This window comes from Pezoporus wallicus, unplaced genomic scaffold (genome assembly GCF_028554395.1).
Source record: "Pezoporus wallicus isolate ANWC-B61680 ecotype Strahan unplaced genomic scaffold, APGP_CSIRO_Pwel_v1 contig_161, whole genome shotgun sequence".
NCBI lineage: Eukaryota > Metazoa > Chordata > Aves > Psittaciformes > Psittacidae > Pezoporus > Pezoporus wallicus.
In genome coordinates, this window is record NW_026642654.1 from 4,785,826 (window position 1) to 4,889,827 (window position 104,002).

General features: G+C 38.7%; 1 protein-coding gene across 4 annotated transcripts; it reads right to left on the minus strand.

Annotated features, from left to right (window-relative positions):
- Positions 1-6,827: 6,827 nt before the first annotated feature.
- On the minus strand, positions 6,828-102,553 carry GREB1 (growth regulating estrogen receptor binding 1). Of its 4 annotated transcripts, none has more exons than XM_057431845.1 (33): positions 102,368-102,553; positions 60,282-60,438; positions 55,609-55,725; positions 54,688-54,864; positions 47,933-48,115; positions 47,473-47,616; positions 46,047-46,172; positions 44,063-44,185; positions 43,120-43,257; positions 42,695-42,880; positions 41,764-42,114; positions 40,931-41,059; positions 39,119-39,244; positions 38,467-38,664; positions 38,194-38,374; positions 36,331-36,523; positions 35,605-35,741; positions 33,968-34,307; positions 32,292-32,407; positions 31,377-31,576; positions 29,477-29,566; positions 26,788-27,401; positions 23,663-23,765; positions 21,777-21,935; positions 21,094-21,236; positions 20,177-20,338; positions 18,326-18,530; positions 17,365-17,539; positions 16,207-16,425; positions 15,228-15,363; positions 11,633-11,833; positions 9,901-10,039; positions 6,828-7,722 (listed from the first exon to the last, which is right to left on the minus strand). In XM_057431845.1, the coding sequence occupies exons 2-33, from the start codon at positions 60,436-60,438 to the stop codon at positions 7,559-7,561; spliced, it is 5,832 nt and encodes a 1,943-aa protein (XP_057287828.1). In that variant the 5' UTR covers positions 102,368-102,553; the 3' UTR covers positions 6,828-7,558. The 4 variants fall into 4 exon arrangements, with proteins under 4 accessions (XP_057287828.1, XP_057287825.1, XP_057287826.1 ...); XM_057431842.1 differs by having other exon boundaries at positions 55,609-55,728; XM_057431843.1 differs by lacking the exon at positions 102,368-102,553 and adding an exon at positions 70,490-70,613 and having other exon boundaries at positions 55,609-55,728.
- Positions 102,554-104,002: the final 1,449 nt, after the last annotated feature.

The following is a 104,002-nucleotide window of genomic DNA, read 5'->3' on the forward strand; positions in this document are numbered from 1 at the left end:
CCTTGATATCTGTGAGACCTCTGGCTCTGTAAGAGGGGGCTGCCAAGTCCAGCAGCTTGAAATCACTTTTGGCAGCTGACAAGAACGGCAGCTTTGTCCCCAAGGTCAGGCCTAGAGGAGGCTTTGTGACTGAACTGACCACTAATTCACAGCTATGATATGCTTTCAAATTCACCACCTTTAGTTTAATTTTATTACTTATTATTCCTCTGCTTATAAGGCATCTGGCTCCAGTAGCTGGTGAAATAAAATTGCTATCAAAAACCCTAAACCCTTCTGATACATCTCTGACTTTGGGTAAAGGCGTCTAAATTTTTCCACTGAGTTATGTAACAAAATGGCCTATTTATAGCACACTGCTGCAGGAGTCTTAGCGTTAGCTGTGAGCTGATAGTGATTATCAAATGATCAATTATGGCCAACTAGGTTTGATATTTAACCTTAAGATATATGCAGATTCAGTAGGTAAGAAAATAAAAAAGCAATGGAAAAATAAAACTTTGGAAATACTTTTGGAAATTAGTACAGAAATTTCCTGTTGCCAGTGCATGGTCTCTCCTCGCTGTGTCACTAACCTGAGCTCTATCTGTAAAGACAGGGAGGACTGAAAAGCGATATAGCCCTCTCTGGTAGCTGGCAGCCCACCAGCCATTGTCAGCTTGAGGATCAGTATATCACAGTCACATAGACTGTGGGTTGGCAGAGCTTTCAGAAGGAACATCAGCATTAGCTGTACTTGCCTCCATCCTCCTCCTGATCCCAAATGACAATATATGGGGCTTTTTAAAGCCTAAAACAGTTTCCTAAAACAGTTTATTCCAGGGTCTCAAGAAGAGCTGTGACATCCCAGCTGAGAGGGAGCCTCACTGCTGCGTGGAGTTAGTTGCCTTTAAGGTTTGGGAGTACTGGGAACAAGGTATAATTCCCATGCTTGCTGCACAGGACTATGACTATGTGAAGTCATAGTCCACTCACTGTGACTATGGAAGTCTGCTGGGCTGCCCTAGCCACATCTCCTGCCCTAACATGCAGCCTCTTGCTGCCAGCTCTGCCCCTGAAACTGCTGCTCTGACATACTGGTGCCAGTCCCTGACAGACTGGGTGACAAAGGATCACAGGACATTGACTTGGAAGACAACTGGAAGAGACTTAATTTTCAGAAAAAATTATGCCTACTGAGACTTTTTCACAATTCACATTAGAAGTTCATAATATGAAGTGGCCCAATAGCCAAGTCACTCTGAAGGTGTAGGTTTAACACTTCCAAGGGAAAGCAGCAGAGCACTTAAGTTAACAAGATGCTCAAGTTACTCGTTTTCTGTTGTAAACCAAATATTAAGACTGCAAGCACAAAACCCCATTTATTAACTATCTGACAGATCACATTTTCTTTCTGGAACAACTTTGGGGAAGGAAACTAAATACAATTCTTCTCATCTCAGCTAAACAGGGAAATGCCACACCTAATGAATTCCAGTAGCATTCCTGCTTTTGCTGAAAGGTCTATTCACTGAACTTAAAAGATAGGAACCACTGTTTGTTGGAGTAATTTTCCACTGTCCCACCCATTTCTTCTGTTAAATTTACTTTCAATCTGTGATGGGGAAGTATAACAATCTATCAGAAATACTGTTTAAATCATTGTATTATGTTGTGTAATGTTTATGTATAAAATTCTTTAAGAAGTGGCTGTGCATCTTTCCCAGCACACTGTATTTCTGAAGCCTTTGACATTCTGCACCGTCCAGCTTCAGGAACTTTCACCAGGAAGCACTAAAAAATATGAGCATTTCTTCTGTGGAACATATATGAATCCAACAACAGTTGTTCCTAGATGAATGCACCTCATAGTCTGGTATCCTATGTCCAAGGATGACCATCACCAAACACTTCTGATCAAGATATCCAGAAATGGAATAACAGGATGTAAAAAGAACGTTCTCCATAATTTTCATAAATTAGGACAGTGGTTTCCAGCCTTTACTCAGGGTTGCCATTCCCACTGCCTGGTCCCCTTCCCACCTCTTCTGCTGCCATGCCACACAGCCAGGCCTCTCTCTGTCTCTTCACCTCCTTCCCCGTGTTCCCCAATGATCCCAGCAGCTGCTTTTCCCTCACTCCCTTCCCTTTTCCCAGCTCTCAGGACTTCACAATTTTACAAGCTGCTACTTCCTCAGTTGGTGTTTTCAATCAAAGACACATGTGGAACACAGGAACTGACACAAAATTCACAGAAGACGTTCTCAGTTTCATGGTTCACATCATCTTCACAACAGACTTTGGACTCCTGCTTAGCTCATGGCCTCTGTGAAATCCTGTAGCAAGGAGTTTCATGGGGTCACTATGCAGTGTAAACAGAAATTTTGATGTCAGTTTTAAACAGTGCCTAATAATGACACAGGGTAAACAGGAGCCAACTTCTTTTTATAAACGGTGTTCATAAGTGCTATATCATGACAGAGAAAAAAAAAATTGTGATAATTCCAGAATATTTAAATATAGTAATATTTGCTCACGGTAACCTTCATGTGAACTTTATTTTGCTGAGCTGATAAGGTTATGTCATCTTATTTTTAATGGAATAATTGTTCAACTTAGAGATGAATTTAAGGTATTTTAAAGTACAATCACAACTCCACTGCACTGGGACAGCATCGCTCACCTGAAATAGTTTAACTTGCTTCAGCATTTACACATTACTTCAGTTGCCATGGGCAAAATGTGTGGAACTGCTCTTCTCTATTTTCTTCTTGTAAAGGCTTTTGTCTCATAAACAGCCATAGGAATTTATAGCACCTTGGTACCTGAAGCAGGACTATATTAAGAATAAAATCTACCTTACAGCTGCTGAGTTGTAACTCTCCTGTTTTGCATCTCCCATAGAGGTAAGATTGAAGACGCTGCATATCCAGCCCAACATGAGCTGTGTAGGGGATTTCAGACTGGTACCAGGTGCTGCCAACCTGCCCCAAAGCAGGTGCATTCTTGTCTGGGACAGACCTATGAGATTTATGGCTGATAAACCAACAGTATTGTCCTGGGTTCAGCAGTAGCAGTCATGTTTTTTCCTTTGTGTTAGCTGGTGCAGTGCTGTGTAAACATCACTTAGCAACAACTGAAAACATCGGCTTCACCAACACTGTTCTCAGGCTGGAAGTCAAAACGCAGCACTGCACCAGCTAACACAAAGGAAAAAACATGACTGCTACTGCTGAACCCAGGACAAGTATTTACAAGAATAATTTAAGTTGCAATAGGAAAAAAGTCACACCATCACCAAAAAGCAGGTTCTGTGTGTTTGCAAAAGCACATTCTTCATAGGTATCATACGATGCAGAATTAAGCCGTACTGCAATACCCTGTGAGCCCATGACTGTTCTCCAAACTGTTACTGGTCCCTTATAGGTAGTAACAAGTAAAACCTCACCTTCCTATCAATCCTGTTGTCTCTAAAGAAAACTGTGAAGGTGCTATTAACAGTGCCACTCAGCATTTTCTTTAGCACTTGTAGCACACAGTGCCAGAATACTCCTTAGCATGTTCAGAGTTTAAGTGCATAATCAACATATTGGTCATGTAACAGGTGTGAAGAAATTTCCTTCTGTTTGCATTACTATTTAACTCTAAATCAAACATTTCCATTTTCTTGAGGATTTTACTCAAAACCATGTTTACATATGAAGCACCTTTACGAAACCTTTCTTAAAATCATGACAGTTGATTCCAAACATTTTTTTCTCACTGAGCAGGAGTCTCACCATTAAATCAAAAAACCCCATCACTCCCATATGTCAGCACTGGACAGTGCTAGCAACTGGACTGTCAACTCAGAACTCCTAGAGCTGTGTCACCCTAACCCTAAACCTCTTCCCTGACCCTATTTGCAGCCTTTCAGTACTTAAAAGGAGCCTGTAAGAAAGATGTGGGGAGACTTTTTAGCAGGCCTGTTGTGACAGGACAAGGGGTAATGGTTTTAAACTAAAAGAAGGGGGATTCAGATTGGACATGGGGAAGAAATTTTTTGTAATGAGGTTGCCCAGAAAGGTGGTGAATGCCCCAACCCTGGCAGTGTTCAAGGCTAGGCTAGATGGGACTTTGAGCAAACGTGGTCTACTCAATATCCCTGCTTATTGCAGGGGGGCTGGACAAGATGACCTTTGTAGGTCCCTTTCAACCCAAATGATTCTATGATTCCTTTGGGTTGTTTGTCTGTTACTTGTACCTCTTTCCTCTTATGTGCATGACACGTTTCACCAGTGTCACAGATACAGCCTTTAAAAAGCAGCCCCCTCCAAACCAATATTTAGCAGCTTCTTTTAGATCCAGAGTGGGAGCCAAGATATGTACATTCCTTATCACCACAATGGGAGGCACTTGCTAGGGAAGGAGGAAATCCTTTACATCCTACACTGTTCAAATCCTCTGTAAAGCCCAGATGATTAGATACCAGGCATTAGTGCTTAAGTGTTTCTGAAGAGTGCTTTGATAGTGGAGAGAGAAAGGTAAGAAGGAAAATAATGTCACCTTCCCAGTAACCTTCTCTATATTTGGATACTGTCTTTTGCAGAAGCTGAATCACAAAATTCTCCCCACTCTGGCACACAATACATAGCATGCTAACTACTATCTGCCAGTGATAATAATGGATGGCTAAATCAGCAAGCATGGAAGGCATTAGAGAAGAAGGTACAAGCTGTAAGAAGTCTGTAAAAGAATGCAGGAAATGCCTTTTATTTTGTTTGTTACTACATTTTGACATCAATCCCCATGATGGAAAGCTCTATTTTCTTACTACATCCAAAGTCAGAAAGGAAATATTTAGACCATTTGCATACATGATGGGCTTGGGCCATTTTCTCACAAAGGTCACTGGGACTGGAAGCCTCCCACAAGCAGCAAGACAAGAGGAGGGTGGAGCTGGGACCTGGGTTCCCAGCCCTACACATGCATCTAGAGTAAACAGCTACAGCACAAAGAAGTTGCAGCACAGGATACCAGCCCCACCCAAACAGTTTGTTTTTATTTTCATTATTATTTGTCTATATTACCATATCACCTCAGAGTCGCAGTTGGACACAAACACTACATTGTCCCTCTCCCTGGAAGCTTGCACTGTTAGGAGAGCTTAGCTTGTAAACTGTGTCAGGAACAAAGAAACTTTTCGATGGAGCTCTGAAGAGTGGCTCTCCCTGACTTGTCCACTGTTAGTTTTTTGGCATCCTGTGAACAAAATGCCATATTTTTCTACCATGCGGGGTGCATAGCTGGTTATATGATGGGAAGTAACTGCATTTTGGTCACGCACTAAGTGCATATCTGCTCTTATAATAGGATGTGCTCCATCAGACAATGCAAGCAAGTTTCACCATATATGAATGATTATCTGTATACTCAATGACAGAGAACAATTGCACTTGTGCACATGATAAACATCTGTCTGCTGAGCCCAGGTCCTGAGACTCCTATTCTGTAGACAGGATACAGTAGGTAGGTAACTTATGGAGCAGAAGTTTAGCAGTGAAACAACACTCAGGAGTATGATGGTTCCAGCCCACTAGCACCTGCAGTTTGTCAAAGTTTTGAAGACTTTGTGGCAAAAGAGGATGTTAAGAAAAGATGTGAATTATTTTTATTTATTACATACTTTAGGACTTTTTTCAGTTTCTTGGAGAAAATGGATGTCTAAATACTTGCAGAGCAAATTTCAGTTCTAAAACACAGAAGTTAACAGACACTTGTTATAAGTTGTTCCAGTATTTGGTTAACAGGAAAGATTTCAACCCACCATCTTTAGTTCTGAGTTCTTGTACAAACTCTTACACCTTTGGGGATGCATCAGGCTTCAGGTCATTAAGCAGCGCTGTATTTTCTCTTGATCAGTTCAAAGCATTCCTTAATTATATTAACTCCTTTCAGCCAACACCATTCCTGTTTCCGCCCCCTCCCCAAAGTGTCCTTGGTAGTCCCGCACATCACCAAGACAGCTGTTCATGCAGCATGAACTTTATTTGTAAAGGATGGATTAGGCTTAAATTCTTTAAAAAAGTTTAAATTAACTAATCAACTGGTGAAAATAGATAATACTATTTACACAGGACAATGGTCACCTTCCCAAAACTTAATTCTCACTCTGTTGAAACAAGGACAATGAAATATAGAAACACACTGATTTCTAGCAGTTACTTTGTAAATAGTGATCTAAGTCTCTCAGACTTACAGAACTTACCTTTTCCCTATAGATGAACATAAATTAGCTCTTTGGCACAGTCATACTGATGTCTGCTTTTCAATGCCAGTACTGTAATGGACTCAGCCACCTAATATCATCGATATCAAATCAATGATCCTCCTACTGGTATATCCAGCAAGAAAAGACTGCTCAAATATTCGATGTCTTCTGACAACATCTACACTCATCCTTCCTGCACCCGGACTTACTTGAAGTTAACACTGATTTTATAAAGACAAACAGGAATATTGCAGCTCAGACAGTGTTTCCAAAAGCCTCAACAAAGGCTGTGATCACTGACTTCACATTTAGAGTGTACAAAATAGTCTGATGCCTGGTGCCGTTCTATAACATGTTATCAGATTTTCACCTGAATTCATCAGAAATGTAGACTCTAATTTCTCTCTCTTTTGAAGCACCTTGGCAATAAAATATCCCCGTAAAGTGTATTAGGAGTGTTTCAGAACAGTCTCATATGTTGTCTTGAGTACATTGGTCCCAATTTGAAGTCTCAGCCAGTACAAGAATTTAATCAGAAACCAGAAGGAAAACACTGTTCTAGATGTATAAGCCACTTGCAGGTCAGTCTCACTCAGTCTCACTATTTGATCTCTTCAGTTACTCAAGGTATTTTCAGTTTTCAGGTTTAAATGTTCAGATCCCATTTAAAAAGCTACTTTCTTGACTCTCTTCCTTATGCTAATAAAACCAGGTGTATAATTATGCTTCTATCCCCAGAGTCCTGTATGGACTCTATTCAGTGTGGCACCTGTTCCGGAAAGTTAAGGCTCCAACTGAGTTCCCACTATTAAAGAAATATACTTTACAAATCTTCATATAAAAAGCCTACCTGGCTACTGCTCAGTAGCAGTATACTAGAAAACTGTAACAATTCCTGTTGCCTTGTGCCAACTGTTAGATAAATAAGACTTGTAAAACAAAATCTGTTCCTAAATTTACATTACCTATTTCTGGAATATACAAAAGTTTTCTAAAGCTTTTACATATGAACTTGCACATGGTCTTTCCTGTCATAAAAGAAGTGCACTCCTTGACCTCCCTTCTGGTCCAAAATGATTTCCACCATGCAGAGTAGTAAGTTTCTGCGTCTCTCCCAGGAGTTAGAAGTGACTTCCATCAGAATATTAAATTAGAAAAGTCACTTCAGTGTTTGGAAATATGAGCATGAATTGTCTAATTAGATATCACTCTAATGAACAACGGAAACCAGTCCTGTTTCTGTCCAGAAAGCAGAGGCTCTTGAAAGTTATTTCATGAGATGGTGGCAATTAGTCTCTTGTATCATTCAGGAAATGTGTCTCTTTTCAATTAAATATGTCGTCCTGTCAGGAAGAAAAGTGGCCTGTCCTCTTTTGCATTGGCAGTCTGGAATTCATCCCGCAGTCGGAACTGCCATTCATCTTCCAGCTCTAACCGGACAACAGTCTGGCGAAGAGAATTGCGATCTTGACAAATCACACACAGAGTGGCACCTAAGTAAACAGTTAAAAAGGAACCCATGTGAGTATCCCCTTTGCTCTCAGATCACCCATCTCCCTCCACCCCTTAGCATGTAGAACTCCATCACTTTCACAACAGGAATTACAAACAAGCTTGGGAGAAAGTGAAGACTCTAAAGAGCACCTATAAGAAACCTGGAGAGGGTCTTTTTACAAGGGCCTGTAGGGTGATAGGACAAGGGGGAATGGATTTAAACTGAGACAGGGGAAGTTTAGATTAGACATTAGGAAAACATTCTTCACTGTGTGGGTGGTGAGGCACTGGAACAGGTTGCCCAGGGAAGCTGTGGCTGTCCAACCTGTAGCAGTGTTCAAGGCCAGGTTAGACAGGTCTTTAAGCAACCTGGTCTACTGTAAGGTCTCCCTGCCCATAGCAGAGAGGCTGGAACTTGATGAGCTTTAAGGTCCCTTCCAACCCAAACCATTCTGTGATTCTGTGTAGGATGGAGGAGAGCTATGTTCAGCTGCCTATTTACCAGGATCTTCTTGTGTAACTTGCGGTATATCTAGTATTCATCTAGTTAAAACTATGAATACATTCCCTACTCTTTAAGGTAAAGGAGGGCAAATCTGTCAGGCCTAAGTAGGTGGTGATGGGACCTGGCAGGAAACAAGGTAAAGCCCTACATCTGTTACTGTTCTAGACCTACTGATCATTGCCTTGTTGAGTGAAACCCCCATTCAGCAAAACGCACCACGAGCCAATCACTGTGATGGCTGGTTAAGCTTTTTGTGCTTTGCTGACCAGAAATGATCTAAACATGTCCTTAAAACTAATCACACACTGTGGCACTTTTCAGATTGGTATGCTTATGTGCTAAAAAAAAAAAAAAAACAAACCAAAAAAAAAGAACATGGTCCATATGTGTACAGACACAGGCAATTCCAGAATGCCAAAATAAGATGTATCATATTTTGGTAAACAGTATCAACTGCCACTTTAATTTGCATGCATCGCTTCCTGGCTTCTGAGAAAAGTGCTCAGTTAAGAGGAAATAATTATCTTGCCAGCATTCAATAATCTGAATGAGAGGTAGTGAGGTAAGTGGAAATGCCCAAGACAATTAAAGAAAAAAAAAAGCTGAGAATATAATAAAAAGAAACAAGACAGACAGTCATGGGGCGTTTAATCATCATGTGCAGGGTTAGAAAATCAAGTAGACTGCTAAGAGAGATGAAGAAATCCTGAATCAAACACACTTTGTGGGCTACACACAATTAAAGTTGCCTGGTACATGCAAAATTAAACTGATTGATAGCCTCTGGTCACTCAAAAAATGCAGTACAAAAGCAGCACTGCTTTCATTTGCAGTTACTCTGATAGCCTTGTTATAGGAACTACAGAAGGATTAAAATGTGGACACTGATCCAGAGCGCATACAGGCAGTGGCTTCAGTGGCATGTGCAGGTAAAAGCACTGCACACCCCGATTTGCACTTTGCTACACCTACCTACATGAAACAGTATTAACTGCAACAAAGAACAGAACAGTTCATAACAACTCTGCCTATTTGAGGAAGGCATTTGCCATCGTGTTTTTCCTCTGGTGACAATTATAGCTGTGAGTGCAAGAAATCCCGGGAGCACTAAATGCCTAAGATAAGTGGAACAATCCAAAAGCATCTTGAGATGTGACTGCCTGGGATACAATGGAAGTTATTTGTCTCCACTGCTATCCACCATCATAATGACTATATGGAGAAACTGGTTATTAGAAATGAATTTTAAATGAGCCAGCTTCTATTGCCAGGGATAGTAAATAGGTTTTCATGGAGGCTTGTCAATCATCTATTGCAAATTAGAAAACCTGAAAGACACAATAGGTAAATGCTTCATGCATAAATCTTAAATACTAAGTTTTCAAACATAAACTAAGGAGTTATGCATATACACAAGGCATAATGATATAGACCCCACATTCCTCCCCACTTAGAAATCTGCAGAACTTATGGCACTGTTCAGTGTATACCAGTTTACTACAGTACAGAGACAGCACAATGAAGTATCAAAGATGGGTGGGCCATATAACACAAATATGAATACATGCATGTACATATGCATGCATGTATATTTTTGTATGAAATGCATTTTCCCCCAGGTTCCCAGAGACTAGGTCATATAATTCCCTGTAATAAAATTATTGCAGCTTACCTTTGAGAAAATGGAACTTCTTCAAAAAGCTAGCTACGACAAAGGAGTCACAGAGGTATAGCAGGAGACCACTGAATGTCAAACCGGAGGAACTGATATTCAGAGAGTGAGGCCGAGAACTCACGTAGCAAACTGCAATCTGATTGGGAGAAGGGAAAAAACATTAACATTTTTCAAGGTTCTGTATAAAGCTAAGGTTTGATACCAAGCTTTCAGTATTTGCACCTATTCAAATTCAGACTTGCTTTCCGACTCCAAGTATTGTGACCTTTGTAGTTCCTTTCTAAACAATCCTCTACTTATTAAAATTCTACATAAGAAAACTATTTATAAATATGCATTAGTCATTACTATTCGTTACTGTTATTATCAAGAGGTTTAGATATAGTAAGGTTTGAAAGATGTAGTAACGGTAGCTCCCCACGACCATAATGTGATCTGTCCAGCACAGTTTATCTACCCATGAGTAAAAACAGTGCAGTTAGACACAAGAAGGACCCTTTAGAAATGCCTAATTTAATTTACATTATGACAGGATTACTCAAGTCAGTAGAGTTGTGCATATAAATAAATGGAAGAGCTTTTTTCTTGATAATTTGTTTTTATGGTAACTTCCTAAATCCATTAGGAACCAGGAATATTTGTAGCACTCTTTCAGGATTCATAAATTTTAATTAAGAAATCTTCCACACAAGCCTTTGTTTCCAAAGTTACATGGTACTGCTTAGCTGCGGCAGACCCTCATCTGTCATAAATCAGCATGGTCCAGGGGAGGAAGGACCCACAGCAACTGATACTCTGGACCAGGATGCCTGTATTTACCCATATTCCTTCAATTCTGTTGTACCATATTCCAGCTCAGGTAACAATTCCAGAACCAAACTAAAATCAATTCATGTGCTGAATGGGTTCGAGCTGAAAGATAAAGACAGTAACAGTACAATGCCTTCCCACAGAGTTTATTGTTTCAAATATGTGGTAACATAGACCTGTAAGAGCTCAGCCAGAAAGGAAATGAAGAGAAATAGTTAAAAATGTTCTGGGAGCAGCATATATGGGAAGGTCATTACACAGCTGTTTTGGTAAGTTTAGCAAACCCATCAAGACAGAATTTCACTTAGTATTTAAGTCAGGTGAAATGGTAAAAACAGTGTCTCTCTCCTGAATACTGCCATCTTGGTATCACGTTTCTATTTGACCTACATTTGAGTTTAAGAATGACCTTGGCTTTAGATCCAAACTCATTGGATAGAGGCAACAGCTCCTGACATATAATGTCAGTTTATCCCATTCTGACTATTCTTGGTATTTGCTCCTCTGCCTCAGCTATAAATCAAAAGTGAACTAAAACATTTGTAGTTTGAAGTGCTTTCTAAGGTCTAGGTAGTATTTATAAAACACTCTTGTGGAATAAATTTGCTGTAGGAATGGTCAAATTATATCACAGTGAGAAAACACTCCTGAAAAATGTGCTCTGTGTAAATTCAGAATTTAATATAATTCACAGACTACATTGGTATTTAGGACAACTCTGGTATAGTTCTCTATGTTCTTTATTTGAAGCCTCTAATAGTATCTCTATGGGACTAAGAATTTGATTTTAACATCATAGAGATGTAATACCTGATTTATGAAAGGCTGTGCAATTATTACTAGGAAATGCATCAACAAACTCATCCAAAACATAGCCTAAACATTTCTAGAGCCACTTAAAGGTTATTTTCTTCAGTACCTGTGGTCCTAAGTTAAGGTAACAGTCCACAGATAGCACTGGATGGCTATAATTCTTCAGTGAGAGAGGGAAGAATCGATGGCTGTGATACTGGAGGTATTTTTCAAGGAGCAATTGAGCAGGTGCTGCCAAGAAGGTATGCTTGCTGTCAGGAGCGCAAATGTACTGAGCAGGGGAGATTGAAACTGGAGTGTCAGATACCTATGAGGAAAAAATATTTCTAGTACAGATCAATCCTGATCAATCAAGTTACACTTATCTGAATTTTGGGTTGTATAAAATATATCTCTACCCTACAAATCTAAGATTTACATAAGAAGGACAATCCTTCAACTGAAAATACCTGATACCAAAAAAATTTCAAAGTTTCACAGAATTATATTTGTATTTATAGAATCTTTAGAGGTTTCTAAACCTCTAAAGGGGAACAAACAAGAGGAATTAGAGATGTGTGCATGTCTACAGGGTTATGATATAATAGGCATCACAGAAACATGGTGGGATGGCTCCAACACTGGAGTGTTGGAATGGAAGGTTACAGGCTCTTTAGAAAAGACAGGCCTGGCAGGCAGGGAGAGGGAGTTGCCCTTTATGTTAGGGATAGGCTGGAGAGTATGGAACTCTGTCTGGGGACAGGTGAGCAGTCCACAGAGAGTTTGTGGGTCAGGGTTAAAGGGAATATAGCCATGGGAGACATTACTGTGGAGATCTGTTACAGACCGCCTGATCAAGGAGAACCTGCGGATGAAGCACTCCATAGACAGATAGGAAAAGCCTCACGCTCGCAGGCCCTTGTTCTCATGGGTGACTTCAACCACCCTGACATCCGTTGGAAGGACGGTACGGCCCGGCACAAGCAATCCAGGAGGTTCCTTGATTGTGTGGAAGACAACTTCCTTATGCAAGTAATAGAGAAGCCGACAAGGAGAGGTGCCATGCTTGACCTTGTGCTCACCAACAGGGAAGGGCTGGTTGGAAATGTGACACTCCAGGGCAGCCTTGGATGCAGCGATCATGAGATGGTCGAATTTGAGATCCTCAGGACAGTGAGAAGAGCATGCAGCAAGCTCACTGCCCTGGACTTCAAAAGAGCAGACTTTGGCCTCTTCAGGAAACTGCTTAGGAAGGTTCCATGGGATATAGCCCTAGAGGGCAGGGGGGCCCAAGACTGTTGGTTGATATTCAAGGATCACCTGCTGCAAGCTCAGGAGTGTCGCATTCCAACCAGAAGGAAGTGCAGCAGGAGGGCCAGGAGACCTTCTTGGATGGATAAGGAGCTCCTGAGGAAACTTAGAAGGAAAAAAAGAGGCTTATAAAAGGTGGAAGCAAGGACAGGTGGCCTGGGAAAAGTGCCGGGATGTTGTCCGGGAAGCTAGGGACCAGGTTAGGAAAGCTAAGGCCCAGTTAGAATTAAACTTGGCTAGGGATGTCAAAAATAACAGGAAGGGACTCTATAGGTATGTAGCAAATAACAGACAGACTAGAGACAACGTGGGCCCTGTCTGGAAGCTCTCGGGAGAACTGGCTACACAGGATTTGGAGAAGGCTGAGGTTCTGAATGACTTCTTTGCCTCGGTCTTCACTGGCAAAGGCTCTGACCAAACCACCCAAGCCTTGGAAGGCAGAAGCAGGGACTGTGAGAATGAAGACCGTAGGCCCACTGTAGGGAAGGAACTGGTTCAAGACCATCTTAAGAACCTGAACATGCACAAGTCCATGGGTCCTGATGAGATCCATCCATGGGTCCTGAAGGAGCTGGCAAATGAAATTGCTAAGCCACTGGCCATCATATTTGAAAAATCATGGCAGTCAGGTGAAGTTCCCGATGACTGGAAAAAGGGAAATATAACCCCCATTTTCAAGAAGGGGAAAATGGATGACCTGGGGAATTACAGACCAGTCAGTCTCACCTCTGTGCCTGGCAAAATCTTGGAGCAGATTCTCCTGGATGGCATGCTAAGGCACATGAAAATCAACAAGGTGCTTGGTGACAGCCAGCATGGCTTCACTAAGGGGAAATCCTGCCTGACCAATTTGGTGGCCTTCTATGATGAGGCTACAGAACTGATGGACAGGGGAAGAGCAGTTGATGTCATCTACCTGGACTTGTGCAAAGCGTTCGACACTGTCCCACACGACACCCTTGCCTCTAAATTGGAGAGACATCAATTTGATGGATGGACCACTCGGTGGATAAAGAACTGGCTGGATGGCTGCATGCAAAGAGTTGTGGTCAATGGCTCAATGTCCAGCTGGAGACCAGTAACGAGTGGTGTCCCTCAGGGATCGGTGTTGGGACCGGTCTTGTTCAACATCTTTGTCGGTGACATGGACAGTGGGATTGAGTGCGCCCTCAGCAAGTTTGCTGATGACACCAAGCTGGTGTCAGAACTGTGGTTCAGTTGATATGCTGGAGGGAAGGAATGCCATCCAGAGGGACCTTGACACACTTGTGAGGTGGGCTGATGCCAGCCTCATGAAGTTTAACCATGCCAAGTGCAAGGTCCTGCACCTGGGTCGGGGCAATCCCAGGCACAGCTACAGGTTGGGCAGAGAAGAGATTCAGAGCAGCCCTGCAGTGAAGGACTTGGGGGTGTTGGTTGATGAGAAAATGAACATGAGCCGGCTTCAGTGTGCGCTTGCAGCCCAGAAAGCCAACCGTATCCTGGGCTGCATCAAAAGGAGTGTGACCAGTAGGTCGACAGAGGTGATCCTGCCCCTCTACTCTGCTCTTGTGAGACCTCACCTGGAGTATTGTGTGCAGTTCTGCTGTCCTCAACATAAAAAGGACATGGAACTGTTGGAGCAAGTCCAGAGAAGGGCCACGAGAATGATCAGGGACTGGAGCACCTCCCATATGAAGACAGGCTGAGGAAGTTGGGGCTGTTCAGCCTGGAGAAGAGAAGGCTGCGTGGAGACCTCATAGCAGCCTTCCAGTATCTGAAGGGGGCCTACAAGGATGCTGGAGAGGGACTCTTCATTAGGGACTGTAGTGACAGGACAAGGGGTAACGGGTTAAAACTTAAACAGGGGAAGTTTAGATTGGAGATAAGGAGGAAATTCGTTACTGTGAGGGTGGTGAGGCACTGGAATAGATTGTCCAGGGAGGTTGTGAATGCTCCATCCCTGGCAGTGTTCAAGGCCAGGTTGGACAGAGCCTTGGGTGACCTGGTTTAGTGTGAGGTGTCCCTGCTCATGGCAGGGGGTTGGAACTTGATGATCTTAAGGTCCTTTCCAACCCTAACTATTCTATGATTCTTTGAACTCAGAGTACTCCTACACGTGAAGTCACATGAAGATGAGCAATTCAATAGCTACTGATAAAAACTCACAATGAATGGTTATGTGGATCATAAAGAGACACTTCAAGTGTTTTCAAAAGTTGTAAAGGAAAATTATTAAGGAAAGGTGCATTTATGCCAAGAATTTTGTGGATTTCAGAAATAAATAAAAAAATTAAAACCATGTGGCAGACATACCCCATTACTGACAACTGGTGATGCACCAAAATACCTCAGGTCTGCTGGTTCCAGGGTATAAAAAAGGAAAGAAAAAGGAATTTCAACAGCAACGAAACAGAGGTCTCAGTTCCCACCTTTGACTTAATGTGGAAGGATCTCTGTCCTCCCACTGCAATTTGCTTTTTCATGACACTGAAGTGATTGAATCGACAGATGAGGAGGCCAGAACTATGGACGCGCAAGTTGAAGTCAACATCGTCACATGTAAATCTGGAGAAAATAAAATAACAGCAGCTCAGAGGGATGTTTCTGATCACACACTAACAAATGCAAGCACTCAGGATCTTTTATCAGCACGGTAGAAAGGACAGGTGTCAAACACACTGACCCTCCACCAGCGCCTATCACTCAGGAAAAAAAGCTTCAGCTTTGTAATAACAATCATTACAAAGCAAGTGAGATGACGTGCAGAACCATTTGATTAACATCCAGGACTTGTATTTAAGAGAGTTGAGCAATTACTGCAACAGCCAACAGCAGGGAGAAACATGGCATTTTAAAATCTTGGCATGGGTTTTAAAATCTTGGCTTTGATCTTACTAATATTTACATGGATTTTTGGTATCCCTGACAGTCAGTGTCTCTGTGTTTTAAAATGTACTTTTCTTCTTGCCAGCCCAGGCTTGGAATGCCATACAATACTTCAGGCTCAACAGCACCCACACAGAGGATTATGGCGAGCCATGCATGGTATGAAGACACAGGCAGGAAATGGGTGGTTTGATCTGGCATTCCTGACATTTTAACATTGCTGCCTGGACTCATATCATTTTGCTTTTTTGTTGTTCTCTTCACTGGCCCTTCATAATGCTTCATAAAGTAACACAGACAGCCTGTGAGCATAGTTCTGTACTAGGAGATGCATGGGAGCAAGTTTAAAGTGCTCTTTTAAAGTGTCAGGCTGGTGATGATAGAAATTTGTGTCTTCTGTTTATTCCACAGAATAATGAAAGCAGAAGTGCTTCCCTGCACTCCTAAACCATCACGAGCTTTTGTAAAGGTTCCTTTATTTGGTTCATTGTCTCTACTGAAAGATGTCACTGATTCACTTACCTGTTCTGATTGTACTGCACATTCTGTGTCAGATCGACATTCAGCATAATGAAATCATGCACATGGCAGCAGGAGAATGGTTCCTTGATCTCAGCACTGTTTGTTTTACTGGACCATTTCCTCATCCCGATTAAGGCGTAGTGAGTGACATTGGGAGTTGCTTCAATATGTTGCAGAATATGCTTCAAGGAAACATTCCTTTCAGTCCACATATATTCACTAAAATTATTATGAAAATGTGTTAATTTTGAAGTATATAGAGAATATTCAGAATCTCATTCAGCTGAAGACCATAACTAGTCTAAACTAGTTATGAGTACCAGGCAGATAACTTCAATGTTGTCTTTACTGCAACTATTTGTCTGCTTAATAAAAAAAAAATAACTAGTGCTTATGTGGTGGGGACTGGTATGAAAAAATCTGCAACTAAGTCTGGATCTTTCAAAATATTCACTCAGGTATGTAAACTTTTAAAGTTACCTGGGTAATGTTCCAAATGACTCTGGGAGGGTTGCTGACTTTGTGCCATGACTTCAGTGCAAAATATAAGATCCTCCTAGCCCACCCTAGAGTCCATAAATCTCAGTTTTCACTAAGTTCTCTTTGAAGGTTTGCTGCAAATCCTGCATAGCACCATTCTGGGAATAGATAAAAATATCTAGTACAAACAGTGTCCTAAAGTAATGAAAACAAAAATACTTGTTTGGGGATTTGGGGAGCTAATAAAGGAGCCATAAAGACTGGGACCGACAAAAGAGCCAGAGGAAATCAGTTGCAGAATTTGCACAGAAATGTCTTTTAGCTCCCTTAGAGAAATCCTGTGAAAAACATACACCTGAATGCTCATGCTTGGCCAGTGTATAAGGCTTTGTTAACAGAGTCTGAAATCTGCATTCCAAGTAACTCCAGTTCGAACCAGGGTCAATCTATACAGGAAAGGCTGCAGTGCCCTTAAATCCTGAGGGAACAGGAATGAAAAACCAGCACTATGTGCTATGCAAAGGCAGATATCTAGGGAAAATACTTTTCTCATTAAAAAAACATTATTCTCTGCTTGTACAGGGTAAAAGTTGTAGTATATCAAAAGCAATTTCAAAACTGATATGCAGTGAAAGGTTAAAAGAGACCAGCTGAAAAAGCATATGTTACTCTATTTACCTTTTCCTGTCTCCTGAACAATCAACTTCTACTGCATTCCACATAACACACGAATCATCTGAAATGACAATGAAAGGCCAAATATCCTGGGGTTTTATCCCCAGCTCCTCCTGCCGATTTCGTTCAAGCTCCAAGTTATGGTAAGACAACTCTTTTATCAGGAAGTGCGCAGCACCTGAAACCAAGGAATTAATCCATCATCTTAAAAGCAGGGGCAGAAATTGTTTGCTTTTAACTCAGAAGCCTTTTGAAGTGAATGTTTCTGCAGACTAAGATATGAATTGCTCTGAAGATTTTAACACCCTAGCACTGCCCAGAGCCAACTTACTTCAACATCTGCCAAGCAAGTGACTTAGAAGATACCACTGGGAAGCACACAAAAAGAAACTTGACCTCTGTGGTAAAGATTTGCTAGTGTCTAATCAGTTTAGATTAGGTGCTAACAAATCTTTACTCTTGAAATCTTTTTTATTCCTTTCAGATTTATTTAACCTGACAGATATTTGGCTCCACTAGCATATCTTAGTGCAAACATCTAGAGATGTTGATTGACCAGCTGAGTAACATGGAACCATTTCCCCATATGATCTACTTTGAATTTTTGTCACTACTGCTGTATATAAGATGTTCCAGCAGCAAAAGCAAGGTGCTGAGTATTTCATAGATATTATATTTAGCAGAACCTATCAAAGAGATATTCTTAATCAGAGCATCACTCCCTATGCAAATAACACATAAATTATTTCCACAAGGAAACAGAGTAGGTAACTCTATCTAAGATAACACCCTCAGCTCCCTTTAAAATCAACTAGGCAGAGTGTTTCTAGGGTGCAATTCATCCAGCTCATTTTAGGTGACTTTGATTAAGTGAATTGCATCTTCGACTGTGACACATTGTCTTCAGAGAGAATTCAGATATCAGACGTGCTACAAGGTGAGTGTCCACATTTGCTACACTTACCTACTCCTGCACTGTTGAAAATGCTTGGAAGAACAAGCATGATGTGGTTGGGCCAATACTTCTTATATATGGCCATTTCATATTCCTTGACAACTAAAACATGCAAATGACTGGCTCCATCCATTGCATGATATAAATTGAAAAGTCCATGTTCATGACGACCAGTGGTGGGAGTAAAAGTGGGGCTTTTTATATAATCTTCACTCTGTAAATAGAAAGAATTGTGAGCTTCTGTATTAAGCTGGAGGATGTTTAAACAAGAACCAGACTCTGCAGGAGAATAAATCAGGTTCACTGACACAGAAAGCAGGAAAAGAATCCACAAGGACCCAGTGCACAGTTCTGACTGTGTAGCCAAGCACAGGTTACCAAGTGAGGAAGAGCAGGAGGTTTCACCCGCACATTGAACAGTTGCTGCTGTGATGCTGCCTGGGCTCTCCCATTTCGAACTTGAATGGGACACAAAAGCCTGAACTGGAGGGTAGTATTGATCAGTTATTTTTTACTGGAAGCAGCTTATTTTCTTTTAGATAGACGTGCTACCAGTCACTGCTGTTCCCCAAATTGCTTCAATGCTCCAAGCGGTGTGGTCTGAGCAAAGCAGAACTTCATCTTAGACATGGATATTAGGAGTCACTGTGAATGCCAACTTCAGTTTGCATAGCCTGTCAGATAGACGACCTTACAAAGTGTTTTGTACAAGTGTGACATGACTCTTTGGGCTGTCTTGAAGCCATGACAGATTCTTTGAAAGCTTTATTCTTATATGAAAACAACTGAGCATTTGTGCAGAATAAAAGAGGGTAATCCACTGCCTTCCACTACACTAAAATATTGCTTCCTCTTAGTAACTGTATGACAAACAAAACAATGTCTCTGAGGCTCACTGCTGAACTTTAACATCTTAAACCCATAATCAAAGACCTTTTGCTGCAGATAAGAGTGTTTATACTGAAGGATCAACCTTCATAATGAGTAGAAGAAAGAGCTTATTGTTGGCTTGATAGTTTTGCTTCATGTCTCCCTTTCTGGGAGAAAATACAAGCTTAGAATGAGGGCATCTTCACTTTCTCTTGCCAGCAGGACCAGAAGTTTAAAGACTCCTAATTCAACAAATTTTAAAATTGGTGGCACCTCTCTCCTATGTGTGGCTATAAATAGAATCATAGAATCATAGAATAGTTAGGGTTGGAAAGGACCTTAAGATCATCAAGTTCCAACCCCCCTGCCATAGGCAGGGACATCTCACACTAAACCATGTCACCCAAGGCTCTGTCCAACCTGGCCTTGAACACTGCCAGGGATGGAGCATTCACAACCTCCCTGGGCAATCCATTCCAGTGCCTCACCACCCTAACAGTAACGAATTTCCTCCTTATCTCCAATCTAAACTTCCCCTGTTTAAGTTTTAACCCATTACCCCTTGTCCTATCACTACAATCCCTAATGAAGAGTCCTTGCAGCATCCTTGTAGCCCCCCTTCAGATACTGGAAGGCTGCTATGAGGTCTCCACTCAGCCTTCTCTTCTCCAGGCAGAACAGCCCCAACCTTCTCAGCCTGTCTTCATACTGGAGGTGCTCCAGTCCCTGATCATCCTCATGGCCCTCCTCTGGACTTGTTCCAACAGTTCCATGTCCTTTTTATGTTGAGGACACCAGAACTGCACACAGTTCTCCAGGTGAGGTCTCACAAGAGCAGAGTAGAGGGGCAGAATCACCTCCTTCAACCTGCTGGTCACGCTCCTTTTGATGCAGCCCAGGATACGGTTGGCTTTCTGGGCTGCAAGCACACACTGAACCTGGCTCATCTTAAGTTTCAACATTGACCAACAAATGTAATTATCCATCTACCTTATCTGTGACTAGCGGTAGCCTCATGCTTTCCAACTGTCTTCCTGGTTGGCTAAAGACAAAATGATGCTCCTTTGACTTTGGAATGATAAAATGCAGCTGAATCTCTTCTCCCAGCATAGAATAGGAAAAGGCAAATGCATGAAGAGTGGACTCATAAAGCTGAGAATGAGAAAAAATGGGACAATTCCAATGATTAGAGTCAAACGGCAAGGTCTCACTGTAGTTAATACACATTTATAACATTACAAAACAGACTACAATCACTTACTGTATTGAATTAGATTTTACCTCATAATTCACTAGGTGTTAAACAATGCCTCCTAGGCTCCCTGAGCACTAAATAAAAAATAAATTAAACTGTTCCCTCTTTCGAAACCATTGTTTCAGCTTTGTCTTGCAGATGGTACCAATAACATACAGGTCACACCTGGCTTCAGATATACTGGCACATAAATCCCAGTATTTGCATTGCTAATACCTTCTTCCTCACATTCTAATAGGCAGGAAATTGAAATGTTACTACAAATAATAACAGTCTGTATGCCACATATAGACTACTCTACGCTGGACTACTCCTGCAAGCAGAATCTTTTCGTTTACTCAGGTGAAAATGTAGGCAAGTCCTAGTGGGAAAAGTTTACTGGTAGAGTAGTTTTAACTGGTAGTATACATGTAGAATGCAGATGACAGTACTGAATAAGCTAGTGTACATGAGGCAAGTATCAGACCTCTGATGTCCCCAAACCTGCAGCCTGGTCAAGGCAGGCAAACCCCAAACAAAATCTGTAAATCAGCTGGTTTTGACATATACATGTAACTTCTAAGCCAAAAATACAGTGAATGTACACAAAACTGTGCTTGGGTTGTGTCTGCCTCAGTTTCTGATCTGCAGAGTAATATATGGAAATCTTTACCTGGTACGTGGGATTGAAACCCATATACTGATGACACTGTTCACAGTGATGATAGGTGTTATATGCTGCATACTTGGACAGTCTCATCCTGGTTGTTTGACGGCGTGTATACATATCCTCCTGTCTCCTGCTCATTGATCTGTCTATTAAGAAAAGAAACAAGTTAAATGTAACACATATTCAAGGCCAGAATTCCCTTATGACAAACTATGTCACTGTAATTAGCTTCTAGGAACAATGGCAGGATTAAACATATGCAAAACAAACTATAAATTAATTCTGAGCATAGTAGGATTTATAAATTGCTTTGTACAGCAAATGGGATGACAGTGAAGTATCAGCAAATTCATGATTATGATAATCCTTTACAGACTTCACATAAGGCTGAGGTGTAAGCAAAGCCAGATTATTAAAATTATTATTGTTGCTGTTGCTATTAATGCCTGCAAAATGAATAAATAGTAAAAAAAGAGTCTTAGGACAGATATTTGCCATCCTGTGATGGACATCACAATAGATTATGTGATATCAGCTTGGAAAGTGTAGTGATGTTACTCTTTAGCGAATATTCACATTTCAAATGTAAGGTGCATTTCTGATAATTTTACTGTTTAAAGGTTTAACAGGATTCTCACATTAAAGACCAATATATGTGCACCAATCTAGAATTTTCAAATTCTAACCTTCACTGTTTACAGTCTGAAGCTTTGAACAAATCAGACTTGCATCTTCATATTTTGGGTCATGGATAGTGTAGTCAAAAGGCATCTTCTTAAATGTCTCCAAATCTGGCCACAGGTCTCCAGGCTGATGGTAATATTGATCAGATTCTTCTTTTATATCTATGATATTATTGAAAAATGAGATTTTATGCAATTACAATAATTACCATTTTAAAAACTCTTCATATTGCTATATGTGGGTTTGCTATGCCTTCTATTCTTATATATTTTTTTCTTTCATTATTCTGAGGAAGCAGTATTATTATGCATCAAGAGGTGCACCTTTGAACAAATGTACCTTATACCTCAATGCAATTCTGGCTTTTAAACCTTTGTTATCAGTTTAAGACCTCTGTAATCTAACTGGAGCAGCTGGTAGGATGATGATGGAAACAACGTCAAGGGTCTGGTAAGGCTGATCTACCTGCATACAGGTATTTGGGGTCTTTCCACTGACCACATTTCTTCAACACTCAGTTGAGGAAAGATATGCTATTCTCACTGAGGAAAAGAAGCTCTTTTAAAGCTTCAGAACTACTGCAGTATTAAGTACATTGCAGAGTTAAAAGTCAGACGCCCTTCCTAGTGATAAGACCAGAATAAACAGGGATAATTTATCATAGGGTAAGAAGAAAAATGGTAAATGGTATTGGTATGATGTGCAGTGAAAACCTGTCTTTTTCTGAAACAGATTAACTGACACAAAAACTCAGATATACACAAATCCTCACAAAATACTTTTCTACCTTTGTCAAGAGGATGAAAGATCTGACAAGAGTGAAATGGACTGTAGTGAGGAGTCCAGTTTAGGGGTCAGCTGTAAACTGCTGTAAAGAGCAGTAACTCGATGCCTAGGAGTATAGACTAAATTTGCAACAGGTGAGAGCTTGTCTTTAGGTACCCAAAGTAAATATGAAACTCAGGTGGAATTAGTCAGATGCTGGAATTACGTTATGCCCTGACTGTGAGTTACCTCTAAAATCTTGCCTAAAACATGAAGGATTGATTGCACAAACTTCTTCCCTTAGCAGACCAGCCACCTTTTCCACAGGTTTTGCCATAAACCCTGGGGGGACTGCTGCCTCTTTCAAGCACATCTCAGTGAGAAAGAAGACTTCTTGGTACTGCCCTAAAAAAACCCTCAGGGAAAAATAGCTGAGGCATGATCACACAGTAAAATGACTGAACATCTCCTAGCCAGGGTCTGATGGAAGCAACTAGCAGGCAGACAGCACCCACTAAGACTCTCATGGCTGACTGCAGGCATGCTTTTAGTGCAGAATTAGGCATACCCCATAAAATATCATCCATATTTTTTCTATGTAATCCAGCCCTTGATTATGGAAATACATCTGGGAACACAGGGGAGTAATACACTGTAAATAAAGGAAGTTCGGACTAAAATTAGCTATTAAAGAGCAGGAATCATTTTCCTCCCTCATGTAGTCTTATGTACTTAGAAAATATGACATTGCTCCTCATGGTATAAATCTGTCAGAATTTCGCTGATTCTTTTTATATGATTTACCAAACAAGTTCATTCTAATTCTAAACGCAAACACAAAGACTGGATATCATTTAACAGCCATAAATGCTGTTGATTACTTTCCAAGAAAAACAAGGTATGTGAATTTCTTACTGAATGGAAGGCTAAACTCTAAATGATCAGTAAAATAATAAAATGTTCTGAAGTATCAGTTGAAGATCACACCAAAATTTTCTTAAAATATTTCAATAATATGAAGGAATTGCCATGATGAACAGCATAGAACACACAGACAACTGCTTTTCAACTTCACGTAACAATTGTATACAGTCTCCAGGATACTTTTATGTCAAGAACTTACTAATATTGATTTCTTCCTCATCATAAACATCCACTTCTGTCAGTCTAATCAGCATTCGGGACAAAATACTGAGGAACTGCAGATAGGCACCTGTTTTCCCTATCTGCAAACACAGAAATTAAGAAATACAAAAATAAACTTTCATTTTTCAACATGTTACTTTTCCACACATCTGGAAATTGCATGACATGTCAGAAGCATAGGGTATTGAATTACTAAATGTAGTATAGAATTTACTATTTTCCATATATGTCAAGCGGAATTTTCATTTTCTCTCAACATTTGGTAAAGGGAGACTTTGAAGCTGAAACAAGAGTAGATAAACTTTTGTTTTTGGTCAAAGTTAAGTATCTGTTGTTCTTAACAAACTGCACTTTAAACAGCTGCTTGCCAAGGATGTGAAAGGGTACTGAAGGGTACTGCTAACCCTGCTGAGGATCCTTTCATATACCCATGGTAGACCATGCGTTAGCAGACAGCTCTATGTTATTCAGGAATAACACAGAAAAAAAAAGTAACTTTGAATAGACAAAATGGTAGCACAGCCCATGGGGCAGATGTCCCAGTCTGAGTTTTTATGTAAAATCCACTGAGACTAATAAGAATCTTTCTGCAGACACTGGAACAAGGTTCTAAACTTGGCTGCAATGGCTGTTAACTGATGATCTAAACAAAAACATCTGATCTTCTCACAGCCGCAGCAAACTCAATACTTTGCTCTAGAGGAAAATGCTTTCAATGTTTTCTCTCTAGTCTGAGATTACCTTTATATAAACAAAGCTATAGGGTAATGAGTCAAAACTGTTGGAAGCCACAGGACTACTAGTGCTAGTCCCTCATCACTAAACTAAACCAAATGTACTTATGACATTCCATGCATCATGTCTTACCTAATCTCGTTATCTGTCACATAAAAAGTGTCCAATACAGTGCTGTGAGCTTCATGAACTGCTTGATATTAGCAACACTGTATGTAAAATGGTGGCAGGAACTTGCAGGAATGTCTTCACAATTTCAGAATGCTTCTCTCCCAGTAGATCAGACTGATTATGTAGCAACATTCAATTTGGACTCCATTCACTTCCGTGTTTGCCTGCATTTACTGCAGTTCCTGGGGCTGGAACTAGATGATCTTTAATGACCCTTCCAACCCAAACCATTATATGATTCTATGATTATAAGATGTGAGCTAACTTACAGATAAATATATAGATCTGTTCCGCACATGGCCAGTTTTTGCTGCATTTCCTAAGGCCTTTTGTAAAAATAATGCATGTTTTGCCTTCTAATGCACTTAATCGTCCTTGTAAATATGCATCAAGTCTTCTAGTAAAATATTTTGACCAGTACAGACTGTAAAATGTGTCTGAGAGAAGGATGAGTGTAGTTTATTGCCAATTACCCTGACAGTGGGAATTATAACTTTGGTTTACTAATGTGTCTACTTTTCTTCCACTGTTGATTTAATATTTTTCATTTTAACTAGCAAATTGCTTCCTGATTTGAATTTTAGTAAAGTAATTGCTGCCTGATAAGGAAAGCAACTACTTCCTAAATTTTAAAACGTAGTACTCTGGCAGTCTTATACTTTGGCTGAGATGTTATTAACACTCAAGATAGGTGCTGTCTAATGTTTGTTTTTATTTCTGCCTATATTTCTTCATTAAATATTAAGTCCATGTAAAATGTTAAAATTACCAAACACAGATGTGAGTAAAGACTATTTCAGAAAGCAAAATTATTTCTTCCCAAAAAGAGAATTGTAATTTTTATTCCTCTATATTTTATCGTAACTGTTCCCTAGAAGAAACACCGTATCGTTACACTTTAAACAATAAGCAACCAACTTTTACAGCTCCTTCTTTGGTTTGCAGAGATTTTTAGTACTTTAATAGTTTAGTACTTCAGAGTTAAACCAGTAAAAGAAGCAAAGCTGCTGTCTTTTTCCACATACTGAAATTAATATATACCCCTAAATTTTGATATTTAGGAAGAAGACATGATACTCCTAATTTGATACTTGTGAATTTGTTCTGTGTGAAACAGGTATATTCTTCAGAAAGAACTGAGGAATACAAAATGAATAAACATGTGAGGAGTGTCCTTTAGGAATTACAGTAACAATTGCAGGAAGTCCCAATATGGAAAGATCATTTATACTCTTTCTGTTCTACTGCACCATAAATTTGGGTGTACAATAGAATAAAATCATTTATCAAACAGCAGTATGTAGTTTCCTTTTGCAGTGGATGGGCATAGAAGAGTGGATCGTGTGGCAAGTTAAATCAGTATCTTTAGATTAATACTTTGGGTTGATGTTACAATAACTGGAAACATGGCATGGATCCTTTCTTTGTCTTGGCATGGATCCTTTTTGACTTTTGAGATTCACAGGACTTATATAGGCTCTCAGCAGGCACGGTGTCTCTTCCTAACTTGTTGCTCCATACTTCAGAAGAAAATGGAGGCACGATGCTACCTTTAGCATGTAACATGTGCATTGAACTAGGAGATATCTTGTTGAGAAATAAGTCCTAAACATTCTTAGAGAATTTGGAAGAGAAGAAACTTCTTAAGACTAGACCCATGACCATGTATCTTTGCAAAGTAATTAAAAACTCTTGGGTCAGCTACTCATCTTGTAAATAGGCTCTGCTAATGCTGAACTGGCCTTCTCACATGTATTATTTACAACAGCTTCTATTTCTGTCTGCTGCGTAGAGGAAACAGAGAAAATAACTTAATTACAGACTCCCAGCTGTCCTGAGATTGATCATAAGAAAGCAGTTTTCTGATGATCTTTGATCTTTATTTAAAATGTAAGCGTATATTCAACTTTAACAAACTGAACTTATATATCAGATCTATCTGTTGAGCAAACTGTCTTTTAGAACATTTTAATAGAGAGACTGACAGAAAGTGAACATTGTTGCAGCTTCATTGTCTTTGAACTCAGGTTAACAGCATAGAAAGGAAGATCATTTTATTAGAAGGGATTAGGGAATAAAATATAAGCAATTTACTCTCCACCAAAAAAAACCCAACCCTTTAAGTATGAATAATAATAACTGATCTATTTTTATGAGATTATGCTAAATTTTAACAAAATAAATCAATGATAATACCTGTGGTGGCCCACTCAGCAGCAGCCTCCTTGGGTGATATGTGTCCATTCTGCCCTCATTTCTGTTGTTGTAGTCCATATGGGTTGGCTTGGGAACCGTCCACTGGCGGTAGTATAGGGACTGCTCCGTGCAAGTCATCATCTTACTCATAAGAGGACGAAAAGAACTTGCCCACGTAACAGAATGGTAAGGCAAGAGGGAAGATGATTTGGGAAGTCCACTGCTATCCGTAGAAGTAACAATGTCATAAACCAATTTGGGCAGGAAAACTATGGGAGGCTGTTTTGATGCTTTGGTCATGGAACATTGAGAGGTCTGTAGGATGAAGGAGTTATGAGTAGGTGCAGAGGAAGAAGAGGAGGAGAAAGGTGAGGAAGATGATGAGGTGATGGAAATTTGGGCACTTTTTGTGTTTTGTTTTGTATCCAGCTGTTCAGCTACTGGAGGCAAGTGTTTGCTGGTTGTTGTTTGTGCCCCCTTGTCTACTTTCTGCTTCTGCCTTTCATAGTTACTTGTAGTTTCTTCAGCGCTGTTGCTTAAGACTTGGTGCAGGGACTTGGCTGTATCCCCTGCTGCTATTAAAGGAGGAGAAGACTCACTGCAGGATGCTGTAACTAAAAGAAAATTTGCATTTCAACACAGTGCAACTATCTCTTCTAGTCAATATCGTAGTTAAACAAAACAAATAAAAATCATTTAGCTAGAGTATCCATCAAACATTGCAATCTAAGTCTGGTTCTTGGTTTCACCTTTCTTGTACAGGAATTCATAATGGGACTAGTTTGAAGTATTCATCTCAATGCAGAAAGCAGCTTTTAAAGTACTGAAGCACATAGGAAACATGCCAATTATTGTTCTGTCCTCTACTTCCCTCTTCATTCCTCGCTTAAGGTGTTCATTGGATATTTCATCACTCAAAACAAAGTTACTGAAGCCATCATTTAAAAGAGCGTAAGAAAATAAATATTCACAGGCTATTACCTCATCAGACTACAGAAATGCCTACACAGATTGACATCTAGAGACAGTCCTCTGGATCAGCTCTGATCTGACACTCATGTGTCCGCATCACTGCAGCACTTAATCTTATCTGGTAAAACGTGGCGCTCAAGTCTCTCTTGCTGCATAAAGCATTAATGCATTCATACAGCTTTTGGTCAGCTCAGAGTATATGGCACATTCTGAATTCACAAATGCTGGCCTTGAATATGCCATGTAGATGTACCCAACTGCTAATTGCTGATTTTCTGAAAGTGGTGTATTTTTACCTTATATATTCTAACTACTAAGATTTCTTGGAAGTTTAAGACCTTTCTTTTAAGTGACTTTGAGCACCTTTAATGCTTAGTGAATTACAAAAAGGAGATGCAAAGATTTCTCAGTCTTCAGAGTAGACTGAGAACTGGTTGAGGAATCAGTCTCCACATGGTGCTAGGAATATCTGTCTGAAGCTGAACATAGATAAAACCAGCCTTCCTCTTAAGGTGAAAACAGTGTTGGTTCTCAAACACCCCTCCCTCCCCCCATTAGTTCACACATTTTGAACTAATAAAAGTCTGTAGTTTCTCTAGAGTATACAGTAATATATACTCTAGCTGTGTATAATCTAAAGTAGCCAGTAAAGGATATTAGCAATAAATATAAAAGTGTCACTGACAATGTGAATGGTTTCAAGTAAAACCACTGTGATGTCCTTCAATATACTGGTATCCAAGAGCACAGAAAAAAAAAAAAAAAGGAAAAAAGATTTCTTTAACCAGAGGGAAAATGAGGCCACAAAGCCACAGGCAGGCCACATGGACACGGTGGAACTGACGAGCAGCTCAACTTCAAAGAAGAAAAAACATTTTGAAAATTAAAGTGTTGATGAAGCTTATCCAAATATTTTCAAGCATTATTTACTTTTGTAACCACCAATGTGCCTGTAGAAAAGAGACCATGGACCAAATATTCATGTCACTATGTTGAAAACTATAATTAGATCAAAAATAGTCTACTGTCACTGATAAAAATCAATATGTTTGAAAAAGCTGCATGAGATTGTGACTTCTAGGAAGTTATGGTATTCTTAATATTCTTCATTAAGGTTCTTAATATTACCTGCCTAAAAAATATGCAAAAAAAATTATCAGACAAAAGACCTGCAGTAATTCTCAACATCGCTTCGTGCTTCCTACATGAGTTTGAAGATTAAAAAGGAACTAAAGATTTAAAAATTACCCACTTCCAAAAGAGCTTTCAAACAGTGCAAAATGAATGAGTGTACTTACAGAGCAAAACCAACAAGGTACAAATGCCCATGAGAATAAACCTGCTTTTTCAGATTTTCAAAAGCTTTTAAAACAAAAGTGAAGCATATTTTCTCATTCAGAAATTGTCCTAGCTTCAGTGAACGCACTCAGCCATCACAGCACTAACTGAGCATGCACACCTCAGTGGCATGTGTCAAAGACGTGCCTAGTTTAGGCACCCCACCTTACGATTATTTTTCAAGCAAGAAAAAATCTTATTTCTTACATTTCAGAAAGCTCATCCTTTTTTTTTTCAGATTATCTTTAGTGATCCCATTAAAATAGACCTTATCAAGCTACAGTTATTTATACCTTTGATTATTTATCTAATCAGATGAATAAATGGTCTCTTTTATGTCCTAAATGTTATCTTAATAGAGATTATCTTAAGGTCTTACTGGAAGCTTTTGAAGAGAGAGATGAAGATGCAGAGTCATGGGAACGAGATCTTTCTCTTTTCATAGGACTTCTCTTTTCTGAAGTAGAACCTGTTACATGAATGGTAATAAGGGATAAGAAAACCAAAACGTAAGGTAAGTAAGCCTGTGAGAAGGCACAGCTATATTGTCAAAGTAGAGAAAACTACACTAGAGTTTGCATGGATTTGACCTCATTCTGACACTGTTTTCAATACAGAGAGTACCTGTTGCTACCACGCGATACTGAATCAGCCTATGGTCTATTCTAACTATGCTGAGCTGCAATAGCTTCACAAAATCAATGCTGCAGCCAGGACCTCGTAATTTCTAGACATATCTCAATCATGTTTTTTCTTTCTACCAGAATCTCACTTTTCTCGCTAATCCAGTGTCAGAGAAACCAACAGGCAACAAGCTCTATTTTGTGAGTAGGTTATGAAATTACCTCCTACCCTATACATTATGGCTTTGTGGCTAGATTATATCTCAGCTTTTGATGATGAAAATCCATATTTGGACAGCTACTAAGGATATTCACTTGAGGTTCCTAGCTTAGGCTTCTAAGTTAAAAGGCTTTTTTCTGAGCAATTTTACCATAGTAAACAGAGACATAAGCACTGCCAGCAGAAAGCTTAGATTGTAAGCTTATCTCAGCTGTTCTGAATTGGATTCCAGAGGAGTATACTGTACTTCATGGACTAGGAAATCAGCCTTACAATTTAGAATCGGATCACATATAGTCTATGTGTAGTTGGCGTACATCAACTAAATGGACAGTAGTCTGCATCACATGTAAAGTAGATGTCTATTGTAGACAGTCTGAGTATGACCTCAGTTATTTCATTCCTTTATGGAAAGCACATATTTGATTAAAGTGAGTATTTTTGTTCTGCTTGTTCTTCTATCCTTATTTTCACTAAGAGTAGGTGAACAGTGACCAGCTCTCTTCTTCCTCATACAAAAAAGAAATGAGGACCAGCAGTTTGAGATTTAAACAACCTACAGGGATAAAAATCCCTTGTTTTCCACAGTTACAACAGACACAGAACAACAGACGTTAAAGGAAAATGTAAAGAACTTAATGGTAACTGATAACTCCCATCAACTATCCCTCAATCCCCCCATCCCCCACCCCCTCCCAACAGTTCCTGGGTAAATTGTTGTTGTTTGTTTACACATTTATATATTCTTAATTGCTCTCTTAAGAAGTAATAAACTCACCAAATCTACAGCGTCAGTTTGAGTTCATGGACATTTTCAAGGAGTACTCAGAAGTTACTATGTTCAGATATATTTTCTAGCCATACTATCTTACAAACTAGAGACTACTCAGCTGTACTATATATTTCCTGCATGTAAGCAGGAAAGCATATATTGTCTGCATGTACGCATAGGTTCAGGATCACCAGTCAGGGACTGTTTAGGCAGAGTTGCCATGCTGTGAGGGAGGGGATGTGGTCACCGCTTCCCAGATGGCAAAGCACATGCTTCCCTGCTGCAAGAAGGGCAACCCAGCACTCTGAACATGAGCATTACTGGATGTACCCACTACAGCTGCACTTTGTGGCTGCTAGAACATACAGGGCAAAGCAGGGAGGGAAGGAGGGAGGGAGGGGAAAGAAGAGAGCCAAAAAACACGGATAGAGAACAGACACAGCAGCAGGACTGCAAGAGATTAAAATGCTGCAGCAGCAGCAGTCCCTGGGCAAAAAGGGTGAGAAAACGCAGGTTCAACAAGGTGAAGCAAAACTGAGGAGCAGAGCTCACTCAGTAAGGCTAACTTCAGAAACCCTCACCAAATAAGTACCCACACAATCCTGCTTCTTCTAATATAACTCAACCATTTTACAGCTTCTTTTATTATCACTACTAATAATACCTTCTGTCGCTACTTCTTCATCTTCATTATCAGTGCTACTTAGTTTCTCTGGGTCACTTTCTAACACATCATTCGCCATTGCTTTCTCTGTGTGAACTTCTGAGCTCACAAAGTATGCTGCCAAACCAAGTTCTTGCTCCAAGGTTGTCCTTATCAAAGAAGATGAATTTATTAAACGTAGGTCACAATATCTCAGTGATCTGGAGAGAAACAAGAGGGGCTCATATGAAAACTCACTGTAAACTATTCCCTTACCTTTTTTACAAACATGGCCAAAGGGGAATTTAAACTATGGACGAGCTAGGACACAGTGTATGTTATGTGTTTAATAAATTTGCCATTGTGGTGTATACACTTTTCTTTTTCTTAATCCAGTTATGCACCTTAATCTAGTGCACTGAATATTAGCATCTGCATAAGAAAAAACGGAATAATTTGGATTATAAGCCTAACACACAGAATGGGATTCAACTGAACACAGAATGGGATTCAACTGAACACACAAAAGCATTCAGTGTCCCAGGGCACTCTGTCTGGCTTCCAGGTGCCATTCCAGAAGACACTGATCTCTCCATACATCCTGTAGCATATATGCCAGCATCATGCAGATGTTTCAGCTACCTTAAGATACTTACAGTAGTTACACTTTTTTTTTTATATACCCTTATTCTCTCCTCTAAACCAGGATGCTCATAGTATTTTCTGAATTCCTTATAGCTCGCTATAAGCAGGAGGTTATTATTACTAATATGGGGTTTGTACTTATGATATAAAACCTGACAAAATAATGGAAAAGAAACATCTTGATGCTGAAATCTGTTTTTCTCTCCCATGAGTAGTTACACAGTTAATCTTTAGCCGTTTGGTAAGCAATGGATAAAAAACTGCCGCTGAGAAAATACTGAATCTTCTCACCTTGGCAAAGACTCTCCTTGTGGATCCATACCACTAAATATCAATATACAAGGCAAACCTTCCAATTCCAAATAGGTCTGTGGCCTCCAATCTACATCTTCAATTTTCTGCCAGACCTGTATAAGAAACACTGCTGAACATATTTATATAGCACAAATAAAACCCCAGAAATATATTCTCTTGGCATCCATTATATGAATCAGTTTGTACAGTGGATGGATGTTCCACCAAGGGATGCGACAGAGCAAGACAATTTCAGCATAGGTAGATTGCAGAAGTCCTAGATGATTACAGGTAGCAGCCTACCTACTGTAAATCTGAGGACATTTGGACATTATGATCCAGCATGAAAAGCCTCCCAGCTTCACAGCTGCATAACACTGAGGCCAGGGCACAGGTAGGTAGAGTGGATATGGTACAGTGGACAATAAAGCTGAGTAGGAGCTTTGAGGAAGAGAATAGTACAGAGGGTTGCTTCTTGTGGCAGATAACGTATGGATGTCTGATTCTTCCAAGGAAGAAAAGCAGCTAGGAACAAAACTTTTTCCACCTTCAAGGAATAGGGGAAAGCTGGAAGTGTTCAACATATGTTCAACACACACATACCACTGTCCTCACCTGCTACCTTCTGAAGTTTCCTGCTCTCTCCCAAAACTACCAGTTTTCCTGATAAGTTCATGAGAAGTTTGATAACTAAATCTATTGTTTGATTGTTTAGCATCTGCCTGTACTGCTTTACTCACACCAGTCAGTCTTTTTTTTTTCTGTAAGACTGATCTATGGATAAGGAGTACACAATAGGACCAATAGTACGACAACTCGGCCTCTGACATTTGTATAATTACGCATGTCAGACAAGATAACCAGGATGTGATTCAGAACTAATACTGATTTTTCAAGTAGTTATGCTTCATTTATAGCAGAATAAGATCAGTATTTGGCCCTGGATTTCAAATGACTTCATCTGACATGTATTGAATCAGGCACTTTACAGAGTATGCCATAATATATATTATACCATCCTATAACATAAATACATTTTTGCTTTGGTGATCAGATGATGGCAGTTTTATGAAAAGCAAGGGAGTATCAGAGGCTTTTGTTAAACAGATGACCATGACTCTGGACCGAAAGGATATAAATTAATCCATAAACCTACACATGGTCCAGAAAGCAAAAAATTCTGAGCTGTGAATTATGGGGTACCCTGAACCCATGACTATTATCGCTGACTTGGTGTCTTCATGCCACCTGCTGGTGATAAAAATAATAAAACTCTCAACTGGTCACTGATTAAAATCTTTTTGCACTGATGATTTTGTGAGAAAATTCTACTAAAAGTGCGGCATTTTTATTTGGCTTTTTCCTTATTGCTTATGGTTTCTGTAGATAAAAGCAGTTCAACTTTTTGTTGAACTTTTTCTGTTTGGGAGGGTTGCTGGTGGAAGTCGTGTTCTAGCCATAGAAGTTAATATTCCATTGAGCACTACCCAGGGGTAGGACAGTAGAGGTGTCACAGAGGGTAGGCCTAAAAGAGAAAAGTTATGCTCCTTATGGTAGTTTTCATTTCTACTAGTAAGATCCACACTTCAGCTTATGGTCATAATTCTCATCAGTAAATCTCCCTACCTACCCATCTAATGAAGTTTCCCAGTATATGTCCTTCTGCACGTTACCTTTAGTTGCTCCACAAAGTGCTTCCCTATTGTGATTCCAGAATTAGGACTTCCTAAGATTATTTCGAAGTTATCTTCAAGGGCTAGTCTTTCCCTTACATTATGCAGGCGCTCATATGCCACTGCAGCCAGCGGAGTACATGGAATTCTCAATACTACCATGAGGCCATGACCGCTGGGACATTGTCTTGAAGAGTTTATGAGGTTTTGGGTGATTTCCAGAGTTTCAACTGAGGTGTAGTTCTTCATTTGAGAAAGACCACACACTGCCATCATAGCTGCAGAGTAATGTTGTATGAGGACAAAAGTCCTTATCACTGCACTGTGTAATCTGGGGAACCTGAAATAAATGGCAAATTAAATAGGGAAGTATTAAAGGCTAAAGTGAGAAAGACATTTTTTACAAAATATAGCAAACTCAGGATTTTCTCCTGTAAAGAATCCTTCATATCTACTACAAAACAGAATCTCACCAAACTGCAGTTGGATATTCTTTACAAGGCATCATTTCACAATCAGGATTGATGTTGTCTCTCCATTTCTTAGTAAAGATATACTAAGCAAGGAGTCCAGTAAGGTTACATCACTTTAATCTACCAAGGCTTTACTGCTGTTACAAAATTAATCACAGAATATTTGCTAAGGCGCTCAGTAATAACATCCATCAAAATTATATTCTCTTATCAATGAAAATAATATTCTTCACTATGTGTTATTCTTAAGGAGTGTGAGGAGGGATGGAGTGTTTCTCTTGTTTTCTTACTGAAGCCCTTAATCAACTTCTTCTTGTTTCCAAGAGGACCGATACGTAGGCAGCATCCAACAAGCACTCCAAGTTCCCAAGCCCAGATACACCCTCTCTCAATTCCCAATTTATGGAAGGGAGAGATGTGGATATATAATAGCTTCCTGTGGTTTTCACAGAAATGAAACCTACATGCACAGTAAAAAGAGGAACTATGTCTTGCTCAGAGAAGTGCCTGATGTGTGATCAGAGTTCCAAGGCACCCTGTAACAAGCTCCATCAGTTAAGTGCAGATGCACTCAGTCTCCAAGTTAGCAGTTAAATTCACAAAATTCTTCTTGTCCTGTCTCATTCTTTTTACCAATCCCAAAAGGTTAATCCGCAGTTGCAGGCACACACATAATGTGTCACTACTCTTATGTAGGTATTCTAGACTTGCTCCACAGGGACCAAGGAAAACAGATGATGTATTTTCAAGCTCTGAAGAATTTGTCACTGATTCAAGTGTACAAACCGCAGTGATATGTCTACTTCTCTTTGTGGTCCAAGTGCAGTATACACAAATTCTATATATCAAAATCAGCCAGGGTCAGCAAGTGATAACATCGGACAATGTAGTAAACCATTTGAAATTACATGATGATGCCATGTTAAATTATTATAACATAGAAGCAGTTACTGGCCACAGCAAGAGCACACTCTAAATTAAGCTAAACAGTCTGCATGTTCACATCAAGCGACAGCCTAGACTGATTACAGGCCAAATACATAAAAAAGGTGGAAGAAGAAAATAAGAGCAGGTGAAATGCCCTTCCATACACTGCTGATTTGTGGGACCCTGAGAAAAAAAAACAAGCCAAACCAAACCAACAAATAAATGAGGGCACCCTACCTCTTTCCCACAGCCATGACCATTGCTTCAAAAGAGCTGTCATACCGAAGCAGTGGAATACTATGTCCAGAGAGGGTGGACTCAATGAATTCTGACAGTCCAAAGTATTTCTTGTTTTCATGGTATAAATCTACACCCTAAAGCAAATGAAGTAATAAAAATATAAAGGTAAAGTCTAACAATTATTAATTTACAATTAATTGACCATTTGTATCTGAAGTTTTTGCAATCACATTCTTTAATAAGCATACATCTACTCAGACATATGAAAACAAGGAGAGAAAGAAATAAAATCAGGTTTTTTGAGAGAACAGATGTTTGGCCCAATTTTTCCTTGTTCCTTTTTCTCTTCCTACATATATACACACAGAAGAGCTATGTATGGAATAAATATGCACACATATGTAGAAAATCTATGTATGTACATATATTTATGCAGTAAGGCACTAGAGAAAGATTTTCAGATAGTTTCCATTTATGTAGCTCAAAGATTTTTAGCACAGCTACTGTAGTTTACAGAAAATATTAAAAGAATACAGAAAAAAAAGCAAAAAATGACAGGATAGGCAAAGGGGAAAAGAACTTGACACAGACTGAACAAGAAAAAGATACCATGCAAGCTTCATTCTTGTTTACAAAAATCATGGGGCCTCCACAGTTTTGTCAAGTATGTAAATGCAAAATAACTTATGAAAAGCTCAAAGCACCTTAAAGCATCCATCTTACATTGCTGTAGGAAGAAGGCCAGTGGATCTCATTGTAAGGGCTGATATGAGTATGCTGTGTCTGCAGTGCATAGGGGAAGGAAGTCACATGGAGGGTCACAATATTTGGTGCCTCTTTTACCTCCCTGCAGTTCAACAGTCTATCAACAAGTCCTGTAGACACTTCTGTTTGAGGATAAATGCTATGCATAGCACTGCAAAAAAGAAACACAAAACTCTCCAAAATGAACAGCACAAAAGAACACTTGCGTCAGTGGAATAGCTTTAACCTGGATGTGAAATTGAAGTTAAACATGTACAAGGAACTTAGAGCTCTCTTCTTTGCCTGCTTTTGTTGCATAGAGGGATGAGAAATGAAATGCAAATTATTTCACTGCAGCTGAAAATTTCTGTAAGTCTGGTAATGTCCCCAGCTAGCAAATTACCAGTCCCTTATAGCTACCAGAATATGAGAAACAAACGATGGAAAGGAAGCTGATGTTTGGGCAGTTACCGGTAGACACACAGTCCTGTAGTAACTTTAGCTAGATTGTTAGTGCTGCCCTTAAGAAAATTTAATTCTTAGCTACAAAAATCAAGAGAGAAAATGACAGACAGTAAGTCAGTATGACGGAAAAACAAGGGAAACTATCTGTGATAGAGCTATGTTGAAAGGGAGTAATAGTTATTGCTAGGGTAAATGCCAGTATCATAGAACACTTAGCGAATTCATGCCAATGTCTCTGTTGTGACTATGTGGGCAATCTCAGGCAATTATGCTCCTCTTTTAGGCATCTCATTCAACTGAATTCAGTTAGATGGCATGGATCCCACTGTGCAGAATAGCTACTTAAATATTTGTCACATACCTTTATTAGATAAGAGGAAAAAATATCAGAGTTAAGCAGCAATACAGGTATTTCTCTATCACTCAAAGGTGTTATATGAATACATGTCATAGCCCTTAAGGCTGTGACAGCTGTAATAGGCCATGTAAGTTCCTAAGGTATAGAAGAGTTGAACAAGAAACCCTCACATGGAAAACCATAATTCTGGTGAAAATCATAAATCTTAACCAGTGTGAAAGACAAGACCTTGTCATTTCATTCACAAGAAAGATTCCATAATTTTGGGCTTCAGAAACACTGCTGTGCTCCCAAAGTTGGAATACACTGGTATTTCTGGAGTTCAGTATGTTCTCCGAGCTCCATAATACCACAGGAGCAAGAAAGGAAAAGCAGCCCAACTCCTCTGTAGGCAGTTTGTTGAGAAGCCAAGAAAACATGGTTCTGTTAGGGAAGAAATTACTTATGCAAGTGAGCTGATGGAGAATTTAGTAGACATTGGACAGAAACCTCCCTGCTCCCCTGAGATGTCTGACATTAGTACATATCCACAGAAGCTTTCAATTCTTACAAAATCAGTGATCCTGGATAGAAAAAACATTGTACAGGAAAAATTTTAATCAGTTAACAAAATAAGAAGTACTGTTGGCTTACTGGCTGTCTGCTCACTGTGGAGGGGTTTTGCATGTTTTACAGCCCGAAGGACACTGACAGAGGATCATGAGCTCTGTGTACTTTCACAGGAAGCTTTCCTTTGAACAAATTACAACCAGCCAAAAAAAACAATAGCTATGGCTGACAGAAGATAAGAATGGTAAGCAAGAAAAGCTGATAAGTTCCACTGAGGCATAATAAGATAATCAGGACAAAAATAAGTTATGAAGGACCTTAAAAGAAAACATATTTATTCAGTGCATGAGAAGATAGAGTTAGCAGAAAGATGCAATCAAAGATGAAGGAAGGGATAAATCAAAAAGCTGATCTTGAGAGCTAATGCAAATAATACTAATTTCTCCAAAAACAAGTTGCAATTTTCTTACCTCATTAGGTCCCAGTGTGCATGATCATGGATTAGGACAAACAGAGTATGTGGATTCTGCATAGATTTATGTAAAAAGACTTTGAATTTAATCTGGGCCTCTGCATCTAGTTTCATAACATACTGTTCCACCCTCTGCTTTGTAAGATGTTCCTTTTCTAATCCAAGTTCTAACAAAATACCTACAGAAATGGAACAAATGTCAGTATTTCCAGATAAAAAAGCATTTAACAATGATGTCCTATAAATCTAAAAAAATGCTAACAACGAGCACCTGAGTGCCAGAGATGAAACAAAGTCTGCTGATAGGTCACTTCGGAGGGTGGAACACAAATCAAGAAATCAATCTTCTCAAAGGAACCCAAATCAAGATTTTGAGTGCTGGAGTCAGCAATTGAGCAAATATGAGACAGCAATTTCTGAGCCACCGCTAGCTGGAATGGACGAATCTCATGACGTTCAATCTCATAACCTGGAAAAAGGCAAAACTCGGTTTAGTTATGTGCCCGAAGTCTAATCTAACACAGAGTGTTAGAGTCTGGCAAAGAATGACTGATCTACTCTTTAAGGTACTTTGCTTATGAACAGGAATTCCAGTTTATGAAAATCTGTGTGGAATATGCAAATAAATATTTCTACATTTGGGTATTTTGGTCCTATAAGTTTCTTAAATGAAAGTGAAACGGTGCAATAGCATTCTGCTACCACAGAAGTAACAGAGCTTCAAAGGCTACAACACCCAGTGGAAGGAAGCAGAGCATCCATCAGTGTAAATCTGAATATCCCAAGACCTGAGTTGGTGTTTGACTCAGCACCTTTACTTTCAAGACCCTAAGAATCTGCCCAGATGGATCTAACTGCACACCGAGAGACCTGGTCTCAAGTGCCCAACTCCGTGACCTCTGTAGAAAATGCTCCTTACTTACTTGCACACACAGCTGCTCTGGTTCCATTCGGTGCTGTTGATTTATTCACTGAAGCAGAAAGTGATGAAGAGATATGCCCTTGGTTTTCCTGATAAAATTTCTCCAGCAAAAGATCAATATCACCCTCTATCAAATTGAAGCAACAGTGAAATAAACATCCATGTTAATAAGAGCTGGATTTCATACTGATTTTTTTTTTTTTTTTAACATCTTAAAGAGCTTTATATATGCTATACATACACTAGCTGGTTATCCTTGGCCTATTGGCTGTTTTACACAGGAACCCTCTCATTATTTTCTGTTGCATCTGTTTTTACAACATACTACTAGTAAAATTCAAATCAAGCCAGGGAATGACAAAAAAAGCTCTGCAGACCACTGGCTAGGGCATTTAAGGATGATAGAAATCTACCCTCAAGGTCCTGATGTATATCTGCAACAACAAAGACATGAAACTGGCTTATTGAATGTTCAGATCGTGGAGCTGTACTGTTCACTAGTAGGGATTACAAGAAGCTTTGGAAAATCACAGAATCACAGAATGGTTTGGGTTGGAAGGGACTTCAAAGGTCACTTAGTTCCAACCCCCCTGCCATGGACAAGGACACTTTCCACTAGATCAGGTTGCGCAAAGCCCCATCCAACATGCATTTACATTGGCTGAGAAAAAAACAGTAAATCTGAATGATGAATGTTTTTAAGCCTTTGACATTTTTGAAAGACAGAAAGAAAAATAATTCGCTATAAAGCTAAAAGAGATATACTATTTTTGTAGCTCTACACAACGCTGAAGCAGGCAAAGTATGTCTTATTGAACTGTGTATATCTGCAAATACTTCCTATACTATTCAGCAGGGGCCTTGCTTGCAGATGAAAGCTATGCAGAGAATGCAATATGTTTGTCCTAAGTATTTAGTATTTTCTCAGCAGTTGGAAAGATGTTTGAACATGTCTGCACTGAGCTCAGAAAGGCAGGGTATGCCTTGTGAAGTGCAATCCAGTGAATATAGATGGCAACTATTTTCAGGATGCTCATTTACTTGCTCGGCTCAAACAGTAGGAATAGCAAAAGTGATTTCAAGAACCGCACTTTGAAGATACTAAGAACAGAAACACTAACATAATTGCATGATGGTTCAAGGAAAACAAGCTTCTCCTAAGTGACCACTCAAAATATGACACACCCAGCAGGGTGTTTGTGAGTACAGATTTACTGATGTGACATGAATGGCAAAGGGGACTGTGACATCCCGTTGACACTGACAAATATGCTGCATTTGCTCTCATTGTATGATATGGTTTAACTTTCCATGTGGCTGGATATATCCCCAGATAATACTGTCTGTACTGATCCTCAGTACATTCAGTCATAAAATGATCCAGTAACCCCACCTTCTGCAGTTGTCCTCTCTTTTCCATGCATCATGATCAAGTGCACAGTATGGTAAGCTGAAAGGGCAAATCCTACTTTTGATAAAATAGCTCTGTTCTATCACGATCTAAATAAATTCTGCTCTTAGGGCAAAAGGATTTACACATTCATATGGCCTTGCACAGTATATGGATGGATTTGCATAGTTAAGAACAATAAGCTCAGACATTTGATGGCATATTTTTATGAAACAGGGATTTTGGAAACTTATTTTTTAGGAGGAATTTCAATTCAAATGGACTTTCACATCTTGGTTCTGCATTTTCTATATATATTTCTAATGATGTATTGCTTCCAGAAAGGTAATGAGCACAGCTAATTTCTCTGATTTTAAAGTGTCAGGGACTTGAAAACATGCCTCTTTATAATCTGCTAGGTACCTGGGCAGAGTGTGCTAAAGAAGGACCCCAGAGTTTCCGCTTTCCCTGTGACCAGCTGATAGTTAACTTCTTTTTGGTAGTCTGAAGGAGTGAGCATGCTCTCAGACAGAACTCTTGCCTGATACTTTCCTAAAAGACAAAAAAAGTAATTTTTAAAGCCATTCAAAATAAAGTTTAAAATGTTCTAAGTGATAATAAAAGTGCTACCCAGCTAAATGAATACCACACACAAAAATGGCAGAGATGAGCCTCTTCTCTTTGCTACACATGTATACATCAGACACCAGTAAGATAGATTCATGTTTTATAACCTTTGTGTTTCTTTCCCGGTGTAGGAAATATTTGCTGATACAGTACATAAAAAGACCATATACATATTCAAAGGAATTGTCAGTTATCTTTCACTCATAATGAATCTTTGAATGGCTATGCAAATAATTTATTTTACTATCAGAATAACCCTCAACAGGCTGTCAAAGAGAATGGCATTGACAGACCATCTTTTAGAAGCTAAGAAAATGTTTGGTCCTCTGCTTGCAATAATACCCCAGTCACCCACAGCAAGAGAGCCCTATGCACTACCTGTGCTGTAACTGGCTATTATTTTCGTAGTAGTGTTGGCTGGGATTACTTGGTGAGGACACAGGCAACACAGGCAGAATGCAGTTTGCTGGGGAGAAGCCCAACTGTGCAGCATCAGCTTGGCTTCATCACATCCTATTACTTTTTGGTCAAAGCTCTGCTTTTTGAAGTTGCTTATTGGATCTCCAACAAAACTTCTCACAGCACTGGATTACTCTGTTTTGCCTAGAGATACACCCTTGGGATCTTACCTGTTATCACAATGCAGGAATCAATGGCTCGATTTCTACTGGCACATATGATCACCACATAGTTTGTCTTTATTAATTTTCCTTCAACGAGTAACTTAAACATTTCTGAAAGACCTTCAGCCAGAGAGTAGCTGCACTCGATGATATGGACACTATTGTTACAGGAGCTAGCAGCGAGGCCTGCCAGCCAGGGAAGCTGGGCTGAAGTCACTGGTGTGATTTGGCTGGGCACTTGAGGGAAGGTCTGTGGAACAGCCTGTTGGTACTGACGGATTTCAGACAGGTGTGATTCCCGCCACGAACGCATGAATATTTGCTCCAAATCCTCAATCAAAGGAACCTGGTCTGAGGCTAAAATATACATTAAGAGAAAAGTAGTATGAAACAATGCCATTTGGTTAACTGTTGCGTTACAAACGTCTTTATTTTTCAAAATACGCCCTTTTTTAGAGATTACCATGTTTCAGATTTATGCATGCATGAATATTGCCTTCAGCAGATGTGACCCAAATTTTTCATTCTGAAATGGCTTTGTGGTACTCAGGTGAAGCTGCCCTAACTGGAACCTTAGTATCAGTAATTAGAAATATTGAAGAGGTTAGGTACTGCCTGTCTCAGCATAATACTACTTCTAAACCACAGACTCTGTACAAAAGCAGCAAATTACAGCTCTTTTCCTTTTTTTGTCTTTAGCTGCTATTGTCCCAGATTACAGGAGAAGATGAACGTTGTATGTTTATATTCCAATCTGTCTGGTCTTCAAGATCTGATTATTTAGTTCTGTTTCATTTCCACAAATGAAAATGTTTCATATCACATTGAATATCACTTAAGATTGATATCTAATATTCTTCTGCCCTAATATTCCCTTTCTTATTTGTCAGCATGTAATATATTCATTGCAGTCTATGTGGATGTAAAATAATCTTACCTAGTTGAACAAGGTAGTAGACAGTCAGTAAGAGCTGCATTTCCTCTGAAATAGGCTGTATAGTGGAGGCACCATATTGTTCATATGCTTTAGATAAAGACTGGGAATTTCTGTAGCAGGTGTACAATAAAGGACTCACTATCACATCATTAATGTTCCCACAAAGATATGGGAAGTTTCCATGACCTACAAAATGAGCAATGTTTGTACAGATCACATTAATTTCATAATCTCCCATGTATGCATTAAACAGTAAACCTTTGCATTTAATAGTAAACCTATGCATTTAATAAGTTTAATAATAAACCTATGCATTTAATAGTAAACCTTTTAAAATGGACAGTTTAGCAGTGTTTAGCAGTAAGACATATCTTCACATCTCTTAAAAAAAAAAGTTATAAGGCCTTGGAGGGTGGGGGTTTTACCTTTTAAAATAACTGGCTTTGCTTTACAGATTTTCAGCAAGTTGTCAGGAACTGAGACTGGTTCTCCTGAGCCCACCATTGGAGATGAGGCTGGCCCCACCAAAGCAGGCTGTGGTAAAGAAGATAGGCTTCCTCCATCTAAGATTTTAGATGCATCGTTACTGGAGTCAGGTCTAATAATGATTTCCTCAAAGAAAAGTTTTTCAACATCATCTCATAACCACATTTGGTATCAGTATTAAATGCTTTTTGTGGTGGTTACACACATTTCATGAGCTGTTACTACAACCCATACTACTATGCTAACTTTTGGAAGGACCAATTATATTGTTGCAACCTTGAACATCACACATGCATCTAAAGATTGTGAAATGTTTATAAACAAACAGATATACATACAAGAATACAGAGACTTATGTGAAGTCTCTGTAGAGAAGTTAAGAAAAAGTTAAGATTCAACATTTGCTCAATTGTATGCTCTTTACAGTAATTTTAATTTAAAAAAAAAAACCACATTAAAAGAAAAAAAACTGGGGAAAGAGTTTTATTTCACTGTATGTCACTCCAGTCTGTGTCTAGACTACAAAATCCAAGTGCCAAGAAAACTGTGAGAAGTAACTGAAACAATGGATGGTACCTTGACCTGAGTTATGACACTGCCTTTAATATCCCAAAGGTGTTTTGGTGTCTAAAGATGGACATAGGCACGTGTAGGGATTTATTAATAATGACCTGATGTCTGAAACTTGATGAGACTTAAACTCAGAGCCTCAATGAGAAATCAATGGAAATGAAGCACCCAAATGTAGGTGAGCATGTAGGTATGAAACACCTTCCAGAACTCTAATACGAATCTGCATGCATCCTTAAAATATTGCCTCTTTTCCCCCATTATTTTCTGAATAATGGAACAAACATTGTCATTACCTTAGGCATAGCTTACCATTTTTAATTCTGTTTGCAACCTGTGGGTTGAGCTGCAAGTTCCAAGTTTCAGTAGATGACGGAGATTCTGGTGACCAACCTTTATGGCGCTTTTTTGGAGGCCCTGTATTTGTTAAAGTGCCTGAATAACAGTAATATTTCATAAAAGCATTAGAATTAATGTATGAGGGTCTGTGCATGATAATTCAATATGTCTTGTGCATTACATACTGTGGTAGACAGGGTCAACTCCATGAATATAAGTTTATATGGGTTTTAATTTACTGTGTTATGTCCTGCTTTCTTGGAATTTCTGATGCAGAGAACTCTTAATTATCTAGGTAGACTTCATTTATTTTATACCAATGTTTTTCCTATACTAAGAATGATGTAGTAAGAATGAGACATGTATTAAGAATGCTTCTAAGTGTTAATATTTTGATGTCAACACTCTGGGCATTTTGCTCCTTTCATTTCGGAATACATGACGCAGTGTTTCATGTAAGTTATTGCAAATTAAAATTCTCCAGGGATTCAGGGTAATATTAACAAAGACCTGAGTTCTTTTCAACAGTTTTTCCTCTTACAGGACTTTTGCCACTTCTTGCTGCTTACCTTCTTCAGCTTTATGTTATTCCATATAACTCCTAGCATATACTTCTTTACTTTCCTTCTCTCCACATGTAGCTTCAACATGTTTGTCTGTAAAACCCTAAGTTTCTCACAGCTTTTCTAGGAGTTCCTGAAGATTAATTTCTTGAATTAACTTTCATTAATTTCTCAAGTCGTTTTGTGCACCCTTACAAATTCCTAGAATGATGTTTCAACTAACAGCAAGCATTTCTAATTATTGTGAGTCAATAGAGAGGATATCTCTGCTCACTATCTTGTAGGATTGAACTATTTCTATTTCTGGACATGGCTATGCAGAAGTTGTAACACTGCTTCACACTGTCTGGCTGTATCTCCTGGGAGAATGGCTAGTCCCACACAAAATGTAAGACAAAGTAAGAATCTTATATAAAAGGGGGGGGTAATTTTGCAAAAGATATTAAAACTGAAAAGAAACCTGAAGTCTTCAGGTATAGAATAAAATTGTTCACTGGCTGGAGAATCTTACATACAAGTTTTCAATTACTTTGTTCTTTCAACGTTTACCATGTGAGGGCAGTATTTAGCCATTTGCGCCATTCCTTCTTTAGTTTCCTGGCAATGGGTTGAGACGAGTCACAAGATAGAGGAATACAAAGAATTTCTTTTATTAGAAAATGCCACAGTCTTTCCTGTGAATAAGTTATATGTGGAAGTAATCAATCTGAAATGAATTGGCAATAATATGTTGCTGCATAGAAGAAAGAGATCAAGAACCTGAATGCGCAGAGAAGAATTTGGCTGTGATACCAGCAGGGAAACTGGGAAAGATTTATTGTAAAATAGAGCTATAGCATGTTTCTAGCTATAGCGAAGGCTAACTCTCTTGGTTAAACAAGCCAGTGTCACAGAATACAGTTTGTGACAGAAAATAACACAAAACATGGTAATAATAGTGGAGGACAGGTTTTTTAATTTGGAGCCAGTTGCCGGTCTAGTGCTCCATCCCAAGGTGAACTGCAACATAGGAATTATCCTAGGAGTGATTACTTATAAATCTTTCTTAATTCCCTTCACAAAACCTGTTGGTGTTATTAATGCAAAGTAACACATTTTTTAAGAATATGGATTCAGTGTCGAGTCTGTAGTTCTATGAAAGGAACAAACTGTCAATAACAAAAAACTTCCAATCAGTAATCTGAACTGTAACAAAGCTAGGGCTGAAAGCATTTAACATTTCTATTATCTGCAAATTAACATAGAAAAAGGTGTTATGGTCAGAAAAGACTTGGAAGGGAATAGTAAATTCTATTCATACAGAAAATTGTGATCATGATATCATTTGTTCAATGCTTCTATTACACTCACAGAATATAGAGTTTAGAGTTATTAAATAACACACGCATAGATACCTAACACCGAAGGTCTTGTCAGAACAGACGTGTTATTTTTCACCAACTGCTGTTTAGGTGATTCCTTGCCGTTATAAACTGCTGAGCTTAACGCTGCTGTTGAAGGGACATGATCTGTGGCTGCAGCTGGTCAGAAAAAAATAAAGTGTTTACAGTAAACATTTCTAGGTCAAGACCCCCAGCTGATGCAATAAACTGATCACTTGATCATTTACTTTAATAGAGCTATGGGGATCTGCTGAGAGTGAATGCAATGGTGAATGAAGCAAACCCACTTCTGTTCTCATACAAGATTATTGCTTTCTACTCCCAGTCAAGTGCCTGGGTAAAACCAGATTCTACAATTAAATACATACGTCAGAACCTTTAGCTTCTCTGCAGGTGGACTCTAGCTTTTACTTGAAGTTTACTCAAGAACCAGCTATAAGAGTGAGAGAAGTTGTTTAGATTTTACCAAGATCCTAAGCCTCTATTCCAATTTGACATCTTCTTTCCAAGCTTCTTTTTAACTATGCTCTTAGACAAAGAGAGGTTTTCTCAAGCATCATAGGTTTGTAATTCTGTAGCTTTTTTATGTATGTAACTTCTGACACCACTCCCCCCCCCCAAAAAAAAAAAAAAAAAGAAAAATGCTGATCTCCTATTAAAAAGAGATTAATGATTTGTTCTGGAGGGGTACCAGTATTCCGGGTCTATTGTCTAGTTTAACAGGTTTCTATCTCTCCTGTGTGAATCCCTGTAATAGTCACAAGACACTAAAGAGCTGTTTTCATTCTGAAGAAGCTCAGAGAGATCACTCTAGCCTCTATCATCCATCACCTTTCATTTATGTCAAGCTAATGGAAAAGTAAATGCATCAGAAAAAATCTTTAATACAAAAGGAGTTTAAGATACTGATAATTAGTTTGCTTTTTAATATTAAAGCCACTTTTCTCAGCAGAAGAAAAACTCAGAAGCTTTTAAGCTGATGCCTATAGAATGCCTGCAGTAAAGAAGATTCTGGTCATAACAAAATATACTGAAGAAAGAAGAAAAAGCCGTAATGATTCTGGTTCCTGTAACATTTGTCATCTGTGACCAGACAAGCTACAGCTGGATGAATATGAAACCTATTCTCATCAACTTTAAAAATAATGGCTTTTAAAAAAATTTGGTTTGCCTCAGCTATGAGCAAGCTGCAGATCACCTCTTATTACATGCTAGCGTTTTATACATAAATTGGAGGGGGAAAAAAGGACAGGGAGTGGCCTTCAAAGTATGACTGCTTTCTTTATTTGGAATATCTCTAAGTCTATTCAACTTCTTCTGTTTTATGTGGTAGTGTGCTTAATGCTTGTCTTTCCATTCACACACGTCCACACAAATACGCATGCACAGAAGAGCAGGAATAGGCAGAAACTCAGCATGTTTTCCTTTTAAGCAGTACCTGATTGCTGTGCCCCACTTGGAGCACTTGGGTTTGCTGCTGGGACTGGCTCACTTGAGGTGCTTCCTGAGAGGCCTGAACTTTCCGGCAGCTGGAACAACGTTCTTGAGCAGGTGCTGGATGAAGGTGGCCGGCTTCTGAACTCTTAACAAAAAAGAAACTTACTATCACTTGAGAACAGCAGCATTTGCTTTTTCTCTGCATATTTGATTTGATAATTTCACACATGAATTACTTAGAGGCTAAAGCACTTGGAATGGAGGAACTGACATCTTCAGACATGCCATCCTCATACTGGGTCAGTCAATTGCCTTTTATGGCTACTCTAGTAATCACCTGGCTTTAAAGAGTCTTTCTTTCAACTGATCCGTCTTAAGTTTTATACAAATGCCAGTCCCTGTGATAGCTAAGCTTGGATGATGGAAGCCAGAGCTTGAGGAAGACAGCTTCATTATCTTACCTGCCCCTTTCCAGCAGATTACAGATCCTTTGGTCAAAGCTCCCTGTGCATTCCTGACCAGATAATACTTTAAGTGTTTCTGTTTCTTGGGCTGAGTGGTCAGTTTAAGATTAATGTGATTTGAGAATTCTGTAAAGTAGCAGAAACCCTTCTTGCCACAGCCAACACAATTGCCAGAGAAGCCTGATAAAATAAACAATACATATAATCCAATGAGATAGGGGTGTCATTATTAACAACATCAAATATGACCTTTTCCTGGAGAAAAATCTTTATTTATTTTCAAAGAGTGAACTTACGAACATTTTCCTCAAAAAAAACCCTGCTTCATCAAGTCTGTTGTATTGCACTTTGGCCACCAGACTGCAAAAACAGAGCTCCATGTTTACAGAACAAGTAAAGTAAGCCATATTTTTCATTTTCCCCCACCAGAAAAAGATCCCGATTCCTATTTATTACCTACCTGTGAAACATTAAACCAAGAAGTTTCTGACTGAAGAGTACTGAATCATATGCTTAACCCCAGACCTATTCAACACCAGAGAAAGTACATGTTTCACTTCTGTTTCAGCTTTCACTGAAATTAAACATACAATTAAAGTCTCAAGAAATTAGGTATATTTAATCTATTATATTTCATTAGATTTAAGTATATTTAATTACCAAGTACCTACTACAGATGGTTTTTCAGAGAGGGAAAAGTACTCAAGCCTTACTGGGCTATTAATTTCAAGTAGCTTTCTCAAATTGTGGCTGGACCATGGCAGCACTTCACAGCAGTTTAAACTATTGATGATTACGGAAGCAGAACATCTGCAAATTTATAGACACAACAGAGACAGAGCCCCAGTATGTAAAGAAGCTTATTGTACTCAGGTTTGATGGGGCTTTTCCAGGGATACTGCCATTTCCTCTCATTCCGAGATGCACACTTTGAGCCTCAAAGAGGAGCTTGTGGTTGTGAAGCCATTATCTTTGCAAATAAACGGGATTCCTTGCGCAGCTGACTATATGCCTTTTGGTTCTTAAATTACCTTTTTATCCATTTTCCAAAGCATTTCCTAAAAAATTTTCATTTTGCTCGAGACCAATGCAACTGTCTGAAAACATTACCTACAGAAATGCTGTAGTGTGCGATTAGAAGATAATCTCCCCCAAGGAAATGTTCTCTGTTCCCTACACAGGACCTGAAGCATGACATTTTCTTTTGTTTTAATCATATCTAATGAACATTTTTATGTGTCATCACAAGAACTGAGCTGGAAAGAATGCGTTCAGTGAATTGGAAGATGGCAAAACTAAAGGAAGTCCATTTCATATAACAAATGGACAATGACATTGGAAATAAATAACTGGAGTAAAGGATCAGTAATATGGTAAAAAAAAAATAAGATCTATTTGTGATTATTTCAATCACATATTTCAAACAAATATAGCTTTCAAATTAATGTTCAGTACCTTTTTCACTGTGTAAACTACAAACTCTGACATATAATGCTTTGCAAACACCTGTTGCTTGCTTTACAGCACCAGCACTTTCATTAGTTTTCAAATGGCTCAGAAGAATTTATAAAAATACTAAGTTCATGTGGAAATTGGTCAGGTATCCATGGGAACAAGTGGCTAACAGCTATAGAAAGCTGCCTATTATCTCTGATGTTGGTCGGCAGGATGATAAAGGTCATTGTGACTCATAAAATCAGGACAAGTCACGACTCTGCAGAATCCTCTGTGTTACATCAGTCAGCACAAAAGCATCTGCCTAACATCACAGAGCCTTCAGTAGCTGCAATAAAAGTAACAACAAAAGGAAACAAAATTACAACGGATGTGGCAAAGCTGTACTTTGCATGCATTTTATGTAGATTAAGAAATCATAAAAAGCATGCTGGTTCTGGTAAATGAAAACTTCCTGAACACTTGGCAGCACACTGAGTATGACTAGCTGCGCTGCAGTTTTTGCCTGATCGCCACTTACAAGCCCTTACATGTTTTCAAATGTGAGCATGAAGGGACCACTTCCAAAAGTAAAATAGAAGTACCTGTAGGTTTTATTGCTTTGCTGGGAGTATCCAGAAACTTGCCAAAGCCACAGGTGGAAACATCTGTTCAACAGAAGTTGGGCCGTGGTCACAAAATGTTTTCATGTGGAGTTCAGTTATTACTGGTAACTCATCATGCATTGTTGGTAAATCACCATCTGCCTAGATGTAGCAATAAAGTCTACCTGAAATAACCTTTTGCCCTAATCACCTATTTTTAACTCTGTGAAGTCTACTGGAAAACTATTTTACACCACATACAGCACATAGGTGAGGCCTAGGAAGGATTAAACAGACCTAAATTGCCACCTGCTTTGAAAAGTCCTTGGAGAACATTTTAGAAGAGTATCTTTTAATTTTTCTTTTAAGTCAGACTATCACCTTTCACCTCAAGCTTCCCCAGTTCCTACGAGTCCAACTAAGAGTCCTTTCTTGCAAGTGCCTGCCAACACCATTTTTCAACCCATTTATTCTGTCCGACACTCTGATGACAGCCATTGCTTCATTGCTACAGCTCAGCCCTGACATCACAGCTAGAACACAGCATTGTCTTATAATCCCAATGCAATAAAATGCTGTTCAGTCATTACTCATTGCAGGCCTTTACCAAACTTGCTCTCAGCACTTCATGTAGCAGATTGAGTAACACAGAGAACCCAAACATTTCATCAACGTCCTTTCACTGAGTGCTCTGTTTCACATGCCATGGCCCAAGGCAGGATCTGATATAGGGAACAGCTTGTTTCATAAACAAGCTGCATTAAATATTCTTCCATACATTATAGAGAGGACAAAGGTCAGGGGAGCTGGGGCAGCCATAAGGTGACTCAATATATCTATGTCATGGGATTGATTTCACGAGAGAATTAGAAATCAATGCCTGGAGTTTAGGGGCTAAAAGCCTTTCACCTTTAGGTCACCAGTTCATATCCAACTCAGTTCAGCAGTGACTTCAGGCTGTGCCCTCTGAAGATTGTTTAATCACAAGGTGTTTGATTGTATCTGATATTTTATCCTATGCATTTGCTTGAATTTGCTCACATCACAATAATCAATTGCCCATGATTTAAAAAGCTCTTCCACAGTAGGGACCTTGTGCTCAGAATAAGGACCTTGGACTAAAAGGGTATGAAACCTGACCTACCTTCTCACTGGGGAAATGGTTCCTTTGGATCAACAGTGAGCTTGTGCTCGAAATAAAGAGAGGACTTCAGGATTGAAGGATATCCATCTAATATTTCAGAACCTAATCTTTTATAAATTGTCTGAATATTTTATCCCTGTTTCTCTTTCAAATAAGCAACAGGTTTTTAATTAATGCTACTATTTTTGTGGAAAGTTGGCAGCTTGCTTAAACAAAGAATGATGATATTATCAACTTTTCAGCAGAAGTGTTTCTTCTTTTCAGTCTTACTTGCAAGAAAAAGCATACAAACGCAGACAATGCTCCACATTTTTTCCACCACTTGGTACCACTCCAAGTAAAGACTGAAGTCCTAAAATGTCCTTAAAAAATAAATTAAATCAATATGGTCAAGCTGGAGAGTGTCATTATATGGGAACCCCCTATTACAAGAGCCTGATAGATTATTGCACATTTTAACAGAAGCAGTTGCTGTATTTTATATTAAAGTGTTTTCATCTTACACACAGCTTACAGTGCAAGCAAACTAAACTCCTCTGTCATTCTGACCTCAGGGACCAACTGAAAAATAAAAGGATTTCTTATTCCCTGCTAGGGATGTGGGCAGCTCTTTGGTTCTTTGGGAAAAAAAATGATGGGTGAATAGCTGCTTTGTTTATCATGAGAGACTCTCCTTGAGACTGAGAACTGGGGGAAAAAACCCATCAGAGGACAAACCTTTGGGAGGGGTACATGTTAGGTGCTTTTATTAGGAAACACTAAATATCAAACACAATCACAGAAGTGCTTCCCCCATCTAAGCATTCCTTCAGGTCACATAAAACTGGAGAAACAGCTTCTTAAAGGCAAAGAGCTAAGTCTGCTTGGTAGAGTAATTAAACTTGTGGTCTAACTAGAACAGAATCATAAAAGGTACATGTTCAGACACAGAATATTTTGCTTGCTAAAAAATATAGTCTTTTCCAGAAAATGGGATCTTTTCTTTTGATGGAAATAATATGTCAGTTGCAAAAAAAAAAACAAAAACCCAAAACAACCTCCAACAGAAAGCACTTGCAAATCACAAGCACATATGCCTTGATGGTGGGACAACTTATTAGCATAATCAATAAATTAGCACATGCCTCAGAGGCATATCAACAGACCCTAATGGGAACAAGATTGCCAGTCAAAAGCTGGCCTGGAAACTACTGAGACATTTCCTGTTTTCTTCTGGAATTTTTGTAGGCTCCACAAGGCATCTTCACAAACATATGCAGGCAGACCATGAGAAAACAGGCAAACTATTGGGCAATTCATTAGTGTCTTTTCCCCTCAAATATTTGGGGTTTTAAGAAATCTACAGTACTGAGTAACAGCTGCCTTAGAGAAAAACAGCATATTAAGAGAAAAGCATTAAATTAAGCAAAAACAATTGTGTTGAAGGGTTACAAGTTATGTACCTGTATTACCAATAAACCTTATCAAAGTGTGGCATATACTCTAACTTACGAGGAGAGCTCATCTCAATTCTAAATTTATCCAATTCTATTTCCCTCTAAACTTAGACAGGCTTAAAGGGGCCACTTTCCATGTTGTTTCAAAAGGCCAACATGTTTGAAGGAGAACAGCCTAAACTCAGAACAAAAATAGGCCTTCTAGCTTACCTTTAAAAGAAAGAAAATAAAAAGAGCTTTCCTTCTTCGTATGAAAAGCTTTCAGCTTCAATCTATCACCAGACAGAGGTCACTGTGTTATACTAATAGACAGAGAATCTATAGCAAGAATGGTTCTTTTATCTCACCAAGTGTCTGAAACTAATGAGACTAGTCATGTCTGCTTCTGATTTTACTTACCCTGATTTGACTTGCATCAGTGTGTGAAAACCAGAATCAAACAATAATCATCTGTTGTACAAATAGTATGCTATTCTCATGTCAGGAAGATATATTGTGGTTTTTCTTCATTAGATTAGGGACCAGGAACATTACTTTTTTTCCCAGATGAATACTTGGATCTTAAAGAAAGTAAGTTCTTTCCTATTTAAGCTTGTTATAAAACACATAAAAGTCATCCTACAGAATTACTGAAATTCTTTGCAATAGACTGTGATTCACTGGTGTTTAAGCGTATAACAGCCAAAAATAAGCATTTAAATGGTTCCAGGAAACTAAAATGTATTAAATAAGCAAGCTGAGGATGCAAGTAGCATAACAACCTCCCAGTTATGTTCCTGTTGCCCTTTTCTGTTCTTGTTTAGCATGCAATTAACAATTACACTACTTCCTCTCTACTAACAGCCTAAGGAGCTTAAGCTGTTAATAGTGCTAGCGCTGAATGACTTGAGTGGTAGAACATTCCTGTCTTTATCTTTAAAATGACAACACATGCGTAATTTACAGCCCTCCTAATTCTTTTACAATCACTGGTCAAATGTACTGTGACCAATCCAACTCTGCAAGATCACATAAGGAAAGAAATGACTGTACATAGAATTGCATTATGCACTTTCACACTACACTGTCATCCCAAGCGCCTTGAAGAGCTGCTCAAACTGAGCTAATAACTGAGTTCATGTCATAAGCCTCAGTGTTTGCAAAAGAAAACTAGTGACAAATGTTTACTTTTTGCTATTTAAAGCTTGGACTGGTAGACAGATATAAGATGCAGCATTTCTGTGGTAACTAACAAAGAAAATACATAAGAACCTGAGACTGTCTGATTGAGAAAAGGAGTTCTCCCATCAATAATACACCTCTTTTGCCAATATAAAAACTATTCCATTCTAATAATAACAATATTCAGTTTATTCATTCAGTCACATGATCGCAGATCTTCCCTATCTGGGTTGATTTCAATGAAGCTAATGGCCACCAGAAAAGCTATAATAAAAATAGATAAAAGGATCTAGTTTCATGTAAGAAGTTAGACATTTAAATGGATGAAAAGCAAAAAATTGGAAGTATCCTACAAAGAGCATTATTCAAACACACAATATTGCCTACTTACACATACTGGAAAAATTTAAATTTGTAATCATTTGTATTTATTTGTATTGCGATAATAGCAAAAAGTCATTGGTTAGGATCCAGAACACATGGTATTGTTCAAATACAGAGGAGAATATCATCCCTATCTTAAGCGATAAATCAAAACTGTCATAAATTTTTGTAGTCCAAACTACCATCAAACCGTTTCCATGTATATAGTAGCCTGAAAGTTCCAACTGACAGACCTCCAGTCTGTTCATGTCAGTATTTGGAAAGCAAAAATAGAGACAGGCAGCAGTTCAACTATTCCAGTTACCAGCTGTCCAGTTCCAGCAACTGGGACATAAAGCAATTGGACAATGACTTTTAGCCTTGGACTAATGGATAGAGGGTGATGAAGCACTTCTAATGAGCTGGCTCATTCTATGTGTTTCCAAAGCAAACATAGCCAGCTCTGAGCTGTTATCTTGTGCATCACCAGTGAGCATTACCGTAGACGTGGAAAGGAAATAAGATCTGCTGAACTCACTCTGCAAAAAAAGATTAGCTATAAATTGTAGCCCACAGAAAAATCCACTTACTGCAATTCCAGAGACTTACCCAGCAGGGCATTGTGCCCATTGTCATCTGGCAGGAACCTTTTATCCACAGCACACACTAATAGGTGATCAGGTAAACTTGGTGACTTTGCACCAACAAGTAAAAATCCTGATGGTACCTCAATATGTTCATTGGAAATTGAAACCAGCCTCAAATCTTTACCAGCCTGGCAGAAACCTAGGAAAAAAATCAATACATTTTAAGTTGACAAGATATTATTTGTTTAATACAATTGTCTTCAGTAAAGTAACTCCTGTATTTTTAATGAGAAACAAAGTTGTATCCTCTGAGGTCAAGGGCATACTCAGAGATAATTTTCTTCCCTGCCTTTTGGTCAGCCATGAACAGATGCTGCCAGTATAGTGAACAGAACAATAAATATGAAAATTTACAGTGAAGTTTCCCTTGATGTTTTGCAACCAAACTATTTATGGGACTATTCATTATCATCATAACTTAGGTCCAGCATTCAAAAATGGAGGTAATGGTTCTCTACATCTGGTGAATTTCACTGGCTTTTGCTGGGGCTTTGAATATTTTTTATAGCAATATTGAATAAGGTACATTTTAAACAGAAAAAGGAGATGATAAAGCCGCAAGAATTACCACATTCATTTTAGCAAACACCATGCCTGCAAACTCAACCTTTTAAAGGTTGCGTTGCCTAGGAGAATTGTTCTGTCCTCATGCCAGGCATTCCAACACAAGAGCTTATCTTAGACACTGTGCAAAGACCCTGTCAAATATAAGACCAATCAAGAGAAATCCAGCTTTATCTGGCAGGTAATGAACACTGATATCTTTTGGATTTCTATATTGCATACATTATCTCATTCTGATGAATTATAAGGGAAATGGCACCAATTCTACCCTTTTCAGTAAAGCAAATGCCTCTGAGAGCACATGTAGTACATTTCTTACCATCAGTAGTGCAACATCCTTCTGGGGGAGGCTTCACCTGATAAGAAAGAGGACTACATGATTCTGAGCCTTCTTCCTCCTCCTCTTCTTCTTCTTCCTCATTATCTGCTCTGCTGCCTGCTACAAATTATCATAGCATAAATGACTTAAAACTACTGAAAACACTGGCAACAAACCAATGCATGAACACGGTGACCCAGTTACAGAAAGTATTACAGCAAACTAGATTCTCTCCTCTTGACAATGGCTTTACTGCTGCCAACTCTTAAGTTATTTGTTGTTTCTTTAAAGCTCCAAATTCCAGTTATGCTTACAATAGAATGTCTTTCATCAAAAAAAAATAAAGCTTTTCACTCCTGTGCAAAAAAAAAAGTTCAAAAGCATGACCCAATTGCACCTGAGAAAGCGAAAAGAAAGGCAAAGAAAGGGCAAATAAAAAACATCTTCCATTTATTATTTTTTTAATCTCATTATTTATAATCTAATCTAATGATTTTTAGAGACCTAACTCTTGGCGTTTGAACTCTTGCTAGTCACAACACTGTAACTGTATCCTTTTGTTCACAATATTAGCAGCCAATATAAACCCAAAGTCATTACTTCTTAGCACTCTAGAACGCCCTGGCTACAGTCCAAGTACAGATTTTGTTAATTAGGTATTGACTGTGTCCTTGGTGTTGTACAGGAGACTGAAGAAACTGCTTGAAACTAGGGTCACCACAGACAGTGCCATGATAAGAACACCTAATTCTCAGGCCGTCTGTCTCGTACCAGAACCCAGAGCTCCAAGTAAAGCACTGCCGCTCACTGCACAATGTCAAGGAAAGGCAAATGTCTAGGAAGATGATTCTCAGCAACCTGTGCGTGGGCGGTGCTTGTATAGGAGGCAATAGTGAGTACTGGTGAAAAGAATACGCAATGTAGGCTTCATTTTTCAGTGCGCTTTAGGCCTTTTTTAGGTTCTTGAGGATCAGCAAGAGGCCAAATAGCTGTCTGGACTTGGGCAAGTAAGACAGCAGTTAGGCTCTGACATTATTCTGTTGATTTGGTTTTGTCTTGAAACAGAGAAACAATGAAGCACACTGCAGTCATCCTCCAAAGCTCAGTGTCAATTGGGCATACTCTTTGCTGCAACTGACTTGGACCAGGCACTGGGAATCATCAAAGATTTATCTTTTCCTATCACCTTCCTCAGAACATCTGTTTATTTTTTTGACAAATTATTGTAGAATCAGCTAAACAAATACTACAGAATAAATAAGAATTAGGCAGGAAGCTGAAGAAAGCAATTCTGGAGTTTGAAGATTTGTCTCTAAAAGCTAGTACGACTTACACACCAATCTACAAGAGGATTTGAAAGGTATGTTTACTTTTCTGTATCTAAACATCAAACTTCAGTCCTGGTACACACAGAACATTAAACATGACTGTTTTAAGGCCGTAGCCTAATGACAAGAATGATGAAAGTGAACAAAGGGAAAAGTTAAGCTCTTTGCTATTTAAGTCAGGGGTAAGTTATGTGTTATGACTTAACCTTGACTAACATCCAAATGCAATGCAAAAGGTGTGAGTCTGGTTCTCCTCTCTTTCCCCACACTCCCAGTCATGAAGTTCCTTCCCCCCTCTTCGTGTCAGCTGTCACACTTACTGGAGCCTGTGTTGAGCCAGCCTAGCTTGCTAACCCAGCAGAAAATTAACTAAGCAAACAAAAGTTTTTTTTTTAACAAGGTTTATGTATTAAATTAGCTCAGTGGAAGATCCAGAAAGTGCTAAAATTGATGAAAATGGAGAAAATGGGAAGATGTGGCTAGGAGGTCTTGGGGGGTAGGGAGTGGGATGTGGGATTTTCCCCTTGGGCAGTGATAAACCATTAGATTTGTTCAGCTATAGCAGGTAATTTCACATTAAAAATAAATAAATAAATAAAAAGAGATGAGAAATGAAAGTGGAGACTAAAGAACAGGAGACCTACAGCAAAGGTCAAAAATGAAAAGAGTATAAGAGCAAGTATGGACCTATAATACACAGGGATGAGCTGCTGGCACCTTTAAAGGGCATTTTTATTAGGGTTTCTGCTGCTTGTTTCAAAAAAGATCTGCAATTTCTTCTTCCATTTTGCATTTCAAGCCAGGCCTTTTCAAAAAAGCTCTATGTTTGCATGTGTCTGTTCCACATCTTTTTTTCTTGAGCAATCCCAGAAGAACACAAAATCAAGCACTCAAAACAGGAACCAAGATGATGGCTAAAAGTGGACTCAAAACCATAGTACATATGTTTATATTACAGAACAGATGACATAACTTGATAAAGATCCCTTAAACCAATAGAACTGTGAAGATTTTGTTCATATTTTGTGGAATTTATATTTATTCATAGTTACCATAAACACCATTGTTTCCTTTAAGGAATACTTTTCAGTTCTTACAAAGGATTTATTAAACCTTTATGTTATAAATTATGATTAAGATATTTCACATGGAAAATTCTTCTCTCCTTAAGGTATAATTTAAATATAAGTTCTGCAAATATTTTAATATACATATAATTTTTTCTCAGTGGGACTATTCATAGGGCTATCATCCACAAATTGATTGCAGCCTCAAAATATTGCATCCATGAACAGTCAGCCTCCCTTACACACAGATCAAGGAAGCAACTACTTAACCAGACACAAGTTAGCTGCAAAGTTCACATTAGAACGTGGTGCTGCTACCAGAGCTGGGTTCAAGAACACTCAATGAATAATCTCACTGCAGTGCTTTTTTAATTAAACTGATTCTATACTCTATTGCTCTCTAGCAATTTTGATATTGTAACATCAGAGACAAAAATCTGTAATAGCAGCCTTAGTTACTAGTGGCTGGCTTTGTTACTAAATGTTACTTTGAACATCTATAACACATTATCATTACATGAAGTGGAAAGCCAACACACTTGAGTTGCATTGACCCATTGCACTACCTTGTTTAAATTATTTATATTATGTCTGTTTAAGCATAGGAAAACAAGTGCTGCCTTGGACATCACTTGTGACCGGATGCCAACTGGATCTTGTACCTAAAAGTGGAAATTTCAATTTGTGATGAGGCTGGAGTACATGACACCAGCTTGCAGACCTCTCCCACCTGAGGAACAACCTAGAAAAAAACTCTATTACAGATCCCCTCAGAGCTCCCATTTTCTGAAACTTTCATGAAAGAAATGTCCTCTCCCAGGCTTTTATTAGTCTTTTTATTAATTACAGTTCAATTCTGTTTCTATTAACTCAAAGAAAACAGAATCAGCCTCTCAAGGTTTGGAAAGGTCTTTGCAAACCTTGAAAGAAAGTTACAGAAGTGTGAAATCACACTTTTGTGCCTGAACAATGCATCTGATCCTGTAGCATCTTTCCCAACTGATGTCATAATCCATTTTGTGACATCACAGTTGGTTGCCATGGAAAACTTTACGAAATCCTCTAAAGGGTTTGATAGAAGAATTACTTTGTGTAGTGAATAAGCAACATATAGATTTAAACTATGAATTCCTTATTATATCTTATATTAGCAAAAAACAAAAACAAAAACCAAACCAAAACAAAAAATTGCTACTGATGTGTGAGCTGTGAGCAGATTTACTTTTTCAAGAAATGTTTTCACAGCTGTTACCATGAGGCAATAGTAAAGATTTTAATCTGCGCAAACCACTTTTATCTACTATTTCTTGAGCTCATTTTTTTTTTCTGTTACTGTGCATTGTTAACCATTAGGCATTTTTCATTACATATATATCTAAGCTATCGTTAGCAAGTATGACAGGGGAAGTGGACCTGGTCAAAAGAATTGAAACACCATCCTGGTGACAGAAATGGCTAAATAATGAAATTATTAAACATAACCTTGCACCAAAATGCACACACCGGTAAAATCAATGAAAACCATGAGACTACTACACCTAACACCAAAACGCCACACTGTGCAACGATTTTATCAGATCTGTACAGTTCATTTAAAGTATTCTACTTTCAAGAAAATGAAAAAAAAAGACTGAGCAAATGAAGCTCAGAAAGCAGGCTTCCTTAAACACACACAAAAATACAGTGAGAAATCTCATGTGTTGAATACAAACTTGTGCAGGGTTTATGAGAGGACACATCCTAAATTTTTACTTTGCAACCACAGACAGACTAAAAATATTATGCTCAAAGTAATTATAAACCTTCTCAAAAGCTGAAAATATTTCTGCTGTGTTTATTAACAATGAAAATCAGTCTTAGCATATATCTCTAAAAATCAATCATGTTTGCTATCATTTCCTGTATAACTTTCAGCAGTGTATGGTAACAGATTTATATTTATTTCCAAATTTGTATTTATATTCCAACTGTCCAAAGACTGCTCCACACATTTAATGGAACAATTTCTAGTACTTCAATCTATGTATACTGATACATTTGAGCAAGCAATTGGCTTAATTTTGTCAAAATAAAAGATAATAGCCTTTGAATTTTTAATCCAATTCTAGTACATATCTATTTATATATATATATATTTGTAGATCATAAAAAAATACAAAGAAAATCTTTGAATACTTTTGGTTTTCTGTATTCTGGTTTGAAATGTGCATGCTGAGCCTTGGAAGAGCAAACAGCAGAATAGTCTTTGACCAGAAATATAAATTCCACCATTTCCTACCTTCCAGTGATGACAGTTGCTGTTCAGCTTCCAAATACAACTGAGAAAAGATTGGTCTGGGAACTAAGTTGTTTGAGCGGAGAGAGGCCTCAATAGAATTATGCAACACTTCTTCAAACCGTGTTGTCTTGAGCTGACCAGCATAAGAATTTCCCATCTTCTCAAAGGAAGAAACAAGGAGAAAAAAAGAGATATTTCAATTTTACCACTTAGACCTCAATCACTGCATGTTGATGTCAGACTACAACATTTCTCATGAAAGAGAGACGCTTCATTGTCTACAAAGAAAGGCAGAGGAAAAGAACATTGACTGCAGCAGTCACTGAGCAGAACCTGCTGGTAAATTACAGGAAGTTATCTAAAAGTAACAGCTTTCTGTAATTCAGCAGAAAGGCAGCAAGCTTTGACACCTTCTTGAAGATGTGGTTAGAAATCTTTTACCACAATTGAGGAGATGCATTTTCAGTAGTCAGCAATCTCATCTGTTAAGCAGCCTTTCTGTTTTACATGATTTGAACAGAATAAATGTTAAAGGATCTGGGGAATAGCATAGAATTATCTTTGTGTGGTCCATCATGGCTTAAAACTTAAACTTACAGCAAGAGCAGTTCAACATATGTTTTAGAGCTGCTGTCTCATAAATAATGTAGCATTGTTCTAAGGCAGATATTGTGAAATATGGCTTTTCCTTCTCACCTTACACAGTATTTTTCCCTGTAAACATGCATATTTTAATTATTTATTTTTAGAATAAGACATTATCTATTATCTATTATCAAATTACCAATTTGATGCTGCATTTGATTATCAGGACTTTACTACTAGTGAAACTACATAATTTACTCATTCTGCCATTGAGGGGTCAGCCTATTCCAGCTGAATATCCCACGTATTTAACTGCTACCTCCTTTCCACACTGAATACAATGAGCTGGTATAACCAAAAGCCATGTCAGCTTTCTTTTCCTATTACAAAGTAGCTCTTGCCCTGGGCCCCATGTCTTTTCCCTCATCAAGTAACTGTGAATAGAAAGCATGAAACGCTTCCTGCCTGTGGCAGTAATTCCTAAACACTGAACAGCCTCTCCTCAGCACTGGGTTCTGCTTGGGAAGTGAGCCTGTTGGGAAGCATCCTGCAGGAATCAGTCAAGTGAAAGAAAAACTACTGTAAAATCACATACTGCTCTTGATGGAAGAAGGTGTTTGAAAGGAGCAACATACAAAGTTGATGATTCGGATACCTTTTTATGACTGTAACACATATTTTACATATATAATAATATTTTTGTACACTTGTTTGCATCATGTTAATAGCATAAATATTATAGCTAATACAATATAGCATATTGATATATATAATATTAATGAAGCACAATAAGATTATAATTATAAAATCTATTGTATTGTTATATTAACAATTCTAAAACAATGCAGGCAGCATTTAAGAACGTGATCTAGATTAAAAGTAGGCACTATTGACAAGGTCTGCATATACACAAAATTAAACAGCAACGTTGCAGTGAGCAGTACTGATGTATCCATTTGGTGAAAGGTAAATGGGAGGCTGCAAAGACTGTTGGTGATGTTCAGAGCTAATATGGAAGTGAGGATGCATCTCCTCTTCAAATACAAAAAGCAGATTACAGCTCCCTTTCTGCATTGATAGGAACTCCCTGGCTCCTCTTGTTTTAATTACTGCTTCACCTACACCAAGCACAATTGAAGACAATGAGGAAAGCCTGACATCAGTATTGTGCTTAAAAAAGCTTAATCAGAGATGTATGTAGGAAAACCAAGGTCAATCTCTGACATGAATTATACTGTTTTTACACAAAAGCAGTAGAAGATGTTTCTTTCTAATTCTAATCCATCTTTCAATCATTATATGACTGCCAGGTATCTTGATAATTATTTGCCATTGTTACATTGATGTCTTATATTTAATGTAACAAGGACAAACAATTATCACAATATTTGACAGATAACGATTTAATTGTTTGATCTTTTAAAAATTCATTCCCATATTTTGAACTTGTATTTTCTCTGGTTAAGTCAGAGACATGTGCTGTCTCAGGGACCCATCTCTACATTTTCAGAGGCAGCTACAATATGGTTCTCTATGCCTGTTCATCACAGTCTGGACTAAAGAGAAAAGAAACGCATGAACATGCTCTCAATACATTAACATTCATAGCTGCATCTTTAGAAATGGAAACAGCATTCAGATATCATCCATTCCACACACATTTTTACATAGACTGCTTCATTTAAATACAGAGCTAAAACATGAAAAGTTCACATTACATCCAAAAGAGGTTTTGCATTTAAAAAAATCACTGGTACAGCGCAAAGAGAGTATCTAAAAGTTTGACTGCAGTGGCAGAGGCTTGTCTTACAAAAGGCTGGATTCTACCTGTGCTCAAGATAATCATGCAAAGCAGACTGGTTTATCTAATATTCAAACTTATTCATGTCTTGAAAAGCTTAATTAAAGCACATGAAAAATAGGAAGTTTTTAAATTCATACAGAATGAGGCGAAACAACACAAGACACACAAGACAACTCACAAGCATTATCAGATGAACAGGCACACAGTCTGCTTTATGCAATGAATCATAGAATTGTTAGGGTTGGAAGAGACATTAAACATCATCTAGTTGCAACCCCCCTGCCATGGGTTCAGACACCTCACACTAGACCAGGTTGCTCAAAGCCCTGTCCAATCTAGACTTGAACCCTTCCAGGAATGAAGCCTTACTTGCTTTACTGATCATTATCTGGATCTAATGGTGACAAATGAGAAAACACTGTAGTATTTATATTTATAAACTCTATTCCATAGACAAAGTCAGCTATTCTTCTGTACAGTTAATAGATACACCATTTACAGGGATTTAACATCCTTGCTCGTGATTTATAGAGCCCACTAGTGGACAAAACAGAAACACTATGTTTAACCCCGAGGAGAGCAGAAACTAGGATCTTACCCTTGTGATAAGGAATCCTTTAAAACATAAGCACGTTTGTTTACCCATTGGGGTGCTAATTTAATTGTGTGATTGGGTAAAATGAAACAAAAATATGCTTTCTGGATTTGTATACCTGGTAAGCTCTTGTATACCTCTGGAATCTTACAATCAGAGTGCCAAATGCAATCATAAAACCAGGAACATACTTTGGAAGATGTATTTTATAGCCATTTTTCATTATCAGACATGTGTCATCAAACATGCACCACAAACACACCATTTTTCATCTTCAAAACAGAAAATTGACATTGCATGAGGTTTTTTGCTAGCATCAGCCTTTGACTTTCAGAATCCCAGTGACGCTCTCCATTGCAAGAGAAATTACTTCTATGAAGCAAGCGAGGGAGAAGCTGTGTCCAACTAACTCCACTCCAATGGTTGTCATCCATTCTCTTCTTTAAAGCTGCTCAGACTGTGGTACCCTAATTGACAGTTGTTGGCTCCATGGTGCCAGGAAGCAAAGGCTTTGAGTCCTATTTTCCTGTTTCAATGAAGTCATGTTCTCAGCCCAGATTTATATCTCTCTTGGATACAAGTGGGTGGCACAGACTAAGCTTTCAAATGTTTGTGAAATTCCAAGCCATGAACATACATGGTGACCAGATTTATTAAAAAAAACACAAACCCACACTGACATAGAAGGATAGCCTTCAACCCCAGCTACTGATAAATAAAAGGGCACCTCCTTATCACATTGTCAGTTTCCACAGAGAGCATGCAGAGAAAAACACTTGCCAATACAAAATGAAGAAAAAAGGTAAAGATCTGGACCTTGTCTTCCTTAAAACCATAATAAAAAGAAGATAACCACTCTAAGGAACTTGGAATCCTAAGAAACAAGTGCAGATACAAATGAAGAGGGGCAGGCCAGTGTCTTGGAAACTCATTGATAATGCTACCAAAGAGAGATGACAAGTCCAGGCATGTGAAAATGAGAGTACATATGTGTTAGTCACTACAGACAACAGCCCTCAAATTCCAAACAAGGAACTGTCAGGATTCCTGTGGTAAACAGGGATTATGTGACTGGGAGAAATATGGATCTTCTTAAAGGTTAATATCTGTCACACAGAGTCAACTTCAAGTTCAACTGCAGTTGAACTAGTCAGGTTTTGAAGAAAATCTGCACTATTCTGCTATGATCCTGTACTCCAGCTGCTGAGATTTAGAAAATGAGTTCCCTCTCGGCCACCAGGGCAGTACCTACCATGAAAGCCATGACAGTGAATGATCACAATAACACAGAGCAACTGTCAACAGAAGGAGGACATGTGGTCACATCACCTACATCTTGGAGGGAGATCGTTTGCTCAGTGGAACAAAGACAGTAACACACTAGTGACTCTTCAGTTGCAGTTGTCTGTGATAAAGGGATATTAAGATTTTGTGAAGACTGAAGATATAGCACATGAATTCTGGACAAAATTTATCCTATACTTAGGACTGGGTATCTTAGGAAAGCTGTAGACTTTAGAGCATGGATATCAATCAAGGGCCTTTGACATCTCCCATTTAGACAAAGAAAGTCTGCCTTCAGCAGAAACTGTGTAAATCAAAGAACATATGTGGGCTGTACTAAGAAGGCCTGGAAAATAGTCAAGAGATCTAAGTGGGAAATTAGGAAGACACAGCTAACTACTAACAAATTCAACCTTAGATATGCCTTACAAATTACTAGAAGTAGAAAAGATTCATGTTAAGTTGCAAAGTTTTTACAGGACAAAATATAATTGAAATTACCTTGTTAATATATTAATCCTTCCATCAAAACCGCATAGCAATGGATACATTTTCCCAGGTTAATGAGCCAGCTTTCATAACTTTGAAATAACCTAACACAGTAATTTCTATTGTATCATTTCTAACAGGAGAATGGTAAGATGTTTCCAAGCTCACTGTTATTCCAAAATAAGTTGTTATCGTGATGACAAACGGCAGCTTATCACTGATTGTTTTATGAGCTATGGATTTAGGTATCCAAAAGGATATCTATTAAATTTTTTCTGGGAGAAGAAAGCATTCTTTATTCACAGATTTATTCAGAGATCAATACCAGAAAAATTGTTAGTGCAATCCTCTGCTCGTTGAAGATGAGTCAGATCCATCCAGTAATATCCAAACCACATAATTATGTCTAAAGTTTTGTAAAGTCTCTAGTAATTGTTGAAAGCCTGGATTAAAAACAATGAGAGTAATAAGAAAGAAATCCTAGGACAGGGACTTGTATGTAAATGTAACTATAAGAAGAAAAATATATATGGAGATAGCAAAAAGCTGGTTCTATTCAATGGCAGTGATGCATACTATAACACGGATTCAGTTCAACCACAAGATTGTGTGATCATGTTTTACTCTTTCACTTCCATGAAGCTACCTGTAAGTACAGACAGTGCATTCTTTAGCTCTGTATTTGGAAGAATAAATTATTCTTTATCTTTCATGTTAACATTTTTCTTGTGTGAAAGTGATACTGTATGCTAAATCTGTTCCCACAGGTTATATAAGTTCTTGATTCAGGGGGACTAAGAGAGACTCTTACTGACATGCACCCTGCCACAGACTCAGCATACAACTACAGACTATAGCAAACAAAAGCGAGGTTTACTCCATCCAAAATGCCTTTTGGGAATGGTCACTGGCCCATTATAACTTCTGAAATGTGCCTGGGAATTGCTACAGGGAGTGAGTGTGAGCAGCGGAGCTGTGCCCAGACATTACAACAGAAAACTTATTCCTGGCTCACAGGAATTGTTCCTGCAACTGTTTAATTTACTAATACAGCTGTAGTTCATATGGACAAAGAAAAGCTTACTCTTTCAGAAAGCAATCTAGTCGTTCATGTACTACAAAATTATCACTTCTAGAAGTAATGTGCAAAGTTTTTTATTTGTGGGTATAAAGACACCTACAGGTGTAGTAAATTGGTGGGCTATTGCCCAATTTCTGCAAAAAAATACTATTTTCTGGAAGTCAACTCTATTTCCTCATAATCTTCTGCCAGAATGACTTGACAGTAAGAGAGAGGAAAATAGGACTCAGAAGACTGATGACTATGATAAAATACTGGAGTGTGAGAACCTTTTAAATATATTTCTTCATGTGAGATCAATTCCAGACCACTGGAATTCTTTTTACTATTTTTATGATTTTCATCAAAATCTTCAAAAGGGGTTCAATTTTCTCCCATTAGGCTTACCCAGGTAGAAAAATTCTGAAGTTTCAAAAGTTGCTGAGGAATGAAATTATGATCCTCTGCTGAGATCAACTCTATAGTACTAATATGATTAAAATTAGTAGCCACCTATGGATCTGCTGATTGAAATCCACTTCTTCAGCAAAGTAATTTATTCCACCGCAATAAAGCTGTCAGATCATTAGAAAGTCTCTAGTTGTTCTGGGTTTCATACACAATTAAAGTTATTATGACAGTTCAGTAGACCCCATCTGGCCAATACATTTTAAAGGCAACATAAAACTTTTAACTTAACCCACAGTTACTTTGCCAGAAATTTTAGCTGCTTTTCTGTTACAAGATCTTAGAACTCATATATCTCCTGTGGAATTATATTAGAAATGTTATCTACAGGCCAGACCAGATTAAACCTAATGGTTTTCTAATAATGCCACTTTGGAAAGTAGTCCATGATTAAACACAGAGACTCTGATTAAGGCTGATGATAGTTCACAGAGTATATAATCCTACCACCTTTATATAGCCAAGAACAATTCTGCTACTGTTCCCATAAAGAGAATATACTGTAGGAAGACTAGTCAGCTCTCTCTACTTTTTCCTTTTGGGTTGGCTTTTAATTTTTATCATTAACAGTGAGATGATTTCCTCCACTGACTCATGTTTCCAAGCAACAGGATGTTAGAACGAGAGCACAGATTGAAAGGTGCCAAGCTTTCAAGTGCACTGGGAAGGGTGGGAAGTGGGAAGAAATCACTGAGCTTTTTCACAACTTTAGATTCCAAGCCAAAATACTTTTATTCACCACTGAAATCAGCTCTTTCACTCCCTTCAGAAGTACAGGGAGATGTCTTTATTCTTGGGAGATTGCTGCACAGACTAATACAGACACCTCTGCAATGAAATCAAATGTATGCAATTTTCCCCACCTACTGAAAAAACAAGCTCATTTATTATCTGCCCTCCATGCCCTTGGAAAAAAATCACACAGATGCCTATCAAAAGGGATGAGAACAGACCTGGACAAACCAGTGTTAAACAACCTCAATAAAAACACTATTAGGAAGCTCTTGCTTTCATTTTTTCCTTCAGATAATAAACCAAACATTTTAATGGATCATGCTGAATATGAAATTATTTCACATCCGTTTTGGTCACTGGAAAGATAGCTTCAGCTCAAACCAAGTATTTTCGTATTTTTGCTAAATGTTTTCAACTGCAAACCAACAAGCATCACTTTTGAGGACAGTGTTTCATTTTCCCATGAAAATGTTACAATTTTGCAGGGAACAGTAGCACAAATCACAAATGAATATTTTTCTAAAGAAAAAGGAAAAATAATTTCACAATATGTCAAAAAAAAAAAAAAAGTATTTTTAAACTTCTTGTACAAATTTAACTTTACTTTGAACCAAAAACATAAGGCTTGACTAAACACAAAGCAGTCTAACCTGTCATAAACCCATTAAAATATACAGCCATGCTTAGAGATCCAGACTAAGGCACGTTGGCAATTTAGTGCCAAGGAATCTAAGCTGTGACAGCCTACATTGTAGTGTTCTGAGGAAACATAAAACTCCAGTTGCAACCAGATTCCTTTAATTATTTAAGGATGAAAGGCTGTTTTGGTTTTAAGACATAGTTTAGTCTTTTATGACTACAGAAAACTTAAACTTCCTTCACCCTAGAAATTTTTATGCCTACTCTCAAACTGGAGTCGAATTTTTTTGAGACATTTGAAGTATTGATTTCTTTCAAAATGAGACTCTACTTAAGCTTACCTTAATATAGGAGAAAAAAAAATGACATAGTTCAAACTGGTAGAAAGTCCTTAGTGAAAAGCCATGCATTGGATTGCCACCAATTTTTAAAAAAATCATAATCACTACTGGGACAAATGTATCTCCAAAAAGAATTCAGAAGAAATTTTAATTAGACTTTTTACAGATGACTGAACATTTATTATTAACTTTCTTCTTAATTGCAATTTTCACTGGAAATCTATTTTCAGACATAATGATAACACTGATTTTCATTTACTTGCTCTTTTTATTTATCATGAACCTTCTTTTCAGAGACATTCACACATGTCATTCCTTACTATCCTGACAACTGGGCTAAGGAGGCACTTCATAAAAGTAAATGTAGAGCTGGGTGATATTCCAGTGTTGTAATAATAATGCAGATCGAGCCTTATATATGAGATGGCAATAAATACATTTAAGCAATGGCATTTGATTCTGTAAATGCTTTCACACTCCTCCCTTCAGGAACAATGTATTCTGATGCAGATTTCTTTGATTTTCCAGCAGGATCTCATAAACTTTGCAGGTGTTACTGGAGAGAAAATCCCTTATCAGCAGCTCCCAGCACAGTTCAGCTAATATGCTTTACTATTTCTTCAGCACAGAGCCCTGACCCTATGGCTGGTTAGGCAGCTCTGCCTTGGCTCCCATTTGGCTTTTGTGTGTTGCTTTGATCAGCTCCTGGCTTTGGATGAAAGCAATTCTTTTAGAGACCACCTTCAAACTCTCTTAAAAAAAAAAGAATTACATACATAAAACCAATTGAGCTTGTTAAGCAGCAGGAAGAAGCCAAGTAGAGGGAGGAGACAGGGAGGGAAGGAGGTGCCACAAATCAACTCTAGGAAGCAATGATCAAAGTGGTGACTGGAAAATTAGTAAAAAATGATCCCTAAATTGTACAGGTCTAGGTCATTCCCCTCCCCAGCTCTATAGAGGGCAAAGGCTTTCTCACTATTACCCAGGGAAGAGATAAAACTCTCGAGAACTGTCTCACATGTCTGCCCTGTACCTCTGAGTACAGCAGCAGTTGAGATCTTAAGAGTAAAGCAGTAGGAAGCAGACTAGCAAGCCAGAAGAGAATATCATAAAAATGTATTTTTTCCAAGGAAAATTCTAAGAAATAAGCACTTGGGGTACATGACTTCTGGTTACTGGTGCTACAGACCTTTTCTGAGAATCTTTTCAGAATCTAAAATAAATATACAAAGAGTAATGTGGCACTCATTGTCCTGACTGGCTTTTGAGCTGTCCTCAAAACTAGACTTCAGTTTTTTCTTACACAAACCTTCCCTTCTAGGCTCATTCCTGGAAGCAATGCAGCAGGTCTGTGGGGCAGCCACACACACACACAGAGTGGGATGTACAGTTAAAGACACTTCGGAGCTGTCTCTTTCAGAGCAGCAGGGGCAGAGCCAGACAGTCTCTGTGGCAGTTCTCCAAGGATATACACAGAATGCATAGGTTCAGAGCCTTTACCTCCTTCACCCAGAAGGGCCTCACTGCATGAAAAAGATCTTCACTGATTTCTTCTGACAAAACACACTGTGCTATATCTGGATCATATTTTCCATCTCTAATGAACAAAGAGTGGGCAGAAACACAATGGGAGCAGTTTAAAATATGCTTCACCATCTGTGGATAGCAAATACATCTGTAGGTGAATGTAGTACACTGCAATAGAGAACTGAACATTAAGGTGTACTCAATTAAGAGATCAGTTGCGTATGTACTATGTGTTGAAAATACATCAAATAAGAAACAAACATAAATATGCAATCCAAAAGCATTAGACAAGCACCGTTAAAGAACAGCTACATAGCTCAAATTTAATCAATTTAAGAAACTGAACTTAGCAGTTTGAGATTTGAGCTGTATATTTTGAGGGTTTAAAAATTCAAGTTGTCTGCATTTATTATATTTTGTTTTCAGATTTCCAAGTTTTTCTGAGAGGAAATCACTCACTCCAAAGACAGCAAATGACTGACAAGCCAGGAGGTATAGAAAATGCAGCCAAATGCACATTCATAAAACATTAATACTACCTGTAAAATATCTCTCAACTGTAATATTTGAACAGTAACCAACATAAGTCATTGTACATTGCCTTATGAAATTTACATATTTTCATTAAACAGTATTTTGTAGCATGGGAATACTAGCAATGTAATAGAAAATATACTGTACCGTAATGAAAGCATGTGTTCCTCAGTGACATCCAGTAAATTACTCCCAAAGTTTCATATTCTGATTGCACTGCTAAACATCTTACACCTGTGGTACTGCCAGTGATTATATCTTTATGGAGTTTTCCTTCATTTGATTTAGAAGAGCCTGCTGCTTGGAGAATTTGTTAGGACACTTAAGGCTCCTGAGTCAGCACTGTGCGCAACTGAACAACTCAGTCAGGTCACGATGACATGAACACTCTCCTGTCACAGTAAAGCACAGAATGATTTTAAAGCCATCTATTCTGCAAGTATGGGGAAAACAAAGTAATGAGACCACAATATACCCTGGCAAGCTGTTCTCTAATTTGTGTGCTGGCTATACTAAATGATAAATTGTCTGCCTTTGTATCTTATTAATACTGAAGTGCTGTGCTAGGTCATGGTGTACCTTTTCAGGCATTTATCAATCTATCAGCCTGAAGCATTATTAACATCAACAATTTTGTTGCAGGTTTTTAAAAGGACTGAAGGTGGGTTTTTAAAAGATATTAATGTGTCCTTTTGCATTGTATCACTAAAGAAACCATAAAGCACACACTGTGAGTGCTTCATTTTGTTAATAGAAGACATAATTAACAGAACAAAAATTAGATATGCAGCAATATTATCTTTGTGTTGGTACTATGCTTGTATTGTCTGAATAAAAGGACAGGAAACCAAAACAATATTTGTGAGAGGATGTTAAATATAATGCTGGATATACAAAGAAAGAGCCATTGTATCATGCATAAACAAACACTGCATCTTTTCAAGATACATCTAGAGTACATGTACAGAGAACGTTTATTTCTGGTAAAGGTATATCTATCAAATGTTTCCTTAGGTCACAAATTGCAGCACATCACTTCAGAAGATGAAAGCATTTATTCTAAAAATGGAATTTTCTTTTTCCTGTGGCTCCATTAAACATTCAGATATGTATGTGCTTGATTTTAAGCTCAGTTAAGTACCACTGAAATTAGTAAAATCAAGGACTTATCCAGGCTCTCAGTAGAATTAATGCCCTCTATAACCTTTGCATGCGGGGTACACTGAACAATGAAAAGATATTATTTTTCAGTACAGCTTGTGAAACTTCATTTGCAGCCTTCACTCTCAGGCTACAATTTCATGGCTGGCTTAAGCTGCTCTAAACTCACGTTATAGCTGAAAAGCAATGTCTTTCACTCTTGATTATATATTCTCCCTCTGTTATTCAGTGGCATTGATCTGAGCTGATACAGTTGAAAACTAATAAACTTTGTAGGGTTTTGTTTAGATTAAATCAGATCCCTCATCTAGGTAAGCATAAAGCATATGGGCACTAATTTATGCAAAAGAAAAGGCCCAGAAAGATGTGGTCTGTGATGGTGGTGCAAACAGGATCTTTATCTCCAGGCCATGAAGACTGTTTCAATACCATACTTCAGTCTTAAAATTACACCTTCTGATTCTTCTTTGTAACACAATGCTGAAAAAAATAAAATTTTAAAGTCTGCTGAGGAGTCCCTTAGAGACTTGGGGGATCAGTGTTTTCACTGAAAACTATTTCCACATTAATGGAATGCTTTCATTATTTATTCGGTAATTTAAAAAAAAACCTATATACTCTATATACATACTCAGTGTTTAAGAGGCATTTGAACAACGCCCTTAACAACATGCTTTAACTTCTGGTCAGCCCTGAAGTGGTCAGGTACTTGATCTAGATGATCACTGTCAGTCCCTTCCAACTGAAATAGTCTATTCTGTTCTGTTCTATACTTGAATTCTAAATGGAAGCACTGTATGAAAGAATGTGAAGAAGAAATTGTACAGAAAGTTGCAAGCAATGCTCTAATAGAGTGACTGGTATGTTTCTCTGTTACTATGGAAGTGAACCAGAGGCTTTACAGATATTCTATACTTAACACCAAATATGGAAGACCTCAGTCATTCTCAAGTAGGGTACAAAATCATTCAGCTAGGGAATGCAGAAATCACTGTCTGGTTTCCTAAAAGCATTGTACAGTTGTGTACCTTAAACAGTTTAACCTGACAAGATGACACTTGAAAGACTCTATTGACAGCCAAAGTTTAGAGAAATCCAGAAGGAAAACAAACACTCCAAGAAATACATATGCATGTAGATGAAAGCACATGTTTTTTTGGAAGAGTCATTTTTAATAATTTCCTAGGTCAACAATAACACAAACCATAAAATTCACATTTTAAAGAGGTATTGCTTGATTGACACCAGCCAAACATACTTGCCCCAGAACTGTCATGCATATGAACAGAATTTCCCTAGGATTCTGCACAGGGTGCTCTCTAGAATGAAGTCTGGGATCTGCAGTGCCTGTCTCTGCTTTGGGATTGGAAACACGACATCACTTGTAAAGAACATTAGTATTGGGTAGGTGTTAAAGGAGATTATGGTAACCTGATATTCAGTAATGGCCTGCCTGCCTTGGACATAAGCATGGAACAGAAGCTCCACAAGAGAAGAAAGGGCAAGTAAGCAGAGAGAAGCCTGTTGTGCTTGGTTAGTACCCAGAGCCAGAATGCAGGAAGGAGCAGTGATAATGGAGGAGATCTTGTATACAGAACCAGTGGGAGTTAGTCAGAATGCAGCTACTGATGGAACACGCATTAGCAAAGCATGGGTGTGTCTGCTGAAATTGGTTGCTGAATCTGTGTAAATGAACCAGTAATGTAAGTGATGAATTGACAGAAAAGTTGTTAGGAGAAAGATGACCATGAAATTATCCCAACAAAAGGCATGTAAAACATATACCTTGTACTCTCAGCACTTAGAGAAAATAATCTTTTTTTACAGGAATCTCCAGAGCATGTGTTCCAAAGTTTGAGAACATTGGAACAGAAGTGAAACAAGGGACATAACCTGAGGTTATAACTCCAGGGTAACAAGATTTAAGAAGTTCAAAACACTGAGACTAAGAGACAAGGACAAAATCATAAACAGCACCATGAAAATATTTTACTAAGACATTTGTTGATAAGAAAGAACAAGGAAAGAGTTGTTCACTGCACAACCAGAAAATTGGGAGATGGTTGTTAAGTTTAATGTCGGAGGGGTCCAAGAAACTGAGCAAGGGTTATTTGTGATCAAATGACTGATTTGTCCAACAGCTTTAGCAGGGAAGAATGGAGACTGTCCCTCCAAAACACCCAACAACTTAATATTTGAAGCATTCTGCATGCAGATTGTGTATGAAAGAACTGGGTCCTACTAATCAGAATGATTGGTTTAATTGTAAGACAACTACTTTTCTTCTCAAAACGTTTTTTAAATGTTGCAGGCATACCTGCCTTTTGTGCTTATGCAGAAATATTGAAATGTGTACAAAATCTTATATAAAATATCATATATATAGCCTAAAAATACCCACCAGGTTGAGCTTTTTAGGGTACTTATACGGAACCAAAATGATCTCCTCCATGAGAAATATACTTAGTCTTGTGCTTTGGATTTGTACAGAAGGAAACTTTTAAGATCATCCAGGAGTTTGATTCAGCTGCCTAACTGCAGGCATCTTCTAACTTTGAGATGTTCTAGGGTATTCTGCCTGTATTTCAGCTGCTGCTTCAAAGAAGCAGAGGTCTGGGCAAGTCCTCTGTCATATCTGCCAGTCCTTTATGGACATCTTGGGTAAACCAGCAAACCTCGCATGAAAAGAGGCACCTATATTTACACAAATGAATCAGACTGCAGGTATCTGCTGGTTCACTAAGCAAAATTTTATGTTATAATCATTTAAATCAATAAAGCTGAGAGCGTGATTCAGTTGACCAGCCACTAGCGTTTATTTAGTTCAGCATGAGCTGAATCACTCACCTGGCTTTGTTGACTACATTGGCTATAGCTTCATTGACTACCAGGTGTTGCAGCTGTAGTCATCTATATGAAGACTTCTATATTTAGTCTTGGGGCTCAATTCAGTTGCTTACATATAGATGTTTAGTGGTCTTTGATATGCTCCAAGGTATACTGAGATACCTGCCTACTTTGCAAACATGTTAGTTTACATCCAGGCATTCTGCACTCAGCTTTAGTTCTGCTGGTGGTTGAATAAAGCACTCCTTTTTTCTAGCCAGCATGGATAAGATTGTGTCAGGTTTGTTCCCATCACCCTGCACAGTTCTCTAAGAGTTTCCCAAAAGGTCTGGTGCTCTCACACACCTGTTCTCATCCATACTTCCAGGCGTGCAGCACATGCCATGCCATGAGTCCATGAAGTCCATTCTGGCTAGCTGTGAAACATACTTCACACTACTTGGTCATCTGAACACACATGCACAAAACCTGTGCCTCAGAGGCACAGAAGTAGTGTAGAGCACTGCAGACACAGCCCATCCATTCTGAAGAGTGTTACCCTGAGCAATGTGGGTAAGAGCCACTGCACCACATGGCCCTTAGGCCACAGCTTCCCACACATCTATGGGTTCAAAGAAGCTGGGTTCTCCCAGGTAGGGTTCTCAGGATTTCAGATTGGAATATTCCATGTAAATTCTTCAAAGTCTTTTGTCTGCTTTTTTTTTCTTTTTTGTTTGTGATTTGGGTTGTGGGGGTTTTTTTGTTTGTTTTTTTTGTCTGTTTGTTTGTTTTATTTTCTGTAACCTCACTGTCTTTCCACTGTTTGACTTTAAATTGGGGATAATATCACTTTTCTAAAGTACAGAGAACAGTTATACTCAAGATTACAAGCTATTCCAGTCATGCTGCCAGAAAAAAAATCATGTCAGGAGACTACTTTTCAGTTTTTGTAGGCATTAAAGAAACAGGAGTTTTCAAAAAAGATGTTCAGGAGAACTGCAAAATAATTTGCAGACATCTATTGTGAAATACTAACAAATGTGAAAGAAACTGAGAAGGCAAGTGTAGAGAACTAACTGGAATAGGATTGCCTTTTATATGAAAATGTATTAAAGTCACACAAAAGCCTTCTAAAATACTGTTTTGTATTTAAAATCATACAAGGACTTTTGTTCTACGTATCACTGAATTAACAAGGATCTTAATCACAACAGTACATGTTTTTAAAATCTCTGAGGAAAAAAGTTATTAAAGAGTTAAGAAAGAATGTCCATTAAGTTTTAAAAAACAACAAAGTTTTAATAATGGGAAGAAGAAAAGGGGTTTGAGGAGGAGAAAGAAAGAAAATAATGAAAGACATACTTGGCAAAAACTAGAGGAACCCATAAATTGCTGTCTCTTGTTAATTCCTCCTAAAACACCAACAGCACAGACTCTAAAGACTGACAAAATAAACAGGGTCATGCTGACATTAAGGCAAGCAACAGAATTGCTGCAGCAGACAACAATGAATCATACCTAAGCAAACCACCCATTGCTTTTCAATAGAATGCATTATTAATCAGACACATTGTTTTACAACTGGTACAACCATTGCCAGAAAAAGCCTTCATTTTCTCAGCGCACAACAGGAACATTTCAGCTGTCACTGTTGTCTCTTCATTGCTCTTAACGGTAACTGAAACTGTTGGTGCTTTCACATCTCACCCACATTTCATGTTTATTCACACACTGCACAGAAGCACCCACTCTTTGTTCAGTCATGCTGTACCTGTGTAAAAATCTTAAATGAATGTATAAAGACCATTTTTTAAACTTAAAAGCTACAGCCTGACTGATACTTCTGTAGCTATTAACAGTTCCAACTGCTCAAAACACTTCCTGAAGTGTTCCTTCATCTCTAGTAATTGTCATACTGGCAAAAAACCCTCTGAACCTCTAGGCTGAGTAACATCCATTTGAGTGCTTAGAAACACAGCTCTTAAGAACTCTCAACTGTCTTTGTGCTCATTGTGAAAGACCTCATATGTCAAGCCATGTGATGCAGGACACTGTACAGTACATTGGGTCAGGAGACAAGATGTGGCACCATCTCATACTCAGGGAATAGGCACATTACACTCAGTTGCAAATGTGAACTGAAACTAATTGAACAAATCTTGCATGTGATTTGTGTTAAACCACCACCTATCTCCAGCTTCTAAGACAGTGATGATGCTATTCCACTGCAGACTGTTAAAGATACCTATACAGTTTCCACTGTCATTGATGCATTCTATTTCCCAATAATCTGCCATTTATACATATATGTTCCCAACCCTTATACACTCTTGGTGAGGAATCATGTCCACATGTACCAATGGATGTCTTTTTTTCATACTCATGAATCAGACAGGAATACCTACCTCAGTTTGTAAGCAAAACAAATATACCACAGCACAAATACACGCAGAGCTGCTGTACTACAGCACAACTTTCTATCAGACTTTCTTACTTTAATTAGAGTTTTAATCTCTTTAGTTTACCTTGATTTTATATACATTTATCTTAAGAATTCTATCATCTAGTTGCTTGCTTGATACTAAAGAGTTTAGTGCTGTACATGGAACGCACTAAATGAGAATGCTCACAGCAGCACAGTTTCCAATCTCACTTAAATGAAAACTGTGCCTTCTTAATTTTGAGAAGAAATCTCAAAAATCTCAGAATCTCCAATTTCTCATTCTTCAAATTGTGGACTATGTATCACAATTCCTGAACACTTCAGGGGTTAATAATTACCACCCTGTGAGACCCACAGGGAAGTAAGGATATGTTCTTCCTCCATGTTACTGATGGGAAATTACAGCCTGAAGTGATATCACTATAGCTTCTGTGAGCACCTGAATCCCTAAGTACAACTGAAATCCCTGGCAGATAATGTTATCTAAATAGTTTCAAGAGTCTAAGTTAAATATTTCAATCAAAGTCATACAGGAACTGTGGAAAAGCTCAGATCTGAATGTAGTTCCCCTGCAATACCCCTCTGTATGATCTGTTTCAATGTCTTATTAAATATTTACTTATTTAGTTTAAATGCTGGTAGATGTGTGAAGTTTAGACGGTGTGGAGGAGTCAATCTTTCAATTTCTGTAATTCTACTTGGGAAGTCTACTGATACAGTCATGTAGGAACAATGTTTTCTAACAAAGAGTAGATTTTTCCCTTACTTAGGTAAATGGTGCTAGGAATTCCCTGTACCTTCTAAATTATTATAAGTATAGATGAGGAGAAATAAGGTACACAGCTTTCCCATCTCCTGCTGTCTTTCTCTACAGTTTCTTTATTGATCTGCAATAAGAGTAGAGATCAAAATCCAGTGAGATCAACAGGCTTTAGGTCAAACCAGTTTCATGAATGTTTCATATGTTAACCAGAATTTCTGATGATTTTTATTCCTTAAAATATTGTCTGTTCCAGTGAGGATTCAGCATCATATCAAACTTTCTGTGTTACAGAAATTTAAGGTTTCTCCTCTGTAGTGTATTTAGCTAGTTATACAGCCAGCATCTTATTCCTCTGCTTTGCCAGGCTCTCCTAGTTATTAGTCACATGGCTCTGCTAGCAAACAGTACAGATTCTGCGGATTTTTATGCTGAAAATTATTCATACGTAAAAATGTTAACAATACTGGAAAAATAGAAAACACAATGTTGGAGGAACACTGAAACTCTGAAATATCTATGCAAGTGTTGCCTACCTTGGCTGTCAGCTATATTGGATGTACAGAAACAAACTCTCAGTGAGACTCCAAGCAAAGTCAACTTAGATTTTATACAGTATATTAGGCTAAGTGTGGGCCATGTAACCACAGCTATACTACAGTCTTCCAGGTCTATTCCTCTACTATGAGCTGTACAGATAGGTCCTGCTGAACTGAGAGTCAATACAGAACTATTCTAGTTGATAGTACACTGTGTAAGCCAGCATTGCGGTCTCCATATTAATTTCTCATCCCTCGGATATCTGAGCCCAACCTTACCTTGTATAACAGGAAGTCATCTGCAGAATAAAAATAAGTAGGCAAAGAATCCAAAGATGCTAAAATGCTTCAATCATGAGCTCACATTAAGTTTTAGACACCCAAGAGGCAGGCAAGATAACAACATACTTTGAATACTCCTCCTTTGAAAATTACTCAAAGACTCCATTGAAAATGTCAATATCAAGCAACTAAGAAGCAAAACCTTATTTTCATCCGTGGAAAGGTGGGTAAGCAGCTAAATTTGCTTTCATTTGCCTCTGGAAGTATATGGAACAGGTTCCAACATCAGAAACAGGATATACATTGGACAACACAAATGCTGACTCCCTCTCCATCCATAATCTGTGGGGCTTCTGGACAATTCTAATGCTAGCTGCCTTTTGGTTAGGCCTGTAAATGCACAGCAGTACAGCAACCACCAGAATCAAGCCCAAAAGCAAATATCTTTACATGTGAGTTCAGAAAGGTTGTGAAACTGGTCTACTCAAAACTTCCTCAGAGTAAATTCTATCAGGTAAATTCTAGCACCAACCTAGCTGTTGGTGCTAGTAACAGTAAAAATGAAGGTTAAGCAGAACTTTGCTCAGCATGCCTCCTCCAGCCCTCCTGAAATATCTTCTTCCCCTTCTGTAGAAGTATGACAAGAACAGATGACACAGACATGGTCAATTTTATGTAACTCCTAAAAATGGAAGAACAAGAAGACAAGTTGTCTTGGTTCTGTCGTGGTGCTGAAATAGCATAGCAACTATATACAATGATGTTAACTTTTGGAAAAAAAAAAAAAAAGAAGTAAAAAAATTTAACAAGCAAGCATTTATTATAAAATGTCATGATTAAGTATAATTTTTGCTCTTTTAGAATCATAAAATCATAGAACAGTTTGGGTTGGACGGGACCTTCAACTATCATCTAGGCCAACCCCCCCTGCAATGAGCAAAGACATCTTTGACTAGATCAGGTTGACCAGAAGCACACCCAGCCTGGCCTTGAACATCTCCAGGGATGAGGCATCCACCACCTCTCTGGGCAACCTGTGCCAGCTTTTACCACCCTCATTGTAAAGAATTTTTCCCCCATGTCCAGCCTGAATCCCCCCACTTTTAGTTTTAAACCATTACCCCTCGTCATATTGCAACAGGCCCTGCTAAAATTATTTCCCTGTCTTATAGGTCTCTTTTAAGAACTGAAAGGCTGCTCTAAAGGTCTCCCCGGAGCCTTCTCTTCTCCAGGATGAACAACCCCAGCTCTCTCAGCCTTTCTTCATAGGAGAGGTGCTCTATCCCGTTGATCATTTTTGTGACCTCTTCTGGACCCTCTCCTACAGGTCCACGTCTTTCCTGTACTGAGGACCTCATAGTTGGATGCAGCACTGCAGGTGGGGTCTCACCAGAGCAGAGTAGAGGTGCAGGATCACCTCCCTTTACCTGCTGGCCATGCTCCTTTGTGTGTGGCCCAAGATATGATTGTCCTTCTGGTCTGCAAGCACATATTGCTGACTCATATCCAACCGTTCATCCACCAGTACACCCAAGTCTTTCTCCGCTGGGGTACCCTCAATCCCCTCATCCCTCAGCCCATATTGATGCCAGCGGTTGTCCCAACCCAGGTGCAGGATCTGCACTTGTCACTGTTGAACCTCATGAGATTTGCATAGGCCCACCTCTTGAGCCTGTCCAAGTGCCTCTGGATGACATTCCATCCCTTGGGCATGATAGCTGCACCACTCAGCTTCATGTCATCTGTAAACTTGCTGACAGCACACTGAATCCCACTATGATGTTGATGTAGACATTAAAGAGTACTAGTCCCAGTACAGACCCCTGAGGGATGCTGCTTGTCACCGGTGTCCATCCAGACATTGAGCCATTGACCACTAACTTCTGGATGCAGCCATCCAGCCAATTCCTCATCCATCGAACAGTCTACCCATCAAATCCATATCTCTCCAATTTAGGGAGAAGAAAGTTGTAGGGGATGTTGGTTTATCCTCATAATTTATCAAAAAGCAGTTCTGGACTGAAGTCTGACAGAATGACACTAAATTCTTCAACAAAGTAACAATTCAGTTTGACAGATGTGTGATTTCTGAGATTATGCTGAAAGCAATGTTAAAATCTACCATTTTCCCACATCTCATACTACAGAAAAGAAGCCAGAGAGGAACAATACTGCCATTATGGCATTTTTGCCCTGTTTGACATCTTGCTGGTTCAAAGAAAGACAAGAAGGAAGACTAAAAGGATTAACAAGCTTCAGCACTACCTAGTTGACTGGGATGCTTCAGAATAGAAAAGAGGTGACTTAGAGGCATATGCTAGAAGTCTACAAAATCATGACTGGCACATCAAGGGTGCATCAGGACAGTTCACTGTACAAAAAAGTATAAAAATTAAGACACTCATTTATATTATTTTTAATTCCATTATTTCAGTTGGTTGATAGTGTTTCATATTTTTTAAAAAAACCTGGGCATTGTTCTTACATTTGAGTAATGTACCTGCACATTGTAGATTGTACCTGCAGCAGAAGACAGTCTCTCATGATCAAGAAAGATTTAGCAGAATAGAGTCCATGTGACTAGATGAAAGAATGGAATAGCACTCTAGAATGAACAGAACAAAATGGTATGTCTGAAACACTACAATTGGAAATATTGTACCAATTGACATGTTAGGAACAAGCTTTTATTGAAACAAAATTCTTGCTTTAAAGGGCTGGCACTTCCACATCTGCCAGCATCCATTTGCCCTGTAATTTGTATAAGAGCAAAATTCTTTGCTTACAGGGATGTCTCTTTCACATCTGCCAGCATTCATTTTCCCTGTAATTATACAACCAGTATATTTTACATACACATATCATTCATTCAATAGCAGTAAACATTTCTCATAAAGAGACAGTCTTTTCCCTGGACAGTTGACAAAGGCTCTTTCAGAAAAAATGTATCTTAGCTTTATGGTATAATTTGAAAGCGTTAGGAAGATACATTCAGAACTGTTAGCACAGGATCAGCTGGGAACAAGATTAGGCTTCTAATTTAAACTTTGAAAATTACATTTTCTTTGATTCCGAGCAGGTCACTTCACCTGCACACCACAGGGCACCTTGGCCCCTCTACTTTGGCCCATATCTCTGATTCTGAGAGGTTCAAGATTATCCTAATTTGCTATAAGACATACTAATGTTATCATCTCAGCTTTTATTTTCTAAACCAATATATAATTTCTCACAATAAAATACATAACTTTACTTACTGAAAACATACTGAAACATTTCCTTGGAAATGTCTTGGATCCCAAAGCACTGTCTATTTTGTAAACACTATTACATGGCTTTCAGGAAATTGCACTGCATCAGAAGTTAACTTTCGAAGAATAAAGAAAAACATTATATTAAAGGCACCCAAATAGTAGCTGTATGACAGAACCATATGTGAAGACCTCTAAAGTATTTATCCTATGTAGGGAAACACCTCCATAGGTACTCAGGAAAAATCTTTGTAATTGTTGCTTGCCTGCAATCTGCCTAAGATTGAGACAAAATATTTCTGGCTAAAGTAGACTATGAGTCAAGACCACCAAAGGGCCAGGTCATTTTCAGCTAGAAATATCACTTTTCTTCATTGTCTCCTGTGACAAAAAAATGTGAAGAAGAAGAGGGAGGAATAACTGGTTCACACAATTGCAAACTAGAATCTTTACTAGAATTCTATTATCAAAGACCTTCTTTTTCTTCTAACACTCTGACTGGTAACTTCTTTCAGTACTTGATATTACAGGCTTAGAACTAATATATTGTTATCTTTTTTTCGTCATCTTCTCCATTCAATTAACAGTCTATATACTATACAAATAGCATCTTCCCATTAAGGTGCTTATTCTTTACGTAAGTAGAGCTTTATGAATTTTTTCATATTGAATAGGTTTTTTACTTTATAAGCAGTCTTGAAGCTTTGCTTCCTTCAAATAAATTCTGCTTATCACTTCCTTAATTTTTTCAGATAACGGTGTCCTAGTATGGAATTAAGAAGCAATTTTTAAGAAATAGCTATCTACCAGTGATGGATAAAAATAAACCAGGTGGGTACGTACAACCTGTACATACACACATATTGACATATATATACACATACAGAGAACTTTATGTGTCCTGAGGCTAAGACTCAATTATCCGTGCATAATATGGCACTTGTTTATACAGCAGTTTCCATCATCAGCTTACATTCACTTGGTCTACTTGCATGACCTCACAGATTTTTGCACAAAAGACAAAGACAAAATATGCCCTTTACACTGTGATGTAACTTTTAGTTATTCCTATTAGTCCCTTTTTCTCTGTATGGCACATTCAACTGTCCTTAGTGGTAGACCCTAGAAATTAGTTTATTGGAAGACTCATACAGATGAAGTCCCTGTCATTAGCATTACTCAATAAGGCAGGTACATTTCACAGCAATCCCATCCATTTATTAGCTACATCCAAACAGGGAACGCTGTTCCTTTGCTACGTCTATATTGTGAAATAAAGCCAAGCCACAGGTCATTCTGTGGCAGGCCCATGCTAACTTTCTTGGATACATGTAGTGCCCTATGGCTTTGTGGACATAACCATCATGTCTGGTTTGAGACAGAATTTGAATCAATACCAGTGCTGTGTTGCAAGTCATCACAGCGATGCTTTCACAACATGAAACTGAAGGGCTGCAAAAATGTTTTAGTGGGAAAAAGCCTCCTGGGACAATACATGAGGTCCACACATATGGGGAACAGTCCCTGGTACACGTCATTCCCAGCCCAGGCACTGTCTGGAAGGACAAAACGGTTCCAGGAACCACTCTAGTCAGAAGTTCCAGTGTTCAAGCTCACCGCAAGCTGTTTTATTTAGCACTGCAGACTCTGCTTTCAAGTCCATGTGCATCCTGGTCACAGTTCTCTCTTATTCATTCTACTTTCTCTGATTTCTATTCACTGTCTTTTTAAAAGCATCCTCTCTAAATGTACTTCTCCAAAATAATAGACACACTTCACTTCCACCTACTTCTCCTTTCCAAGAACTGAAATACTCAGCAATGGAACAACTCATACTGACACTTATGTACCATATTATTCATGATGCAGGTAGAGAGCAAATTAATACAGTAGCAAAATACTGTTTTCCTCTTTTTTTCTTTACTCTTCTCTTAATAATTACTGCCACTGTGCTTTGACCTAACAACTTTAAAGCCTGTCTCTTGAGGGAGCAGCTAATTCAGATCACATCACTATGCATGGCCATCCAGTTGCCATATATATTAGTTCTCTTTTTTATAAAGCATTAGACATTAGCTAGCATTTAATTACTAGGTCATTAATTCTACTCCAGAATTAGAGATGGAAATCTACAATGATGTCTCACATCCTTTTACAAAAATCATAATGACTTTTCCTGCAGCTCTTGTAATTCTAATTTGGCTTCTCCAGACTGAATGACGCAAAATGAAGGCCAGTACTTAAAACCAGATTTTAAAAAATCCTTTTGACAGAACAAAGATCTACAGCAGATATTCAGAAACAAGAGAGAGAGGGTCCAGCCCATTTGAATCTGGAAAAGGCAATTTTTGTGTTTCTAAGAATGTCAGATTTTGACTTCTTTCTTCAAAAGTGAACATTTATGTATGGGCACAAGTAAATGTCAAGAGGGGGAATCCATTCTCCCATAGCAGTTTCCACAGGTTCTGAACAATTTTTTTCAGTAGCTTTTCCAGTTTGTGCAGTGAATACGTCTCCCTCTAGGCTTACCCAAGCTATGCATTTATGCCTCTTACTTTGTTTGGACACAGCTATTCATACATGGACAAGTTAAGTGGGATTACAGCATAACCTAGCTGAAAGAATTATCTGTTGCTTCTTTTTCTAAGTTGATTTTCAGCCAGATCAGTTCCTGAAACTATTTCACCATATAGCCACATGAATGTATATGCCACCTATGCAGATGTGCAATTGTTGTGGGAATAAGTGGCCAGTAGCAGCAGTTGCCTAAGTGATGATGGCCACAGTCATTAGCGGTATTATACAGCAAATCTATTTCTTAAAATATGTTTTAAATAGCAGTGGGCAAAGAAAGACTGTTCATAAATTTGTATAGCAGAAAGTTCTGGATGAATGTCCAGTAGAGATAAATAAAGAAGTAATTCTGAAAACCTCAACAACCTGGAAATCTTTATGACAGAAATTACCTTTTTCTTCTGCTTCCTCAACTTCTGTTTCTTATCCTTACCTATAAATTATGCATTCATGACACAACAGAACATGCCTTTGGCTGGCAAACAGCAGTGACCTATTCATTAGCTAAGTCTATTATCTAAGCCACTGCTGAAATATGATACTTGCAGATATGTATCACTCCTGATAAAAATTTACATTCATCTATTTAGCCATAGGATCAGAATTTAACTACAGGATCTCTCTTCTGCAAACTGCCCTTTTCTGTGCACTTGGTCCTTCTTCACTCATTGGAAATGTTCTTTTGTGTAAAGCTAGGGACAGAGATGTTTGCAAAATCAGGATGCAACTATGACAAGAAAAAACACAGGTGTAGAAAGAAAAAGGGCAAAATATTACATGGGGTGCAATACTTTGTTCTCCCTGTTTTTCTAAAAGTAGTGTTATGTTATGCATTATAAAATATATTAACTATGGAATACACAAGCTGTGGTATCAGTGTTCAAGATCCATACTCTGAAAGTGAAAAGCATTTACTTTGGACTCTCAGTGTAGCAATGAAAACTAATACAATCACCTAGCCTCTCTGGGGATCACACAGCCATGCTAGTAACTTTGTAGCTCTTCTGTACTAGTTGAAGGTACAGGAAGATAAGTAATGGTCAGTCATCTAGAAGCACAAAATATCAGTTTTCTAGTGCAATCACCATCCGTAACAATTATCCCAGCACATCTGTTACTTGTTACTAAGTATAGTGTAGCAACAGTAATACTATGGTACATGCTCTTCTAGTTAAAGTTAACTCACGTTTATATGAAAAAGTTTCTTCAGCCCTAAATTACAGTAAAATTAAATACAGTAAAGAAGCGCATTCCCCCTAAACAGTTTAATTTTACACTTTGAAAGCATATTCCACTTATATTTTCAGCTATATTTTAAAGATGTCACATAACTATGTAGTGACAAACCCAGTTCCGATTTCCTCTTGTTAATAAACTGCGATTGATTCAACCACAGGTTTGTGTTATTTTTAATACTTACATTACTATTTGGCTTAAGTATCTGATATTGAATTCATATATAGTTTTCTTATGACAAGAATGCAATTATGCATAATGATATGGCCTAATTTATTAGCAAAGGTTTCTGGAATATTCCTGTTAATAATATTATACACTGAGTAAAATGTGCACAGCGCAGCAGAGAAGCCTAAGAGCCAGTTTTATTAAATATTCCCAGAGAATGATCCATAGCCAGAAATTCTGCTCAGTCCTCAGTCCTGCAAAGAATGGTTTTATATTGCGTTGACTCAGTTTAAGAAGGTCAGCAGAATTGCATAATGATATAGGCACCATCACTGGTTCTGAATCAACAAAAAAAAAAAAAACAAAAAAACCCCCAACAAACAGATTTAGATTCACAGGAATCACAAGCACAGGAGCACAGGCCCATTTCTAGGCTGACTTCGTCTCTGCTGCTGCCTATCTTAGGCCAAATGAGCTCTCGCATGGCGTGGGCCCCAGACTGGTTTTTCACGACTAAAACTTGCAATATTTGTTCACAAAATTGGGGATTTGAAGAGCTCTGATCTCTAAAAAGAAATTCAAAATACAAGGAGCAAACAATACTTTTTGCTTTTGCACACAGGTGATTGATAGAAAATACTCATAATAAACTTCTTACAATATTTTCAGAATAGAGTTTTTAATTGAATATAGCAAAAAGAAAGAGCTCACAATGGTTATTCTTTCTCCAGCTTACAAAAAGTGTGAATAAGCAATACAGGAGCTCAAATATGTTAAGTATAAGCTTTATTTTGCTCCTGTAACTTTTATTTGTTGATGAGAAAAGAAATCCATCTTGAAAATGATAGCATAACATTTCCAGACATTGAAATCAATATTTTAAGCATGAATTGTTTCAAATATCAACTCAATTTTTAACTTAAATATACCTCATTACATACAATCCATTAATTAAAAACCCCAAACTTCTCTGCAACTATTAAAGAAAGGTGGGGGTTTGGTTTTGTTTCATTTTCCCAGAACAGTTCCCCACAGTATGTCAAAGCAGGCAGAAAATGAATTCTTTAAATGGTAAAGCCTCATTACATACACATTATAAAAATACATCTTGGATGTGCAATGTATAATTTATAGGTTTGCCTAATCTGTGTTTTTAGGAACTAACAGATTGTTTTACTGGTTAGTGCAAATGTTATTGATCTGCTTTTTTGCTGAATTAAAAGCACTAGCTTAGGACAACTTGCTTTCTCAGCTTTCCCAATGTTTTCCTGAACAGAGGCCCATTACATGGCAGGGGGCAAAGGACAGGCCTAGATAACACTGTTTAGACATTTCTTTGATGTCCACAGGCATCATCCTCGACAACTGACCACTAGAGACAAAAGAGCACTCTTAGGGCGCTGGAAATCCCAGCCATTCTTCTCACCACCTTTTGATATCCCAAGGCTTCTATACCCTGACCTCTGCACTCTGACATCCTTATTTGAAGGATGGTCAGCCATGTCAAAAATTCTTTCCAAATTTAGCCAATAAACTAAGGATTTCATTTGCTTTTCATAATTGCTTTGTGTCCCAATATACCACTGGGAACACTAAGAAGACTTTATAAAAAGGGCGGAAGAAAAAGTGTCACAAGGAAAAAAATCCATTTTCTGGTTTTGAAACCACTCTCGTCTACTTTCTTTCACAAACCACTCTGTCTAAAGCTTCTTGATAGTACTGCATTTCACACATGTGCCCACAGTATTTCTACCTAATCAGCGCAGAATTCCACTTTTAACATGCAGATGCTGCTTGCTAATGTAATTGCACTCAATAAATGTCCACATTTTAAATGGTGTGAATGCTGAAGTTTAAGGACTGATGTCAATTTCTCCATGTTCATATTTTAAGAAGAAATGTAATTTTAACATTTTTCAAAACATTTTCCTCTCTACACATAGTGTGATTTTCAATTGCATCCTTTTCCCATTGTTTTCCAGAATATTCAGAGAAAACATTATCAGGGATGACCATGGGTATTTTTAATCAAGCAGTTTCATTTTTCCCCTTTCTGAGGGATTAAAATTGAACTAAATGGTCAAATAGAAATACACATCTAGTCAAGACACTGGGAGTCTTGGCACAGAATCATAAACAACACAATACAGCTTTTAAACAACATTTTCTGCACAGCCTGGCAAATACCCAGAGAAATACCCTTCTCCCATTCATTATTACAGGAAGTCCTGCTGAAAACCCACTCTAGATACAGAAATGAAATAACATATGTAAGTAATAATTCTAACAAGATGAATTTACTGACAATCGATAAGTATGTGCAAATTTGGAGTTCAGCCAAAGCAGTGTCTATATTTCATCTCTTATGCTTTGACAACCGTTTTTGTGACATACCACTAAAATACTGTTCTGTGAAGTTCCATTGCTGGGAATGAGGACAAAATCTGGTCCAAAATTTGATAGATTTCACAGTATACACTCTTCAAAACAAACTTTAATTTTAAAAAGTCTTAAACTGTTTTGCATTGATACATTTTTGTTCTACACTGACAATATTCCTCCTGATTTATAAGTCTATGACATATCAGTGATAATATTACAGATAAAAAAAGCATACATGCCATCATTTGAAAAATAAAACTATTCCTAATTTATAATGCAACCATTGGGAATATAATGCTTGTTTTCAAGCCAATTTTAAATCATTTAATATTTACTCAGCTCAGCCAATATTTATTTAACATAGATGTCTATCAGAAAAGAGCAAAACTGAATTCACACAAGGAATGGTGTGTGATTAGAATGACCACGAATCTTAACCATCTTTAGAAACTCTCTTCTTTGTATTAATTTACTACCATAAAAAATAAGGCATATACCAGCCAAAAGTAGAAAAGAGGGGGAAAAAAGAGGGGAGTTACTTTTGGAATTCAAAAAGTTTTCAGACAAAATGCTGATGATTGATAGCCATACAAGGGCTGTCAGAATCAATCTTATTGGTTTTGGTGGGTTTTGAACTAAACTAGACTCTGAGCATTTTTGCTCAGTGTTTATCTTGTTATTCCAAAAATAAATTGTATGTCTTCAGAAAGAACAGGGGATTTGACCCTGAATCAGTACAGAGCCCTCAGAGCAGCTCCAGCATGATGTAAAACAGTTAAAGCCAAATCTGGGTAAAAAAAAAAGCTCTCTTGAACCACAAGTCTGTAAATATTTTCATTTAACTGAATCCTGACCATGGATAATATAAACTACACCCAAACAAACAACATATATATGAACCTAAGGTCATATCTATACAGCAACATGAAAAGACTAAAAAAATCACTGAGGTGAACTCAATTCACATAAGGCCATGGACAAATCTTCCAGTTCTGGAAGTGTCAACTGAAATATTACAGTCACTTTTCTAGAGGCTCCGGTGCTGGAAATTATTGCCCTGCCAGTTTCACCCACATCATTGCTCCTGGAAGCAATCCCTGACCCCCTTCAGTTAAAAAAAAAAAAAAAAAAAAAAAAAAAATTGTTAAAACTGTTAAAATAATAGTTCTGCGCCACCCCCATTCATTCCAAGCAAAAACCATGCACAGGAGCGGCTCAGCTGGCAGAGTCACCTGTGATAACCTCTGACAAAAGCACAGTAATGAGGTACTAGGGGTAGCAACCTTCTTAGCCAGCACAGTTGCAGCTGGAAGAGGATGTGCAAATAAAGCCTTAGTAAAACCCATTAGATTTTCATGTGCATGCTTTCATACATGGCCCTGAGTACAGGCAAAATGTATGGCTGCAGTTACACCCAATTCTGATGTAGGCAGAAGATGTACCATTGAAAAGATGTGTCATTTGTCAAATTACTTTTCCTCCATTGTGTTAACTTAACATTAGAAGTTGCCAGATTTTCACCATATAACCTAACACACACAACTGTTCAAGCAGTTTCTAATTGGATATATTAAAAGGTGCATCTTGAAAAGAAAATGTATTTCATCCTGGATCCACAGCATGCAATGGAAAAAACAAACAAGAGAGAAACTTTACCTGTAGATTATGACCTCACTTGCAAAGTTTAAGGGGATAATTCCAACACTCAGTAAGATTTAGCTTGAATTCAATTTTCTTTAGAAAATGAACACATTGCCAAGGAAACCAAATTACATGCAAAAACAATGGCACCTAGCAGAGAAAAGATTGTGAAGCAGTATAACTAGTTTGAAATGGGGACAGCACCATACGTAAGGCTTTGCTTTCTTGCTGCCATTACTTCACATCCAGACTGGCTGGTCAACATGCCCTTACACCTCTACTGCTAAAAGCATCTGGCGCAGGAAGAGAAGCCTGGCATTCGCACTGCAGGATCATGTTCACATCATTTGATGCTTGGCCAAAGGGTCTTTAGGCCTCCGTTGGGCTTTCATGGCCCTAACACACCTTTGTGTGGTCTTTCCCTCAGACAGTTTAATACAATTATTATGCAGGCTGTACTACAGCTTTTATCAGGGTAACATTTTTTGGCATAAAACTAAAAGCATACGACATATGAACGGGAATGCTGCATCACATTACACACAGGGTAAGAGACTTACTTAAATTGTATTAAATTGTATTAAATGTATCCCAAAATCATGGGGGATTAAGAAAGTCATAAGTAATTGTGTCATCCATTTTGCCTAGTGGGAGTAGTCTTTAAATGAAATTAGCTCCAGAACAATGCTTAAATTTTGCCTTGGAGGGAAATCACTGAATTACTGTAAAAGAGAACCCAAGAGAGAAAACCATTCACACAGTGAATATCATCATTGAGCTGGAACCTGGGAGTGAACTGAGAAGCCACATCACCTGCCCCACTTGCTGCACTCTTTTTCATACCAACTAATACACCCAGTTGCATCCTCAGCTGCCTTTGGTTTCAATGAAATGCTGCCTGCATTACAGAAAGAAAAGTGCTAAAATAAGGATCAGAATGTGCTGGGAAACTTTACTGCATAAAAGAAAACAAGACACACAAGAAAAGACTTATACTAACATCTATAGAAGACTACACACAGTCACTGCCTGAGATTTTACAGGTGTTAATATTTTAATTCATATGAAATTGAAAAAAGGTAAACTGACCTTTTGAGTTTGCAGGGATACTTTAAGGCACAGAAATACTGAAATGTTTTAAAAGCAGTTAAAAGCGTACTTGTTATATCTGGAGAATACTAACATTTTCTATGCACTTTAATCACACAAACTGTAGATAAAAACATGTATCTGAGTTGATACATACCAGTACATGGCAGCCCATTAGACAAGTATGCATCCATAAAAATAGCATCCATATGGATAGTGATGTTATGGCTTGATTACTCAGATGGGTGGGAGCACAGAATTAATCAGATGAAGGAATAGTCTAGGCAATACAAAACATACATGAATTAAACTGTAAAAATATATAACAGGAGAATAACAGAATAAAGAATGATCAGTGGTGAAGCCAAAGACAGGTCCATAAAAGACTGACAGATCCATTAACCAAAGAGCCTCATTAACATAGCTGGCTGAACTGGTATGAATATGACCACTTTTTGCACCAGCAAACCCCATGCCTTAATAATCCTAAGGAAAAGAAAACTGACAGTACTTTCTTTCTATTCTGTCACCAGTGCTAAGTACATCTTCCTAGAAAACACCTACACTGCCTGTTTTCCTAGCTGTTCTATTATTTTCCTGTTATTTTCTCCTATTATTTTTCTGAGCAGGAGCCCTTATTCTTTTGTATTAGACCTCTGTATCTGACCATTAAATTGGAAGATGTAGAATTCTCAGTGTAAAGATTGCTTGTCAGTTGAATTAATAGTTTGCCTTTTAAAAATCCCCACTTTCACTCTCCTAATCCACTAAGAATTGTACCCAGAATTGTATGAAAATAATTGTATCAAAACTAGATTTGTTGGGGGAGAGGAGCACTGATCCAACCCAAAACTACCAGTCAGATGCCAGCACCTGTAATGAATGGTCAGAGCAATGCAGAGGTCCTACAGGGGCTCCAGCCAATGAGTTGGCTTTATTTGGAGCTCAGCTCAGATGCCCCTACACAAATGCCCATAGTATGGGAAATAAACAAGAGGAATTAGAGATGTCTATGGGGATTTGATGTTGCTGGAATCACAGAAACACGGTGGGATGGCTCCTATGGCTGGAGTGTTGGAATGAAAGTTTTAGGCTCTTTAGGAAAGACAGGCCTGGCAGACAGGGAGAGGGAGCAGCTATTTATGTCAGCAATAGGTTGGAGAGTATGGAACTCTGTTTTGGGATGGGTGATGAGCCAACAGAGAGTTTGTGGGTCAGGGTCAAAGGGAGAACATGGGGAACGTTAATGTGGAGATCTGCTAAAGGCCACCCAATCGAGAGGACTGTGTAAATGAAGCCCTCCATAGACAGATAGTAGCAGCCTCATGCAAGCCCTTGTCCTAATGTGTGACTTCAAGCACCCCAGTGTCTGTTGGAGACGGTACAGCCCAGTGCAAGCAATCCAGGAGGTTCAATTGTGTGGAAAACAACTTCCTCTTGCAAGTAACAGAGGGGCCAACAAGGAGAGGTGCCATGCTTGACCTCGTGCTCACCAACAGGGAGGGGCTGGTTGGAAATGTGATGCTCAAGGGCAGCCTTGGTTGCAGTGAACATGAGATGGTTGAATTTGAGATCCTCAGGACAGTGAGAAGAGCGTGCAGCAAGCTCACTGCCCTGGACTTCAAGAGAGCAGACTTTGGCCTCTTCAGGAACCTGCTTTGAAAGGTTCCATGGGATACAGCCGAAGAGGGCAGGGGGGCCCAAGACTGTTGGTTGATATTCAAGGATCACCTGCTACAAGCTCAGGAGTGTTGCATCCCAACTAGAAGGAAATAGGGCAAGAAGGCCAGGAGGCCTTCATGGATGGATAAGGAGCTGCTGAGGAAATTTCAAGGAAAAAAGTAGCTTATAAAAGGTGGAAGCAAGGACAGGTGGCATGGGAAGAATAGAGGGACATTGGGAAGCTAGGGATAAGGTCAAGAAAGCTAAAGCCCAGATAGGATTGAGTCTGCCCAGGGATGTCAAAGATAACAGGAAAAGCTTCCATATGTATGTTGCTAAGAAATACAGACTAGCGATAATGTGGGCCCTCTCTGGAAGGAAACAGGAGAACTCACTACCCTGGATCTGGAGAAGGTTGAGGTTCTGAATGACTTCTTTGCCTCAGTCTTCACTGGCAAATGCTCTGACCACTCCACTCAAATCTTCAAAGGCAGATGCAGTGACCGTGAGAATGAAGACCTTAGGCACAGTGTAGGAGAGGATCAGGTACGAGATGATCTTAGGAACCTAAATGTGCACAAGTCCATGGGACCTGGTGAAATCCATCCGCAGGTCCTGAAGGAGCTGGCAAATTAAGTTGCTAAGCCACTGTCCATCATATTTGAAAAATCATGGCAGTTGGGTGAAGTTCCCTAGTGTTCTGGGGTGCATCTAGCACAGCATCACCAGATAGTTGAGAGGGGTGATTGTCCCACTCTACACTGCACTGCAGCCCCACCTGGAGTGCTGTGCACGTTTTGGGTGCCTCAATAAAAGGACATCAGACTATTACATTGTGTTCAGAGGAGGGTGACCAAGATGGTGAAAGGTCTTAATGGCAAGAGTTAGGAGAAGTGGCTGAGGTCACTAGGTTTGTTCAGCTTGGAGTAGGCTGAAGGCTGCCCTCATGGCAGTATACAACTTCCTCAAGGAGGCAGAGGAGGAGGTGATGCTGATCTCCTCTCTAGTGACCAGAGACAGGACGGGAGGAAATGGAATGAAGTTGCATCAGGGGAATTTCAGATTGGACATGAAGAAAATGTTCTTCACTGGGGGGGGTGGTCAGTCACTGAAACAGGCTCCCCAGGGTCACAGCACCAAGCTTGTTAAAGCTCAAGGAGCATCTGGATGATGCTCTTAGTCATACGGTTTGGTTTTATGTAGTCCTGCAAGGAGCAGGGAGTTGGACTCAATGATCCTTATGTGTCCCTTCCAACTTGAGATTCTGATTTTACTATATAGTGTCTTTCCTGTCCCCAGCTTTCATGTAAAGAGCTCCCTAAGCAAGAAAGTGCATGGTATGATGGCTCTCCCACAAGGATTACATAAAAAGAAATTGACTTTCAAAGAGCCTGGTATCAATTTCTCCTGATGTCACAGATAAATGCCTGGGAATATACCACAGTAATCTGAACCTGCCACGTATGGGTGTAAAGCAATACCCAGTATTTATTGATGAATTTTGAGGCCTGGTACTAAAACAGTAAAAGTCAGAAGGATCTAACAAGTGATTCAGAACTCAGCTATTCAAAGCTGTCAGTAACTGTGTATTGCCATGCACTCTGACCTGTAGCAACAGTACACAGCATCCTCCTCAGTAGTGAGGACTAAACCAAAAGATTTACCAGTATCAAACTCCACAACATAATTTTCCTCGGTGATTTTATGACTCATGCCTAGAATGTAAGGAGGTTGAGCTTACTACTCTGAAAGCTGGATACTTACAATTTCTTTGTTTTTCAATCTGAGCAAGACCTAGACAAGCATTGCTAGACAAAAATAAATTTTCAACTAATTCAAGATTAACTTTCTAAACAATAATTTAAACAGCAAGAGGGAACACATTCCTATACATTTAGATTATATATGAAGCAGTAAATTACACAATAATGCATTAGCAATATTAAAACTGTAGCAAGTTCTCCTTGTGAAGCTGCACCCTTGTTTCACAGTGTGAAAGCCTATTTGTCACTAGAGAATGGACTGCAGTATCAAGTGGAAGACCAGAGCTTTCCAAACATCATCTTTCTGATTCTGCACGCACATTTGCTTCACAGAATCTAAGGGGACTTTTCCAGGTCTTTGCAAGCTCTTCTAAATACCAAATATGCACTGCACGCAGTGTTTTGCTCAGCTCGCATGGGTAGGCCTGGTCAATATCTCATGGTCCCCACTGTGCTGGGCCATGTATCACACACATGGGATTGGACTAATGCCACTGCCTAGGAAATACTCCTTCTAAATGTTCTTTCAAACAGGGATCCCACTGTGAGGCAGAGTGCTACAGAGCACTACATCACTGAGATTCCTCTAATTCTAGCATCACGCGAACCTCAAAGCAGGAGATATATTATAATGCTGTGCTGTAAGTGTGTAAGATGCTTGTATCATAGCTGGGCGGCTGGATATTGGGTCAAACATCCATCTTGTGCTGAGAAGACAAGACATAGCTTACCCCCTTTCTTTTAAGGCTGTCTTGCTTCAAGGGCCTTCTAAGCAGCAGAGACATGATCACCACTGATATGAACATTATGCTCTTCACAGAAAAGATGACAAATGTCAAAAATCTGGGTACAGAGCAAAACAAGGAGGAAAACAACAAAGCATATAGCGCCTCTTGGCACTGGTTACAGACTGCCTGATCAAGGAGAACCTGTGGATGAAGCACTGCATAGACAGACAGGAAAAGCCTCACGCTTGCAGGCCCTTCTTCTCATGGGTGACTTCAACCACCCTGACATCCGTTGGAAGGACGGTACGGCCCGGCACAAGCAATCCAGGAGGTTCCTCGATTGTGTAGAAGACAACTTCCTTCTGCAAGTAATAGAGAAGCCGACAAGGAGAGATGCCATGATTGACCTTGTGCTCACCAACAGGGAAGGGCTCGTTGGAAATGTGATGCTCAAGGGCAGCCTTGGATGCAGCGATCATGAGATGGTCGAATTTGAGATCCTCAGGACAGTGAGAAGAGCGTGCAGCAAGCTCACTGCCCTGGACTTCAAGAGAGCAGACTTTGGCCTCTTCAGGAACCTGCTTAGGCAGGTTCCATGGGACACAGCCGAAGAGGACAGGGGGGCCCAAGACTGTTGGTTGATATTCAAGGATCACCTGCTACAAGCTCAGGAGTGTCGCATCCCAACCAGAAGGAAGTGCAGCAGGAGGGCCAGGAGACCTCCTTGGCTGGATAAGGAGCTGCTGAGGAAAATTCAACTGAAAAAGAAGCTTATAAGTGGAAACAAGGACAGGTGGCATGGGAAGAGTACAGGGATGTTGTCCAGGAAGCTAGGGACCAGGATAGGAAAGCTAAGGCCCAGTTAGAATTAAACTTAGCTAGAGGTATTAAAGATAACAGGAAGGGATTCTACAGGAACATAGCAAATAAAAAACAGACTAGGGAGAATGTAGGCCCCCTCAGGAAGCTGTCGGGAGAACTGGCTACCCTGGATTTGGAGAAGGCTGAGGTTCTCAATGACTTCTTTGCCTCGGTCTTCACTGGCAAAGGCTCTGACCAAACCACCCAAGTCTTGGAAGGCAGAAGCAGGGACTGTGAGAATGAAGACCTTGCGCCTGCTGTAGGAGAGGAAGTGGTTCGAGACCATCTTAAAAATCTGAACATGCACAAGTCCACGGATCCTGATGAGATCCATCCACGGGTCCTGAAGGAGCTGGCAAATGAAGTTGCAAAGCCGCTTGCCATCATATTTGAAAAATCATGGCAGTCAGGTGTAGTTCCCAATGACTGGAAAAAGGGAAATATAACCCCCATTTTCAAGAAGGGGAAAATGGATGACCTGGGGAATTACAGACCAGTCAGTCTCACCTCTGTGCCTGGCAAAATCTTGGAGCAGATTCTCCTGGATGGCATGCTAAGGCACATGAAAAACAACAAGGAGCTTGGTGACAGCCAGCATGGCTTCACTAAGGGGAAATCCTGCCTGACCAATTAGGTGGCCTTCTATGGTGGGGCTACAGAACTGATGGACAGGGGTAGAGCAGTTGATGTCATCTACCTGGACTTGTGCAAAGCGTTTGACACTGTCCCACACGACATCCTTGTCTCTAAATTGGAGAGACATCAATTTGATGGATGGACCACTCGGTGGATAAAGATCTGGCTGGATGGCCGCACACAAAAAGTTGTGGTCAATGGCTCAATGTCCAGCTGGAGACCAGTGATGAGTGGTGTCCCTCAGGGATCGGTGCTGGGACCGGTCTTGTTCAACATCTTCGTCGCTGACATGGACAGTGGGATTCAGTGCACCCTCAGCAAGTTTGCCGATGACACCAAGCTGTGTGGTTCGGTTGATAATGCTGGAGGGAAGGAATGCCATCCAGAGGGACCTTGACACGCTTGTGAGGTGGGCTGATGCCAACCTCATGAAGTTTAACCATGCCAAGTGCAAGGTACTGCACCTGGGTGGGAGCAATCCCAGGCACAGCTACAGGGTGGGCAGAGAAGAGATTCAGAGCAGCCCTGTGGAGAAGGACTTGGGGGCGCTGGTTGATGAGAAAATGAACATGGGCCGGCAGTGTGCGCTTGCAGCCCAAAAAGCCAACCGTATCCTGGGCTGCATCAAAAGGAGTGTGACCAGCAGGTTGAAGGATGTGATGCTGCCCCTCTACTCTGCTCTTGTGAGACCTCACTTGGAGTACTGTGTGCAGTTTTTGTTGTCTTCAGCATAAAAAGGACATGGAACTGTTGGAACAAGTCCAGAGGAGGGCCACGAGGATGATCAGGGGACTGGAGCACCTCCTGTATGAAGACAGGTTGAGAAAGTTGGGGCTGTTCGGCCTGGAGAAGAGAAGGCTGCGTTGAGACGTCATAGCAGCCTTCCAGTATCTGAAAGAGGGCCTATAGGGATGCTGGGGAGGGACTCTTCATTAGGGACTGTAGTGATAGGACAAGGGGTAACAGGTTAAAACTTAAACAGAGGAAGTTTAGATTGGATACAGGAAGGAAATTCTTTCCTGTGAGGGTGGTGAGGCACTGGAATGGGTTGCCCAGTGAGGTTGTGAATGCTCCATCCCTGGCAGTGTTCAAGACCAGGTTGAACAAGGCCTTGGGTGATATGATTTAGCGTAAGGTGTCCCTGCCCACGGCAGGGGAGTTGGAACTAGATGATCTTAAGGTCCTTTCCAACCCTAACTATTCCATGATTCTATGATTCTATAAATTTGAAAACTATTCATCTAAGTCAGATATATTCTAGCCAGTCACAACTGGCTGGCATCTAGATGTATTTCTTCTTACTTTTTCATGTATAGCAGAAATGATTGAGGCAAATTTACAGCTGTATGTCTTTGCATATCTCCCCAGTATATTCATGCTTGCATTTTGAACTATTAGGGCCCAAACCATTTATAGTTCCATCTATACAGAAATGGCACTGACTTCTGGATCCCTCACTAACTACAGCATCCTTTCCACTGCAGTCAAACAAGTCTCAAATGTTTTCTTTAAAAAAAAAATGCATTTACATAATAGATCAATCATTTCATTACCTCTGTGATGAAAACAGCTGTCAGATTAGGATGAAACAATCTTTACAACTTTCCAGCAACTTCCAAATAACTTTTGTGTTCAAAAATATTTCCACTATTGGTATTACAAGCAACGTCCTGAATTATTACAGTGATACCTACAGTTTTATCCACCACTCCACGCATATGATTTGACCACTTTGTATACGAGGTATTAGTTTGCTATTTCAATCTCTGGTTCATACAGAAACTGGGACAGTACATGGGAAAATGTTGTTCCAAGTTAGAAAAGACTATACCATCCTTTTTTAATGCACTACTCTTCTAGTTGATAGAAGCAAAACCTGTGCTTTTAAACCTGTCTATACATCCATTTATGTCCTTTTGCAGTTGATACATATACCCTGTAATTGAGGACTTGTGTGATGAAATCATAAGTGCAGTCATAATCATTAGAAACTAGCTCATCATTTCAAAGCACTGCATAATGATACTAGAACTTCACAGGATAGAATGAGATCAGTATTTTTATTTTCTATAAATGCTTATACTTGGATAATGGATAAGGAAATCTGTGGAAATAAAAAATTTCCATCCCAAACAAAAAAATCTCCGTATTTTCTCCTTCCTATAAAAACAGAAGACCTACCCCCACACCTTCCTACTAAGGAGCTATAAAAACTAAAACAGCTAGGTTAAAAACAAGGATACATTTTGCAGGCAATCATTTAAAACAACATGAAAAATGTTTAAAGCTAAATATCAGGTGGAATCTCATACCTATAAATACAAGTTTGATGGCAATTCTTTGTCAGTACTGCTTATTTTTATGACTGTGATGTTAATACACTTTCTACAAATATTTTTTTATTTCTATCTACTGCATAGTTACATAAAATATGCCTCCAATGGATTGTTTTTAGTACATAAAATATTGCTGGGCTGTTTAGCTAGATAAAGGATATTTTCTTCATGTAACAATCTGTATTTAGATTTTACAGCATTTTTTGTAAGACATACAATATATAAATGGCATTTTTTTTTTACTGTTTCTTCAGAAATACACCAATAGCTATGTTATTTCTTAAACTTCCTTTACTGCTCACAACTGCTCACAAAAATATTCAAGCATGAAAGGCAATGCATGCATAATGGCAAACGAAGACCAACTGAAAATAAAACTAAAATTCTTTGGAATCCTTAAGTGTAATTATAAAGTAACAGCTACAAATGTCTACAAAATAAGCATAAGTGACACATTAAAATTTCCTTAGTAAACTACAGTATCTCCTGTGACAGTCTGTGTAAGGGAAGTTTTGAAGAGTCAGTCAGATTTACTGATTGACTGAATCATTAAACACAGTCTAAGTGGAAAAAAAAACCACAATTTTCAGCTGTAATTAAAGATACACCACTTTCTCCTTTGCATGCATGTAATACACAAATGCAGTCCTCATGTTTTTATGTAATTAGGGGTGTTTGTACGTAGATTTCAGTTGTTGTTAGTTACACTAGCCTTTTATGCCTCCTTCTTCATGTAGGAACATACTCACATGAAATAAACTTACGGTTGTGTCTGATCTCATCTGAGAGTAAGTAAATGCTTTATTTTGCATGAGGTTGAAAAAAGGAGTGACAGATCACTTATCATTTGCTGTGCAGACTTTGTATTCATTAGAAGAGTCACAATCAATAAGAAGCAAAGGCAATTTTTCCCTAAAGGTAATCATGCCCAGCATCTCTAGAGTGTTGAGAAGTCTGACTGGCTTTTCTTTATTAACAAGAATCACCTTTGCAAGTTTACAACTTCCTAATCCAAGTCTGGCCCTACATAACATGCTGCAAAATGCTCCTGTTTATTTTGTTATACAGAACTATGTTGTTTTTCTCATGGTTGCTTTCACATTGTGTAAGTTGTGTAAGTTTCAAATGCAGAAACAAATGTATACGTTAAAGTGGCTTCTGGGTTTGGGAAGGGCAGGTGGTGGGTTTTTAAAAGAGAAACTATGGAAGCCATTAGTTTCTTATATATGCTCTTTGAGTTTAACAAGAAAACAAAATTCAAACCATTGTTTTAACTCGATATTTCACATTACAAAACTCTTTCCTTATATTATGCATTGTATCACTGAGATTATAAATCTCATCTAAGAAATTCTGAGCTATCATACACAAGGACAGACTCCTTCAATAAAGTGTTTAAATACAGACACAGAAAGACAACAGATTTGAGACCTAATTTACAATGAATTTTCTGCGTATTCCTTCGTACTGGAATGTATACAGATGTTTTTAACACAAAATAAATGAAGCATTGCTTCAAAAACATTGTGCCTATCAGACATTCACAAAGCAAAGACAATCACAGCATAAGTGAAATTCCATCCTTAAATCATTCTGTTTTGCGCTTGTGCTTACAAGATCTTCTGTCAGGAGCTAATCTCACATGACAGGCCTGATGCAAAGCCATTTGAAGTCAATGGAATGTCTCTTCCTGACTTCAGGGAGCTTTGCATCCAGCCCTTATAAACTTCAGAACAATACAGTTCATAGAAGGTTGTTTTAAGAGAACAATAGGTAACTATTGTCTAAGTAGAAAAGAATGTTAGCTTCAAATGAAATTCACCTGCAGTAGTAGATTCATGTTAGGTTTGGTTTGTTATTGTTTTTTTTTTTTATGCACATAACAGTTAAACCTTGCCAAAGTGAGAACATTCCATTTCTTTAGCAAAAGCCCCAGAAAAACAAAATCGTAGTTAAACACAAAAAAACAAAACAAAAAAAGCAAAAAAAAAAACAACAAAAAGAAGAAATAAAATTAATTTATCAACCCAAAAGATAGACTGAATAAATGAAACTAGTTGTGTAAGCAATGGGTAGGCTGACAGGAAAATAAGTTATTTTTGCTTTTTTTAAATAGAAACCCTGATTGTCTACTGACAATTTCAAAGCTAAAGCTGACAACTACCACAGCACATAAGGTGAGCAAAGTCAGACTGTTATTTATGGTTGGAAAATAGTAACAGAACTTTAAGCCCTGAAATAACAATTGTAAAAAGTAGTGAGGGAAAAGCCCCATTGCTGTGATGTGGTTCTTCTCTCTTTTAAAAGTAAAATGGGGCAATGAAGAAGTATACCAGTACAGAACCTGATGCTGTACACTTGTACCAGTAAATTTACACTGATGAGAAGAAAATCAAACTCAGACCCATCACCTCTAAGTTCCCCAAAGCAGCAGAGAATGGTGATACTAATTTCCTCACTCACACACCAAATCAACTCACTACAGCTATTTTAGTTACCTCTTGTGAAGATGAAAACACAGAAACTTACAGTTAAGCACACATATCCCAGAACAATCACACTTAGAAACTGATTCTGTGTTTCATAGTGAAGAGAGACATTAAATTATAAAACCTCTTATGCGTAAGACATACAAGCCAGTGTTAATTTTCTTTGTAGTTGGTTCAACATGTTTAACAACAAGCACCGACATTACTGCCACTATTAGTTAATAATACATGTTAGACCAAAACCAAGGTAGCTCACACCTGAAAAAGCAAAGTAAATGAGACAAAACGCAAGGGAAAAGCAAGCATCAGTTTCTCCAGTGCATAGATGCTATACTTCCTGTCTCCTTCATCTAAGCTTCCAGTGTCCACAACTAAAAAGAAACAATTACCTTTATAAATACACGTACCTAAATTGATGATTTTTTTAGTCTGTGTGACTGAATCAAACATAATTACAAATTCCATTTCAGGCCAGTACAAAATCACATTGAGTTTGTTTTGGTGTTTTTTCTCTAAATGAAATAAACCAGCATTTCTCAGGTCAAACAGCATTCCTCGTTTTGGTATCACAAATATTTTCTTGCAATAATTGTCCAACAACCCATTTTGTTTGACACACACACACACACACAACCCAAAACAATTAATTCGTGGTTTGCATTTTTTTCCTTCTCATTGCTATTAAATGCATTTCTGAACTGAAACATTGTCCTAAAATGAAAAATCAAACTTTCACGTAAAAAAGTCAAAATATGCAGACCTGGGCTTTGCTTTTCATTTATATTTTTTTCTTCTGACATGCACAAATTAATGAATTACTTTGTTTACTCCAGAACCATATATTGGGTAAATAAACCATTCCTAGATTTTATTAAGCCTTATTTAGCCATGTGTTTCAGGTACCAGAGCATTTGCTTTCACAGTTCTTTCCCATTCTCACTTCTTTCTGCACAGGCAGTTGGGACACAAACTGCCCACTGCTAAATAGTGCTAGCTGGTATCCTAACCCCCTCGGAGCTGATCTGCTCCCCTCTTGCTCCGTTCTTGCTGCTGGCAACACTGCCTTAGCCTCCAGGAGACCTGGGCTTCCAGTTTCCCCCCTGCCGCCTCTGAGCATTCCCAGGTGCTGATAATCTTTTCCCTGTGTTGTTGCTGCTGCTTCGCCTTATTACAGCTTTGCAAGTTGCTAGGATCTTACCTCTGAGACCCTCTTTGTTGCTCTGTCTCTGACCACGTTGGAAGCGGGGAGTGATGGATATTAGGGAAGCATGAGCCTCCCCTCGCTGTTTAGCAGCGTGGTCTGCAAAGAAAGATAGAGATGCTGCTCTCTCCTCCTCCCCCTTCGCTGTCCCAGCTTCCTCCTCCCTCCTCCTTGCTCCCTCCTTCCCATCCACAAACTAGTTCTGTCTGTTCCTCCACACAATATGCTACCTCTCAGCACCAGCTACCTAAGGTCAAGAATACAACCCCCTCACCCTTCCCCCCTGCCTTTTCCTCTCCAGCCTCATGCACCCTCACCCCTGCTTCCCTCTGAATATGGTATCTTCCCAACGAGACATGCCTTATTTGGCTCTTGGGTCTAAAGCGCAGACAATTCCAGCAGCCCGAGGAGAGAGAAAAAGCTTATAAAACTGAAGATGCACAGGGAAGACCAGGGACGTGAAAGGAAAGTGGAAGTCTTCCAGAGAAACTGGAAACTTCGGGGGTTTATCTGTGTGTGAAAGAAATCCTGTCACAGTAGCCAAAGCCTGCCACTTGGAGATTAGTTCAAAAGATCTATACAGATTAAAGAAAAGTGCCCTGGATAGCTAGTTATCTCCCAAATCCAGCTTACCTATTGTTTATGCTCTTTGTTTTTCTACCCTTATTCTAAATAGCTTTTTGTTAAAGAAGCTTCCAAATTTTTCCCCTGCAGAGCCAGACTCAAATACCCAGTAAAATCTGATGATGCAATAGTGAATGAAAGGAAAAAAGCCACCAGTGGTATTTTATTTTAATTATGAACTATAATCACTTTTAAGATGATGGAAAACACAGGCACAAGTCCTCTGATTTTTCAGCTTGAATGTGTTCAAGTGGTCTTTTTCCACTTTCAGCTATTATAAATGCTAAAAGCACTTTCAGGCAAACAGTATGTGCCTTCCAAAAATTACATATAATTACAGCTAGCCAGCATGTTCTCCTTAAGGACCTAACTTTAGACACATGATAAACCAGTCCTTCTAAAATGCTTATGCTTGTTACAGAGACTGTAGAGAGAGGAAGGTGATGCTGAAACCTACTAAAAGACATTATCTGCTTAAGGTTAAACACTTCAGCTAAGTGGACAGGATCTCCCTCTGGAGGCCTTGAGAGGCACCTGACTCTATATGGTGATGTCTGAAGATGTTAGGCACTTTGTGGGGTCTCATTTACTGAATGCCTAAAATTAAGCAGCAAGTACAATACTATAAGGCCAAGGTCAGACACAGTGGAGGTATAGTAATTACAAGTGATCTTAAAACTTTAGATATCCTAGCCCATGTTTCTTCCTTGTTGGTGGCCTTATAGGGCACCTAGGAGGCATGACGCATCTGAGGTTGGGAGAAGTGTTTCACAGGGCAGAGAAACCTCTGCTCACAAATAAAAGAAAGATTCCTTCTAAGGAGGCTGTTTGGGCACAACAGCAACATCCACCTAAGCAAAACAATCTATTGATCAATTTCATAAAACTCTTGATCAATTTGAAAAGAATCAGAGCATAGTCTTTATCTTCATTCACTGGTAGGACAAGCTCAGTAACTAGTGCTAACAACACGAATTTTATCCAGATTGAGAATGACAGCCAAAATGA

What these genes read in the sequence shown, in the direction of transcription:
- GREB1 (XM_057431842.1), bottom strand. Translation starts at nt 60,438, where the DNA reads ATGGGAAATTCTTATGCTGGTCAGCTCAAGACAACACGGTTTGAAGAA. An exon ending in GCAACTGTCATCACTGGAAG is followed by an intron (nt 55,729 to 60,281) that starts GTAGGAAATGGT and finishes GATAATTTGTAG; the next exon opens with CAGGCAGCAGAGCAGATAAT. An exon ending in ACCTTAACTTAGGACCACAG is followed by an intron (nt 10,040 to 11,632) that starts GTACTGAAGAAA and finishes TCTCCCAATCAG; the next exon opens with ATTGCAGTTTGCTACGTGAG.